General features: G+C 55.4%; 7 protein-coding genes across 25 annotated transcripts in view; 3 read left to right on the forward strand and 4 right to left on the reverse strand.

Moving 5' to 3' along the window:
- Window positions 1-349: 349 nt before the first annotated feature.
- Window positions 350-71,195, forward strand: DLG3 (discs large MAGUK scaffold protein 3). Of its 9 annotated transcripts, XR_009963642.1 has the most exons (25): window positions 350-442; window positions 2,355-2,486; window positions 7,309-7,448; window positions 8,490-8,633; window positions 37,663-37,716; window positions 45,229-45,279; window positions 48,148-48,272; window positions 48,685-48,854; window positions 49,182-49,318; window positions 49,537-49,681; window positions 49,825-49,984; window positions 52,154-52,310; window positions 52,532-52,634; window positions 57,263-57,377; window positions 60,790-60,966; window positions 61,595-61,670; window positions 62,243-62,342; window positions 64,766-64,807; window positions 65,335-65,385; window positions 65,912-66,013; window positions 66,121-66,293; window positions 66,520-66,629; window positions 67,295-67,386; window positions 68,751-70,523; window positions 70,678-71,195. XR_009963642.1 is itself a non-coding variant. In XM_062612799.1 (24 exons), the coding sequence occupies exons 1-24, from the start codon at window positions 427-429 to the stop codon at window positions 68,855-68,857; spliced, it is 2,679 nt and encodes an 892-aa protein (XP_062468783.1). In that variant the 5' UTR covers window positions 350-426; the 3' UTR covers window positions 68,858-71,195. The 9 variants fall into 9 exon arrangements, 8 of the variants coding, with proteins under 8 accessions (XP_062468783.1, XP_062468784.1, XP_062468785.1 ...); XM_062612799.1 differs by having other exon boundaries at window positions 68,751-71,195; XM_062612800.1 differs by lacking the exon at window positions 62,243-62,342 and adding an exon at window positions 63,841-63,886 and having other exon boundaries at window positions 68,751-71,195.
- Window positions 71,196-73,262: 2,067 nt separating this feature from the next.
- TEX11 (testis expressed 11) lies at window positions 73,263-101,812 on the reverse strand. Of its 7 annotated transcripts, XM_062612829.1 has the most exons (28): window positions 100,522-101,812; window positions 99,281-99,360; window positions 98,759-98,839; window positions 98,558-98,677; window positions 97,288-97,368; window positions 94,760-94,845; window positions 93,739-93,861; window positions 93,287-93,344; window positions 92,361-92,456; window positions 90,827-90,908; window positions 89,050-89,128; window positions 88,415-88,566; window positions 87,218-87,303; window positions 85,995-86,132; window positions 85,455-85,557; window positions 84,233-84,357; window positions 83,928-84,013; window positions 83,252-83,305; window positions 82,593-82,633; window positions 81,308-81,394; window positions 80,700-80,770; window positions 80,360-80,476; window positions 79,138-79,210; window positions 78,583-78,732; window positions 77,507-77,615; window positions 76,384-76,504; window positions 74,638-74,802; window positions 73,263-73,670 (listed from the first exon to the last, which is right to left on the reverse strand). In XM_062612829.1, exons 3-28 carry the CDS (start codon window positions 98,837-98,839, stop codon window positions 73,596-73,598), a joined length of 2,559 nt encoding a protein of 852 aa, XP_062468813.1. In that variant the 5' UTR covers window positions 99,281-99,360; window positions 100,522-101,812; the 3' UTR covers window positions 73,263-73,595. The 7 variants fall into 7 exon arrangements, with proteins under 7 accessions (XP_062468813.1, XP_062468815.1, XP_062468814.1 ...); XM_062612831.1 differs by lacking the exon at window positions 98,558-98,677; XM_062612830.1 differs by lacking the exons at window positions 93,739-93,861; window positions 99,281-99,360.
- A 963-nt stretch (window positions 101,813-102,775) lies between these two features.
- Window positions 102,776-105,400, forward strand: LOC134160633 (nuclear cap-binding protein subunit 2). Its single transcript, XM_062612824.1, has 4 exons — window positions 102,776-102,953; window positions 103,079-103,260; window positions 103,830-103,968; window positions 104,656-105,400. Exons 1-4 carry the CDS (start codon window positions 102,825-102,827, stop codon window positions 104,752-104,754), a joined length of 549 nt encoding a protein of 182 aa, XP_062468808.1. The 5' UTR covers window positions 102,776-102,824; the 3' UTR covers window positions 104,755-105,400.
- Window positions 105,401-114,147: 8,747 nt separating this feature from the next.
- On the reverse strand, window positions 114,148-121,170 carry SLC7A3 (solute carrier family 7 member 3). 3 transcript variants are annotated; one of them, XM_062612827.1, is made up of 12 exons: window positions 120,823-121,044; window positions 118,472-118,874; window positions 118,114-118,272; window positions 117,853-118,027; window positions 117,639-117,751; window positions 116,787-116,967; window positions 116,457-116,596; window positions 116,275-116,377; window positions 115,478-115,689; window positions 114,737-114,903; window positions 114,525-114,633; window positions 114,148-114,445 (listed from the first exon to the last, which is right to left on the reverse strand). In XM_062612827.1, the coding sequence occupies exons 1-12, from the start codon at window positions 120,925-120,927 to the stop codon at window positions 114,312-114,314; spliced, it is 2,001 nt and encodes a 666-aa protein (XP_062468811.1). In that variant the 5' UTR covers window positions 120,928-121,044; the 3' UTR covers window positions 114,148-114,311. The 3 variants fall into 3 exon arrangements, with proteins under 3 accessions (XP_062468811.1, XP_062468809.1, XP_062468812.1); XM_062612825.1 differs by having other exon boundaries at window positions 116,745-116,967; window positions 120,823-121,036; XM_062612828.1 differs by lacking the exons at window positions 118,472-118,874; window positions 120,823-121,044 and adding an exon at window positions 121,058-121,170 and having other exon boundaries at window positions 116,745-116,967.
- Window positions 121,171-123,415: 2,245 nt separating this feature from the next.
- LOC134160637 (uncharacterized protein DKFZp434B061) lies at window positions 123,416-127,305 on the reverse strand. 3 transcript variants are annotated; one of them, XM_062612840.1, is made up of 8 exons: window positions 126,735-127,305; window positions 126,539-126,658; window positions 126,161-126,283; window positions 125,757-125,852; window positions 125,244-125,344; window positions 124,400-124,472; window positions 123,788-123,859; window positions 123,416-123,606 (listed from the first exon to the last, which is right to left on the reverse strand). In XM_062612840.1, exons 1-8 carry the CDS (start codon window positions 127,288-127,290, stop codon window positions 123,479-123,481), a joined length of 1,269 nt encoding a protein of 422 aa, XP_062468824.1. In that variant the 5' UTR covers window positions 127,291-127,305; the 3' UTR covers window positions 123,416-123,478. The 3 variants fall into 3 exon arrangements, with proteins under 3 accessions (XP_062468824.1, XP_062468823.1, XP_062468825.1); XM_062612839.1 differs by having other exon boundaries at window positions 125,757-125,861; XM_062612841.1 differs by lacking the exon at window positions 126,539-126,658 and having other exon boundaries at window positions 125,757-125,861.
- Window positions 127,306-129,028: 1,723 nt separating this feature from the next.
- On the reverse strand, window positions 129,029-133,111 carry LOC134160638 (sorting nexin-12). Its single transcript, XM_062612842.1, has 4 exons — window positions 132,634-133,111; window positions 129,933-130,028; window positions 129,598-129,722; window positions 129,029-129,216 (listed from the first exon to the last, which is right to left on the reverse strand). The coding sequence occupies exons 1-4, from the start codon at window positions 132,970-132,972 to the stop codon at window positions 129,114-129,116; spliced, it is 663 nt and encodes a 220-aa protein (XP_062468826.1). The 5' UTR covers window positions 132,973-133,111; the 3' UTR covers window positions 129,029-129,113.
- A 422-nt stretch (window positions 133,112-133,533) lies between these two features.
- FOXO4 (forkhead box O4) overlaps window positions 133,534-136,089 on the forward strand; it is a 14,145-nt gene continuing 11,589 nt past the window's right edge. The window contains exon 1 of the mRNA XM_062612838.1: window positions 133,534-134,052. Coding sequence (XP_062468822.1) covers window positions 133,672-134,052 — 381 coding nt within the window. The 5' untranslated portion in view covers window positions 133,534-133,671. The remainder of the gene's footprint in view (window positions 134,053-136,089) is intronic.

Genomic DNA, 136,089 nt, shown 5'->3' on the forward strand with positions numbered 1-136,089 from the left:
TTGTATTTATGTCAATAAACCGGCCAAGTGCCAGCCAGCGCCCGCGGGGTGACTCCTCCGGTAACTGCCCCCCGCGCCCCGCCTGGCCCCGACGGCACCGGGCGCAGGCGGCGATCCGCGGCACGCCCGTGCCACCTAGTGACAGCCGGGGGAACCGGGCCGGGCCGGGCCCTGCCGGGGCCGGGAGGCCGAGCGGAGACCGCCGGGCGGAGCCGCCGGGCGCGGAGCGGTGCGGGTGCGGTGCCGTGCGGTGAAGAGCGGAGGTGTCCGGCGGCGGGGGCGCGCTCGGTGCCGGCGCTCCCGGGGCGGTGCCGGCGGGGGGCGGCTCCTCGGGCGGTCCCCCCGGGGCGGGGCGGGGAGGGGCGGGCGGCGGCGGCTCCTCGGGGGCTGGCGCGGAGCGGAGCGGCCGCTGGGCACGGCGGAGCGATGATCCGCAGGGAAGGTAAGGAGCGCCCTGCCCGCCGCGCTCAACAAGTGCTGCCCTGCCCGGGCCCAGCCCCGCGCTCCCGGCCTGCCCTCAGCGCTGCGCCCGGGCGCTGGGAGCCGGGCACCGGGCGCCCCGGCTCCATGCGCTCCCCGGGGGGTGCGGCACGGGGGGTGCTGCGCTTGGGTGCTGCGGGGAGGGCAGGTTGGGGGTGGGCCCCCAGGAAGGGTCTCCTCAAAGTGGGGTTTGCACCTTGAGGCACGGCGAGGTGCGCCCTGGACACCGGAGGCTGTTCGGGTGCTGAGGAGGAGTCCTCTGGGCTCTCTCCCCTCCAGCAGGCCGGTCCCTGGGTTCGGTGGTCCAGGGCCGGTGCTCACTGCTCCAGGCGCCTGTCCCCGGGGCTGGTGGCCAGGCTGCTCGTTGTGTGCAGCTTGGGCTGGGATGTTCACACCAGGTTTGCAGTGTGCGTGTCCTGCTGTGGTGGCCCTGGAACTCCACCTGCTCCTTTAGCTTCTGCTGATAAGGACCGGAGTGACCCGGCGAAGATGACTCAATCCTGCTCAGGGGATGCTGGGCAGCGGCTGAAGACGTTGCCTGATCTTGCAGGGAAGGAAGCCCTTAGTGGCAGCACAGGGCTCAGATGTCCGTAAAACCCAATAAACCTGGAGCCTGGGGAAGTCCCTTGCTTTTCCTGGAGCCAGCATGGAGCTATTCCCGCTTCCCCAGGCTCCTTTCTCTGTTCTGCTCCCATGATGAGCCCATGTGGGCCAGTGTTCCAGGCAGGACCTGCTTCCCCTACAGGCCAAGGAGGAGCTGGGTGGGAAGCTGGCTGTGGGAGCTGGGACAGCAGGTCACACACACCGCAGCAGACACAGGCCCCTTGTTTGGTGACCTGAATTCCCTGCTGGGAGCATTGGGATGAGCAGGGTCACCTTTTCTGCATGAGTTCCTGGGTTAAAAGATGAGTCCCCAGCAATGGCGGGACAGCTCCCGCGTCTCCTCACACAGACGCTCTTTGTCTGCAGGCTGCCTGGGTGACAAAGGGAAATAGGCACTGATAGGGCTGGAACAGGCTCAAGGTCCATGGGAGCTCCCAGCCACCCAGGACATGGGTCACATCTGGAGCTGGGCTGGCAGCTCCAGGCATCTGCCTAGAGGAGCATCGGGGTGTCCTGCCACAGACTGATCTCAGCTCCACTCGGTTGGGTCCGAGGTTGTCTCGTAGCTGTGGTGAGCCCAGGCTTTAATGAAAGCACTGCTTCATGGCAGCCCCCAGCTCCCTTCCTGGCCAGCATCCCTCCTTCCCTGACATCGAGGCATCGTGTTCCTTCCCCTGTGTCTCCTGCTGCCCCAAGGCTGCTTGCTGCATAGAGCAGTTCTTACCTTACACCCTCTAGGAACCCAAGTTTTGCCACTCCTATAGCTGAGCTGCTTGCAAGATCTTGTGCTACATCAGGGGGCTGTGCTCAGCTTTGCTGCAGCCATCTGGCCCCGCAGACTGCAATTGGTAGTGTTCATAGCCCTGTGTAACTGGGACATGTCCAGCTCCTGACCAGCTTCTCTGCCTGGGAGGTGGCTGAGGAACGGCAGCTGCCCAGAGCCACAGGGTTTGGAGATGAATCAAGATGGGTTTAGCCCCTGATTGTCAAGGTTGAGAGAGGCTAGCAGGCAGAACCATCCCCCTTCTGTCCCTGCCCAGCCCTGCCACAGCCCTCACGCCTCACAGCAGGATTTGCTCTTGTAGGGAAGTGTAAGGAGGTGGTTTTGTGGTTGTCTGGCTCTTAAAAACCCAGAGCTGGAAGATAGCTTGAGGCACTGTCTAGGTGAGCCCCTTTGCGCTGCTCCAGGGCTGCACTAGAGCCTTCCCTGCTGATGTCTGTCCATCCATCCTCCAGCATTAAAGCCTTGTTACCCTTGTGTTTCTCTGCAGACACTGAACGGGCAGTGGAAATCCTGAGCAGATACCAAAGCACCCTGCGGTCCCCGGAGGAGCAGGAGCTAAAAGCCTCCATTGGAAAAGTCTCGCACATCTTCCAAAGTGAACTCTTCCAGGCTCTGCTGGGTAAGGCCCAACCTTGCAGTCCCTGGGGCTTTGTGGTCAGATCCTGCATAGGGACCTGTCTCTGACCAGGCTGAGTGCAAACACAGGGGTGCCTGTAACGCTGGGGAGCTGGGCTGTCCTTCCCCTCCAGAGCATGGCCAGGAGATACCCGGGTCAGGGCTGCAGTCAGGTGGTTGTGGACAAAAAGAAAAGCCTTCTGCAGGCCATGCCTCATCTATCCACCACCCACTGAAGGATGCTACTGGGCAGTGCCTGATCTACCCAGCACCCACTAAAGGGTGCTGCAATGCTGTGAGCACTCTCTGTGCATCGCAGGCATGGTGTATCCACAACCACCGTGGGCTTCCAGCTCTGCTGCCATACCAAGGACACCCCACCACGGGGCCTTGCTCCTCTCTGCAGCCCTCAACCCCATCACAACCTGCCAGCCTGGAGGGAAACTAAATTTGTCTGTCTTTGAGAGAGAACCCACACGCACCCAGCTCCTTTTGGGGTATCCTGGTCTTTCCTGCACTTAGACCCACAGGCATTTGGGAGTAACACACAGTGCAAGTGGTTCCATTCCACACAAGAAACCCTTGACAGCAAGGCTCATCCTGGGGCTGGGCACCAGAAAATGCTGGTTTGAGTGTGGCTGTGCCTGTTAGTGCAGAAGTGTTGTGGAGAGCGTGTGTGTCTGCAGAGAGCACATCCTCACACACGCCAGGCAGCACACGCCTGCTGCGCTGGTTTCCCACTCTCCAGCCGTGTGTCCTGGTGTCGCAGCGGCGCTGTGCGAGGGAGTGCCGCTGGGTTGCTGGTGCCCTTCTCGACTGGGTGAACAGGATATGAGTTCCCTTCCTCTGGCTGTGTTTACCTAACGAGGAGTTTGCATTAATTGCTCCTGCCCCCCCGGAGCGTGGGTTTGTGAATTCCTCTGTCCCTGCGTGGACACGGGTGACGCTGTGCTGGCTGCACGTGGTCCCTGTGCCCGCGCACAGCGGGGTCTCTTGGTGTCCACGGTGCAGCCCCGCAGTGACAGCTCTGGGAGGATGTGGAGCGTTTCTGTCTGATTTGCTTTCCCCTGTTGGCAGCGAGCTGCTGTGTCTGTGACCTGCGCCCAGGGCCACGGGGCTGGTTTGGAGCTTGTTTGTGGGAGGATTTGCAGCAGAGCCACGGGTCCGTGTCCCAGTGCCGGGCCTCCCTCTTGCTGCCCCGCACTGTGCCGGATGCTTCCGGCTCTGGAGAGGGCTCAGCCCACAGCCTGCTCTGGTGGAAGGGGTCCCTGCCCGTGGCAGGGGTTGGAGCTTTAAGGTCCCTTTCAGTCCAAACCAGGCTGGGATTCTGTGATGCTACGAACATGGGGCTGCCTTTTTTCCACCCCCGGGAAACACAAATGCATGAGCATGGTACAACCCCGTCCCCAGATCGTATGCTCCTGCAGGTAATGCTCTCCTGAGACGTGTTGGCTGGCTTGTGTTTGAGCGCTAAAGTGCATCATGCCATAGTAGAGCCACCAGAAGTGCCAAACATCATAGGGTTTTCCAAGTTAACCTATGTGGAAAATGCCAGGGATAGAGATGGTTTTCCATGGGGTTTTTCGTTCAGAACAAGCTGAATTGTGGACTGTAGAAGCCCCAGTTTGCCCACCTCCAGGGAAGGATCTGCTGGGATGTTCAGATAAAGCCTGTGTGGTGCCCAGGGCTGGATGTATCCATGGCTGTGGACATGTTCATGGCTGTATCCATGACTGTTCACTGTTTCCTGCCAGGCTCCTCTGAGCACAGCCCAGCCCCTTGAACCCTGGTGACCACCAGCACCCTGTCCCCGGAGCTGCCCCTGTGCCGGGGTGCACTGATCCTGCCCGGGCGGCTCGGCGCAGCGGCGATGGCTGCGCTGCAGGAGCTGCTCCGCACTGGAATGCGCCAGCCCCAGCTCCGCACAAAAGAAATTCCTTGGCGGTGCAGAGGGAAATGGGCTGTGCTGCTCCCTCCTCCTGGCGCCTCTCTTGCGTCCCAGGCCATGGAGCCAAGCGCGTGACTTGCAGGGAACAGCCCTGCAAGGGCTCGAGGAGCCGGGGCTGGGGATGCTGCAGCTGGGCTGGGTGGTCCCTGTCCTGCTTCCCCTCTGCCCCATAGAGAGATGCTCGGCCTCCTCCAGTGCTGCTGATGGGGCTCACACCCAGCCCCCTGACCTTTCCTTCCCAGAACCAGGGCTGAAAGAGGCCGTTGTGCCCTGTGCAGCTGGGCAGGGCCTGCGTGCTGCCAGCAGCCCAAAGGGCAGCGCTCCCCTGGGAGCCCTCTGGGGCTGTGCTCCCATCCCATGCCCGAGCAGAGGCTGGCGCAGACCCCCCCGAGCTCCTGTGGGCTGCTCGGGCTCCCCCCCTCCCTGTGGCTCCTGTGACCCCCGGAAGGGTTCCTCACGCAGAGCCCTGCTGCTGCAGAGGCTGGAGGAGAGGCAGCTGCTGCCAGGGCCGGTGCTGCTGGGATCCCTGCTCATGGCTTCAGCAGCTGCTGCAGGAGTCGGGGTGGGAAACTGGAGTCACCTGAAGGATTCTGGGCCCTGAGGATGGCTCCTCCTGCAAATTAACCAATAGCCAAGGATGGAAACCAGGAGCTTGCTCAAAAGCTCTGCTGTGGCTTTCAATCCTCCCCTGGCAGCATGGGGCTGGTGCGAGGCTGGAGGCTGTGCTTGGGGTGAATGTGGTGACAGAGCTGATGACAGCGCAACACTGGGTAGGAAATGTCATTTTCTAAAGGTGGGTGCATGTGCTGCTGTCATGAGGGTGCTGCTGGCACAAGGGTGCTTCTGTCATGAGGGTGCTGCTGGCTCAAGGGTGCTGCAGCAGCCCTCAGATGCTGGTGCCACTGAAATATGTAATGACATTTGTTTGACCCCAGGAGGAAGCTGTTGCACAGATTCTGATCTCTCTGAATCGTGGTTACTCTTCCTTGTTCGCTCCAGAGCAGACCGGCAGTCATGGAACAGAACCTGGGGGTTAGGACAGCACAGCTTCATCTTTGGGTGGCAGTGTTCCCTTCCTGAGGTTTTCCAGGTGGTGCTGCTCTCAGAGTGCACAGGTGGGGCAGACGTGGCTGCAACTTGTGATGCCCACCAGAAGCGAAGGAAACTCTATTTATTGTTCATGCCACTTGCACGTGTCCTAAAATGCCCTCCTGTCACAGCCGTACCCTGAACCTCACCCCCAGTCCTGAAGCTCCTCCCAGCAGCGATTCCCTCTCCTGGCAAGCACCTAAAACGGGCTGAGGGTGTCGGAGGTGGGAAGTGGCTGCCTGGGAGCACAAGCTTCCTGCTCCGTAGGCTCCTTGCCAGCTTGGCTGCCCGAGGCTGTGTTCCTGCCGCAGATGGGTGGCAAACAGGGACGCTGGCAGCCGTGCACCCCCACGACGGGGCTGTTCAAATCCTGTTTTCATTCCTGCGACGTTCCCTGCGTTCCAAGGGTAATCCACGCAGCCAGGAGCTCCCGCTAGCGCGTTACACAATGGCTATTTTCGTAACCAGAGGGGTTTGCACGAAAACAAAGCCCCGTTTGTGTGGCTGCGCCACGGCTGCTGGCCGTGACCTCGTGTCTGATCTGATGGGGGGGTCGGGAGCTGCCCCGGGGCAGATCTGGGGGCTCCTGTCAGCACCAGCGGCCCCGGGTCCCCCGGCACACAGGACCGAGCCTGGCAGCGGTGCTGCGTGAGGGCGGCAGCGCGGCGCTCCCTGGGCATGCACAGCAGCTTTGTCCCTGCAGCTGGGATGTCCCCAGGAGCTGTGCGATGGGGGCCGATGCTGCTCCCCTCCCGTCAGCGCAGGGATGTGCTGCTGCAGTGCATGGGCACGTTGTTCAGCACAGGGGGAGAATGGGGACCTGCATCTGGAGGGGTCGATCCTGCTTTGTAGAAGCTTCCCTGGGAAACAGCCCCTGGCAGCGCTCAGCATGTCCCTGCTCACGCTGCCCAGCGCTCCCCAGGTTTCCTCTTGAACCCCCTATAAAGCGGGCATTTATCCCCCTGCAGTGGTGAGCAGTTACACACCAAGGGGCTGGTGTGGTCCCAGGGAGCACCAGGGCAATGGCCACGGTCCCGCCGTGCTGAGACCCCCACTGGGCCCTTGGGGTGGCTCCAGGAGAGGGTCCCTCCAGCCTCCTCCACGTACAGCAAGTGGGCTCCAGCTCCTGCTGCAGCTTTCCCTGCTCCAAGGGTTTTCCCTGCTGCCGTGACTTTGGGGCTCTGCTGCCTTTGCCAGGCTTCCGGTTTCCTGGGCGCTTGAAGGGATTTATTACTCTGTTGTACCTTCTGCAAGGCATTTACAGACTCTCCTGGCCGACCTCTTGGAGCTTTACCTTTAACCTGGCAGCAGTTACCACCCTTCCTGGTTTTCATTTGGACGCAGGTGAATGCCTCCTTGTCTTCAGCACCCTGACTTGCCCTGCGGCCAGCCCGGCTTTCCTCCCTTTTGCCTTTACACTGTCCCCTGGCCAGGTGCTGGGTGTTTGCCCCTGTGGCAGGGGTTGGAACTGGATAAGTTTTAAGGTCCCTTCCAGCACAAACCAGTTTGTGGCTCTGCTGCTGAGCAGGGTTTGGTTTTAGTCGCTGTGGCCTGTGTCGTCGCCGCCTGTGCCTTCCAGAGCTATGGGGCACCGCGGCTGAGCCAGGCACCCCCCTGCACCCCTTGCCTCACAGAGGGGATATAGTGGGTGAGGAGCCAGCAGAGCCTTGTCCCACTCCATCCCCTCACAGGGAGCTCAGACTCAGGATGCTCCAGCGGCAGAGTGGGTGCCAGTGGTGCAGTGTGTGCCCGGGACCAGCCCTGGGGATGTTTCTGTGCTCTTTTGCAGATATCCATGAGTTCTATGACTTCACGCTGCGCTCCACGCCCCTGCAGCCCCCCAGCCCGGACACACACCAGGGCACTGCCCGGCAGCAGCATGGGGCCGGCTCCACCATCCAGCCCGCAGAGCCCCAGCACTCACCCGCGGTAAGAGCTGCTCCGGTGCGATGCTGCAGGGCCAGACCCTGCTCCCTCCTGCCCAGCAGGAGACAGAGGGACACAGGGGCTGCTGCCACCGCAGCTCGCACCCAGGTGCTCCCACACCTCCTGTGCCGCAGTTTGTCTCATTAAGGAGGCACGTTTTCTGGTTCACAAGTGTTAATTGAATTGCTCCTGATGCACACAGCTCCAGCTCCAGCGCTGGATCCTGTCCTGCTGCTGCAGCTGGATTAGCTGTTCCCATCTGACACTGTCTCCTGCAGAGGCATTGGGGCTCTCTGATCCAGCCGCCTCGCGGGCTGCTTTTGATAAATACAGCAGGTTGAGTCTTTTAAGTTTCCCTTTTCAGGATTTTCCCCAGCTCTCAGATAACTCCTGTCCCTGTTCTCCGCCTTCTCTTTAATTTTCAACAGCCTTTTAAAAGGTACGACACCAGGTGGGGAGGCAGGAGGTGAGAAGTGAGGTCTCACTTACCTCAAAGGCACCAAGGTAAACGAAATTGCCTTGTGTCTTTGCAGACCCTTTTCCCGTCCCCGTCTTGCTGCTGCATGCCCTGCCAAGGGATGCTGTGGGATCCCCCTCAACTGGGGATGCAGGGACATTGGTGCAGAAATTGAAAGATTAAGTGACATAAACCTACAAGACAAACACCAGATTTCTGCCTCGGGGACTGAACTGGCTTCCCACCATATGCCTGCGGGGAGAGCAGATCTGAGTGGCACACGGGGACATTGGAGCTGAACTCTGCTCCTAAGGAGACTCCAAGGAAGTTTGGTGGTCAAGAACAGGGAGGACAAAAGTGCCCACAGTCAGTGCAGGAGGTGCCTGAGCAAACCCGGCCTGCAGTGAGCCCGCTGCCCCGGGGCCGGTGCTGGGGCAGGCTCACCGGCTGGCAGGATGCTCTCTGACGGCAGCGCGATCCCTTCGCGTGGGGGGCAGCTCCTTTGGGCCCTTCCAGCAGCGGTGGGCAGGGCCGGGGGGGGCTGCCCTGCCCCGCTCTGTCTGCACGCACCCCCTGTGTCGTTCCAGGGCGGCGAGCGGAGGCTCCCCGCGGGAGCCGGGGGCAGCGCGCCGGGGACGCCGCCGCGGCTGGTGAAGGTGACGGCGCGGAGGACGGCGGCGCCGGCCAGCGTGTGCAGCCTGGTGCTCGGCTCCCGCAGCGCCCTGCCCCAGGTGAGCCCCCGAGCGCCCCTCGCCGCGCCGCACCCCGCCAGCCTGGGGGGCAGCTGAGGGGACGCGGTGCGCCCCTGGCACCGCGGGACCCTGCCGGGGGGCGGCTCCCCCCGTGGCCGGGCAGTGCTGCCTCAGGGCTGCTCTGGCGCTGCTCAGGCTGGGGAAGGGGTGGGTGACACTGAAACCACGGAGGCACCAATCAAACGGGTTGGAAAAGCCCTTTCAGCTCATCCACTCCAACCCTTACCCCAGCTCTGCCAAGGCCACCCCTGACCCATGGCACTGAGGCCTCGTCTCCACGGGGTGTGAACACTCGCAGGGACGGTGACTGCAGCCCTGCCCTGGGCAGCCTGTTCCAATGCCTGAGCACCCTCTGGGGAAGGAATTGTTCCTCAGCTCCAGTCTATGCCTCTAATTATCCCCTTGCATTAGCAGTTACCATGGCCCAGTGGCAGCCCTCAGGGCTCGGAGGGCTGTGGCACAGAAGTAAAGAGGCTGTGTGGAGCTGGAAATCCTCCCAGCCCCATCCCTCTCGCCCCCAACGCTGGCACACTCCCACACTGCAGATTTCCATATTTGTTTTCTCTGAGCTCTGAAATGGCAGGTCCATTCCTCAGCTTACCAGGAGCTTTTCTCTGCTGTCTTAATTGACTTGGAAATGCTGTTTCTTTGGATGTGTATCGTAAATCTCAGCTTCCTCCTAGTGCAAGTGCATCATTTGGGATATGAATTTAAGGGGGCTTTTAGGGATGAGCAAGGGCAAAATGCCCTTTTGGGAAGGGGTGAAGTGGCCAGGATGGATGGATGGGGCTCACTGCAGATTTAAGATGATCTGAAAATGATGTTTGCCTTAGGATAGTTTGAAATGATGCTGTTTGCTAAATCAAAGTCTTCTTCTGAAGTATTTTAGGGACAAAAATTGCACTGCTGCTTTTCTCTCCTTTATAAATGTCTCCTTCTTACTCTGGACTGCAATAAAATGGGTAATGCCCCATTTGTTTTCCCTTCCTTTTAATTTCTCCTTTTCTTCTTGCTTCTCTCTCTGTTTTCAAACATTCCCCAAATCTTCACTGGTTTGGAAGGGCGGGGAGGTGGTGGCTTTCTGAGCACGACAGGAGGATGAGTCTCCATTCACCAGTGGGAGGGACCCACGACTGTGGATGGGGGGGTCACAGGGCAAAAGCCACTAGGGCTGCAAGCCTGAGGGTTTGGGAACAGTTGGACTGTAAGGGATTTTCTTCCTAAGTGTCCCAGGCTGTGGAGCAAGGCGCCTCTTGCCTCCAGCCCCAAACGTCTGGCTGATCTGCTATGTTTCCTTTAGCAGTAGCCACCTTGCTTTATTGTTCAGGTTTCATGTGATGGGGGCTGTGCTGTGTCCCCAGCCTGGCTGGCCTAATGGGTATTTACCCTTCCCATCAAAAACCTGCACTTTGCTGCTGGAGTCTCTTGCTTTACCTCCCAGCCTCAGGAAATTTTGCTGTCTTTGTTTGCTAGGATAAAGAACTGTGGCAATCACAAATGTTCCCAACATGTAGGTATTTATAGATGCATCTAAGTTCCCTCCTAACTTTCCCTTAGATAAACTAAACAGATTGGCTTCTTCCCTCCCTCAGTGTGAGCAGGTTGTTCCAGGCTTGAAATAATCCATGCATTCTTTTCCGAAGCTCTTTTTATTTTCAGCCTCCATTCCCAGCCTGTGCCGGCGCAGGGCAGGAGCCAGGGCTCAGCGTTGGCACTTCTGGGGTCTCCCATCTATGGGGGCTGCAGATGCCAGCCCAGAGCAGGGAGGAGATGGGGGGAACAGGCAGGACAGGCCTTGCAAGGGGCTGTGCTTGGCAGAGCTTCCTCATCCCAGAGGATGGCCACAGGCAAAGCAAGGACCTGGAGAGGAAACAACACTGGGATGGTGGTGTTCAGTGCTGGGCTTAGCCATGCCCTATTCCTGATGGAAAGTCAGTTTTCCGTGGAGACCAGCAGCTTTCCTGGGAACTGGGACCAAGCAGTGCTGGATTGCTGCAGTCAGTGCTGCTCCTCTGCGGCAGCCCCTGTGCTGGGACACAGGGGCCTTTGACACAGCAGTGAGCCTGTTTCACGAGATGCCATCTTCATGGCTGAACACAGCCCTTGTCCCAGCAGAGCATTTCCAGCAGTCCTCTATGTCAGCAATCCGGACCATGACCTGGGATCAGCCATGCCTGAGGGCAGGCTGTGCTGATGGACCTTGCTTCGTATCACTCACTCCTGCATGAAGGCACTAAGGACACCTCACCTCCTGACCAGCATCTCCTCCTGTGTTGGTTCTCAACAGCCCCGGCATGCAGGACAGCACTGGGGCTGGATAACTTCTGCACACCCAGCTCCTGCCCACCTCCACAGCGACTTCCTGCTCCCCAGCCTTTGGTGCCTGCTTTTTGCCATGGGCAGTTCCAAAGTGGGTTTCAGGAGAACACCTGAAATGGCAAAGGGCACTTTGAAGAACTGGAGAAGCTTTTATAATGGATCATATTTAATGCTAGGGCAGGAGGGCATCAGCTGCAGGGCAGAGCAGCTGCCCCTGGTGCTATCATCCCAGGAGCAAGAGCTCTGGCAGGCATGCTGCCACTGATAAAAGGCAGGATGATGAACTGGTTTGTCCTGCCTGAAGTAAGTGAAATTCTGTTGTTGCATCCATCAACGTAAATAAGTTTTCTGTTGTCCTGGCTTTGTCCTCATCCGTGCCTGCAGCTCTCCCCAGCAGTGATAGGGCAAAAAGCCACCACAACCTGCTGTGGCCAGGAAGAGACATGAGAAATAAATTGCCTCTCCACACAAATGCTTCCAGGAACAGAAAGTCTCCTGTCTGCTGCTGAGGATGTGTGTGTATACACTGCAGTGTGCAAATGGCTGCTGTGAAGGAATTGGTCCCAGTAAATGCAGCAGCAACATGTGCTTCCTGACGGCGAGGCTTTGGAATGAAACCATCCTTCCATGGGAAAGTGGATGCTCAGCCCTCAGCAGGGCAAGAGCAGAGGGACTCCGCTGGCTGAGGCGCCCTTCTGAGGCGCTCGGAGGCACAATCGTGCCCCAACAATGGGGTTTGGGGTGTTTCATTTGCCAAATCCCCCATTTCAACCTCTCCACAGGCCCCGGGGCCGCTCCAGGGCTGCAGAGGGAAGAGCCGGGGGATGCTCCGCGGCCGCTACCACTCGCAGGCTGGCAGGAGACTGCTGCTGTCGGGAAGGGCCGCACAGGGAGCAGAGAGCGCAGCTGTGGATATAAAGGAAGGGGAACAATGGTGCTGATGAGCAGAAGTGGTGCTTGCTGCCGGGAGGGGCGGCTCTTTCTCTTCATCCTCGCCTGCTGCGCAGCGTGGAGCTGCAGCCGCTTCAGCTTCATCCAAGGCAGTCGCCTGTCTGAGCATCCCTCCCCACCAAGGGCTTCATCGCTTTGCGGCCCGGCTCTGTCCTTGCTCAGCCCAACAGCCAACACTGAGTAACAGCGGCTCGTAACGCGATGGAGAGGAGGAGAGAGACTGCTGCAGGGACAGGCATTCCTTGGAAATCACCCAGTGCACAGGGAACCTCGCTCCTAGGGCTGGGGGTGCTTGGGGTGCCACTGAGCCTGCTCTCAGGGCGCCACAAACGTCCCCTTCCCTCCCTGCATCCCAGGAGGACACAGCCCAGCCCTGCAGAAATGCCGTGGCGGGGCTTAGGAGCCCTCCCTGCTGCTCCTGCCACTGAAGAAATGCATCCGTCTGCCCTATAACCCATGGCTTAAGCGCCAGCATAGCTGGAAGAGCTCCTGGGGGATATGGCAGTGAAAGGCAGGCTGTGCACGGCGACCGGCTGTCTGCCGCCCCGTCCTTCTCTCAAGTGTTTATTACTGGTTCCCGATTTGCCTTTGGCCGAAGAGAAGGGCTTTCCTGTGCTCTGCGCCTGGACAGGATGAGGCCGGCGTGTGATGGATGCTGCGGCTGCGGACCTGCCCACTCCAAGCTCCCTGCTCCCCCTGCTTTAGCCCCATGGCTCTGCACCTTCTCTGCGGGGAGAGGGGAAGCACTGGCTATTGCAAGGAGCATCAGGGCGATGAAGCAGGTCCCTGATGCAGGGGAATGGCTGACAGTGAATGCAGACACCCACCATGAGGTTGCACATGCCCTCCTGTCCCCCCAGCCCATGTCTCTCTGGGGCTGGCAGCAGCCACAGCCATCGCTGCAGGCCAGGCTGGCCACTGCTTTATCTCGGCTTCAGCTCAGCAGCATCAGCCCTGCAACCCCAGGACCCTGGGAAGTGGACAGTGCTCAAGCAAGGGGAGCAGAGGAGTAACCAGCTCCTGGAGGGACCACCCCTCCACGTTGTATCCATGGGCCAAAGGAGCCAGCTGCTGCCCCGTTGTCATCTGAACAGCTCTGTGCCCACAGGTCACTTCAGGGCTCTGCATTCAGATGCTCCCCAGCAGTTTCATGTTTTGACAATGCAGACACAGGCTGTAAAGTCAAAGGGCTGAAGCCAGAAGGGTGTCTGTCTGCAGTAACATGTTCAGACTGAACCATACTTCAGCCCTGCACAGCACGGGCACCTGGCTGAGCAGCTGCTGCCTGTGCCCAGGGATGCTGCTGCTCACAGCAGGGTCAGCATGGGCTGTGTCAGTAAGAGTGTCACTTCAGTGGACGTTTTGGGGTCGAATGGCCTCAACTTTACTGGAGGCTCTTGCTATTCCTGCTGCAGAGATGAACCAGGAGATGCTTAGACCTCAGTTCTCCCAGCTCGGTACAGAGCTTCAGCAAAGGATGAAGACGTCAGAAGAGCCACCAGGCTGTCAAACCAGAGGCTCATGCATGGCCACCTGTTCCTACTCTATCTGGGACCTTCTGTCTAAAACCAGTGGCAAAAGGAAGATCCTTGGCAGACCTGAGGCTCTACTGGCTGTGCAGCCTATGGAAGCCTTGACAGACACAGGGCTGTTGGTCCATCCATTCATCCAAGTTGTTGTCATTGTTCTGAAGTGATGTGTGATGGTGCAAGTGCATGAAGCACTCCCAGTGCAGCGGTGGGAAGGGGACAGTGAAGGGAAGGCTCTGGAGCCTCACGCATCATCCAAATGAGCCTGGAGTCTGTCCATCCATCCATCCATCTCCGTCCATTCATTCATCCATGCATGCAACCTCCCTCCAAATTCAGGCTGCAGCTTCGATTCCCTCCATCTCACGCCCATTCCCAGGGGAGTGCAGTGCTGGGGCAACACACATATATTCACATGCATGGGTTTCATGTTTAGCTCTGAAGACAAGAACTGAGACTGGTCACAGGCAGCTCAGTAGGATTCAGACTGAACAGGGGCGAGCCCCATCAGTGCCTTGCCCAGGAGCTCCATGAGCCACCGCACTGTTCCTGCTGGGTCTCTGCCTGCCTTGCTCAGGAAGCTTCCAAAATGAGCCAGTGCATCCTCGGTGCAGGGTCCCCACAGCAGCACCCAGGTCCCTCATTTCCTGCTTTGCCTTGAGGGGTGACTGACCGCATTCCTGCTGTGACCAAAGCAAAGTGCTGGAGCCCATCTCCTATAGCACAAACCAACCAAGGGCTCGCAGAGTGCAGAGCCTCTGTGCCCACAGCAAGGTGTGTGCCACACTTCACTGCCCTTACAACCACCCCAGCATCTGGGGAGGCTGAGGACACATCTCCTGGGGGCATTGCTGCAAAACAAGCGGCCTCTCCTCACCCTGTTTTGAAGGAACAAACCAAGCTCGAAGGCAGAGCCTGACAGGCCAGCTGCTATCTGGAGCACTGGAACTGGGAGAGCGTCACTGCATCTTAATGGCATCGGGCTGGACAGAAATCAGGATTCTGGTGGCAGAGGCAATACCAGCACTGTTATAAATAGAGCAGCCACGATAACTGCTCATGAAGGGTTTTAGTCTTTAGGATTTGGAGGATCAGTATCAAGTATCTACGCTGAGAGATCCATTATCCCCAGCACTGGTAGGAGCTGGGGGAATTGCAGGGGCGGGAGGGCAGCGGATGAATGCAGAGTTGGGAATCGTCCCTCATCTGCACCTGCAAATCCGAGTGCCCTTTGAAAGGCGCTCTCTGGTGTGCGCTGCCTGCCCTTGCTCCGCTCCGCCTGCCTGCCTGGGGGTTACAGCACACGTGGCTGCCGCAGTGCAAAGCACCTCGAGCCAGCGTGTGCCCTGCTGCCGGAAGCCAGGGCTTGCTCGAGGGCAGCACCTGCCAGAGCCGTGCAGCCTGCAGGCACAAAGCACCTTGCAGGAGTCTTGCTGGCATTGCACCTAAAGCTTATTCCAAGTACTGAGGCTCGGGCAGAGGCCTCCTGTGGTCCGTGGCCTAGATAAGCTCTGGGGCTGGCACCGCTCAGGTCACAACGGTGCCTGTGCCCGGAGCACTGGCATGGAGAGCATCATGCCTGGCTCGCTTTGCTTCCCAGCCTCACGACCAGCTCCCCACCTGCACGTGTCCAGACAATGCGGCAGCGTCCGGCCAGGCTGTTCCCCTCCTGTGAGGTGTATTTTTAGAGCAGATCATCTCCCAGCCTGGGCTAGAGCAGGATGCAGGAGCTGTGGTGGAGCGAGCGAGGGACACTGCACTGCAGTGCAAGGGGAGAGCCAGGCTGGTCCTGGGCTGGAGTCACTGTTGGAAGCAGGGCCAAGCTCTGCCTGCGGCTTCATGAGCACATCGCAGTCCTGTTCCTGCTCTGTTTGCTCCCAGTCCCTTGGCACGTACCCACAGCTGGGTCCCCTCTTGGTGAGGGTACATTTTGCACTGCTGAATCTTACAGGGTGTTTTTGCAGGAGGATTTTGTAAGATCTGAGGCTCTGCTGCTGTGGGAGTGCTCCCACTTCACTGCTCTGGTTCAGAACAGGAGTGAGGTGATGAATCCACTCTCCCCACTGCCTGCTCTCATTGCACTGGGGCTCAGTGGCAGAGCTCATGGCCTGGCTTCCTTTGGGGTGGAACTCAACCCAGCTGTGTGCTCTGGACCCTGTGGATAAGCAGTTGCTGGAAACCAACTATCCTATGTCCAAACCAAGCCCTGAAGCCAAGACCGAGGGAAATGGCACATCATCCATAACCCAGGGCTTGTGTTGCTGGTGTGTCACTCCTGAGGAACACATGCCATAGAATCACAGAATCCCAGCCTGGTTTGGGTTGGAAGGGACCTTAAAGCTCCTCCAGCTCCAACCCCTGCCACGGGCAGGGACACCTTCCACTAGAGCAGCTTGCTCCAAGCCCCTGTGTCCAACCTGCCCTTGAACACTGCCAGGGATGGGGCAGCCACCACCTCTCTGGGCACCCTGTGCCAGCGCCTCAGCACCCTCCCAGGGAAGAGCTTCTGCCTCAGAGCTCATCTCAGTCTCCCCTCTGGCAGGTTCAAGCCATTCCCCTTGGCCTGTCCCTACATCCCTTGTCCCAAGCCTCTCTCCAGGTTTCCTGCAGCCCCTTCAGGCACTGGAGCTGCTCTCAGGTCTCCCCTTCAGGAGCCTTCTCTTCTCCAGGCTGCCCCAGCCCAGCTCTCTCAGCCTGGCTCCAGAGCAGAGCTGCTCCAGCCCTCGCAGCATCCCCATGGCCTCCTCTGGCCTCACCCCAGCAGCTCCACGTCCCTCTTGTGCTGCTGCCCCAGAGCTGGATCAGGGCTGCAGGGGGGTCTCCCCAGAGCACAGCAGAGGGGCAGGATCCCCTCCCTGAGCTGTGTATGGGTGTCACACGTGTTTATGCGTACGAATGTACGCCGGGAACTCCTCACCCCGCGGCTGGAACCTGTTTAAAGATCACCTCGGGCTTCCGAAGCGATGCTGTGCTCCCTGGCGCGCGGGGGGGGGGGAGAGCTAGTGGGGACTGTGCGCCTTTAAGAGAGGCCCGTGAGGCGGCTGCGGCCCTGCAGCGCGCACACTGATTGGCTGAGCCGCCAGTGGGCGGGTCGGGAGCCGGGTCAGCCATTCACAAAATTCCGAGCACCGCTTCCTCCGTTAAAGGGGCAGCGCTGGGGCTCTTTGGCCCCACCGCCGGCCTTCGTTGTACCCCTCGCTGGGCAGGCTCCCGGCCCGCGAAGCGTGTCCTGGCGCAGCACCGCCCCGACGAGGCAGCGGCATCGCTGGGTTCAGTGGGCAGTGGGAACTGCTCATGGGTTCTGCTGCATCTGGAAGGGGCAGATTGGAGCAGGGTGGAAGAGGGAAAGTGTGGACCCCCAGAGCTCCCCTTCTTGTCCCCCATGCGCGGTAGGAATAATGGAGGAAAAGGCATTCCTGGGTGTGTGGAAAGGTCCCTCTGGGCTCGTCCATGCTGCCCAGGACAGCTCCAGAGCTGGGCAGAGGGGTACTGAACCCTCTTGGCAATTTCAGAGCCATGTGTTGACCCACTCAGAAAATGGGACTGGTTCCTGCAGGAACCCCTGTTGGGAGCCCACAGGAGCTGACTTGTGGGGCTTCAAGACAAGCGTTTGGCTGCCACCCGCGGACAGCTCAGGACTAGTGAAAGATGCAGGGAAACAGTCTGGTGGGGTCACACTCAGCACAACTGGTTGGAGATCAAGATACAGGTCCAGAAACGTAAATCAAACCAATTCTGTTGACATGGGACCTCTGAGGTTGTGCCCTGGTTGCTATTTCGAGTGTTCCTTCTGCTCCACCAGCCTGGAAATGTGCTTTGTTCCAAAGGAAATGGGGCTCAGCCAACGGCTGGGCACCCACGGACCAGCAGACACCGCAGTGCTGTGACTGCTGTGGCCGTGCAGCAGCCAGGCTCCTCCTGCACCCACAGCCAGCCCAGGATCCAGTGCAGGAGCCTCTGCCCGGTGATGGGGGGAGCGGCTGCGGGTGCTGAAGGCTGTCAGGAAATCCATAAGGCCTGCTGCAGCTGATTGCTGCACAATAGAGCCCCCAGGCTCTGCTTTACAGCGCGAGAGCTCAGGCTCTGCTGGAGGGACCTGGTGCAGGTCTCCATCGCTCCTCTCCCCTGGCACAGCCGTGGAACACGTTTGGTTGGCTGCAATTTAAATTGCAGAAAGCAGCTGGAGGTGTTTGTTGAAGGCCCTCGTGCTGCTGCTGCCACAAGGAACTGCACAGTGGCAGCAGGCAAAGGATGAGGGGTCATTAATGGAATGAAAATGGTTTGCCCTGGAGGAGAATAATTTGTTCAGCAACTGCCCTGAGAGCACGGAGAGCCTCGGTCCCTTGGTGCCTGGTTATTGGTATCCCAGCTGCACGTCTCCCAGCGTGAGGGAGGAGCAGTCACAGGGTGAGGTGTTTGTGATCATGCTTCTTCCCACTCAACACGACTGTACAAACCCTCCATGGCTCACAGGAGCTGCTGCCCCTTTTGCCACCAACGTGCAGCCAGCTCTGCAGAGTGCTGTTCCATCAGTCATAGAGGACTAACCTGGAAGCGACCTCAAGGATCATCTGGTCCAACCTTTCTTGGCAAAAGCACAGTCTAGACAAGCTGAATCTTGAAAGTGTCCATCCTTAGGGAATCCAACACTTCCCTTGGGAATAATCTCTTCAGTTTCTTCAAGTTTCCTTTGACAAGCAAATTGGAAGTTGCAGCTTCCTGCTCGATGGGGAGCTGTAGTAGTGCTAAGGAGCTGATGGACTACGCTGAGTTCAGCTGGCTCCTCTCTTTGCTTCTCAACTCCCTATGGCTTGTTCCCCTCACTCATGTACCTCCCAGTGCTCCCAGTCCCCAGCGAGTCGCTGCAGAGCCTCCTGCCAACCCCACCTTTTGGACATCGGGCAGCTTTTTGCAGATGGTTGCAATCAAGAAAGGTACCTCCGCCGTGAAAACCATCACCTGCCCATTTCAGGGTTGGAGCTGGATGAGCTTTAAGGTCCCTTCCAACTTAAACCAGTCTGGGATTCTGTGGTTCCATGACAGCACTCATGTGACTGTCATCTCTGCAAGGAGCTGGCTGCCTTCAGCCTGCCCCTGCTGCTCCTAGGGAAAAGCTGTAGGTGCGACAGCCCCCCAGCTCCTGGTCCTTCACACTTGCCCGCCTCTTCCCGCAGGACATCGTGTGAGAGGAAGGAAGCAACAACAGGGGCTGAAATGCCAGCAACACCAGATAGAACCTAGCTCCGTGCTGCCTTCGTGCCATGCAAATAACATCATCTCTGGGGATTTCTTGACACTTTGCTGAAATTAGCACCTGCAAAAAGAGCAGCTGCCAAAGCTGCATTTAAATCAGACGGGCAGGCTTCTGGTAGGAAGAGGGGAGGGAATGAGAGAGCTCTTGGTTTCCTTGAATTGCTTCCCTCCGTGAAGGTACCTGCCTGGAAATCAGCTCCCAACTCCTCTCGCCCTGCTCAATGCCCACATCACTGGAGTGAGATGCCTGCAGCAGCACTGTTCACTGTGCCTGCCCTGCCAGGGCTGGGCACCCCAGTGCAAGTGCCAACACTGTCTGGACTCTGGCACCGCCACTCCCAGTAGGCAAAGCACCAGCACCCACTGAAGGAAACTGGGGAAGCGCAGGGTGCAGATGGCCCTGGCCTCCTCTTGAGCTCAGTACCGTGTCCAAGTCCCACGCAGCATTATGAGCATTGTAAGCAGGCGGCAGCAAACAGGGATTTTACTTCTTCCTTTTAGTTTGGGCATGTACAGTTCACTGCAGAGCAGTAGCCAAGGTGGGCTCTTACTCTCATGCAGGAGACACTGACCACCTGCATGTTTTTACAGGGCTTATTGCTCTGCTTTGGTGCAGCAGTGGGAATTAAACGACACTGGTGGCAGCTAAAATGGGCCATGGGGGGTTTCAGGAGGGGAGCTGCAAGTGGAGAGGGAAGGGCTCTGTTAGAGCTGCAGCCACTGAGGCTCAAGGCCCCTCCGGTGGCCGGTGGTGATGAGGCACTGGCAGAGAAGTGGGGGAAGCAGCAGCAGGTTTGAGGTGATGGAGCCATCCCTGAGGCTGGGAGCTAGCAGGCAGGGTGGGGTGGAGGCAGCGGTGTGATGCTGGCGCTCCAGGGCTGGCACTGAGGATGGCTCCCATGTGGAGATGTCCATTGCATGTGCAGCCGCCCCATCGGCGGGGATGGTTGGGGATGAGCAGAGAGAGGACCACAGACCTTCCTTGTGGAGGATGCGCTCCAGTCTCCCATGGCAGGGGAGGGGGATCAGATGCTTCTCTTAATTGTTCACTCCTTATTAAAGCATTTTTCCTTAACAGATCTTGTCCTTCGCTTTTGCACTTCCCCACTAAGCGAATGACCGTGTCCCTGTGGCCCCCCCTCCAGGCTGAGTGGAAGGAGGAGATGTGTCTGGAGCAGGGTGCCAGCACTTGGGGTTATCAGCTCCGTGTGTGCCCCTCCCGGAGCTCTCTCCCACCTGAGTCAGCCTCTTCCAGACACGGGTCTCCTCCCATCCCAGGGTGGGAATTGCAATGGGCAGGAGGTTTGCAGCCGGCCTGGAGCAGTAGTTTGTTGTGCTTGTGTTACTGGTTCTGGGCACACCTCATTGATGAAGCAGCTCTGAGGTGTCACAAGGTGAGAGGCAGTGGGCAGCCATGATAGACTTCTACTCTCATGCAGCAGACACTGGCCCCCTGCATGTTCCTACAAGGCTCTGCTTTGGTGCAGCCATCCCCTACCTCAGCTTCACCCCAGCCCCAGTCCCTCCCCTCCTTCCCACTTCTGCCCTCCCTGCTGCAAGATGCCCTCTCTGCACCAATGACATCCCTCACCCCCGATCCTCCCTGGCTGTTGAGGAGGTTCAGCACCTCTCCTGGGCACAGGACCCTCCTGCAGGGCCAGCACCGTGTGCTCTGGGAGATGGCACAAGGAGCAGTCGAGGATGTGGAGATGATCCTCATTTCTTAAAGCCTGAAGTGTAAAGCTCTCTGTTAATGCCAGCACTGCGTGTTTTCCTGCCATGCACACAAACACAGTTTTTCATTGATAAAAATAACTCTGAAGAAGCTCTCTTTGCATGCAGGCATCCAATCCTTCCCTGCCTTAGTGAGCTCCTGGGGTCTGCAGCATCCTGTGGCACTGAGCTCTTTAGGGCAGAAGCACTTTCTTACACACAGCTTTTGGCTTCATCTTGCTGCATCTCTGGGTCTTTGGGTCAGTGCCACAGTGTACCCAGGTCCCATGAATGACTGTTCATCAGCAGGAGGCCCTGGGAGCACAGCATGAGGCTCACCAATGGAGCTGTTCTTGGGGGATCACCTGCAGTGCTGTGCTGGCTGCTCGAGGACAGCATGGTGGGGACAGGTTCTCTAGGCTTGCTCATCAGGGCACGTTGTGACTGGCCTATCTTGCAGCTGGGGGAATCTCAGTGTGGTGCAGCTGAGCTGCTCCATGGCATAGAGCAAGGAGCATGGTGGAGGTACCCTGAGCAGCCCAGAGGCAGTGAAGCACAGGCTGTGCTGCAGGGGATGGGCTCTGCACCATGCAGTGGAGACCATGGGACTTGGGGACAAGGGATGACGGGGTGTCTTCTGCCCCCTCCCGTCTGCCCAGAACTCACTATTTCACTTGGCTGGTTGGGACCAAACGCTGCAGGAGGGTCTCTATCTGTGCTGGGCAAGTGCAGCAGGGTTTGCCATTGCAGTCTGGGGAGCTAAGGAAACAAGGAACAAGCTGGGGCATTTGTCTTCCCGCTCCTACTGCCCTGCTTGTGTACATGGCCATGCTGGACCAGCTGCATGGGGCCAGCAGGAGCCTGCAGCTCCTGCAGCCTGAGCTGGGCTGTTGGACCAGCACATCCTGCAGCTCACCTTGCAGCCCTCTCCTGTTTCTGCCTCGTTCCTTCAATGTAACCTGCAGGACCCCATTGTGCATCTTCCATTGCTCTTCTACATTGCTCTTCTACATAGTTGTGTACCATTCCTTTAACTAATTCTCCATCTACCCTAATATTTATTGCAACCAATAAGCATTAGGAGGCCGGATCCAGCTTCTAAATGGTCAGACATGGGGTTTTGTAATGTTCTTTTCTTTCTGCCCTTCAATTTGTGTGACTCTTTTGTGAACTTCTTCCAGTCCAGCACTAATGTGAGAGAAGTGAGGGGCTCCCTGAGCAGAGCTGGGAGATGGCAGCAGGGGGAAGGCCCAGCAAAGGGTTTCTACACCCCCAACACGTCTGTGGCTCACTGGGCAATTGCAGCATTCCCAGGGCGCTGTGCTAGAGCACATGGCAGCATCTCATAGAACTACAGAACCCCAGACTGGTTTGGTTTGGAAGGGACCTTAAAGCTCCTCCATTCCCAACCCCTGCCACGGGCAGGGACACCTTCCACTGGAGCAGCTTGCTCCAAGCCCCTGTGTCCAACCTGCCCTTGAACACTGCCAGGGATGGGGCAGCCACAGCTTCTCTGGGCACCCTGTGCCAGCGCCTCAGCACCCTCACAGGGAAGAGCTTCTGCCTAAGAACTCATCTCAGTCTCCCCTCGGGCAGGTTAAAGCCATTCCCCTTGGCCTGTCCCTACGCGCCCTTGTCCAGAGCCTCTCTCCATGTTTCCTGGAGCCCCTTCAGGCACTGGGAGGTGCTCTAAGGTCTTCCCGGAACCATCTCTTCTCCAGGGAAACCTTATTTCCAGCAAAGCAGAGTGAGAGCTGACGTGGGAGTGCCACAGAGATGCTGCCGCTGGGCTAGCTGCCATGCTCCAGTGTGGACCGTTGCAAAGCGAACCCCTCTTGGTGTCACCCCCAAAGCCGGCAGAGCTGCCCATCACCGCGGGGCCTGGAGCTGCCTGGTGCGGGTGGGGACGGGGTGGGGACAGGGTGTGGGCTGCCGAGTCCTGTTCCCTCCGCGTGCTGCGGGCACCCCCGGAACCCGCTCCAGGGAGCGGCCCGGCCGGGGCGGTGAAAGGACCGGAGCTCCCCACCGGGCAGGGCGGGCTCGGAGGCTCCGCGGGCGAGGATTGGGCACCGGGAAGAGCGGGGGGGGGGCGGGCGGGGGATGCTCCGCGCCGCCGCAGGTGCCGCGCTCCCGAACCGCGCCGGGCCGGGCTAGGCTAAGCTGCCCCGGGAAGCGGAGCGATGCCGGCGGCGATCACCGCGCTGTAACCCGCACCCCGCCTTCCTCCTCCTCCCCCTCCCGCCCGCGAGTCCGGGGGCGCCGAGGAGGCGGCGGCAGGAGCGGCGCGGGGCGGGGGCCGCCGCCGCCCCCCGAGCATCCATCCATCCATCCCTCCCTCCATCCCTCCCTCCGCGCCGCCTCCCTCCCTCCCTGCCGGCTCTATGGTGTGAGGGCAGCGATGCACAAGCACCACCACTGCTGCAAGTGCCCCGAGTGCTACGAGGTGACGCGGATGGCGGCCCTGCGGCGCATGGAGCCCCCCTCCTACGGCGAGTGGCAGCACGAGCAGTACGGGTACGGCGGGTACGGTTCGCAGACCCTGCCCGCTCCCGGGGGCGCCGCGCCCGCCGCCCGCGGCAAGGCCAAGCTGGGAGGGGGCACCCCCCGGGACCCCGCCGCGCTGAAGCCGCCGCCGCCGCCGCCGGGGAAGAGCGCGCCCAAGGTGAACGGGAGCGGCCCGGGCTGGTGGCCCGAGTGCACGTGTTCGACCCGCGACTGGTACGAGCAGGTACGGGCCAGCCCCGGGCAGCGGCTCCCCGGTGCGGGGCGGGTGCGGGACGGGGCGGGCGGAGACCCGGGGTACCCCGGGGCGCGTGGCGGGGCCGTGACAGCGTCACCCCGGCGGCTCCGCGGGCGGATGCTGACGGTGCCGGCGCGTTGTTGCAGTTGCCGTCGTTGTCGCTCGGGCTCGGCCGCCGGCGTCGCCCAGGTTGGCAGCGCCGTCGCCCCGGAGCCGGCTCTCGTGGGAGCTCCGCACCGGGGCCGAGCGAGGTCTCGCCTGGCACAAGGTGGGCGTCGGGCGCGGTGGTGCTGCACTCCCCACCCGGCTGCTCGCCGCTCCCGGCGCCGTTGTGCGAAGCCCCGGCGGTGCGAACACGTCCCGCCGTGCGCGTTCAGCGCGGGGTGCGCTGCCCGCTGGGCAGCCCCGCGGGCTGGCTCCCGACCCGGCACCCGCTCCCTATGGATCCGGTGCTGCGTCCCTGCTCCCCACATCATTACGTAACGCGGCTCTGGTCGCTAGCAAGCTGTGTGCGTTCTGCCCCGATTCACTGCCTCCATTTCTTCCCACACACAGTCATTTTATTAGTGTTGTCCTCCAGGACCCATTCTGAGGCTGTGTCTCTCTTTCTCCCCTAAATGGAGAGTCCAGCCTTGATTGGAACCCCCAGCTTAGAAAATGGTTGGATCTGTTTGCAAAGCGTTAAAATGGAGGCTAGACCCTGCCTGAAAAACAATTTGCCCTGCTTTAGAGAAAGGCATCTCAATTTGCTGCTTCTGCCTCTTTCATTCATTATCTTCAAACCTCACATGATTTCTTATTGATCCTTCTAATTATTATTTCAAGATGCTGTAGCAGGCAGACACACGGGAATCAATGGGAATTCTCTCCTCCTCTCCCCTCAGAAAACACAACCCTCTCCTTCCCTTCCCCTAGTTTTTTCTTCATTACATTCTGAGTCTGTAGCTCTGGTTGAAATAATTAGATTCAAAGCTGATACGCTCAGATGATGTGTACAGAAAGCCACCCAAAACCCACCTTCTTATCAGCCTGGTCCTGCTTTCTGTCTCTTTCTCTGCCACTCTTTGCATCAAAATCAGCCTCAGCTCTCTCGTTGGCTGATTCCTGGCAAGCATTCTTCCATCTTTCCTTTGCTATCTATTCCTTCCCTCTACCCAGCAGCAAGCTCAAGGAGCTGGGGAGGAGCAGGGAATTGAAGCATGTCTGCTCCCTCCTCTCCACTCCTGCTTGCATGCCAGGCCCGGCCCAGGGCTCCTGTTGCAAGGGAAGGAAGCGCTGCCAGCTGCAGTGCTGCTGTGGCAGGCTGGGCAGGGAGCTCTTCATGGGTTTGCAGTGGTGCAAGGGAAATCATTGTCTCTTTGTGGTGCTGCCACGGGGCTCGGGCTGCTCTGAAGGTGCACGTTGGGAATCTCTACTTGGCCTCAGCCCTTCTGAAGATGAAAATAGTAATAATAATAATAACAATAATAATATCAGAAGCTCCTCACGCATTGCAAGCGACAGAGGATGCCAGTGTGCGAGGCTACATGAGCATGGCAGGAGCTGCATGTAAAGTGTGACGTGTGTGCTGTGTGCTGCCTGTATCAGAGCAGGCAGCCTTGCTCCCTGGCATGTAGCAACTGTATGCAATGAGTAAAGCTTTGCAGCAAATACCTCAGCAACGCTCCCCTTCTGATCCAAGGGTGCCAAGTGCCTGAGCCATCAGGAATCCATGTTCTTCCCAGTCCTGTGGTGGGCAGAGGGATAAGAGGTGGTAAAATGGCAATGGCTGGGCATAGCGTGTTCCCAGGCGGACAGGTTTGGCTCTGGGAGGCGGGGAGCTGCTGGTTCCTGGGTAGCTTTGGCCGGATGCTGTGGATGCAAAGCTGGTTTGCAAAAGCTTGAGGAGGCAGCTCCAGCTTTCCTGTCCTTGGCAGCCTTGGCTACCGGCAGGGCTGCCGTTTTTCAGGGCTGCCCCGTTAACTGAGCTCCCTGTCCCTAGAAGTGCTTCCAGCAGCAGAGGTGGGAAGAGGTGTGGGGGCCAGAAGCCTCCCCAGGACAGCAGGGATGGGTTCTCTCCTGGGCAGCTCCACCACCTCTCATTTAAGCCTTTTTTCTCGCCTTGTTGCTCCACGTAAGCAGGGGAGCGTGCGCAGGCTGCGTGCGCGGGGCTGGCCGCGTGCGTGCACGCTGACATGGGAAGCGTGCTCACGGTTACATATGGTGGTGGTGGATGTTCTCTGACATCATGGGTGCTCACAGACCCCGTGTGCAGCGGGTGGGACGTGCCCACATGTGCTGCCCAACACATGGCACAGTCCCTGCATCCACCTGCCTTCTGCCAGCCCCAGTGCCCTCTCCTCCTGCCTCACCCCTGCTCCAGGACACAGATTAGCTTGCTCAGGCAGTGCCAGTAACTGAGAACACCTAATCCTGGCTGCAGGGAAGGAGGAAATCTCTGAGCTCTGGGTTTCTCATTTCTCTTTGCTTTGCCTTTCCTCTCCCTTCTGAGATCTCTTTCATTTATTCTCCCTTATCTATCCATGTTCCCTGTTCATTAGTCCCTGCTCCCTGCCCTTGCTATCGTTGCTGTGCTTCATTGTTCCCATGGCCATCCCTCTGGCTGGCCCTGCACCCTCCTTGTCCCCCATTGCTTGCTGATGCCAGAGAGGGATGAGAGGAGAATTCCAGGCTTTAGGGGAGCAATGGCAGTGCCACCCAGGGAAGCAGCCCTGATGTGCAGCACTAGAGGACCAGAGCACTTGGACCACTGAGGGTCCGGCAGCAGTGAACACATTTCCTTCCCACATCCTCCACAGGGAAGGTCCACCCCTGTGGTTTAGTTCACCCTGAGGTCCCTGGTGCTGGGCACAGTGGCTGGAGCCAAGGGTTTCACCAGCGTTTTCATGTCCATGGGTGGCTGGGGCACAGGCACTTCCTCTAATGGCTGCGGAAGGGGCCAAAGGCAGAGCAGGTCCCAGGCATGTGGTTGGGAAGTGCCCCAGGTCCGCTGGCCCTGCTTGGCCAGAAATGCAGTGTCCTGCTGACCCCACTTCCCACAGCCCCCTTCTCCCTCTTGGAGGGATCAGGAGGATGCAGGGCGGGGTTAGAGCAGCATCAAAATGAATCCCTGACCACCTACAGGTGCCCAGAGCACGGAGGCTTGTGTGGCTGCCCTGGAAGGGGTCATGGCCAGGCAGGTGGAGGAGGGGGACAGGTCCTTCCTGCCCATTTCCAGCAATGGGTGTTCCACCAAAGGCACGTTCCTTCCACACACACATCGCTTGGTGTAGTTCCTCCTGGGCACTGGGAATTACCTGGAGGAGGTGGGCACAGGGCAGCTCACCTTGTTGGAGTGAGGAGTCTCCACGTGCTGCTGGACCTGGGGCTCCTGGCTCTTGCGGCAATGGGTGGCGAGGGGAGGACGGAGCCTTGTGGAGGCCATCGGGCTGGGTGTCCATGTGAGGAGCAGGCACGGCTGGAGGAGAGGAGGGAGGGCGCCGAGGGCAGGCGGGACGCGGCTGCTCCGTGGGAAATGGCTGAAGCCCCAGATGTTCCCTGGGGAGGTGCGAGGGAGGGTGAGAGGAACAGGGTGCCGGGACACGGAGGCAGTGGAGGTGGTGAGGTTGGCAGGGTGATGTTGCTATGGCTACTCCTGTGCTATTCATAGAAGAAATTAGCTAAATCTTTGCACTGAAAGGTGGAGGAGGAGGGAGGAGGAAGGCGTTCTCCACGTTCAGAGGGAAGGAGAGAAGCCAAAACAGGAAGGGGGTGAAGTTTTCCTTCTTTGCTCTGTGCCTGCACGTGGAGGGGCATTGGGGGAAGCACCGCTGCCTGCCCTGCCCAACATCCAGCATCCAGCTCTGCCTCCCTGCAGAGCGCCCACACTGCGCCCCGCGCAGCAGGACGAGCTCTGCATCGTGCCAGGAGCACAGGAGACATCCTGTTAATTAAAGGCAGGCAATCTGTGGAAGGTATTTTTGGCAACCTAAATGTAGATACAACTGTAGTGAAACTTGCCCCTTGCGGCTGGCTCTGCCGCTGAACACGGTGCTCCTCTGCTCCTGACCCCGGCCACCAGCTCGGTCCCTGCTCTCCCTCCACCTCCAGCATCTCTTCCAGCGTGTCCTCCCACCAGCAGGAGTTCCGAAAGGGTCTTCCCTCTCCACCGCCCCTCATCGCGCTCTACTCCCTCGTTGTGAGTTTGATTCCCATCCCACAGACCTGTTTGTCACCTCCTCACTCACGATGTGTAAATCTGCGTGTCTGTTCCTAATATATCTCCCTCCATCTGATTTCACCTCTCAGCTTGTTTCTTGGGCATCTCCGTCTGGTGATCCTGCCGTCATCACCCAGTTGAGTTGCTATAACCAGGTTCTCAGCTGCTGTCCTGCCCCCAACCCCAGCCTCGCACCCATTCCTGGCCCCCCAGTTCTGGGGGCAGACAAGACCTCTGATGGCCTTGATCTTCCCTTCCTGCCACCCGACTGGAGGCAAAGCCCAGTTCATGCTTTATAAAGTCATTCCCCCCCCCATGTGCATTCCCTTGGGGAAACTTGTGCCTTAACACCCAGATCCTGGGTGAGCTGGTTGCCTTTACCCACCCCAAAGCATCCCATGTACCTGCTGTCACCCATGCCCTGGGCCAGGCTGAGGAGGCTCAGATGTTCTCAAGTACTCCTTCCCAAAACACACCGAGTTCATTTAGGAGTGGACAGCAGTGGCAGGGGGGTTGGAACTGGATGATTTTAAGGTTCTTTCCAACCCAAACCATTCTATGATTCTATGATTTGTTTCCTTGGTTTCTTTATTCACCTGTAAGACTTTTCCCCCTTCCCTTGTGGACGTGAATCCCTCATACAAGGGGCTGTGTGCTTGTGCTTGCTGACCCTTCCGACGCATCCCATTAATATGGTGAGGTATAACACTGGAATTAAGAAAGGGGAGTTGAAGGACTTGATCTTAGCCCCACTGTGGCAGGATTAGCAGCTGTTTCAGGAGGGATGTAGCCAATGTGCAGGTGGCTTGTTGTGAAGAACTGGGGTGGCAGGAAGAGGACCTTCAGGCCCCACCAGCCCTTGCTGCTGCTGGAGGATTCTCCCTGCTCCCTGTGGCCGTGCTTTCCCCGATGGTTTTGGGTGTTACATGGCTGGGACCTGCCTGAGCCCCATCCTGACCAGTGGAGGGATGTGCCAGCCATGCTCAGCATGTGCTCCAGGGCGGAAGGTGCCATGGGTGGGGTGAATGAGAGGGAACCGCAGGCATGGCCGTACCAGAGGTCCCTCCACAAACCCTGGGTGCAGCAGGGGGTGGGAGGTGGAAGTGAAGCAGAAGCTGCCACCATCCCTGGAGAGCTGCCTTGTTCTGGTGAGCCCCTCGGCAGGGCATGTGCTGGGATGGGAGGAGGGGAGCTTCCGCTCCTGCTTTAGCTGCAAATGCTCATTTAGAGAGAGAGGAAATCATTAAGACTAATCAGGCCGTAATCAGGCAGGGCCGGGGCTGGGTGCTGGGTGCCTGCAGTGCACGGGGATGCAGGATGCTCTCCCTGGAGACTGTGGTCTCTGGCTCCAGGGAGGGAGCAGGGCCAGCACTGGTCTGCACTGGGACATGGGGAGTTTGGTGCGGTTGGGTCATGCAGGGCTCTGTCTGCTGCTCAAACCCTATGTGCTGCTGGGGGGGACAGTGTATTCCTGGCTCTGCATCACAGCTGGAATGTGGGAACAGGCATAATGCTATGGGCTGTGATAATGCTCACAGATGGTTTTAGCACATGCAAAAGGAGATGACACAGGGACCCCTCAAGGGCCCTCACTGCGCATCCAACCATGTGATGTGAACATATATGAGGGACTTGGAGGTGGAAACCTTTAATACAGCATTTAACAAATTCAGAATAGCTCAGTTTGAAATGAAGTTCCTGGTTCAGTCTGCAGAAGCTCACTTGGATGGGGCTTGCTGAAGGACTGCTCAGGGGGTGTGATTATTTTGGGCTTACGTGGTGCTTCAGAGCACCTCGGACCGAACCCCAGAATACCCTTTTGTCACCTTTGTATTAAGTGGAGTTTGGTTGAGGGCTCTGTGGATGGATTTTAGTTTGGTTTTGTCCCACATAAACATTTTTCTTAACAGTTTGTAACTAGGAATTACTGAAGAAAAGGAAATGGGATATTTTCATCCCAGGACCAAAGAAATCCTTATTTTAGTGATGTCTCTTATTCACTCCTTTTTTTTTCCCCTGTACATGTGTATTTGTCAGAGGAGGGGAGGAAGCACGAGTCTTTCAGATGATAATAACTCTTCCTGTGAAGAAAGGGAATTGAGTCCACTGCATTTGGTGCTGCGGGTCAGAGGGAAGCTCTGGAGCCCAGCAGCAATGCAAACTGGGTCACTTATTTTAGCGGGCTGAGCTGGAACAGGATGTCTGACTTTCAAGCGTGAGCACACCGGCCTCAGTGGTTTCTGAATGGAAACCTGGGCTCCCCGGGGCTGCTCCCCGGGGAAGCTTCCCCCTTCCCGCTGAGTGAAGGCTTTCCCAGCCCCTGTTCGCTCTAAAGAAAAGGAAACAAAAGATTAAGAAACGGCACCAAACCCGAGGCTGGGTTTGACCCCGCAGCAGCCGCTTGTGCCCGTGTTCCGCTGTGGGCACTTCAGTGGCTTTGCCAAAGCTCCTTGTGACCGGGGACCTTTCCAGTTCCCTGTTTCCGGGTGGCCGCAGCGCTTTGAGCTGGTGCCGAGGTGGCCTCAGAGCCTGCCCGTGCCACTGAGCCAGCCCAGCTCTGCCCCGTGCCCTGGCAGCCGGGACTGACGCAGACTGACACGGACCCTGCTCCAGAGCCGGCCCCAGCAGCATCCCCTGGGCTGTTCGTGCCACATCTGGAGCTGTGCAGGAGGAGGATGCGGGCTCAGGCTCAGCCCTGGCCTCCCCTCCGTGCGGGCACGCTGTTGGGGGGGCAGCTGCCTCCCCCTGCCCAAACGGTGTCACCCAACAGGGCGGAAGGGAGGCGAGGGAGACTCCTCCTGGCCATGAAACTCTTCAGCCTCCACAAGTTTCCAGCCTCTGTTTTCTTTTGCTCCCCTTCCCCATCTCAGCCTGTGGAAACCCTGAAGGATGTGGCTCTTCCTCAGGGCTCTGGAGCCCTCTGCTCCCAGGCACCCTTGGCTCTGGTCACCATGTAAAGAGCCCATGAAGGCAAAAAGAGGTGAGCACAGGGAGCTGTGACAAGGGGACCAGCCCCTGGCAGCAATGGTGCCTTTGCCCTTGAGAAGGAAAGGGGTAGGAAGGCAAAAGCATGGATTTGGTACTGAGATGTAGGAAAAAAACTTACATCTCCTGAACCAGTGGGGCGCCAGGCTTTAGTTCAGGAAGGTATGTGCTGTGTTTGTTAATGGGAGGTGTGTAAGGTGGCTTCCCTGGGCATGGCCCGGTGAAAGATGGTGGGGTCCACAGGCATGCAGCATCTGGGGAGAGCTCAAAGCACACTGGAAGGGTGGTGCCAGAACCTCTCTGCTCCATGTCCCTGCCCTGCAGCAATAGCAGACCCAGGGCTTATCCCTTCCCTCACCTCTGGCACAGGGAGCTTCGGGAATGGGTTTCTGTCTGTCCTCAACCCCAGGCTGCTATGGAGGAGCTGTGTCTTCTTGTGTGCTCTGGGAGGTGATGTTTCTGGCAGTGACTTCTTGGGTTCTGTGTTGGTGCAGGAGCCAGCCCCAGGGTTGGGAAAAGCAGCGCCTGTGCAGCGGGCAGGGAACGTGGCGTGGAGCAGATGAGCCTGTGGGAGTTGCTCAGGGTGAGTGGTGGTGAGCAGAGCTCTCCATGTGTGCTGTGCTGGCAGGATCCAGGCTCGCTCCCGTGACAGGGATTCATCATTAGCTGGGTGCACCACGCTGCTGTGTCAGCATCACACCGCTCCTCCGTGTCCCAGAGCCGGTACCTGCGCGTTCACAGCCGGCGCCCAGCACTGCGGGGTGCTGCCAGAGAGCAGCTGCTCCCATAGCTGGGAATGCACAGCTTTCCCCATGCCTTCACACCCAGTAAAAGAGAAATGAAAGCAGAAGGAGCCAGGCTACAAGCAGCCCTCTGTGTCCACCTTGTTTAGATGCTTCTGTTGGGCATCTCCCTGCTTGGCCTCTGCCCCGATTGCTTTTAAAAGGATGTAAAGACTGAATTTCCCTTATCTGCAGAGCCATTTCCTGTTGAGTGTTACTATTCTACCTCAGATGGTGTGAAGCAAAGGATATTAGCAGGCAGATTGACTTTCCACTCTGATCCAGTCTGGGGAAGTTGCAGAAATAAAGGAGTTAAGTTAGTACTTGGATTCTCATGCACTGGTACAATGTCACAAATAGTCACCCTGTCCTGTGCATCCCTCAGTGTGTGACACATGGGGCACACCAGCCTCCTGTGCAGACCAGCTCTGTGCATTAGGCCTGACATCTGTGTCCTCGCTTGACCAATCTAATAGCTTTTCATGACAACATGTCAAGGCGGGTCAACAAGGGCAGAGCAGTGGGTGTCATCTACCTTGACTTCAGCAAGGCTTTTGACCCTCTCTCCCATAACATCCTCGTACGTAAGCTTAGGAAATCTGGGTTAGATGGATGGACAGTGAGGTGGATCGAGAGCTGGCTGAATGGCAGAGTTCAGAGGGTTGTGATCAGTGGAGTGGGATCCAGTTGGAGGCCTGTAGGTAGTGGTGTTCCCCAGGCATCTGTGCTGGGTCTGGTCTTATCTAACTGGTTCGTCAGTGACCTGGACGGAGGGCTGGAGGGCACCCTCAGCAGGTTTGCTGCTGATGGGAAGCTGGGGCAGCGGCTGATGCACCTGAAGCTGCGCTGCCTCCGTAGGCTGGAGAATGGGACAGAGAGAAACCTGATGAGGTTCAACAAGGGCAAGTGCAGGGTCCTGCCCCTGGGGAGGAAGAACCCCAAGGACCAGCACAGGCTGGGGCTGACCCACTGGAGAGCAGTTCCACTGAGAAGGACCTGGGAGTGTTGGTGGATGCCAAGTCCCCCATGAGCTGCAGTGCCCTTGAGCCAGGAGGGACAGGAGTGTCCTGGGGTGCATCCGGAGCAGTGTGGCAGCAGTTGAGCTGATCCTCCCCCTCTACTGACCCTGGTGAGGCCACGTCTGGAGTCCCATGTCCAGTTCTGGGCTCCTCAAGGAGCTACTGGAGAGGGTCCAGGGAAGGCCATAAGGATGCTCATGGGTCTGGAGCATCTCTGTCATGGGGAGAGACTGCAGGAGCTGGGCCTGTTTAATCTAGAGAAGAACAGCCTGAGAGGGGATCCCATCAATGCAGATCAGTATCTCAAAGGCAGGTGCCAGGAGGATGGTGCCAGACTTTTCAGTGGTGCTCAGTGACAGGATGAGGAGCAATGGCCATAAACTAAAGCACAAGTTTCACCTCAACATGAGGAAGATTTTCTTTCTGTTGCGGGTGGCAGAGCACCGGCGCTGGCTGCCCTGGAGGGTTGTGTAGTCTCCCTCTCTGGAGACATCCCAAATCCACCATGGACACGTTCCTGTGTAACCTGCTCTAGGTCGCCCAGTCTTAGCAGGGAGTTGGACTAAATGATCTCTAGAGGTCCCTTCCAACCTAATGATTCTGGTATTCTGTGATCTCTGGAGGCTCCTGTTTGAGTCCCGTTGCTGGTTAAGTTGGAAGTGATTTTATACGTGGGCACAATCCAGTTGCTGTTGGCCAGGGACATCTGCAGTGCAGGTTTGTTGTCTGGAGGAGGTACATAATCCTTGACCTCTGTGGGTTGGCCTGTGCTGGCTGTGGAGGAGGTGAAGCTGCTGCAAAGCTTCAGGATCTCAGCTCTGGAGAGAGTATCTTGAACTTTCTGTTCAGTCTCCCCACTTGGTTCCCATGTGCCAGACCCGAGAGCCGTCCTTGGGGAAATGAAGCTGTGGCTGCCCCATCCCTGGTAGTGTTCAAGGCCAGGCTGCTCTAGTGGAAGGTGTCCCTGCTCGTGACAGGGGGCTGGAGCTGGATGAGCTTTAAGGTCCCTTCCAACCCAAACCAGTCTGGGATTCTATGCAATGCCACAGGACAAGGCTCAGCCCTTGGAAGCAAGCAAATGAGCCTCCTATGTTTGCATTTAATCCCAGCTTTTCCTTTGGTTGATATTTTGGCAAAATCATCATATTCTGCAGTTCCTACCTTTTTCCCAGCAGATGACAGCAATAGAAGCAGAGGTGAAGGGTGGTGCCTATAGAAGTCTGGGGCTTGGCTGCTCCCAGAGGACTGTGTTTAGTGCCCGTCACTCATCAGGAATAGAGCCCCAGGGCAGTGGTCCCTTTCGGATGACTGCCCAGAGGTGATATCTGAAGGTGTTTGTGAAAGGCTGCATCCTGCTCCCGAGGTGTGTCAGCCCGTGTCCCACACTGCTGCTGTCTGTCCTGCTGCTCCCTGCACATGCTGCAGTGGAAGTGCTCCAGCCGGTGGAGCTGTGGGCTGTGGGGAGGAGGCTTCCTTCTGCCCTGCATGCAGACCTTGGCAGCTTTAGCCAAGGAGGCAGCTGCCCCAGAAGTGCTCCAGGCTCTCCTGGTGCCTCTGCAGTAGCCTTGCTCTGTTAGCTCCTGGGCTGTGGCTGCCACTATGACCATTGTGTAGTGCTCAAGCACTTGGTCGCTTGACACACGTGAATGCAAGGCTCTGCTTCTATCAGCCCCCATGAGAACAGAGAGCTCTTGAATCCTGACCTTCAAACCTCATTCCCCTTCACTGCTATTCCCTTTGACTCCTGTTACTGCCCAGATTTTCCCAGCAGCTGTCCTCTGCCTTGCTGGCTTTGCGCCTGGATCAATCTCTCTGCCTTTGTGCAGTGACCCCCTCCCTCCTCAAGGTCCACCTTCCCCTCAGCCTCCTTCTGTAGCCCTGTGCAGCCCCTTGTGCCTCTTCCTGATGGAGGGAGTTCAGGGCACCTCCAGCTCTGCTGGGCTTTGGTGGTCTTGCTGACGTGTGGTTTGCGCTGTAGGGATTGGACCTCTTCTCCTTCCATTTGCAACCCCCCCAGGCACAAACAGGGCTTCCTAAATAATAATAATCTGATGAAGCCATTTAGATGGAAGAGATCTGACAGCCCCCATTGAATTTGGCCTGAATGCACAGCCCTGTTTCCTCCCTGCATGCAGCAGCCTCCTGCTCCTTAGGGCATAAATTACTTACCATTCCCTACAGAATTGAGGGCATGGTTGATTCATCAGCATGGTCCTGCTGCCCAGCAAAAAGTGATGACGTTCTCTCCCCTCGCCTGGCTAGCAAAATGCTCAGTACATGTGCCTGCCTGATAGAGGGAGGCAGAGGGGTTTCATTTTCAGGCCCTCTGCTTATTTCTGAGTAGGCAGGGTGTACATGTTGGAATATTTGCAACTGGAGGTCAGAGACAATGCCCAAACACCTTTCTTGTAGTAGCTGGAATAGCTGGCCACGGGAGGCAAGCAGGGATTTCCTGGTCTGAATTCCTCCTGACCATGTGTGACTTGATTTCAAGCAGCCACTCACATGCAGCATCTCCTGGGTCCCATCTGGAGCCTGAGTGGGAAATTGTGCTCCTAGCAGTATTCTGAGCTGTAAGAATCACTAGTGTGGAATGGCTGCAGAGGATGCTCAGTGCACAGTGAGCAGGCTAGACAAAGTATTTCCTTAGGGTTCACCACTGTGTGAGCGAGGCAATGTGATGTGTGATTTGTGGGCTATTAGCAATTCAACAAAGCAGTAGGGCTCAGTGGAGGACTCAGGCTGGACCTGCAAAAGCCTCTGACATTATCATACAGAACATTTCTCCTTGGGAGGGATCCAAAGCATCATTTGTGGAGTTGAAGTCATATCATAAATCACAGGGCACGTGATGGGCTATAGTCACTTAGACTGCCTCTCTTGCATCCTTCCTGGAATCTCATCTGGTAAGAGCTGACCTCTGGCACATCAAGCTTCAAACATCCATCGTTTGTTAATTGCTGGCAGTAGAAGTGCTGCTTTTTTTTGCCTTGAAATGTGGAATCCCTTCCTAGAATTGCACTGGGGACCAATAAAAGCCAGTGCCAGGTTTAATATATGCTATCTCACAAATTATCTAGATTAAATACAAGAACTGTGTACTGCCAGAGAGGGGATATTCCCAGCTCAACATTGCTTCTGGGCCATGGAGATCCCAAGACACTGGACCTGAAAATTGTGATTCTCTTATGTGTGTGGGAGGGGTTTGGCAGTGCTTGGAAGTGGTCATGTCTGCCTGAGCTAGAGAATTAACTGCCATAAAAACTATGGGTTTGTAACCAATAGTTACAGCTGAAGGAAATATCAGAAAGCATCTGAATAAATCAGATTAACTCCCTTCATTGATGAGAGCAGAACCTTTCAGGGCAAGATTTAAACTACGATCTGGTTGACCGCAAACTCTCCCACCTATGAACTGAGGAGAGTGAAAAGTCCAGAAATAGGATCAGCTAAACAAGGGATGGTGGGGACTGCCATGCTGGGTAATATGAGGAAGCTCAGTCCATGTAAACCCAGAGAAGGGCAATGAGGAGCTAGCCTGCTCCTGCAAAAATACCACAGGCTCACAGAGACCATTGGACTCTGCAACCAAACCACCCGTGTTACTGGACAGTGGTTGCTATTAATTGCTGCCCTACCCCACATCTTGACTTGCTTGCTTCTGACTCTGTTGTTTCACAGAATCATTGGGTTGGAAAGGACCTTAAAGCTCATCCAGTTCGACCCCCCTGCCACGGGCAGGGACACCTTCCACTACAGCAGCTTGCTCCAAGCCCCATCCAGCCTGGCATTGAACTGTTCTGGTGCCCTAAAGCAGAGGGCTCACCTCTCCTTGTAGCTCATATCTTTCAGCATTTCCCCATCTTGCTCTGGCTGTTCTCCACACAAGCCTTGGGCTGACGGTGCAAGTCCGGGCTCACTCCTGACCTTCCAGGTTTCGCACCACTTGCTGTTGTGTGCTAGCAAGCAATGTCGGCTTGGCATTAATCTTGAGTTTCTCACTTCCAGCCGCCTCTCCCTCCCGCTCCCGCGCACACAAGCACGTCCCCTTGCCCGGGCAGGGGCTGCCCGAAGGGTTCCGCCCGCCCCGCGCCTTCAGGAGGTTGCGGTGCTGGACAGCTCCGGCGCGGCGGCACCTCTCCGACCCCCGCAGCCCCTTCGGGCCTCGCCAAGCCTCCCCCTGCCTCCTCCTGCCTTCTCCTGCCTTCTCCTGCCTCCCCCTGCCTCCTCCTGCCTCCTCCTGCCTTCTCCTGCCTTCTCCTGCCTCCTCCTGCCTCCTCCTGCCTTCTCCTGCCTCCTCCTGCCTCCTCCTGCCTCCTCCTGCCTTCTCCTGCCTCCTCCTGCCTCCCCCTGCCTTCTCCTGCCTTCTCCTGCCTTCTCCTGCCTTCTCCTGCCTCCTCCTGCCTCCTCCTGCCTCCTCCTGCCTCCTCCTGCCTCCTCCTGCCTTCTCCTGCCTCCTCCTGCCTTCTCCTGCCTCCTCCTGCCTTCTCCTGCCTCCTCCTGCCTTCTCCTGCCTCCTCCTGTCTGCTCCCCTGCCTCCCCCTGCCTCCCCCTCCTCCTGCCCTTGCCTCTTTCTGCCTCCTCCTGCCTCCCCCTGCCTCTTCCTGCCTCCTCCTGCCTCTTCCTGCCTCTTTCTGCCTCCTCCTGCCTCCTCCTGCCTCCTCCTGCCTTCTCCTGCCTCCCCCTGCCTCCCCCTGCCTCCCCCTGCCTCCTCCTGCCTTCTCCTGCCTCCTCCTGCCTTCTCCTGCCTCCTCCTGCCTCCTCCTGCCTCCTCCTGTCTGCTCCTGCCCGCTTCTGCCCTGTCCTGCCTGTGCTTGCCCTCTGCACCTGTGTCGCTCGCACAATATGCAATGAGCAGAGAGAAGCCCAGCAGAAGGAAGACCCGCTCCCTGGGTGCCCCTCCACAGGGCTTCCCATAAACCTCACCTCCTAAGAGGTTTAAAGCAAGCGTGTGGTGGTGTGGGGAATGAACCGAGGCTGCTGAGCAGAGTGTTTACTCCAGCGATAACAAGGATGAGGGACCAAACACTGCCACCTCTCCGAGGGCATGTTGCCCCCATGCTTAGGAAGGGCAGCAGCAGCTGCTGGAAGGTATGTGAAGGCCTCAAGGCTTGTCTGCTGGCAATATATCCCTCCCTCCCTCAGGACTTCCTTCCATACTGCTCTTATTTCCTAATCCCTCATGTGGATTTCAAATAAGGTTTGGTGCTGGTGAGATTCTGGCTCAAAGCTGGGAGTTCCCAGTCCTCCCTGTCTCCCTCCCAGCAGCCGAGGCCATGGGGTGTTCAGGATACACCAAGCCTAAAGAGGAGATTGACGCCCAGATGATGTGTGTGGCCCTGCTCCTGCCCAGGGCTATTGGGCACCTGGAGGAGAGATGAGAGCAGAGCCCTTCCTGCACTGCTCCCTCCTGCCTGGCCCAGCGGGTCCATGGTGGCTTGGCATGGGAGAGGCAGTGCACTGCGAAGGGCTGGGTTCACTGCTCAGCTTGGTGACATCCCACTTTTGTCTCCTCACAGGCCAACCCCGCTCCCATTATCGTGAACCCAGAGTCGCTGGAACAAGGGCTCTCTGTAAGTCTCCTGGTTTTGTTTTGCTTCCTTTGAACAAGTGGTGTGTTTTCCCTGCTCAGTGGTGCAAGAAAGGCTCCTTCAGCACAAGAAAGCCCTGGTGAGGTGGCAGAGGAGCCCAATACCTGCACCGCATCCCCACAGCACATCCCACCCCCAAGCCTCACTGGGGCTGAGTAACGCTGAACAGAGCCAAGGCAAGCAGCAAGTGATGCTGGGGACTCCAGCACAGGGAGGGCACAAAGCACTTGGAGGGGCACGCTGTGGGGTAAGCAGGCATCAGAGGAGCAGGAGAAGCTGGGCTGGTGACAATCCCATTTTGGAAGGATCTTAGCACCCTCTACAACTACCTGAAGGAAGGTTGCAATGAGGTGGGGTCAGTCTCTTCTCCCAAGGAACAAGGGATGGGACAAGAGGAACCGGCCTCAAGCTGCACCAGGGCAGGTTTAGATGGAGCTGAGGAACAATTCCTTCCCCAGAGGGTGCTCAGGCATTGGAACAGGCTGCCCAGGGCAGGGCTGCAGGCACCGTCCCTGCAAGTGTCCACACCCTGTGGAGACGAGGCCTCAGTGCCATGGGTTAGGGGTGGCCTTGGCAGTGCTGGGAATGGTTGGACTTGGTGAGCTTAAAGGTCTTTTCCAACGTGGTTGATTCTATGTTTCTATGATTCAGGGCTCCCACACAGCCACTTACTCAGCCTCCCATGCAGGGTGGCTGCTGGGGCACCCCTTGGCTTCCTACACTACCTCAGCCCCTGCAGCACCCCTCAGGAGGGAGGCCGGGCTCTCTGGCACTCACTGGCATCACATCCACTGGTCCTCAGGGCAGCAGCACCCACCGGGTGCTGCTCTCCTCTCCCAGCACAGGCTGCCAGCAGCTGAGCAGTGCTTGGTGACTGTTTGCAGGCACAGTGCACTTGGCACTCTTGGCGCAGTGTAAGGATAATCCTGCTCCGTTTGTTGCAGAGGGTTTGTGTGCTGCCGCTTCCCTCCCCAGAACGCTTGCGAATCGTTCCTACTGGAGCAGTGGAGGGAGCAGGGTGGCCAGCACAGGTTCCTGCAGCACCAGCGCCACGCTCATGGGGGGCTCCCCAAAGGAATGCAGTTGACAGCTTGCCAGGACTGAGTGCTCTGCACCTGGTTTTCTTCTGATGCAGCAGATTTCAGCTGCCTTCCACATTAATGGAGCAGCACTGGGACTGCGAGCTGGGGCTGGTTTGTCTTTGAAGCCATGCTGGGGGGCTGAGGGTGACTTCTGGTGGTTGAACCTTCCTTGTAAAGAACTGCAGACCTCAGCCTGTGGTGGGGTCAGTGTGCAACAGAGCTGAGCTGGGCTGGTTGGGCAGGGCTACGAAAGGGAAGAGGAGCCCAGATGAGACCTCTGCAACCCTGTATGGTTTAATTATGCCTTGGGTGCTGAACAGAAGCCACCCAGCACTAGGGAGGAAGGTGATGGTACCTCTCTCAGCATGGTGGTCCTGGGTCCAGCAGCCTTGTATGAACGTGGCACAAGAGAGTTGCTGTCCCCAGAGGTTTCCTTCCAGAAATGCATGGTGGGGCAGGGTGTTGGTGGTGTTAGAGGCTTCTTGCTGGGGACCCCAGCTGCAGGGCAGCGCCGTGCCCTGCACTCACCTGCTGGTGCCTTTCTGTAGGAGGGGGGTTCCACCGTAAGGTGGAACTGGGGCAAGTGAGAGCTGTGCTGTGGGTGTCCCTGGATGGGAAGTCTGCTGTCACATCTGTACCCTCCCCAGGAGGGACATCGCCTGCTCACCACTGCAGCCACCAGCACTGCATCCTCTGCCAGGCGCAAGCAGCACCGGTCCCTCCTCCCTGCCCGTGAGCCTGAGGCCGAGGGCAGGCTCTGTCCCCCCGGCAGGCCCCCACCAGCAGCAGGGAGCCCATCCGTGGGGCCAGCGGCTGCCTCCTCCCTGCGCAGTGCACTCGCCTTCCCCCTGCTCTGTCTCATTAACTCCACATCCCTCCCACCCCCTCTCTCTCCACCTCATTAGCTCCATATCCCCATCCACCCCTTCTCTGCGCCTTGGCCGCAGCTGCTTCTTGCTGTGCTGGGTGAGAGCTCCCTTCCTGCCATCCCTGGGGTGGGTTTGGCTGTGTTTTGGGGCAGGCACCAGCATCACCCTGGGGATGGCAGTCACCTACCCCGTCCAGCCAACCTCAGCAGCATGTGCCGGGTGGAACTGCCCTGTGGTGGTCAAAAGGCAGGGGCAGGTTGTGGCTGTCATCTGCTTGGGTGGACTGGGGACCACCAGCCTGCAGGAGCATGGATTCAGGGCAGGGGAGACACCTGACTTTGATTCCTGTCAACCTCCAGCCTGGAAACCCTCTTATCTTCTATTTCATGTCATAACAGCACAGAAATGAGTCCTGCTCCATCCTTTCCTTCCTTGGGGTGCCAAGTTCCAGGGCAAACACACCCCAGAACCTCCCATTCAGTGGTTTCCTAGGTCAGCAAAGGAGCCACACCAGGGGCGTGCTGCAGAAGAGCACCCAAAATCACAGCTCTGGAAGCATGCTTTTTGTACAAACGCGAAAGGCAAAGCCTGTTGGTGCAGTGTGTATTTGGAAGGGTTAAAGTGACATCTTCCAGTCTTTAATTACTTAACTATTCAATGCTTTCCTTAACGATAAACAGATGGATGTAGTCTTGTTCCTTCCTGTTCTAGCTCCATTGATTTCATTGGACTCCCTCCTGGGCTGAATTTGGCCTCGGCTGTTTGTCAAGAAGTCTGCTCCTCGTTTCAGTCTCTGTCCACCCACCTCCATCCCCATGAGCATGTGGCACCAGCAGCACCGTAAGGTAGGAGCTGCTGCACCGAGGCCAGGGCTCAGCTCTGCTGCTGCAGCTTGTGCAGACCCCAGCACCCCAGGGTGTAGAAACCCTGTAAGTCCTTATAAAATCCCTGCTGTATTAGAAGCATCCCTTGAAGGATAAGGACGGGTGCTGGGGGGGATCACCCATGCCAGCTCCGTGTCGTTGCTCACAGTTTCACCCTTAGTGCGTTCTGCCCAGCAGGTCCCTAGGAGGAGGATGGAGCACAATTCCCATGGTGGATGGGGTCTCTGCCCTTCCGAGCTGCCTCTCTGAGGCTGAACCAGCTTCTTGCTGCCCAGGGTGCATGGCAGCTGCTGCCAGGCAGCCCCAGGGTGAGCACAGAAAGCCACCCCAAAGCCCTTGGGAAGCTGACGATTCCACAGCCCCACTCCTGGGCGCTCTCTGGTGCCTCACTGCCCAGCAGCTACCTTCTTTGTCTCTAAGCCAGGTCTGAGGAAGCCAAGTGCTTCTCAGGCCTGATCCCAGCCAGCGAGTGCCACAGGAGCCCCAGGCTCTGCCACCAGTGAGCAAAGAGGCCACCTCCTTGTGCAGCACTGGCTCTGCTGTCAGGCTTCAGACCCCTTCGTACAATCCCAGCCTGGTTTGTGTTGGAAGGGACCTTAAAGCTGGTCCAGCTCCAACCCCTGCCACGGGCAGGGACCCCTTCCACTAGAGCAGCTTGCTCCAAGCCCCTGTGTCCACCCTGGCCTTGAGCACTGCCAGGGATGTTCCCCATGCCCAAGCTCAGCAGGCTCAGCCCCGTGGCCCTCTGGCACCAGGCTGACCAGAAAAGCAGTGTTTGGTGAGTGGGCACCCGCTGGCACCGTGGCCATGCACACAGCAGGGTGAGGCCAGCACTCAGCTGGAAGCGCACTAGCAGGTCTTGGTCCTGCAGCAGAATGCGAGGAGGTGAAGGGTGGGAGTTCTCAACCTGTTTCCTCTGGGCTGCTGCAATAGGAAAGATGCCTGGGGCCTCACCAGGCACCCTCCACCTGTGGGCTCATCGGCACTGTTGGGCACTGACCCTTCATGCTGGTGTATGGCTGCTCCATCTCCACATCCCAGAGCCTGTCCCCATTGTCCTAACTGTAAGGTATGGGTAGATCCTGCTCCACAAGCAGCTGTGGGCAGCGTTATTCTTCCTGCAGGTGACTTGCTCTTGCAGCCTGGTGGGCTGTTTGGGTTGCGTTTGAGGAGCCTCATCTTGGCCTTCTGAATGTGGCCTCCCTTCTTCATTTAAAAGCAAACAAACAAACCAAACCCCAAAGCAAATCCTGCCTCCATCCAACTGCACAGCGCGATCCACGTGCACTGGTGCGGTGCTGGCCGCGGAGCCTGCAGACAGCTTGCAGTAGCTCTGGAAGGTGTGTGCTCTTCTGTTTATCAAGTGAGTGTTAACTCTGCAGCCTTCTGTTGATGATTTAAATGTCATCACCATTTCCCTGCTGCTCAAAGCATGAGAGGGAAGTGAAGGCCATCAAAGGGGGCCTCTTCCCGAGCCCCCAGGTGGGTTTGCTGTGTGGGAAGGGTTTGGGAAAATATAGCCTTACTCTTTTCCATGAGGAATGATGTGGTGCTCAGGATTGGGATACACCAGGAACAGCTAATTAGACCCAACACCCCCATCAGCTCTGCAGGCGTTACACGGGGAGGTGGGAGCAGGGTGGGATGCACTCACTCTGTTGGGGGTCGGAGCCAGCATCTCCCCACCGTGACAGCCTCAGGCAGGAGCTAGGAGGTGCTGGGGGCACCAGCAAGAAAGTGGGGGAACAGTCTGCAGCAGAGCCAGGTCCCGGCAGCTCCGGTGGGAGCCATGGGGAGGCTTTGCCATCAGTGAGTGACTGGTATTCAATTTTCCAACGCTGGAACGTTTGCTTTGTTGGCTCGTTCCCTTGGTTACATGGTATATATTAAGTTCTCCATTTGGCTTCCTTATGCAATTAGCCGGCGTTCTCGTCACACGGATTTTGGAAGTGCAATCAGAGCTAAAGCTCCGTGGTCAGGCCTGGCTGCCCCCGGCATGCCCGCCCGGAGCAGGCTGCCCCCAGCACGCGCCTCACTGGGCAAGCGCCTGCAACGCTTGTGCTGGGGAGCGATGCAAAGCAGGGCCCAGCCCCGGGATGCAGGGAGCAGGGGTGCCCCGGGCTGACCCGCCTGGCAGCGGGTGTCCTGCCAGGGTGTCCCTGTCCCTGCTCGCTCGGCGGGGCTGGCGCGCTCCGCGGCTCACAGATTGTCAGCGTTTCTGCACATCCCCATCCTGTAGGTATGTATGTGCTGTTCCGCTGCGGCCGTGGGTGTGCATATGGCTGGCTGTGTGGCAACTGTGCTGAATGCCAAAGCAGAGAGGACAATGTGTGTAGTAGCGAAGGGTGCCAGGAATCCGAGTTGCTGGAAAGCCAGGGAGAGGCGACGCCGTGCCCCACGCTCCCAACTGTGGAGATGAGATGAGCCTGGAGGCTGTGAGGAGGGAGCCTGTGAGGGCAGCGCGAGCCCGCGGCGCCCAGGATTAGTCAGGACAGCAGGATGCGAGGAGGGAAAGGCAACCCTCGGCAGAGCGGGAGCCTGCAGCGAGGGAAGCGATGCCCCCCGCCCGCAGGAACACGGGCCAGGGCAGTGGTGTGGCAGGAGGTGGCACCAGGCACACGTCCTCATCCCTCTGATGCTGTTGGGGATCCTGCTTTGGGTTCATCCCACTGCTTCCAGTGCTTTTACATAGCGGGGTCCTGTTCGAGAGCTGACCAAAGCTTTTTGCTGTTTGCTGGGAGGATCAGAGCATCCTAATTTTGGAGCATCTGGATGTGCTGACCCTGAACTGTGCCCTGAAATCTTCTCATGGCTGAGAGGCACCAGGCATGAAGCATGTCCACAGAAGGACAACCCTCTCAGCCCATGTTCCCTAGAGCTCCCATCCCATCTGTCCAGTCTGGACTCTTCCCAACCTCATCCTTCTTGAAGCTCAGTATCCGCAACAGGGTGTGGGATTGCTTTGGCCTTACCAGGGCTGAACTAGGCAGGGAATGAGGGCACACGGCCCCATCCCTGATCCTGGCATGCAGAACTGCTCTTCCAGCTGGGCACCCAATTATTCCCATGTAGAAAAGCTCCTGTTTGCTCTTCCTACCTGTACATAGGGCCTCAGCCACCTTGCTGAGTTTCCTGCCACGGTGTCAGATTTAGCATAAATGCTGTCCCTTCCATCTAATGACACAGGGGTTTGGAGAGTGGCCGGGCTGTGCCTCCAAAGGGCTGGAGAGCAGGGAGCTGGGCCAGCAGGACAGAAAACATGTGCAGCTGTTGGATAAAGGGACTTGTATCCAAACAAAGACACCACAGCTCTGGATTTTGACTCGGGGCACATCGGAAGGTGGCTGCATACGTCCTACAAGCTATCAGTTAATGGTGGATGTAAAATCCACATGAGAACCCTGCACGTTGTCCAGGCACCACAGGCAGAGGCAGGGCTGCATGAGGGGAGAGCTCTTTGTCTGCTGTGCTACAGGTCCCTCTGTGTCCCAGCCCTTGTTTTCCAGAGTGAGATGTGGAGGTTGAGTCCAGTGCCCTCCAAAACTGTTGCTGTAGAGTGTAACAGCTCTGGGTGTTCCAGTCATGGAGTCATAGAATGATTTGTGTTGAAGGGACCTTAAAGCTCCTCCAGCTCCAACCCCTGCCACGGGCAGGGACACCTTCCACTGGAGCAGCTTGCTCCAAGACCCTGTGTCCAACCTGGCCTTGAACACTGCCAGGAATGGGGCAGCCACAGCTTCTCTGGGCACCCTGTGCCAGCGCCTCAGCACCCGCATAGGGAAGAATTTTCCCTTTAGTCCCACTTTAGGCATTGGAAGAGTGTTATAGCAGCCAATTGCTTTGCAAATCTTGCCAAATTTTAGACCTCAGCAGCTGTTTATGGCCTGATCGTGATGACCTGGAGTAAAACTGCTGCCTTCTTTCCCTGTGCACTGTTGCTTATGGGGAAAATTGAAGGTTTTGAACTGTGCATTCACCATTTCTTATTTTAGAGCCCACAGTTGCATCCCTTTTGTTTCAAGCCATTATGTTTCCCAGAGCCCTGCTTTGCATGCTGGGTAGGGGAGATTCTGAAGCCTGGGTGTCAGCACTCTACAGCACGGAGAAGGCTACACCATGTTTTAGTCTGAAGGCATCACAAGGTTTTCCCCTCTCGCTGTGCCCCACACTTGCACCTTGTTTCCTTTGCACCCAGCTAATTCGGTCGAATAAATCATTCTGCGCTCCCTGGTAAGAGTCATGCTCCTGAAGCATTTCAAAGATATAAGCTGCCAAGGGTGTTGATTATTTTTTTCACTGCACATGGACCGACCCCTTTCTTTCCTTCCCGCAGCACTGAATTCCCGAGGTTAATTACACACTGCGTAACAAAGCCGTTATTTCTTCTTGTGCCTCCGGTTGCGTTCCTTTTCATGGCTGCAGAAACGAGCCAGGAGAATAAAGGCTTTGCACTGAAGTGCATTAAAGTCAGTGGGCTTTGGCTCATGCCCAGAAAGAAAAGCAGTGCACGGTTTCATTCCAGGGCAGGCTCAAGCAGTTGCGTTTAAGCTTGAAGGCACAGCTTTCAGGTTGGATTCTTGCTATTCAGCTGCCAGAGGGGAAAAGCAATTCCCCCCTGGACCAGCACAGAGCCGTAATGCGCTGTCCCCCTCTCCCCAGGTGAACGGCAGCGATGGGATGTTCAAATACGAGGAGATCGTCCTGGAGAGGGTAAGTGCTCTTTACTCACCCACAGCTTCTGCTGCCTCTTCCCACCTGCAGCCCCCGGCTTCCCCATCTCAGCGCCCTGACAGGGAGGGCCTGGTCTGGGGTCCCTCTGGGGGTGTAGGGCTCTGCCTGCCCCTGGCGCGGGGAGAGGGGCTGGATGCTGCGCACCCGCAGCTCCTCCAGAAGGGAGGGAGGGAGGGGCAGAGGCATCTCCCTTGCCTCCCTCGCTCGCACCCTTCACCCACACAGACCGGGGGGGGCTCATGGCTCATTGCCAACGGCAGTGCCGGGAGCTCTGCTCGTGCACAGGCACCGCTGCCTCCCTGCTGCCAGCGCATCGGCACCCGGGCACACAGCCTGTGATGCCGAGCACCAAGGAGGGGTTTTCTGGTGAACCGGGGGCAGTTTCTGCTCGAGCCTTGTCTTGTCTGTTGGTACCACAGAGCTGATGGCACGCATCGCACCAGCCGTGCCTAAAATCACCTCTCCCCATGGATGGGCCTTACCCAGGGGTGAGCCAGCACCACGCAGGGCAGAGAGGGTTTTTCCCTGGTGCCCAGGGAGCAGCAGGGATGGAGAGGGAACAGGAAGAGCTGACCCAAGGGGGGGTTGGCAGGGGGCTGCCCATGGCACTCGTCATCCTCCCCGCTGCCTCAGCGGTGGCTTGGCGGGGCCGTGTCGCAGGGGAAGACACATCACTCATTATTCTGTTCCTCTCTGTCTTTAGTCATCTCCCTCCTCCCCTCTCTCTGCATCACGGTGGTGGGTGGACGGAAGGTTATCTGGGGCTGCCGCCTCACCCACCGCTTCCCTGCGCGCCTGACGGAGCCAGCTCAGGGGATCCTGCTGCTTGGGCTGAGCGCTGCTCGCTCCAGGCCCTATTCAGAGGCAAAAGCCTTGTTTTCAGGGGTTCTTCAGAGCATCCTTTATCCACAGCAGGCGCAAGGCGGGAGCCGGCAGGGCTGCGTAGGGAGGCAGCACTCATTGCTGCCCCCATTTCAAAGCCTCAGGCAGCGAATCCCTTTCCAGCAGTTAGAAACCATGAGGGAAATTCAGTGCTTAACAGCCAGGCCAGCATGGAACATACCCAGGTCCTTCACCTGGTCCCCAATGGGATCCAACAGCTCTATCTCACTGCAGAAGCATCTGGTGCCTGCAGATGAAGCTGTCCCCTCACTGGGGTGTTTGGCTCCCAAAGATGACCTCAGTGTACACCAGAATTGCTGGTCCGACACTGTTATTTATCCTTGTCATTGCTGTAAAGCTCCTCCAGCTCCAACCCCTGCCACGGGCAGGGACCCCTTCCACTGGAGCAGCTTGCTCCAAGCCCCTGTGTCCAACCTGGCCTTGAACACTGCCAGGGATGGGGCAGCCACAGCTTCTCTGGGCACCCCGTGGCAGTGCCTCAGCACCCTCACAGGGAAGAGCTTCTGCCTCAGAGCTCAGCTCAGTCTCCCCTTGGGCAGGTTAAAGCCATTCCCCTTGGCCTGTCCCTACAGGCCCTTGTCCCAAGTCCCTCTCCAGCTTTTCTGCAGCCCCTTCAGGCACTGGAGCTGCTCTAAGGTCTCGCCTTCAGGAGCCTTCTCTTCTCCAGGCTGACCCAGCCCAGCTCTCTCAGCCTGGCTCCAGAGCAGAGCTGCTCCAGCCCTCGCAGCATCTCCCTGGCCTCCTCTGGCCTCACTCCAGCAGCTCCACGTCCCTCTTGTGCTGCTGCCCCAGAGCTGGATCAGGGCTGCAGGGGGGGTCTCCCCAGAGCACAGCAGAGGGGCAGGATCCCCTCCCTGAGCTGCTGCTCACGCTCTGGGGATGCACCCAGCACACGGGGGGGTTCTGGGCTCAAGCGCACAAGGCAGTGGAAGTCAAAGCTAGTCTGAAGACCCCTGCATCACCAGGGGGAGAAGCACAAGCCCCAGCACGCTGCTGGTGCTCGATGATCCTGGGGAGCTCCGTGTGTCACTCCTGGTCATAGGTCCCCAGGAGGAGCAGTTTCCCATCACCTAATGCTGCACTGGGGCTGTGGACAGCCGGAAGGGTGCTTGGCTCAAGCCTGTCTGTGTATGAGAGGTGGGCACGATAGGATGTGACTGTCAGCTCTTCCGCATGAGCAAACAAGGCGAGGAGCCATCTGATTTTCGAGGCAGAGCAAAAAAAGCAGGAATTGTCCACTTGCATCAAGCACAGAGATGGAACCAGCAGTTGTGAGCGTGTCACTGATGGGAATTCTACAAGCAGGAAAGGCGGCACAGGGTCAGGCTGCTCATCCCAGGATGAGCACCTCATTCCAGCTGGAATGGAGCTGGAGATGCAGCACGGCCCCTGCGTTCCCCTCAGGCAGACTTCAGCTCAAGTGATCCTCCAGGCATATCCAGGAGGAAGAGGAGGCAGAACTGGAGGCCCTGCCCCATCCCGCAGCCCCCTCCACACAACCCTTCACAGTTTGGCGTCAGCACTGGAGTCGGCTCCGTGCCGGGGGTACATCCCAGGGGCAGGGGTGGGCTGCTGGGCCCTGGAACCAGCCCCTCTGCTCGGCGCGCTGCAGCGCTGTGGCTCTGCTGGGGAGCAGCCAGCGAGGGGAGGTTTTCTCCCCTTGCCAAGGACCACCCCCTCCCAGCTCCCCGCCTGCCTCAGCCTCTCGGCAGATGTGGTGGCGAGGGAGGTCCTGGCGGCTCCCACTCTCCGGCTCCATCTGCTCCGCGCTGCCGCACCAAGCGCCTCGGCCGAGCGTGCCGGCGCCCTGCGACCGCGCACCCCTCTGCGTGCCCCGGGAGCCGCGGGTGCTGCAGGGGCTCCACGGCCTGGGCAGCCGCTGCCGGTGGGAGGACCAGAGCAGGGGGTGCCCACGGGGAACGACGGGTGTGTGACTGCCCACAGGGGAACTCCGGCCTCGGCTTCAGCATAGCGGGAGGCATCGACAACCCCCACATTCCAGATGACCCGGGCATCTTCATCACCAAAATCATCCCTGGGGGAGCCGCAGCCATGGACGGCCGTCTGGGGTAAGTACCATGCCAGGGGAGCAGCCCCGTCGGGGTATCAATCACCCCGGATCTCCCCAGGGACCCTCTAGGCAGCTCCTGCCCCACTCCCCTCCCATGGTCCATTCCCCACAGGGAATGGTCCCCTGTCACCAGCCTCCTGTTTGCAGTCATTCCTCCTCCTCTTCCTGTGCCAGGCTCCTGCTCCCATCTTTCCCTCCGTAGCCCCAGCCCCAGCCTTTCCCTTCACCTTTCATCTCCATCAGGGTGGACCAGCCCTGCTGCCTCCCCCTTTCACCCTGGGATTCGGGATCTGGCCAGCTGGAGCATCTCAGGGGTGTGCGTGGATGGAGGAGGGTGGCAGGGGTGTCAGGAGGAGGGGGCTCGGGCTGGTGGTTCCCCAGGGAAGCCAAGGGCCACCCTGTGCCCACAGGGTGAACGACTGCGTGCTGCGGGTGAACGACGTGGACGTGTCCGAGGTGGTGCACAGCAAAGCAGTGGAGGCCCTGAAGGAAGCGGGCCCCGTGGTGCGGCTCGTGGTGCGCCGCCGGCAGCCCCCACCAGAGACCATCATGGAGGTCAACCTGATGAAGGGCCCCAAAGGTGAACCCCTCACTCGTCTCTCAGGACCAGGGTCCCCCACGGGACGGTGTGGGGTCACCCCTCAGTGTGGGATGCCGTGGGGTGCGAAGAGGCATCACGGGGAATATGGGAGGCAAGGTGGCACTGCCATGGTGCAGGGTGCCATAGGGTGGATGCTGTGGGGCACAGTGTATGAGGCAGCCCCACAGTGCAGTGCATGATGGCTGGGCTGGCCCATTGCTGGGTTAGCGGCAGGGTGGGACGTGCAGTGAGGCAGAGGGGCTGTGGTGCCAGCCCAGAGCTCCGTCCATCTGCCTGTCTCTCACCTGCCCTCTCACTTCCCTCAAGGCCTGGGGTTCAGCATCGCCGGGGGCATCGGGAACCAGCACATCCCCGGGGACAACAGCATCTACATCACCAAGATCATCGAGGGAGGCGCTGCCCAGAAGGACGGGCGCCTGCAGATCGGGGACCGGCTGCTCGCGGTAAGCCCCATGCCGCAGCCTTCACGGTGCCAGTCCTGACCTGGCATTCCTTCTGATGGCAGCCTCATGCCCCTGCCAGGGGACATCTGAGCTGGGGATAAACCATGGAGATGGGGCTGTGCCTCCAGAGCTACTGCAGAAAACTGCTTCTACCCACTGCTGCCTGCCCCCTGCCTGCCCCCCTGCCTGCAACTCACACAGCCCCTTCCCACCGGCAGGTGAACAACACGAACCTGCAGGACGTGCGGCACGAGGAGGCGGTGGCCGCCCTGAAGAACACCTCTGACATGGTGTACCTGAAGGTGGCCAAGCCTGGCAACATCCACCTCAACGACATGTACGCGCCCCCCGACTACGCCAGCAGTACGTACGGCGCTGGCCACTGCTGCGGCACCGGGCACCGCGGGGCCGGGGGGATGGAGCGTGCTGGGGCGATGCTGGGCTGGTCTCCGCTTCCATGTCTGAGGGTGGATTTCAGCTCCTGATGCCCTTCTCCTCTCCCACAGCCTTCTCAGCACTGGCTGACAACCACATAAGCCATAACTCCAGTATGGGCTACCTGGGCAGCATGGAGAGCAAACCTGCCTACCCTGTCCCCCAGCAGGTGACTCCGTCTCGGTACTCACCTATCCCTCGGCACATGATTGGGGATGATGACTTCACCAGGTAAGTACCAAGCATGAGCATCCCTAATCTCTGCTCCTTCTCTTTCCCTCTCTTTCCCCCTCTGGCTGCTTGACCTCATCCCTGCTGCTGGTGCAGCCCCAGCTGAAAGCCTGTCTGTGGGTGCGCAGCGCGGAGCTTGGGGCCCAGCAGTGAGCTCCAGCCCTGTGTGTCCCTCAGCCGTTCCTCCTGCAAATCCCTGAGCTCTGTGCAAGGCACTTCAGCTCCCTTCTCTTACTTGTTTTACAGTAGCTGAAACAGCGTCCCAGCTGAGCTGTGCTGGGGACAAAGGGCTCAGGGGCACACAGCTCCGGATATGAACCCTCACTGAGGGCATCCCAAACCTCCTTGCACTGACTGCCAGAAGCACAGCCCTCTTCTCCCTACTAGCACCATTTACGCTGCATGAGCAGGTCTGTTTCCTGAACCCAGGAAATAGAGAGGAGCACGTTGTTCTGAGCCTAAATGCAGAGTAAAACTTCTCCAAAGCTTCGTGCTGAGGACAGGAAAGCGAGACCTCTCTGGCTGTGCTCTGCTTGCCTGACCCACAGCTTTCCCTCTCTACAAAAGGAGGTTGTAGTGAGGTAGGGTTGGTTTCTGCTCCCAAGGAACAAGGGATGGGACAAGAGGAAACGGCCTCAAGCTGCACCAGGGCAGGTTTAGATGGAGCTGAGGAACAATTCCTGCCCCAGAGGGTGCTCAGACATTGGAACAGGCTCCCCAGGGCAGGGCTGCAGTCACCGTCCCTGCAAGTGTTCACACCCCGTGGAGATGAGGCCTCAGTGCCATGGGTTAGGGGTGGCCTTGTCAGAGCTGGAGTAAGGGTTGGAGTGGATGATTTTAAAGGGCTTTTCCATCCCGGTTGATTCTATGACTCTGGATCTATGGCAATGGCTCTGTAGTGGCCCTGGTGCAGGACGTGCTGGCAGCCACTAGAGGATGGTGCTGCCGTGCCCAGGCCCCTTTTGTCGCTGCTCGGCCACTGTCCCCCCCACAGTCCCCTGCCATCGGACAGGGGACAGGTTCACAGCCTGCGGTAGGCACAGCACTTTCCTCACCCATCCCATCCCAGCACTGAACACCTCCTGTGCCGCACTGAGCCCCAGAGGACAGCTTCATCACAGCGGCTTTGTTTAGTCAGGCATCACCAAGACTGTTGCAATGAGACCAGTGAGGTCCAAATGCATCGTACTGGTGTGGGGAAGACCAGTGACACCCCTAGGAAAGGAGCTATCTCCCAGGAGGCTCCTACCAGCCATTCCTGAAGGAGAAGTAGGCTTCCAGGCCTGGATCCAGTTTCCCGCAGTAAATCCTGCACCCATGAAAGTACCAAAGCCTTATCCCATCTGTACAGGTGACAGCAGTGACGCCCAGCCTGGCCTGGCGTGTTGCAAAGGATGTTTTCTTGCTTCAGTGACCCGGGAGCACGCTGCCAGCCTTCAGGACTTCATGCTGCCTGCTTGGCCATATCTTATTCCCCAAGATTCCTGATCTGCTTGTGCGCCTGAGCCCCATTCCTTCTCTGTGTGTCGCCAGCCCACCACAGTGGGTGTCCTGGTGGTCCCCAGTGTCATGTCGGCTGCAGTCATCACCAGCCTGCACTGGCATCATTGAGTCTTTCTTATTTTAATGCCATGCTTGATCTGGGAGCTTCCATTGTTCCTATCAGAGCTGCTTTTTCTTTTTCCCAGGATTTTTGTGATTCCAGGCAGCCTTCCTGCCTTTGCCTGCCTGTTGTTTGAGCTGTGAAAGGATTAAGTCATCATCGAAAAATGCAGGACCTGTGTTGTGGGGACTGTGGGGTGCAGGCACACGCGTTGTGCTGCAGGGGTGCAGAGGGGCTCGATCCCCCCTGTCCCGGCACAGCCACGCCGCTCCCAGTGCCCAGGCTTGCAGCATCTGGTGCCACCTCTCAACCCCATGGTCCCGTGCATGATTTAACATGGATGCTCTGTCTCCACCCATGCTCAGTCTCCTGTCACTCGTGCCGTTGCCCACACCTCTCCTGGTTTACCATCACTTCCTCGGTGCCAAGGGCTGCATCACGCCGGGTTGCACTTGGGATGACTCCATCCCTGCTGGTGTGCCGGAAAGCCTGGGCACAGCTGACCCTGTCACCAGCTTCACTGCTCTTTGCCCTGATGTCTCCCTGTCCCACGTCTGTCCTTCCAGGGAGCCCCGGAAAATCATCCTGCATAAAGGCTCCACCGGCCTGGGCTTCAACATCGTCGGAGGGGAGGATGGCGAAGGCATCTTCGTGTCCTTCATCCTGGCTGGAGGCCCGGCCGACCTCAGTGGGGAGCTGCGGAGGGGAGACCGCATCCTCTCGGTAAGTGCCCCCGGCCTGCCCCAGCCCCGGGGACACCGGGACAACGGCGCGGCAGGGCCAGGGTGGGTTTGGCCCCTGGGTGCCACGGCTGGGACCGGCCGGCTCGGGAGCGGTCCTGCGGCGCAGCGGGCGCTGCCCGGCGGGCGGGTCCCGGGGCTCACCCGCGTGACGAGGGGGCGGTGCGAGCCCTGCGGTGCAGCGGAGCCGCTTTGTCCCGGCAGGTGAACGGCGTCAACCTCCGCAACGCGACCCACGAGCAGGCGGCGGCGGCGCTGAAGCGCGCGGGGCAGACGGTGACCATCGTGGCTCAGTACCGGCCCGAGGGTACGGACCGCGGCAGGGGGCGGGGCGGGGCGGGGCGGGGCAGGGGGCGGGGCATGCAGACGAGGGGGCGTGGAGCCCGCTGGCGCGCGGGCCCGGAGGCTGGATAGTAGCGCAGATTGACGAGGGGCGGAGCCTGGGGGGGCGTGGCTGTCGCTGATTGGCCGGCGCGGCGGGGGGGCGGGGCGGTGGCGTCCCGCCGGCGGTGCGTGCGCGGCTTTGTGCGCGGCCGGGCGGCTCCGGGGCTCAGGTGAGCGCGGTCCCGGCGGCTCCGGGCTCGGCCCCTCCCGTCCCGGGGCTGCGGCGGCGGGCGGGGCTCCGGGGGGGTCTGGCGGGCCCGGGGCACCGAGAGGCTCCGCTCCGTGGGGTCCCGCGGGCCTCGCTGGGGGCCCGGGGCGGGGGTTCCCGAGGGGACCGCGGATGCGGCGGCCGCCCCTCGTCCTGGAAGCGCGGTGGGCTCTGGGGACCTCCCGCTGTGACCGCGGGGCCGGCGGCGCTGCGACCGGCGCCTCGGTGCTGGGAGCGGGCTCGTGCCCTGCTCCGAGCATCCTTCCTGCTGTGCGGCCCCGGAGCTACCGGGCACCACCTCCGGCCTGCAGCTCCGTCCGCCAAGGTGCCGGGGGCCGGTGGTGCCCCGAGGGGCAGCCCGCGGCCGCGCGGGCGAGATGGCGGGGCTGGGGTGTCCCAGGGGACGGCCCCTACAGGCCATGGGCCCGGAGCTGCGGCCGCGCCGCTGCCGTGTCCGAGCGGCGCCGTGCTGGGTGCAGCGATTCGAGTCGCTCCCGGGCCCCACTGGTTTGTTCCCCGGCAGCTCTCGTCCTCTCCTGCCAGGCCATTGTGCTGCCTCTCGTGTGCCCGGGCAGTGCCCCGTGTGTCCCTGTCTCTGCTGGTCCTTCTCCATCCCATGGCGGAGGCCACTGGGGCACGGAGCCCGTGGTGCCGCCTGGGGTGTGCTGAAGGTGTGGGGTTTGTTTGGTTTGCCGTGGGGTTTTTTCTCTTTCTTTTTTTCCAGGAAGCACTTCTTGCTTGTCTGTCTCTGGCTCCTTTTGCCACTCGAGCCTTGGCAAAGACACCAACCAAGAGTGCTTCCTAAATGTCACACAGGACAAAGTGGTTTTAAACCCCTGTAGACCAGGGCTGAAATGTCAGTGCTTTGCAGTCGGTGGCTTTCCAGGTCTGCGATGGTTCCTGGTACATGTGGGCAGCAGCACCCTGGGGGCAGCCCTCCCAGGAGACAGTGGTGCTGCTGTGACACTTAGAATGTTGTGTCTTGGGAGTATACCTCGGCACTCTGGAGGCTCAGAGGCCTGGGAGCCAAGGGAAAGGTCTTCCTGGTGTGTGCCCCTTGAGCAGGTGAGGCTGAGTCCCCTTGAGGGGATGTGAGCTCCCAGGTGTTTGCCTTTCTATGTGCATCATGTCTGTGGAAAAGAACAGGAGAGCTGGATTACAGAGTGCTCAGAAGGAGGAGATGCTGGTGGAAAGTGGCTTTGCCTTTGCTAGCAGGGAGGAACTTCTCAGAGGATGGCACCTTGTCTCTTTACACATGAGCCCAGACAGGGCTTTGCCTGTGGGGTGCTGGTTGGGCGTTGGAACAGGCTGCCCAGGGCAGGGCTGGAGTCACTGTCCCTGCAAGTGTTCACACACTGTGGAGCCGAGGCCTCAGTGCCATGGGTTAGTAGTGGCCTTGGCAGTGCTGGGAACAGTTGGACTGGAGGAGCTGAAAGGGCTTTTCCAACCTGGTTGACTCTGAGTGCACAAGTGCTCTGCATCTGGCCTCTCGGGTCCTGAGGGAGCAGAGAGGCTGCTTGCACAGGTCTTGGGGAATGAGACCTCCCTGTGGCAGGCACTAGGAGGGGAAACAAGCAAAGACAAAGGCAGAGAAGGACAGAAAGAGGAGCTGCATCCTGCCTGGTGCAGAGCTGCTGCTGCAGGCCATCAAGGAGGAGCAGGCTGCTCTCTGTGACAGTGTCTCTGAGCAGTTGTGACCACTTCTCTCTGAGCACTTCTCTCTCTGACCTTTCTCTGCCACTATCACAAGTCCTCGTGTTTGGCAGTTCCCTCTCCTCGTGCCCCACAGAGCCTGGGTATTCCTCACCTGAGAAGAGAAAAACTTGCAGGACAGCATTTCTCTGAGCAGCCTCTCAAAGGGAAGTGCCAGGACCATGCAGTGACTTCTGAGAGCCTCCAAGCTTTCCCCATGGCCATGCTTCACTCTCAAACCCTACCCATCCATGAGCCTGTGCCTGCACATGGGTGCCATGTCCGTACTTTAACCCCACAGCAGGAAGGTGTGTGGGTTCAGGGTGGGGAAATGCTGTGCTGGGGGGAAAGATGGAGCTGGGGTAGTGTATGCAGGTGGAGCCTGTGGCCAGGCATCCCTGGGCAATGCTGACGGCCTGGCTGTGGGCAGGCGTGTTGCACACCTGAGAGAGCTGGGCATGGGAACGAGGCTTCATCATAGAATGGTTTGTGTTGGAAGGGACCTTAACCCCCTCCAGCTCCAACCCCTGCCACAGGCAGGGACCCCTTCCACTAGAGCAGCTTGCTCCGAGCCCTGTGCTGGATCAGTCCATCTGCAGCCTGGGCAGTGCAGAGTGGCTGAGGGTGGAGCAGGGTTTCTATGGAGCTGCCCATGGGCGCAGCACGCGTCCCATCCCTCCTGGCACGTGGCACGGAGCCGCCGTGGCACCGCTGCAGGAGGTGCCTGGTCACCTGCTGCATATTTGTCAGTCTTGATAAGCGTGTCCTGAGTGCGACCGGCTCCTGGGTCCCGTGGGAATGCAAGGAGGTGGGGATCAGCCCTGCCTCACCCCTGCAGGACATCTCCTTCCAGGCCATGAAGGCAAAGAGGCTGTGAGCCAGGGAGCAGAGGCAGGAGCGCTGCTTGCTGGGGTTTATCTCCTGGTGACTGCTTGGAAGCTGCTCCAGTGTGCGGATGAGGGGAGGTGGCAGCGGGGAGCATCCCGTGCTTGCTGCTGGGGTAGCTCTGCCTCCCCCATGCTGAGGTTTGCTTTCCGGGCTGGCTGCCCTGTCCTGTGCCCTCCGCAGTCAGAGCAAGCACATGTTGGGAGCTTCTTGGAGACCCTTCCTCAGAGACCCTTTGTTCTCTGGAGCAGAAAGCCTGAGCAGCCCCTGTGTCCAGCTGTACCTGCTTCTGGAGCATGCTCCTCTGGGATTTGGGACATCCTGGGACAGGATGAGCTCTGCTGCAGATGCTCTGATTAGCCCTGTGTGAGGTGAGAGGTGTGCGGTGAATCTCACCTCCCCTGCCGGGAGCTCCATCGAACCCTGCTGCTGCTTCGGTGTCGCACTTCCCTTTGCCTATAGAAGAAACCTTGCCCCTGCCTGGCCGCTTCTGTCTCCTCCGCGTGCGGGGAGGCCGGCCAGGCAGTGCGCACCCATGGGGTGGCTGGGGTCTGGTGACCGTGCTCAGTGTGTGGCACCCCTGACGTCCCATGGCAGGGACGGGGCTTCCCACGGAGCCTGTCTGCGCTCGGCAGGTCCCGTGTCTGTCACCCAGCGGGGGGGTTTCCAGCCTTGAAGCAGAATCGGGTCTCTGGGGGTTGGGTGCCGGAGGCGGACGCTCGGGCAGGTCTGGCTGCCGGCGTAAGGGCTGGAGAGGCCGGAAGCAGGGGCCGGCTCTCAAGCACAGCCCACAGCGCATTCCTGAGCCTCGCTGTTCCCCTGCGTGCTGCAGCTTCTGCAGGCCCGGCAGCAGCGAGCCCAGCCCCTCTGCTGGGGCTCCGCGCACTTGCCTCTGCTCCTGAGCCGCTGTGCTGCTGCCTGCCAAACCGCAGCTGAGCCCTTGGGCTGTGGGCAAGGCTTCTCTAGGCAAGTCTTACAGCAGGGATGAGGCCGGTCGCCGCGCTGGGACACGGGGCTGGAGCCATGGGATGCTAGGGCAGCAGCCTCAAGGGTCCCGGCGCCGGGTGAGCTGTGCCGGTGGCGGCAGCCTCCCTGGGCTGCTCCATGCCCAGCAAACGTTCCCTGGCCAGCCCTGGGTAAGCAGAGCTGGTGCCTCCACCCTCAGCCCGACCTTTACACAGGCTGAAGGTCGGGCTGGCGCGGCGGCAGGCGCCGGCGTGGAGGCTGCTCCCATCCAGGCGCCCAGCAACAGCTTCCGGAGGGTCCTGGCTCCGTCTGGGTCTCTGCCACGGGGATGTAGGAGGAAAAGGTGAATTCCTTCTCCCTGCTCCCCTCCCACGGGCCAGGCCCGTGCTCTGTGTCCCCCCTGCCCGTGCCTGCTGGGCAGAGGTGGTTGTGAGCGCTGCGGTTGTGCCGTGTTGCTGCAGCCAGAGGGTGACTGGGTCCTGGGGCAGGGGGGAAGCGTCTCCTTTGTCTCTGCAGGTTTTGAACTGCTCTGTGGGTCAGTGGCTTGCGGAGCCCTGCCTGGTGCTCCCTTGCTGGGGTGGTGGAGGGCTCGGCACCCCTGGCCTGAGCTGCTCCTGCCAGGGTTTGGGTCTGATGCAGTGCCTGGACTCTCCTGGGGTGCTGCGGCCTCTTTGGCATCATGCAGGGGTGGGCGCAGGCTCATGGTGAGATGCCCATGGATGGGCTCGAATGGCCTCTATCGGCACTCACCGATATGGGGGCAGCTCCTGCCTGCACTGACCCCTCCTCTCTCCCTGCAGAGTACAGCCGCTTCGAGTCGAAGATCCACGACCTGAGGGAGCAGATGATGAACAGCAGCATGAGCTCCGGCTCCGGCTCACTGCGGACCAGCGAGAAGAGATCTCTCTATGTCCGGTAAGGCTCAGCCACTCCTGCCTCCCCCCTTGCTCCAGGCAGCCAAAGGCGGGTGAGATGATGCATCCATCCCCACCGTGCAGGATGCAAGGTGGGATGGTTCAGCCTCTGGGCAAGTGTTTCAGAGGCCAAGGAAGCAAGTGTGATAGAGGCATTGAGGGGCCCAGAGGGTGCAGCAAGGAGAGCAGTGCTTCTGCACCGGTTTTCTGGGACTGGGTGCTCTGCACTGGATTGCCTCTTCTGGGGCTGCTCTGCTTTGGGAAGTGCTGGTGTTTCTACAGAGCCCTGGGCAGCTGCTGGCCAGGCTGACCCACTGGGGACTACTGGGAGATGGAAAAACTCTGGACATCCAATGCTGCTTCTGCCCCATGCAGCTTGGGGCAGCATCTGGGGTGCTCTCCTCGAATCAATCCCTGTAACAGGCTTCTCCCCATTTCCTCCCACCATTCCTGCAGCAGGATCTGGCAGGAGGGGAGATGAGCTCTTAGGAGGATTATTGCTCTGAGCCCTCAATGCGTGCTTGGTGCAGAGCCAGACGCAGGGCAGGCAGCGGTCGAGCAGCTCTGACTGCTGCATCCTGCACCCTGCTCGCTGCCTGCCTCCTGCCACCAGCACGAGTGGGGTGGCAGCTAATGAGTAATTCTAACTGGGTAATTAAAATAATCCTGTAAATCCTCCTCTGCCCAGGCTGTTGCAGGTGGGGGCTGGCAGACACAGGGGATGCCTCTTCTTCCCTGTGAGAAGGGTGACAAGGGGTGAGGCAGCATCAGCCTCAGCCTGCATCTCCCACTGCATGGCTGGATGCTCCATACAGAGGGGCTTCAGGCTGTTGCTGGATCTAATACAAGCCTGTTCTGGCAGGAGGGGAGAGCTGCACTCTGAATTGCTGCAATCCACCACTTCCTGTGGGGCTTTGCAGGCGTTTTGCTCCATTTAGCATCTGAGGGCTCTGTGCTGGGGTGCGCAATGAGCCGGGTACCATGCTGAATAAACATCATCTCGCTAGTCCTGTCCTTGCTCCCCTGCTGTCTCATGAACAGCCTTGTGGGTGGAGCAGGGTTTAGTCTGGGTCCATCTTGACTGGAGCCTGTGAGGCTTCTGTTCCCTGCCTGTGCGTGTGCTGCGTGGATCGGGGCATGCCTGCGAGCCAGAGAGCTCCTGCTGCCTCCAGGCTGCTCGTAGCACCTTGCATCTCTTGGTGCGTCTCTCCACGTGGGTTTGGTGGCCTCCCCAGCACTGCATCCCCTCATGTACAGCTTCAGACGGAGGCTGGGCAGTGCCTTGCTGAGGGGGTGATCCCAGGGGAGAGCTTTACCCCAGCACGGCCCTTCCCATCCCTCCTGGTCTCTGTGGCTGCGCACCCTGCAGGGTGCTGGTGCTCCCCGCAGCGCCTGGGCTGCCCGGCTCCCCTGGGCGGGGTGGTTTCGAGCACGGTTTACCCGAAACCAGCTTTGCTGCTGCGCTGTGGCCAGGACACCAATTACAGGACAGAACTGCTTGAGTCAGCCCCGCGCCGCTCTGTGGCACCCTGCGTGCCGGAGCTGGGCACCCCGGTGCTGCTGGAGCCGGCTGCAGGTGCCGGTGCTCGTGGTGTGCTCTGGAGCTGCAGCAGCGCAGCACGGGCAGGAATGAGGCAGGTTCAGTGCCGCCTGCCTGTGCCGCAGCAGGGCAGAGTCCGCTGGCACCGGGGCCGTGCCGCGTGGGGATGGGGTGAGGTGGGCATTGTGCCAGGGCACCAGGAGGGTGCTGTGGGAGTCCCTGGCGCGGCTCTGCTGCCCGCCAGCCAAACTGTCTGCTCTCCTGCCTGCTTCTGTGTGCTGCGAGCAGGGCAGAGCAATCACGCTGCTGCCTGGCCCTTGCACCCTGTGTGCCGCAGGGAGCATCCAGCCACGGTGCGTCCTGGGTGCATGGTTTGGGGCTTGTCTGCAGGAGCATCGTGCCTTGGGGAAGTGAATGCTTTGTGCATCAGCTTTGCAGGGGCATGACCCCTGCACAGACCTTGCTGTGCTGCCCTGGGATGCCGGTGGCTGCTGGAGGAGGAGGCAGGAGCTGCGGGGCCGGCGCTGCTCTGCAGGACAGGGTGTGGGCAGGTGCCCTGCAGCCAGCCTGCTTGGAACCGGCCTGACCAGTTCCCGGGGCCTTGGCTCCTGCTTTGCTTGCTGGCTCTGGCCTCGCGGGGGCCTCCCAGCCATGCACAGCCTTATCTTTTGGCCAGGAGCTGCCTGCGAGGGTTGCTTACCTGCAGCAAAGCACCCTGCGGCGCTTGGGTGCGGAGGGTCTGAGCGGGAGAGCTGCTCCAGCCCTGAGCGAGCTGGGAGAGGGGGAGTGAGCTGGTGGCTGGATGTGTGTGCACATGGGGCTGCATCAGGTCTTGTCCAAAGAGCATCCCCTCTTCTCCTCCCCATTTAAGACTGGCTGCACTGGACGTTGAACAGTCCCAAGAAGCCTAAAAGGTTCCATTGCCCCGCGCTCCCCTGGCAGCGCTGGAGCAGGGCTTGCACCTGAAGAAGGTCCCTCCACAGAACATGACCCACGGTCCCTGGTCCTTCCCTTTGCACCGTGTGCTTTCAGGCCCGCTTACGAGTGCAGTGAGCACAGCAGAGGGCCCCTCCTGGCTGAGGAAGGCTCATCAAGGCCAGCATTCAGCCAGCAGCCAGTGTCTGTGGAGCCTGGGCTGGAGGCAAGCGGGGCCCGTGTCCCAGGAGGAAACAGAGGGGTTGTGCTGCCCGCAGTGGTGCTTGTAGTGACTGTTCCCTTGGTTTGCCTGGCTGCAAAGTCGCTATTGCAAGGCAGACACTGAGATCTGACATTAGTGGAATGAATTGCATGTGAAACCACTGGGAGCAGCTTGTGCGTATGAGCTGCAGTGGGGCGTGCGATGGAGCCTGTGCAGGGAGGCTGTCAGTGCTCCTGGAGTGAAAACCCAAGAATGAGCCTTTTCTGGGGCTGGTTGGTTTAATACAGAAGATAATTTTAAACTAAATAAACCGTTCTTGGGGGAAGTACTTGGGAGTCTGAAAAGGATCAGTTGTGGAAGCAGCTGTGTGTGTACCCTCAGCTGTGTTCCTGGGCTCTGGACTAATGTAGCTCTGGACATATCCCTGGAGAGGGACTTTGGACCAGGGCCTGCAGGGACAGGCCAAGGGGAATGGCTTTAACCTGCCTGAGGGGAGACTGAGATGAGCTCTTAGGCAGAAGCTCTTCCCTGTGAGGGTGCTGAGGCGCTGGCACAGGGTGCCCAGAGAAGCTGTGGCTGCCCCATCCCTGGCAGTGTTCAAGGGCAGGTTGGACACAGGGGCTTGGAGCAAGCTGCTCCAGTGGAAGGTGTCCCTGCCCGTGGCAGGAGCTGGAGGAGTTTTAAGGTCCCTTCAGCACAAACCTTCCCATGATTCTGTGATCTCCTCCTCTGCAGAGCCCTGTTTGACTATGACCGGACCCGGGACAGTTGCTTGCCCAGCCAGGGGCTCAGCTTCTCCTATGGGGACATCCTGCACGTCATCAATGCCTCCGACGACGAGTGGTGGCAAGCCAGGCTGGTCACTCCGCATGGTGAGAGCGAGCAGATCGGGGTCATCCCTAGCAAGAAGAGGTGAGTTCCATCAGCAGGAGCGGTCGCACTGGTGCCTCCTGGAGCCCCGCAGCCCTCGGGGCTCTGCTCAGGGTGGGCTCTTGCTGTGGTCCCAGCCCTCTGTGGCTGTGCAGCCTGAGGGCACCCTGGCTGCGGGCTGGGGTGTGCAGGCGTCCTGTAAAGCTGGGGGAGATGCCAGGGAGGAAGGGAGCACTCAGCCCCCGCTGTGGTCCTGTGGGGATGGAGAGCCGGTGTTGGCCAGGCTGGGGCTCCAAGTGAGGGCAAAGTCACAGACTCGGGCTGCTCCTTGCAACCTCTGACAACCTGCCTGGCTCTGCAAGCCAGGTCCCATGGGATGGGAAGTCACAGGGAGCAGAGGAACTGGCTGCCTTTGCCTTCAGGTCTGCAGTGCCAGACCCACCTCTGTCCTCCATCCCATCCCTCATAGGAAGCCTGGCTTGTCCTCATTCCTGCTCCCGCAGACACTGGTCTTGGCAGCTCCACATCCATCCCTCTCAGGGAAGGAGCTGCCCGTTGTCAATAGGGCCACCACCCGAGGGTGCACAGAGCCACCTGGGGAGCCAAGTGGGCAACACAGAGGCTGCCCACATGGGACTAGCAGCTCTTTTTGCCCTTTAACTTTGATTAGGGTGGAAAAGAAAGAGAGAGCGCGGTTGAAAACGGTGAAGTTCCACGCCAGGACTGGCATGATTGAGTCTAACAGGGTAAGTGCCAAGCTAGGGCTCAGTGGGGCACCCAGAGCTGGGAGCTAGTGATGGCAGCCGGAGCTCCCAGTGGGGCAGCTGGAACAATCCCAAAGAGCAGCACTGAACCTGCCCCAGAGCTGCATGTGCTTGTCGTGAATCCTCTGTGGCTGCAGGGGGTGAGCAGAGGAGCCCAGGACGTGTGTGAGCGCTGGGGAAGGAGCCCTTGTTGCAGTGGTGGTGGAGCAGAGCCCGTCCCACTGTGGCCCATGGCTAGGGGCTGACTGCAGGCAGCTCATACGGGTGAAGGCAGCTGTCCTCACCCCTCACACAGGGTGCTTCGTGAGTGGACAAGGAAGGGAGAACGGCCTGGCTACCCCTGCAGAGCTGCTCATTGCCTGTCGGCTTCCCAGCGTCCCTACCACATGTTTTCTCCATGCTTATTTTTTTTCCTGCATTACAGTTTTCATGTAATCTCCATTATTCCATTGAGGGTGTCCGCCCTGACCCAGCTCCTCATCGTCTCTTCATTTTAATTTCCCCCCGTGTTAAACACCGCTGTTTTCTCTGTCCTCCATCTCCATGTTCTTCAGTCGATCAAAACGAAACGTAAAAAGAGTTTCCGCCTCTCTCGAAAGTTTCCATTTTACAAGAGCAAAGAGAACCTGGCCCAGGAGAGCAGCAGACAGGAACGTAAGTAGCAGCTGGCCAGAGAGGGCAATGCAGCCCTCAGGTCCCCTACCTCGGGGGAAGAGGTGTCCTTAGCCAGGGGTCCCGGCCGCTCCACAGCCGCACGGCACCAGGGACGGAGCGGAGCTGGAACGGACACACAGCTGCAGGCTGGCGCTCTCTTTCTCTCTCTCATGTTCAGTGTCTTCATCCTTTCATCCAGCCTCACACCCGCCTGACCCCCCTCCGCCTCCCACTGCCCTCCCCTCCGCTGCAGGCTCTGCTCCCTCCCTCTGCCCACCATGGGCTCTCCTGTCCTGTCCTGTCCTCAGCTGCCGCCTCCTGCAGAGCTGCTCCTGCCCCTGCCAGGCCCGAGGAGCTGCAGGGGTCCCGGCCGCCCTCCCCCAGCTGCCCTAGAAGTGACCTGCACCCCACACCGCTTCCCAGAGCCCTTCCCTCAGGGCATGGGGGAGCGGAGCCCACCTGCAGCTGAGGCACATGTCCGGTAGCTGCAGACCCTGGCAGCACCCCGGGGCTCCCAGTGAGGGCAGGTTCCCCCCCACCCTGACAGCGCTGGGGCTGCTCACCAAACCCATGCCTGCTCTTTCCCGATGCTAAACTGCATCCACTCCCTCTGCAGCACCCAGAGCTGCGCTCCTCGCCCCTCAGGGCAGAGGAGCCGGGCTCTGCCCCGGTGCCAGGCAGTGAGCACATCCCCTGCACACCAGTGGCTCTCCTGGGTGTGATGCAGAAGCAGGAGGTTGATGTTGAGCTGCTCCAGGGGCTGCCCAATCCTCTCTGCTGCCCGTGCCAGCCTGGCGCTGGCTTCCAGTGAGCTTAGGAGCCAGCAAGAGCTTCTGGCCTGTGGTAGAGGTTAAGTCTCTGTGCCTGGGTATCTTGTAGTGCCTGGACGTGCTTGGCCTCCAGCCAGCTCCGTGCTGGAGCTGGGGTTCGCTGGGGCTCTGCTTTCAGCCAGTGCAGGACAGTGACGTACGGCCCAGAGATGGGGCAGGCAGCACTTTGCCAGCCCATGGCACAGTGAGCTCCCCCCTTGTGTTGTGCCGCTGCCTGCCCCAGCTTGCAGCAGGGGGTCCTTGCCCCATGGTCCCACAGCCCGTGGAGCACCGGCTCACACACGTCCCCGCCATGCCCTGCAGGGCAGGCTGTGCCGGGGGCACAGAGCCGCTGCGCCCGCTGCTGGCCCTGCTCCCCAGCCGCTCAGTGCCAGCAGTGCTGCCATGGCCCTCTGCCCGCCCCAGACCCAGGGTGGCCCTTGGGGGTCGTTGGCAGAGGGATAGGCTCAGTGGGGAGGGGGGTCCAGCCACGCGAGGCAAGACGTTGGCAGCAGGCTGATGGTGTCAGCTCTGACTACACTTAACCTCACTTGCAGTTGCAGCTCTGGGCCGTTCTGCACTCCTGTCACTAATGCTGGTCTGGCTCTGTCTCCCCTGTCCCTCTGACTCCCCTCTCCTGCACTCTCTTCTCTTCCCCCTCTCCCCTTTCTCGCTGTCTGTGAAATCAGGACTTCCCTGGGTTAAGTGACGATTATTATGGAGCAAAGAACCTGAGTAAGTGGAATTTGGATGCGCATCGCTCTCTCCGTCGCTGGCATGCCTGGTGGTGCCTGGGCACTGCGCTGCCCCGGGACGCTGCGGGGCTGGAGGAGCCACTGCTGCACGTGGGAAGGGACGGGGCCGTTTGCTTGGGATGCTGCTGTGCCCTGAGTGTGCCCAGCAAGGGCTGTGCTGCTCCTCATCTTCCTCTGCTCCTGGCTGGGCTGGCCGCTGGTTGTAGCGCTCGGAGCTGGGGAGCCGCTGCCAGTGCGGGTGGGAGGTGGCCGTGACCACGACAGGTCTGCTCTGAGTGGGGGGTGACGGTGTTTGGAAGTGTTGCTACATCCCCTGGGGCACCATGTACCCAGGGCTGCAGAACGGTGTTGGCAGGAGCCCCTTGGTCCTCCCGGCTGGCTGCGGGTCCAGGGCAGGCAGTGGGCAGCAGACCTGTGGGGCAGTTGCAGCACTGGATCAGCCTGAGCAAGCAAAGCCCCAGACTGTCCCCTCTTGTCACTGTCCTGGCTTTGTGAGTCCCAGCCCCGGGGGTAGGCTCCCTCTTCCCCACCTCTGTGCTGGCATGGAGCTGTGCCTTCCCTGTCCCTGTGTGCATGCTGCACCCGCTCCCCCTGCAGCACCTCCCTGCGCCCTCCCCTCCCTTGGCCTGGGAAGTCCAGCACCAGGATGTGCTGCCCACATGTGCCAGATTGCCCTCTCCTGGTGCCCCGGAGCAGCCGACTGTCCCCTTGCACATCCCTGGTTTCCTAGCAAAGGGTGGGAGATGCTGCCCATGCCCATGCGGGTGCCAGGGTGAGTGTTTGGGGTCAGTGTGCTGGGTGACAGCCAGGTGCCTGCTGCTTGTGCCCCTCCTGAAGGGGTGTCTCTGGTTCTTTGCAGAGGGTGTGACGTCCAACACCAGTGACAGCGAGAGCAGCTCCAGTAAGTGCATCCCGCCTGCTCTCCTGGCCCCGTGCACGTGTGTGTGTGTGTGTGTGTGTGTGTGTGTGTGTGTGTGATGTGTTGGCACTTCCATCGTGTCCTGTCCTGGTGGTGTTTCTGCCCAAAGGCTGGTCCTTCCTGCTGGTGACACCCAGATGCTGCAGCCAGGAGGAGCAGGGGTTTGGGGCAGGAGGGATCTTGCCCATTGGTCTCCTGGCTTCAGGGCTCTGCTCCAAGGCTCAGTGGCAGGTTCCCATCCATGGTGGTCCCCACGGTGCCTGCTGTGAGAAGCAACGGCCAGAGGTTGGGTCTGTAGCATAGGTCATGTAGCATCTAAGCCTGTACAAGAGCATGGGGGTCTGGCTGCAGGGAATGCTCACCCTGTCCCTGGCAGCTCCTCTGCAGACCCGCAGCTCATCCACCAGAGCAGATGGAGCATCCCAATGGGCCCCGAGCCTGCAGCAGCGGTGGGGTGGGGGCACTGGGGCTGGGCAGCGCTCACCTGCCTGTTCCCGGCTCTCTTGCAGAAGGACAAGAGGACACCATCCTGTCGTACGAGCCAGTGACGCGGCAAGAAAGTGAGTCCCGGCGCTGAGCTGTGTGTGCCTGCTCCAGCACAGGGGTCCGGTGCCACCTCCTCCGGCACCGCCCCACGGGGCTTTCACTTTGTCATCAGCAGGCAGTGCTTGTGAGCTGCCCGCAGCACCAAGGGAGGGATCCAGAGCTGGACCTGAGCTGGGTTTTAGTCCACAGCTGAGGACAGGATAACCCTGTCAGGTCCCTGCTGCAGAGCAGCTCCCCTGCCCAGAGCTCTTGGCAATTGTCCCTGCTCGATTCTCCATCCCTGCAGGCTCAGTGGTCCCAGCCTCGGTGGCCTCTCCTTGCCAGAAGCTGAACCAGAGCCTTGGGCTCCCCTTGCTCCCCCAGCTCCATGGCACCCTCACCCAGTTGTGTGGCTCCTGCCCTGAGCACGGGAGCAGCTTTGCTGGTCCATGTCCTGGGGACCCAGCGCCTTCCCCGGGGCCACGCGGGTGGCTGGGGTCGGCGGGGAGGGAGGTGTTGGTGGTGACCAGGCGCGGCTCAGGCTGTGGCTCCTGTCGGCAGTTCACTACGCGAGGCCGGTGATCATCCTGGGGCCCACCAAGGACCGGGTCAACGACGACCTCATCTCCGAATTCCCACACAAGTTCGGCTCCTGCGTGCCCCGTAAGTCCCTGCCCGTGCCCGCGCCGCAGGAGGGGAGCAGGGGTGGGAGGGGGCCGGGAGCACGGGGCAGGCATCGCTCGGGCTCACCCCCGGTGCCCTCTGCGCAGACACCACCAGGCCCCGGCGTGACAACGAGGTGGACGGGCAGGATTACCACTTCGTCGTGTCCCGGGAGCAGATGGAGAAGGACATCCAGGACAACAAGTTCATAGAGGCTGGGCAGTTCAACGACAACCTCTACGGGACCAGCATCCAGTCAGTGCGGGCAGTGGCGGAGCGGGTGAGTGTCCGGTGGGACCGGGACGTGTCCAGTCCAAACTCAGATGTGCCTGGCAGTTCTCCTCCTCTCCCCTGCGTGAGCAGAACCTGAGGCCACTGGGAGCTAGCTCGGCTCTTAGGGCTGGTGTTTCATCTCTGGTCCTCTCTTTTGTAAGCACATCAGAGCAAGCTGCTTTGTGCACTGAGTAGACTGTGTGAGAAACTGATCCTGACTGTCTCCTTTCCAGGGGAAGCACTGCATCCTGGATGTGTCTGGCAATGCTATCAAGAGGTTGCAGCAAGCACAACTTTATCCCATTGCCATTTTCATCAAACCAAAATCCATTGAAGCTCTCATGTAAGTACAGTGCCATGTTCTGTGCCTCTGTTCTGTGCTTCTCCAGGGTGAGCAGTTCTGGCACATCAGGGCTTGGCATTTCTGCTACCTCTGCTCTTGAGAAAGCAGCAGAAGTTGCTGCTGGTGCTGAACTTGTCCCTTGTTAAGAGGAGCTGGGCCATTGCTGTCTCTGTGGTGTCCCTCCACATCTAATGCCATGGTGCATCCAGGCTCCAGGAATTGCTCTGGCTTAAAGCATTTCGTTCGTCCCAGAGAGGGTTATCCATGGGAAATCTAAAGATGTTCCCAAATGTGCCCGGTGTAACCTGAGTACAGCCGGGAGAGGAGTGTGCTCTGTGGGGAGGCTCAGTAGCTAGAGCTGCACTGTGAGATCAGAGGAGGCTGCTGGCACCGAGGGGTCTGGGTTTGAGTCCACTCGTGTGCTGTGGTGGAACGGGGGGGCGGCGATGGGCAGAGCAGATGGGAGCCAAGGCAGCAAGGAGCATGTGGGGAAGGGTCCTGCCTGGGGGCGCTGGGTCCTGCCTGGGGGCGCTGGGTGCTGCCTGGGGGCACTGGGTCCTGCACAGCTCCTGGTGTCCTGGGGCTTCCCAGGTGCCCCGCTCCGGGGGTGGGTTTGCGGCTGTTCCCCGCTGAGGAGAGCTGAGCTGGTCTCTTGCACGCGGCAGGGAGATGAACCGGAGGCAGACGTATGAACAGGCCAACAAGGTCTTCGACAAAGCCATGAAGCTCGAGCAGGAGTTCGGCGAGTACTTCACAGGTGAGCATCCTGAGCCGGCTCCTGCCGATGGACCTCGTGGTCCAGCAGCTGTGACCTCCCTCGGGCACTGTCCCAACCACAGGGTCACGGGAATGTGTCCAGCTTCATCAAAGCAGGGCAGAAAGGGCGCTTTGCCAGGAGGGCTCTGCCAAGGGCAGCTCCAGGAGCAGGGGATAAGAGTTAAACCAGCTCTGGAGGAGGGGACAAGTCAGGCAGAGCCGGTGAGCGCTCGGTGCCAGCTTTAACAGCATCCCCAAGCCCCCTCCCCAGGCAGGAGAGCACAGCCCGGGCTGAGGGCTGCAGGAAACAGAGCTCCCTGCACGGGGGAAAGGTGTTTTCAGAAGAGAAAAGTGTCGTTTGCAAGAGGAAGGAGGAAACGAGTGACGTGGTGGAGACTGCCCTGAGTGACTGCAGAGCCTCTCCCAAGAGCAGAGCCAGTTCAGCTGGCTTCTGAAGCAGAGGGGCTGCCTGGCACTTTGTGCCTGCAGAGGCGAGTGGCTCATGGCACAGACATCCTTGGGCATTAAGAAACTAACGTCTGCAACATGATTAGATGTGAACAGGGCAGGGAGAGAGGCAGACACTGGTCTGTCACCTTTCCTCCAATGCAGTAACTGTTCCATAGAATCCCAGATGGTTTGTGTTGGAAAGGACGGGACAAGTGGTGGTGGGTTCAAACTGAAAAGGGAGATTTAAGTTGATAAAAGGCAGAAGTTCTTCCCTGTGAGGGTGCTGAGGCACTGGCACAGGGTACCCAGAGGAGCTGTGGTCCCCTCCTACCCAAACCATTTTGTGATTCTCTGTGCATCTTCCTCCCTTGTAGGCAGCACAGTGAAGTGCTGTGTGTTGAGCCCGTACTAAGCAGTGGGACTGTTGCTGGTCTTTGTGCAGTTCCCAGCCACACACTGCCCTTTCCAGGCAGAGAGCACTGCAATTCCCACCTGGCTGCAGAGGAAGCAGCAAACAGGAGGAGCCCTCAGCGGAGGCTGCAGGGGATGAACAGCCCTGCTTGGGGCACACACACGGGCTAATCCAAGCGAGGGTTCCGGTCCCTGCAGCGGCACAGCCGCAGCCCCTGGTACCCTGGCACCCTTTGCCAAGCTCATTAACTGCCCGCTGTGGAGAGCCCGTCCCGGGAGTGCTCTGCAGAGGGATCAGCTCTCGCTAATCCCCTTGGACACACTGGGTTAACCCCTGGCAGCGGCTCCTCTGGTGTGGGTTGTTCATTCACTCACTGGCCACGCCAGCACCGGCCCCTTCACTGCGGGGCTCACCCTGTACCCCCTGCAGGAGCCCTTCCTTTGGCTGCTGGTGGGGAAGGCACTGCTGGATGCTCAAGCTCTTGCTTGTTCTCTCCTCTCCAGCCATTGTACAAGGAGACTCTCTTGAAGAGATCTACAGCAAAATCAAACAGATCATTGAGGACCAATCCGGGCATTACATCTGGGTCCCGTCCCCAGAGAAACTCTGAAGATGTCCCCCTCCTGCTTCCCTGCGAGCAGAAGATCTCTCAAGTCCCACCTCACCCGAGCCCTCTGCCCCGAGGGGGGGGATATGAAAACTATTCCTGCCCCTTTTTTAGATCGTCGCAAAATTGAGTTTTCTAGTCCTGTTTCTTTTGTTGGGATGAACTCATCTCATTCATCACGTGACTGTTCCCGCTGTTCCTGCATGGACCTTCCCACTGCTCCATTAGAGACAGATGAGAACCCATTCAAGGTCGTTTTTTATTACTATTATTATTATTATTATTAAATCAAGAATCGACATGGGAGGAGGTGGCTGAGGACTAACGTAAGGAACGTAAGGAACAAGTGAAGCGATGGACTCTGAGCACATGAGCTAGTATCGGAGCTCCAGGTGCATTTTTCCAGGTGTGACTGTCGGGCAGCTCTGAACGGTGCGACAGAAAGGCAGCAGAAAGCATTTTATTTATCTGTATATGTAATTTATATATAATATAGAGAGAGATATTATATATATATTATATATATATATATGGACGTGGACTGGGAAACCGGAGGGACCTCTCATGAAAGGCACCGCGTTGTTGCAAGGAGCTCTCGGCTCCTGTGCCCCAGCCCTGGGCGAGGGGAGCCCCGTGGGCAGGAGGAGCTCAGCCGGTCCCGGGCGCCTCGGAGGCGGCTCTGGCCGGGGCTGGGTCCAGGTGCATCCCTCGCCCTCGGCTCGCGGGGCCGGGGATGCAGAGCAGCACCACGAGGAGCAGCTGTTCCGGAGCCGGCCCCAGCAAGGGAATGGATGATGCTACGTATTAAATTGCACATTGTTTTCCACACCACGTACGTGTTTGCATGAGAGGTTTCCTTTTGGTTCTATTTTTTTAAGCTGATTTTAAACCAAAACCATGTTGTGTTGCTGTGTTGGCTGCTTTTTGGTTTTTGTTTTTTTTTTTCACACTGTTTCATTTTTTTTCTTGTTAATCATGAACTGAATGGGTATAAAATCAATTTTTTTAACTTACTTTTTTAAACTGGCTCTCTTGTAAATAGAATCCAGAGCGACAATGGTTAGTTAGGAATTACTGTACTGGCCACGTGGAACAAATGTACTGGCTGTCCTGTGTTGCTGTGGGAAACCCGGGACGTTGGGCTGGCCCTGTGCCTGTGGGTGCCGGTGAGGTGACCCCTTCCAGCTTGGGGCAGCGCGCTGGCATTCCCTCTGCATAAGCCACAGGCAGGAAGAGCCGCAGCTGTGCCTTGGACGGACACACACTTCCCACATCAGAAACAGAATCGAAGAGCTGCTTCCCTGCTCTGTGGCACAGTCCCAGCTCTGCAGCCTTCCCAGGGGAAGGTCCATCCCACACAGCAGGGACGGCTCCAGCTGCTTCGGGAGCTGGGGCTCTGCTTCTGCCGCCTGTGCATAAATCCTCCTCCTGACACTGGGCTCTGCTCCCACGCTCAGGGTCCCCTTAGGAGACCAAGCCGGGTGCCCTGTCGGGCAGGGGCTGCAGAGCTGCACCCACTGCTGCACTTGGGGGTTTTCAAGGGAGGCAACTTCGCTGGCCCCGAGCTGAGGAGTGTCTGGCTTTGAGGACAGTGGCTTCCACATCATGGGAAGAGCCTTGTGTGAAGCTGTGGGGAAAGCTGCGCAGCCTTGGAAGAAGAGCAGTGTTGGTGGGTACTTGTAGCACAGGGAGAAGAGCTCCCACCTGACAGAGGACCAGTGAATGCTGTTTCTTAGTCACAGTGCCAAGCACCAGAACAGAAGAGGTCACCCTATGAGCAAAGCAGGTAAGTCTTGGTCCATTCTCCCTCCCCTGTTTTACAGGGATAAGTGAGGGGTGCTGGTCCCCATTCCTGGTGGCGGTGGTTATCAGGGTGTCAGTCAGTGCAGGTATGCACAGGCCACAGGAACTGCTGTAGGACTCTGTACAGCCCGGGGAGAAGCTGTTGTTACTTCTGCGCCACACGAAGCCATACGGGGACCGAGCTGCTTCCCAGGACACAAAGCGGTGCTGCAGGAAAGGAGGATGCTGCTGTGGGACTGACCTTACATGAGGAAACTTGGCAACAGATTCCTGCCCCGCTGGTCCTGCCTCAGCTTCCAGTGTCAGCCCCTGGAGAAGTGGAGAGGGTGAAGCAGAAGCCCTTGAACTGCCAGGAACACCACTCCTGCCTTCATTTTCCTTTTCCTTTTCTTCCTGTCTCCCTCCCATGAAGTCACAAGAAGAGGATGTACTCCATGGCATAGCTGATGGTTTCGAGTCAATCAGGACAACGCTTGTTGGTTACCAGTGCTTCTTCCAAGGAGACGTATATTTTTAATAAACAGAGAGTTACAAAGAACTCTTGAGACCTTCTTGTTGAGTCCTTCACTGGGTGCTGGAGCTGGTTTCTGGTGCTGATCTTAGCAACTCTCCAAGCTGCTCTCTCCATGCAAAGTGGTAACAGTGGCTTCAAACAATAATAAAATGCTTTTTTTTGTAGTGTAAGGTGGTCCCTGAGAACCTGTCTGAAAGGAGATGAGATGGGAAAACCACAAAGGAAGGAATGGGCTTGTCTGCTTATTTACAGCCATAACCAGGCCACTGAAAAGCTCTTCTAGGTGAGTGCTTGTAACACACATTGTCTCTGGTCTCAGACCATAGGTGTATTTTGGGTCAGGGCTTGTCTATACAAGGGGACTTTTCATCAGGTACTGTAGCAACAGGACAAGAGGTGATGGGTTCAAAGTGAAACGGGAGACTGAGATGAGCTCTTAGGCAGAAGCTCTTCCCTGTGAGGGTGCTGAGGCGCTGGCACAGGGTGCCCAGAGAAGCTGTGGCTGCCCCATCCCTGGCAGTGTTCAAGGCCAGGTTCAAGGCAGTGTCCAAGACACAGGGGCTTGGAGCAAGCTGCTCCAGTGGAAGGTGTCCCTGCCTGTGGCAGGGGTTGGAGCTGGAGGAGCTTTAAGGTCCCTACCAAAACAAACCAGGCTGGGATTCTATTCTATGTATTCCAGCTCAGACACAGCAGCTTTGTAGGGTTTAAGCACATGGTGCTTAGACACAGGGAGCGGTTCATATGGTGCTTTATCATTAAGCTACTTCAAAGGGGAGAGGAGTTTGGGGTTTAAGTCTTGAATTGGATGTTATGGTTTCCTTTCACACTGCACACAGGAGGAGGGAGGTTTTAGGGGAGCAGTGGTGTTGTACCAAGCATGGCATGGAGACTGCAGGCACGTCCCAGTTTATGAAGCTCATTAACCCGAGAGCCACCTCAGTTCCAGTGCACAACCTGAAAAAGCTTCAGCCCTCTTCTCATTACCTTCATTTCACTTCAAATAGCCACTCTTAGTGCTGGCTGCCTTTGATGAGTGTGTGTAATTACTGCTGCACTCACTGGACAAGCATGACCTTGTCCTCTGGTACAGCGTGACACCTTCACCTGTGAATGTGCTTGCACAACTGAGAACTAGTGGCCAGACCAGCCCCTCTTCCTGCCCCTCCACAATGCTCAATGCAGCCACATTCCTTGTGGCTCCGTGGTAAAAATACCCTCTCCCTGGACCCATTCCCCAGGTCACTTTGCATTTCCCTTGTGCCTCCTCTAAGGCTGTTGCTGCTCCCCCAACAGTTCAGAAATCATCAGATGAAGGAAAAAAAAAGGACATAAAATAGAGCCTGGGAAAGGGGGGACGTGTGTGAACTCCTGCCCCCGAGGGTCCAGCTGTGGTGTCACAAGCAATGAGGAACTCTACAGCTGCAGCTTCCTTCCACACCGATGTGTCCATCAGAAACTGCTGCTGCGATGCCACCCTCTGGAGCAGCCTGTGAGCACCGCGGGAGGAGCACCCAGTCTCAGCCTTTTTAAGCCAGCAACTGATTTATATCCCAGTCATCTGAGGTAGGCTGCTGAACCATAAGGCAACGTTCAGCCTAGTGAAATGAAATAAGCCCTGGACCAGCCTGCACTGACACTGGCAAAAGCAGTGCACAGGCACCTGCAAAGCAGAGCGATTGCAGGCAAAGTGCCTGTTGGGAATGGTCACTGGAAATCCAGCTAACTAAGGTCTGATCCAACTAGGAGAATTCTTGTCCTACTTAAAAGCTATGGAAAACACTAACTGTGACTCCTGTGTGACAGTCCATAGATCTGATCTAGTAGTTTGAGTTCTCATCAGTAAATCTGGGAATGTAAAATATTTAATAAGTACAGATTAATTGGTGGTCAATACTGTTTACTATTTGTCAGTTAAGCTTACAAAATGGATCTTAAATGTGCCATGCATGCAAAAAATGCCACTTACCAAGCCGCGGTTGCCTGGTGTCAGGTAAGGGATCTCAGCCTCAAGGGGGTAACCATGAGAGGTGGCCCTGCTCACCAGGAGATCCCTGATTTATGTAGCAAGGCAGCTATGCCATCCAGAGGAGATGCCTGGTCTTGGAATACTTTTAATGTTCTCATTGCCACTTACTACTACAGCCAGGTATTGAACTCAACCTGTTACACAAGAGCAGACTCATCTCTTTATTTCTAACTGTTAAATACCTGCAGAGAATGAGAACTACTGCCTAGAGGAAAACAATTCCATTCACTCAACAAAGACTTCCTTAAAAGTACATAGCTTAATCACTAACAAGGAGATCTGGCTTCTCTTGCACTGCTCCCCTGACACCACGCTTCCGCAGAGCTGATGGCCTCTTTCATCCAGCAGAACGTTTCCAAGGGACACTCCTGTCCTCCTTTTTGCAGTTGTGACTCTCATTATTCTTGCTCGTTTGAAAGAAAGCCTTTTGCTCTGTCCAGTTTGTCCAGAACCTCACTATAAAGGCCAATCATCTGGAGAACATAAGCACCACAGTTGTCAGTAAGGATGGATAAAGTTCTATCATTTAACTAGATAATACAAGAAAGCAACAGGGAACAGAAGCAAGGGCATAAGTGGGAGATTACCACCAGGTTCTAAACTGTTCTAAAACTGATGTCAAGATTTTGGCACAGGTTAAATACAGTGATTTAAGAAAAAAAAACAACAGTTAAATCACTGCAACCTAACAAAGGTAGGTTTATTTATACTGCCATAAAGCATAATTCATAGCTGAGTCTTATGTCAGGGAACCACAGAATGGCTGAGGTTGGAAAGAAGTGATTATTGTCTTAACAGGTGTACTTAACATGGTACAAAAACTGTGACCAGCTCTTGACTGCCCAGCTCATGCATAAGAGACTGAATGATGTCTGCACACGAGCTAGGCTGAGCTGTGCTGCAGTCTGGGTAGGAGCACCAACCAAAAACCATAGAGAAGCTTACTTGTGACAGAGTAACAAACGGTGTCACTGCTTTCTACAGAGATACTAGCCCTGAAACTTCACCACCGGCAGAAGTGGCTAAGCTACACCTGTAAAGATGAGCTTTAAGATGATATTCACATCAGCTTAAATCCTAAAACCTTGGATTATACTAGAAACCAGGTCTGAATGTGTTCATACAGCTGATCTAAGTAAAGTGGTACAGCACTTGTGAAAGCAAGCAACGTACAAGGGTTCTCCTATGGCCACAAACAGAAGTTTATTTCCAGACAGGCATTCACATGACCCTTCCAGTAAAGGAGACTTCATTACACTTTCTATTGTCTATCAAAACTTTCCTGGCCTCGCTTTGAAAAAGCCTTTTAGCATCAAGCTCTCCCAGGATATTTAGGTACCATGAAATTCTGCAGTGCTTTCTGCAAGCAGATCCATATCTAAAATTCAGGCCAGACCTTAAATCCGACATCCTCAAATCCATCTGCTTACGCTTACTTACATGGCCTTCATAGGTTTTCTTCAGAGATCCTAAGTGATTGAGGAAGCGCATTCCTAACCCACACCACTGCTCAGCTTCCCTACATTTCCCAACAGTATATTGAAATACTCCCGTATTCCATGCTCTTGTCATCAACCAAAGGATCTCCATCTCTGGGTAAGCATCCTGGAGTAATAAAGAAGAAGCAATAGCTCATAAGAAAATGGACTTTTCACTTTAACCCTGACAAGTCAAGAGTGCATCAGAGTTTGGTTTTAAAGTGGGAAAACAGTTACTTGTTTTTTTTTCTCCTAAGCAAAGGGCAATTCCTTCAGAATCATCCTGTAATTCACAGTTCATCTGCACTACTGCCAAACACCTTGCTTCCAACATGGGTAAGTCATGTTGCAATTACCTATTGGTAGATCAGAAAATACAATTCTGTGGGACTGGAATGAAAGGTGCCTTTTTAACTGCAGAAGAGTAGCAATACCCTACAATACTTGAACGTGGTGGGAAACTGATTCAGCTGGAGAAGGGAAGGACAAGAAATTACTGATTTGTCATGCAAATCCTTAAGGGGAGGCTGGAAGGACTTCTTTCCCCTTTGATAGACACTTCTCATCCTAAGTAAGAGGGCCCAGAATGAATTTCTGAACGGGAGCATTCATTTCTGAAGAGGAGTTGTAAATCATGCGTGGTGCACCAACTTTATAACTGATAACGGACTAATGGGATGCCCCAGTGTCCTCCTCCTATCACAGTGCCAATTAGTACCTGTTGCCATGAGCAAGACTGCAAAAGAAGGCCACCCAGTGCTGTAGAGTTTTGCTGTTGTAACAGTCCACATTAATATTTCATTCATAGCCCTCAACAAGAACAGTAACAAATTAGAGGTGAGGACTTCAGTGGGAGGCAGGCATGAATGTGGGGACACTGATTTTCTGGGAAGTCAGGAACAACGTATCTTTATGCCACTTTCATAAAGAAGAGACATTCAAACCTTAACCAAAGAACCAGCCACGCAATGGAATGAAGCTATGATACATGGTATTGGTTTACTAGTCCTGAACAGGAATACTCCTTAACTGACTTTTACCTATCAAATTTTAAGTAGAAATGTCTAACTTCCTCAGTACAACTGGCTTCACTTACAGCATTTTGCTTCAGGCTTGAAAGGAGCAGCAGAAATGCTTAAAGAATGATTTTGCTCTCCATAAACCTGTCCTCACAGAAACAAAGCATGTGGTACCACAGGAACTGACAGCTCAGGTCTAGGAATCCAGTTCTAGGTCATTTGGATAAAACAGTAATGTAGTAAGTTCCCAAATACATTTAACAAGACAGAGTTGAGAACAAAAGCAAGTCTGGAATCCAGATTTTAACTGGCTTTAAACTGAGCTGGAAAAGTAATCTGCATTTGAAAAAAAACCCAACATATTCAGCGTGAGAATGTAGAAGCAAGAGGAGGAATGATGGGATGTCTCAGCTGCAGATGTTTCTAAAATAGGCACTGAAAATTTGGCCTTGAATGTCTCTAAAAAAGCCCTTACAAAATCCAGGGAACTTCATAATTTAGTCATAAATATCCAAGAAGCATTTCTTTTGAGGTAATGTCAGTGTATCTTCTGCTGAAGAAATCTTGGCTGCTCAACACATCACACCATGCACTGCTCACTCTACTCATCATTCTCAGCCTGATGAGATTTGTTATTTTTCATGTGCTCAGGATCATCCCCCAGCCTCTTGTACTCCTGTTCAACTCACTGTGCTGCTGATTATGCTCAGACCATCTTCAAAGTAGTCCCACACCTCCTGCAGTACACAGGCATCCAGGTCTGTTAATCCAGTTGGTAAAGAGAGATTTATCAAACTATGTAAGCATTTGCTGAGAATTGAAACAGAGCAGAAGAGGAAAGATTAAATACCATGTGCACCAACAGCCAGTTTTTAGCATCAGCAGCACAGTAACTTATGTCTCTGTGATTGTTACACAGACAGGTCCACCCTGGTGCTTACTACATTTCCATTATTCAAGCAGAAACATACATTTTCCTAGCATCAGATCTCATTCAGACAAACTATGCCAAAAGAGAGCCTAGAGAAGCAAGCACTTCATGAGTTTCATTGCTAGGCTCTAAAGTAACACAAAAGGAAAGAGAGAATATTTTCTAGAGTGCTACATGTAACAGCAAGGAAAAAGTATGCTAACTTCCCCAACAAGAAGTAAGGAGTCAGCAGCCTCAGAAAATCAGTAATAAACACATGGCTTCAGAAATGGGGTTCTTCCTTCTCAACATGAAGGGAGAAGAGCAGTATTAACAGTTGCCTTTGCCCAGGGGTTACTGCAAGGAACCTGGAAAGGAAAAAAAGGTCCTTTCTGGGGTATAAATAAGAGAGAAGGACATGTGCCAGGTTGGTTTTCAGATTCCAGAAGGTACAGCTGTTAGAGAGTCAGTTACACAGCAAACTAATGGACTGTGGCATCGTATCACTAACTTACAACTCTTGGCCTTCTCAGCACTTAATTTCTTTTGCTAATCATCTCTTCATTGTCTTTGAAATGCCTAGTTCACTACTAGCAGGGTACCCTTTGAAATGAACACCTTCCTCACAAGAAACAGCCAGAGACCTCCTCTGGATACAATTTTCATTTTCCTTCCTCAATAGATTCATTTATGGGAAATAAAACTGTCTCAAAAAATATACCAGGAAGCACCTCCCAGTTTACACATCTATTAGAGAGTCGTGACTGAGAGGTACATTGGTTGGCCAGCAAGGAGTGGAACCTTGCACATAACCTAAAACCCACTTTTTCCAAATGGCAGCCCTTATTCCCTGTCAGCATCTCCAGTCACGGGCTCACGGCAAAGCTGCATGTAACACTCACCTGAATTTCTCAACATCAATGACAGTCTGCTTTCTGTGAAGGTTTAATGCACTCTTGAGAGCTTTCTTACACAGTACAGGATACCGAGCTGGAGATTCCATTGCTAATGCTTAAAACCAAAAGGAAATTGAGAAGAAAATTACTGGAGCCAAACTTTCATCTCATTGGTCACTAAAGTACAGCATGATGCCTGCTTGTGATAAACAACTGCAAAGAGATGTGTTGAATGCCTGGGCTGGTCACAAGCTAGTGACCAGTCTACTACTTTCTTACTGTGCAGATCATCAGTGAGGGCTGTAAAGCAGAAGCACAGTGCACTTCATAAGTACTCCCACTACTGTTTACTTCTGGTGCAGAAACCCAGACATGTTGCTGCGGGAGGGTGTCTAATGTAAAGAGTTTTGTTTGTGCCCTTGAATATAAAGACCTGATTGGAAAAAAAAAGGCAGGGGTGAGATGCCAGTATAGTGTTTTCAAGCCCAGGTGTGTACTCTCTTAAGACAAGAGAGAGAAGTAGGTGTTCATGCAGTCCTACAGAATCACCTCCAAAGATTTGCCATGGTACTTCTAAATTTTATTCATCTTCATTTGATCCTACTCTAGATTCTCAAGGAGGCATAACTAGGACCTTGTGATGAAAGCATGGTGCAGTACAGAAAAGTGCTACTTACATATTGACAACAGTAATCTGAAACTGTATCTATCCAAAGTCCACATCTTAAACCAACTTAAGCCATCGATCAGCTAGCGTCATTGTCTGGCCTTTGCCAGTTTGAAGCTTGTAAAAGTTTATCTGAATTATTTTTTCCACTCAGATGTCTCAGGGTCCAGAAATAGAAGGATGTCAGAAATTTCTGGTTCATCATCCATGTAATACAGTCTTTCAAAACTCAGATCTCCTGATCTTGCTGAGATCCTAAAGCAGCTTTGCTTCAGGACAACGTACATATGGCTAGACTCATTTTCTGGATGCTGCATAATACCTGTTAACCCTGGTCACGCCAATTGAACAGGAAAGAGCAACAAAAGTTGATTCATTACTTAGAGAATTATGAAAGCACAAATGCAGCCCTTACATGCAATAATTTCTAGTGTCTTGACCTCTATTTGTGGTTGCTCCCAAACTGACTCCATAAGGTTGTGGAGTGCTGGATCATTCAGTTTGGATCTTGCTTCAAATTCATAAAGCAGCAGCAATGTGTCTGTTGGGTCTTTAGCAAAATCTCCTACAGAAGAGCCAGAATTACCTGAATGTAGTGATTCATTTTCTTAAAGGCACGTGGTGTACCACAACGTATAAATTTTGCTTCCAACAGGCAGGAAAACCATTAAGGTACTCAGATTTCACAGCAGAGCAAGTGGAACTCTGAAGCAGGCTCAGATGGAAGCCTCAGATGTCCAAAGCAAAACCCCACCACTATGCCTCCCCCTCAGTAAAAGCATCTGGCTTGTCCGTAAGTAGCTAAATTCATGCAACCACCCCAGGCAAGGTAACAGCCAGCAGGAAACCCTTGTATCACCTGCTTCAACACCCTTCAGCTGAGACAGCAATTCCATGCCCTGTACTTTTCATTGATACAGTGACTAAGTTGAAGAGTTGCACTGCTGAACAGACACACGCTGTAGCTTACCTGTTAGCTTCAGAATTTTCCAGATCTCCTTGCATGCCTGGAGATGCTGAAGAGCCTGACTCAGAAGCTCCACCTATTTCACAGAATTGAAGAAGTTATTTTTGTCATAGTTTAAAAAGAGAAAGGAATGTGCATGTCACAGCAGGAAGGATCTTTATACCCAGCTATAAAATAAATTAAGAACCTGCCTAATTAGAACATCAGCTACACCGGTTACTTTTCTTTTTTCAAAGACCCCCACAACTCAGACAAAGCCTCTTCACACCGAGCATTCCATTGGTCCAGAGAGAACCACTTGGGTTCCTATGAAAGCTCATTTCTTTTACTTCCCAAGCATAAACCAGTACTACTGAGAGTGACAAACCCCTAAATCCCACAACACAAATTGCTGTGCATTGCACCCCACAGAATAAGTTTCTACCACAATCATTGTACAGCAGACTTCCATGCTTCTGTCGTAACCACTTACATCTTCCTTCATCTTACCACAGTAAGTGCAGCACCCCCAAAAAGGAAGCATGCTTAAAAAGCCAAACATAATTGTGAGCCTCATCACAACCAGACTGGTAACTACCTTCAGCAATGGCATAATCCTAAAGATGCAGTAATTATCTGCCTGACCAACCAACGCTCAGCAGCAGACTCCTTACAAAACATTTTAAGGTAGGCTTAAGTTCCTCTAAGATAAGGTACTGCCATGACCTTTGGTTGACAGAAATCTGTTTAACAGAAATGTAACGTTTATGATTGTTTGGAAAGCACGAGGTGCATTAATAGTAATGAACTAGGTTCTCCTGCTTACATTCTTAATCTTTGGATGCTGGAGAGGGACTCTTCATCAGGGGCTGTAGCAATAGGACAAGGGGTGGTGGGTTTAAACTGAAACAGGGGAAGTTAAGGTTAGATATAAGGAAAAAAGTTTTCCCCTGTGAGGGTTCTTAGGCACTGGCACAGGTTGCCCAAAGAAGTGGTAAATGCCCCATCCCTGGCAGTGTTCAAGGCCAGGTTGGACATAGCCTTGGGTGACATGGTCTAGGGTGACGGTGCCCCTGCCCATGGCAGGGGGGTTGGAACTGGATGATCTTAAGGTCCTTTCCAATCCAAACCATTCTATGATTCTCAATATCCTGTTCTGAGTAAAAAAAACCCTAAGACTTCAAACTCAACAGACAAAAAATGCTCCCTGGTACCTACAGCAGCAGTTACCTGAGCACTGCCCTACCTGTTCAGAACGTGGTACTGACTGTCTCCCCATTTCCAGATCAACTGCAGCTGCCATTAACAGACATGTCTTCTGGGCAATTAGAACAGCTTTGTCTGAAGGACAAAACTGGGACAACTGACACAAAAAACAGGGAAAGATAATGAGAATTGAGCCCATATAAAGCAATTTTGTCATGGATAGATGATTGCTGGGTCTCCTCTATGCCACTTTCAGTAACTAGTCATAACTATATAGTCACACTGCAATTTTACTTGTACACTTACACAAGAAGGTATTCCAACAGATCTGGGCAGGTGACTATTCCTCAATCAGAGATACTATCAGCAAGAGTACGTACCTTGAATGACAGCAGGAAAAAATCCCTCATCTTTCCAGGGCAGCCCCTGAGCTGTACAGCCAAGTTCCAAGCTAGTAAAGACATAAAAAAATGGAGGCTAGAGTACAAATCTTCAGCATTACAGGTATGCCCATCTAATCCCCAGTTACAGGCAGTTCATTCTACAATTCAATGGGCAGTAAGGGGGCTTTTATTGCTCTTAGCAGCATGTTTTTTTAGACACTGAAGAAAACCATTATTCTTTCTGTTTGCCTGATTTTAATTTACTTCTGTAACAGTCTTGGTAGTGAAAGGCTAAGAGAAAAATGGTGAACTCTTCAGAGTTGTATCATGGACAGGTACAATTCCTGTAGTGAAGGAAATAACATATCAGCTCTCCCATCAGTCAAACAAACCATGTATGACTCTTTGTCTTGAGAACTAACTTAAAACATGAGCTGTACCAGACAGTTTCAGCAGACAGGAAATGCAGCAGAACTTTCAGACTAGCTAAGGCAGGTGACAAGTTTTATAAATTTACTACATCCTTAAGCACTTCTTTCTTCCTCAAGGCTTGGCTGAGTGGAGGTGGAGGGGATTCAGTTTAGGTTTTGTGAGTGCCAACCTACCAACTTTCCTAAACCAGTGAGCTTCGAGGACCTTCATGTCCCCTGTAAATTTTTCATCTGTGAAAGACTCAGCAAGTCTCTTGTGAGCTGCAAAAAATGTGTTCAATAGATCAGTAACACCTTCTGAGCAAAAGAAAAACATTTCCAAGCCTAATAACTGCACTACAAAACAGATGTTTCCAAAACTCCCATGTAATTCCTGGGCAAGAGTTATTCTTACAACTTACATCTAACATGCTTGACCAGAGAGGATATAAATACATCAAAAAGTTCCTCAAACAGCATTTTAGGTGAGAGAGATAAGGCTGCCAACAAGTTCTGCCTTTTCAAAGTGTACTGACACTGAAGCATAATGCAAAGGAGTTTTACTTAATTACACAAAAAGTTGAGGGGTTTTAAACTGAATAACAGGTTTGAGGCCTTTCTGCAAGGAACCTGGAATTCATTCAGTTCTAGCCTTCATACTCTCCTAGCTGCAGAAGGAATAGCAAGTGTATCAAAAGCTCCTACAATCTCATTGACTTTCTTGTCCAAAGATCAGAAGAGATTTAGAGAAATGTGATGGAGGAAAGGCCTCTCTAAAACTCCTGTACCTCACAAACAGGCAATTCTTTTTCAATAGGCAGCACAACTTTAAAGAGGGAACCAATTTTGACCAAGCCTCTCCCACCATTCAGCAGTTTGCAGGTTTCTCGGCCTTCCAGGGCAACAAAAAAAACAAACCCAAACCACTGCCTTCATTTAAAAAATGCTCCCTTTTGAACAGCAGGAACAGCAAAGGCACCACTGTCGATTAATGTCACAGAAAGTTACCCCCTTAATTCAGTTTACAAAACCAAACTTCTTCCTTTTGTGGTAGCCCTGCTGCTAGAGATACTAACCTTGGCCCTGCCAAGTGCACTCAGAGTAACAGACTGTCACTTGAGGCCATCCAGGTTGTGGTTGTGCCCAAATATCTGTTGTTTGCATGCATGGCCTTATGAAGGATTAAAGGGAAACTGCCTGAAAGAAACTGTCCCTTTGCCTGACAGAAGCTCCCAAGTACAGGCTTTTCTAAAGCTTTCCCAGCACCAGCCTGCAAGCTTTCCATAGCAAAAATGTCTAACACTGAGATCCAACTTCACAGCACTGCTGCATCTCCAGTCTGAATTTCCACTGATTTCACGGCTGGGAACCTGGACTGAAACAGGGAGTGTAAACACTTTGGTTGGTATGGAACTAATCATATAAGAAAATGTTCACAGATGGAAGAGCTACAGAAAATGTAAAGGAAACAAAAGTGTACCCAAGGTCAAGTAAGTCAGCATCGAGTTGATATCTTCACCTCTAGGATGGAGGAAAAATTAAGTTTTAGAAATTGTTCCATTAAGTTTCTTACAACAGAACACATTATTTATGTTGGAATACATCTCCATAACTATGGATATAACAATTCTTCCCCTAACAAACACCTTGAGCATTAGAAACTTTCACCATTTGAAGAGGCAAGAGTACTGAAGGCCCAAGCTGCAGCAGCGAAGGTTGTTGCAGAAATGCAGTAGGAGATTCTCTCAGTGGTTGGAGCTGCAGGTTAAACTTCAAACCCCACTGACATCGCACTGTTTCCCTAACAGTCAAAACGCTGCAGTACACTTCTCCTAAGCTAACACACCATTTGCAAAGTGGCTGCTCCTCAGCAAGGGAGGCCCCACTCTGAAGTTCTCACTCAGAACTTCAGAAAGATACCACATCCCAGTGTCAAAGTGCCTTAGGCCACCTTCCCCATCAAACACTCCTGACATTCTTACACATTAACAAAAGTTGGGAAGTCATCTGGGTGGACTTTTTACCAGCACAAAAACTGATCTCTCACTTACTCTGCAAGAAAATAAGCCCAGCAAGAAAATACGACCTCATCTGTACAACATATCCACCATCAGAAAATGATTTTGCAAATGGACTCACCTTTTCTCTTCATTTTCTGCCATGATTTTTGACAACGTAAGACGAACCAAACATCTAAATACAAGGAAAACAAGCAATGAAGAAACAAGACTTTTTTTCCAACAGTGTGCTTTGTCCTAATTTTCCAGAAAGGATCCCACTCTTCTTCCGTATGCTATCAGCCCATGAAACTCACAGAAGAACTCAAAATGTCAAACTGAGAATATTATACTGTTTCTCACCCTATTGCCTTAATTTATAAATCACTTCATTAACTCATGGAACAGCTAAGTAAATAAATGTACTTTAACACAGGTTTTAAGCAAATATGGGAATAAATACATCTGTCACAGTATTTGTTGTTCTAAACTTGATGGAATATTTCAGTAAAATAGTGCTCCATCAGATGACACAAACTGGTATTTTCATCACATATCACTGGGATCTCATTAGGGTTGCTGTTGCTCATCTGTTCACAAGGTAATCCTAAAATTCAGAACAACTAATGCTATTTGCTTGAGAAGGACTTGGAACACTGGTAGATATCAAAGTTCAGGCTTCAGATACATCTGCAGCACCAAAAAGACTGATAACTAATCTCTCATCTACTGTTTACCACCTTCCTCAATATAATACAGTCTTTTTGAAAAGAAAGCAGAAAAAAATATCTTTGCTTGTAAATACATTCAATTCTCACTTTAAAGCTGCAAATAATTGTTGGCAGTCTTGTAAATGTTCAGCCAAATACTCCAAAGCTTTGATAGCCACAAGTTGCTGCTCATTCTGAAAAGAAATTAAAACATGTGTTGGATAAACTGCATTACCTCAGTTACTAGCAAAAAAATCCCAAAACCCCAACTTCTACTTTGCATAACACAACACATTTGAGCACCTTGGAAGCATGAAATACTTCAAAATGCATGAAATACATTGAAATACTAAAAGTAGGCCAGGTTAGAGCTGTCCTACTTATAGCAATAAAGCAAAGACAATGTTATCTACCTCTAAAGCAATTTGGGCAGCTAAACTCAGGAGGTTAGTGCCTGTATTTTCCTCCCCTCTCAGCTTGTCTTCATGTTGAGATGACTCTTCTGCTAGCTTCCCCATTTCAATAACTGCTTCCACAGCTGAAATATACATAGGAAACATTTAAATGTCTTTTTGTAGAAGAAACTGGAAGGTGCAAAGTTCCACTATTTTAATGAGGCGTTAGCAACAACTTCTGAAAGGCTGTAATGTTTTTAATATGGAAAACCAAGACAAGAAAACCTAACCACAGCAGCACTTCCCCACAATTACGTGTTTCTTCCTAGAGAGGTGCCAAAAGGCTTTTCAAGCTCCTAATCTAAGGAAACGAGGATGCCATACAAATTACACTAGCTCGCATCCTTCATTTTGTTCTGCTAAATAACTGTCACCAAAGACAGAAGACTTTAATACATTGTCTGGGCATGATTCCAAGCTCCCACATCTTGGCTTATAGCAGTGTGCTGCTTGCTTTTATGTTCACACTGTACTGTGGTTCCCACTCTATAGTATGTGAACAAATTAAGCTGTCATTAAAAAAATGTATAGAGAAGAATTAATTGGCACAGAATACATCAGAAAATAAGCTCTGCACGTTACTCTGTGTTCTAAGCAAGCATAGACTGCAGTTCTTAATTTTCACTACTTCAGCTAAGATTCTCATTAAAATATGCAATAGCAGGACTCATTATCAAGAAGAAAGTCTACAGAGATATGTCACGCTGGAATTCATCTCAGTAATTCATGTATTTTCTGGTAACTTCAGGCTCTACTTGTCCAGAGAAACTAAGAGCAGCAATAATGGTTCTGTTAAGGTTCACTTAGCTCAGTATCCTTTTTTTTATGTTGTATATGCACACATAAGAATATTTGAGCCAGTAAGTCTACAACGATGCTCACCCTGGGATGCTGCTATAGCTTCTGCCCATGAAAAGGTTAGAAGCTTCCCAGCCAGAGGATCCATCCAGACAGTATCAGCAATGGCAATGGACTCCGCATATTATATATTGTGTGTACAAAGAATCCCACTGTCAGTTGAAATCTACAGCCTGACAGTTTCAGTGACTCTACAGACCCTTCTTCTAGCTACCCTCTATGGTGTTTTGTTCAAGATGAACAGTCCAAATCTGCTTGGTATTTTCTAATCTATTCAGGACTTCTGTTCCTTGTAGTGAACTCCTTATTTTCCAAGTTCTACCTTTATTAGTATCTTTCTCCATCACTGCAATTTTATAGACACTGAATTTAGTAAAGATGCTGTTTGGATCACATCTCTCTGCTTCTTTAACTGCCTCTTTAGCCTATTCACAGAAGAGATTAAAGGAAATCAGTACAATGGCACTTAGAAATCAGTAATATAATTTGCAATAGAACAGAGCTAAAAAGATAAAGTGACTTTTCAGCAGGGCCTCTTGTGGCAGGACAAGGGGTGATGGGTTTAAACTAAAAGAGGGAGATGCATGCTGGACGTGAGGAAGAAACTGTACAGTGAGGGTGGTAAAATCCTGGCACAGGTTGTCCAGAGAGGTGGTGGCTGCCCCATCCCTGGAGACATTGCAGGCCAGGCTGGATGTGGTTCTGAGCAACCTGGTCTGGCTGAACATGTCCCTGCCCATTGCAGGGGTTGGACTGGATGAGCTTTGAAGGTGCCTTCCCACCCAAACCATTCTGTGATAATGACATAGCTAAAAAAATAAACCCAACACAAATAAATCAGTATCTATACATATGTATGTACCTTGTCAACTTGTTTCAGGTGAAGATAGCAAGAAGCCATGTTCCTCTGCAGCTTAGCCAAGTTCTGATCTATCTGCCCAGGGGTGTAGAAACTGACAGAATAATTGTACCAGTGAAGAGCTTCAGAATAGCTTTTTGCCTGGGGAATTATAGCCAAACACACAAACACCCTATTGGGGTGATCAAACTGTCCAAATTAGGATAACCAAATATATTGCAGTGCAAGCCTTCTCCTAGAAGAGTGCTCTACAGGTAACTTTCACTGTAGAACTGCCCCTTTACATCTTCCTACTCTTCCCTTATTCTATGGCCATTCTCAAAGACAGGACACTGGAATGAATGGGTCATCCATCTGACCCAGAAAGGTCATTCTTAGGACTAAATACAAAATAGAACTATTATTTCAAAAGCCCTCTCTGTTCACAATACAAGGCAACTGAAACTAGGAGAAAAAGACAAAAATGCTTATCCCATTTAGACTGAGACCTTTGATGATACTCTGCTGAACACGGTACTCCCAACTATAGTTCCAATTTGGACAGAGAGTTTAGTTTAAAAGGAGGAGGATGGAAGCTGTATCATCAGCAAAATTCCTTCATGACTACATAGAGGAGAGGTAATGAAATGCCACGTTTTGTCGTTATATTCAAGAACCAAGCATATGACAGAAATACAAGAGTAGAACATGAGCTCATCTCCCCCAAATACTGAAGGAATAAGAAGGTGTCTGGTTCTGAATAACTGAACTTATATATACTCACAGGAAGAATGTACATGAACTAAGATATGATGTAAGCATCCAAAACTACTTTACAGAACTAAAAAGAAAATCAATATACAAATGATAACAGTGCATGCTCCTTACAGAAGCAACCGACCAGCAGAGAGTAAGAAATGTAAAACAAACAGCTCAACGTAAAGAATATTTTCAGGTTTTTGTACCATTCCCAGGGCAGAACCAGAATGCTGGGCTGCACAGGCTCCTTGGCTGATCAATTCTGGTCATAACTGTTCCCAGGTACAAACCTAAAGATTAGGCTACCTGAAACTTGATGTTGTAATGGGAAACAGCACCCAGCTGGCTGAAAATAAAACCAGTGCCAACTGGAACACAATTCTTAGTAACAGTTCACACTCCAACCAAAACCAGACACACCAAAGAGGTCAGAAAAAGCACATCTTCCTTTTCAGTCATACAAACAATGCTGCTGTTTGGTCCCAAACCTCATAATGTTTGGCAGCCATGTCCCACAAGATGATGTGCAGCTGGTTCAAGGCTTCAGGCAACAGCCGTTTCCCAGTATAATAACCTGAAAAGATACTGCAAATCATCACTTTACAAGAACTTTTAAGAAGCACACTGAGAAGCAACTGAGAACTCTCTGAGAAAGACTGTCCCACAGCCTACAACAACCTTGTAACAGTCTTCCAAGGGGACCTACAAGAAACCTGGAGAGGGCTTTGGACCAGTGCCTGCAGGGATAGGCCAAGGGGAATGGCTTTAACCTGCCAGAGGGGAGACTGAGCTGAGCTCTTAGGCAGAAGCTCTTCCCTGTGAGGGTGCTGAGGCGCTGGCACAGGGTGCCCAGAGAAGCCGTGGCTGCCCCATCCCTGGCAGTGTTCAAGGGCAGGTTGGACACAGGGGCTTGGAGCAAGCTGCTCCAGTGGAAGGTGTCCCTGCCCGTGGCAGGGGTTGGAGCTGGAGGAGCTTTAAGGTCCCTTCAACACAAACCAGGCTGGGATTCTAAGATTCTACGATACAAGAAAGAAACACCAACCCAGCAGTAGTTCAGCCAAGACCCAGTGTTGCTGCTGGGGGAAAATCAAAGAAACAAAACAAAACAAAACCACAAACAAACAAACAAACAAAAACCAAACCCACACCAATACAGTGGGTCAGAGAAAACTGTTCTCATGCTTGAGCAGTGCAAATGTAGCTCTTGTGCCTCCCTGGCTCAATAACATATATTATGTTATATAAAATATGGTCTGATTTCCAGCAGATCTGACAGTCAAAAAATATTACAGTGTTACAGGTGCAAGAGACCTGAAAAAGAGACTGTTATTTAGGTGCTTAAAGAAGGATATGCAACATGGTTTAATACTGACAGAAATACATTGGGCTGAAGGGACAAAGTATTAACATTACACAGAACTCTGATAAATATTTCTAATCCCACATGTATCAGCCACACACAGTCTACACTAAGAAGGAACAAGTGAATTTAAGACTGAGCTTTACCATGACTGTCCTTCATGATGGAAGTGGAGAACTGCCATATAGAAAAAACATAAGGGAAAACAGACACAAATAGGAAGAAAGACGAGAATAAACCAAAATAAAAGTGAAAATCAGAATTCAAGACTTTGGTCAACTAAATGCAGCTTTCAGTAAACAGCAGCAAAAAGATGGATACAGACCTATAATAATTTCTTCAATCTTCTGCTTAGCAAGCAGCTCTCTCTTACTCTGCAACAGGAACTCGATGTGGAGCAGGGTAATTCTTCCATGGTTAGGTGAAGATTCAAATCGTTCAGAAACAGACTTCAGAAAGTCAAAACCAACTGATTCCCTATTCACACAGACGCAGTTTTAAGAGGCTGCACAAGAAGAGCTGTTAATTTTCCATTCTGAAGAGTAACATATTCACACCATACAGCATGTTTCTCATTAACACTACTGGCAATCACACAGACAGAGTTAAGGTCTGAATTTACTGCAGTTCATCTATTTAGTTCTGACTTCATATCAGCACATGCTTGTTTCACAGTACTCATGAGAGTTTACTCCTCACAATGAAAGAGTACGAATTTACTGCAATATGGAAGCATATCCATAAGCAATCATGATGGAGCATTCAACAGCGTGAAATGTCAACCCCAAGTTGTTTTGCAGGAACTTGCTCACCCTTACACTGTTTTCCAGTTATTCTAGGGCTCCTTCTGTGAGGTTTTATTTAAAAAAAGCATCAATGTATAACAGATGTTCTTTGCTTATAAAAGAACATCATGAAGCCCAAATATTGTGTTCACCCCACTTAGTGATGCTCTCATACCTTCCATGCTCCAGCAGCAGTTTGGCAGTATTCAGACAAAAGTCTAAAGACATCTCATGGTGCAGAAATTCTGCAACAGCTAGACAGAACAGAGCAGCAGAGATTACTTATCAACCTGGACACTTACCTGCTCAACTTACCATTTACCTCTTACAACCTCTTTGGAATAAAACCCCCAATGTAATAGTTCTAAAACCAAAGGAAGATTAAAATGTGTCTCTAGTGCTTTTAGTTTCCTTTCACTGTACAGTTCTTGTAGTACTACAGAAAGGTGACAGACTGAGAGCCCAGGAATTCTGTCCCTGTGACTCTTTGAACAGGAACAGCAGAGGCATTAGTAGCACAAACTTTTGCCTCAAGCTGCTTACCATCAAAATGACTCATCCTTACCCAGCAGGAACCACTTAAGACTGAAGTCAGTGCTCACACTGCAATGGGAACTACTTAAGCCTAATGCCTTTAGCATCAGCTGTCAAATTGACTGGTGCTGATAAGCAGGTATCAGTTTTAGACCACTCAGATACAGCTTAAAAATTGCTGGACTGTGCTGCATGGTTAATAACAAGATTTAGACATTTGTAGCTTGGATGAGATCAGAGAAGGAACACACAGGACATGACTGTAAGAGCTCTTGCTAAAGGAGGCACTTCTAAGGCACCTGTGTACAAATGCTCAATATAAGGTTTTAGACAAATGCCTAAAACTTGGCAGGAGCCTTCACTCAAGAGACAGAGAAGCTGCAGTGCACAGGCTGACACCCTCCTGCCAGCCACACAAGACAGCTCATTAGTGAATGTGCTGCAAAACTGACTGAGTCTTAGGGGTACTAACATAAGGTGAGCGTGCTGTGATAGACAGTACCATGGCTTCACAATTCAAATGGCACAACAGAAGCCAAGTGTTGCAGTGGTAAGTTTTGAACAACTGTCCACTGGAAAGCTTGCTGAAATTCCCCAGGAGCAATGTGAAATGGAATTCACAGTCCTGCTGGCCTGGCAGCATCCAAACCATTCCGCTCTCTGCAAGAAACTCCTCATCTCATCCTACATTTATTGCTCATAGGATTCATTACGCATCTGACGCTTTCCAACCATACAGAGCCTCTCTTCCTTAAGATTTCATTACTTATGGAAATAAATTTCTCCTTTCTATATTAAAGTCCCTCCAAAAACTTTCTTCTCTCATGCCTATGGAAAAATCAGTTCTCTTCAAATGGCAAGTTTGAGGGATAAGGAGAAAAGAGCTTATCTGCCCTAGGTAAATTAAACTGGTAATGTGGGTTTATAACAAGACGCTGCTGAGCACTTCATCTCTCTTAGCCAAAATCTGCAAAATCACACACACAGCGTAGCAGTGCTTCACAAGCCTTTCTTCCATGCTGTCTGTGTGAGAAACAATCTACCTTCACCCTTCCTGAGTAACCTGTGGCCTATGTCTAAAATAAGCCATACCTTTACATTGCTGTATTTTCACTGTCTTCATTCTAAGAGGTTTCAAAGTCTTCCCTCTTCCCTATTTCCAGCAGATCAGTTTAAACCCCAACAATACTAAAACAATGCTTAATTCAAACTTACATTAGCACCTGGATAAATCCTCTGTGAACACTGACTACTAGGTCTCACACTCCAAAACCAGAGCAATATTTAGCTAATGAAGATTCCTCTAAAACACACCAGAAAGGGATATATTTTTTTGTCTTTTCTATTTACAGCTGGAGCTATTTCTTGGCCCTGGCACAGTACAACCTTCATATGAAGCCTATACAGAGCCAGGATACCTGAGTTGATATCTTCATCTGATGCTCCACTTTTAAGAAGGATTTTCACTTTCAAGAAGAACCCTGCTGGATGCAAATCCTCCTGCACAACGAAAAACAACATGTTACTTGCACAGCTGGTTGAAGAATACAGATCCCATGAGAGTCCAGCACATTCCTAATCCACACAAGTATCAGGAAATCACAGAAATTCTGCTGTATCCTTTTTCTGGTTTAACAACGGAAACAATAGGCAGGCAACTGGTAATATTTTCTTCTTAAATGCAATGTGCATCTGTATTATTTATCGTTATACTGTTAAAAGACTACAAGGGCAATGAAAGCAAGAGATACGTGATTCCCATTTTGCTGTTGCCCATTTCCAATACTTTTAAATAGAAGCTGAACAATACTGAATCATAGAAACATCTCCTGCTTTTCTATGTGTGAACTGGCTGGATTAGTCTGGAGTTAGCATAAGCAAGATTCAAAGTAGCTTATAATAATACAGAACTTAGGAAAGAACAACAACGGGCGCAAATGGATATAATGAAGCCTGTATGCTACAGTTCTCCTTGAAACACTGCACATTTCAGACTCTAGAATAAAACTCTTCTCCTAGTTTTCCATACCCTCATACAGTATCAAAGCACACATTAGCAAAAATGCTTATAAAAACACTTCCACCTCAAAAGGTTTTGCAAAAAAGTACAGTAAAACCTGCAGATGGCTCAGGTACTACAGTAGTGTTATTTGAATGATTAAAATACATTGTCTTTTACCCTGATCTCATGAGCACATGCATCATCATCTCTGTGAAAGTTTTAACAGCATGTAGAAAACTGAAATTGAGCTTTCATTTAAAACAGGATTTTGTACTTCAAACTAGTTTTGCATGAAAGAGATCGTGGAAATTGTAAAATGGCCAAAGACAAGCACAAAACTTTTAAGTTACTCTAACCTGAGGAGATAGAAGCATAAAATTAATTCAAGTCTTTATATGGGAAACAGAATCTGTGCAAGAGCAAGAAACCTCACTGCACAGACTGCTTAGATATATATGAACTTTCTTCAGGGTAGCTGGTATGTTTATACAGCTCATTTGTCAGGTTCCAGAAGAAACACAGTCATGTTAGTAAGGTGCAACAGCTAACTGAGTTGTAAGACTGATGTAGTAGCATGGCTACCCAGCTTTCAAAACTGAACAGTTTGGCACTTAAACATTTGTATAGATAAGGCGGGGACTCAAAATGTAGAGCTCAAAACCGTTGTTTTGGGTTATAATATACCAGAGAAATTTTAGTCATATCATTGTCAAAGGACCTCATGATTAATATAAGGCACCAAGACAGCTCTACATCTACATGCAAAGAAGTATTTCTCTAAAAGCTGGGAGTGCCAAAACATACTTATGAGTATGAAAACCAAACACAAAGCAAATACACGTCCATCTGATGTCAAAGACAACACACCATTCATGTGGTCTATATTATTGGGTTGATAAATGCTTCAGTTTTAACTATTACACACTATAAATACAACAACACATCACTACCTGATTTGCCAAGCTCACAGCTTTCAATGCCTTTTCAAGATACAGATTGCAATCCCACTCAAAATAGGCTGTAGCCAACAACCGCAGCACTTTAGCCTGGAAAGAAAAACAAACTGGAAGTTTAAATGCCATGTGAAGAGAGAAAAAAATACAGCCGTGCATGAACATACAGATGGATACAAGACTTAAAAGATAAGATCATGAAAAATAAAAGTTCTTTGAGTCAAAAGAATGCCTGTCTGGTATCAGACATATCAGGTGATTGCTCAGTTCTGAAGTGCATCCAATCTTCAGCACTGCAACTCACACAGGACATGAATCAACTAGAGTTCAGAGGAGAACAGAAGGGTAGCAGGGAAAATCAGAGGTCTGGAAAAACAGAGTGAAAGAAGAAATTGGAGGAACAAGAGGACAAACTTCACTGAGATGAAAACAAATAAACAAACACCACCATCACAAAGATATATGTGGTAATTGCCTTCAAATAAGTGATTTATATAAAGAGGAAAAGATTAAAATCTTCTCCATATCCACTGTGGGTAGTAAAAGGAGTAGTAAGGCTTATGAATGTGGCAGACAAACATCTATCAGAAATGACACTGATGTAACTGATGATGCCTTGAAAGAAGAGAGGAAAGGGAAGAAGAAAGGGCCATTCAGGCTCTACTTCAGCCTTACTCTCTACAGTTTAATTTCTGTGAAAAAATAGATTCAAATGTGATTTAAGGGCACCCATCAGTGGCTGAACTCTCAGACTGACACTCACAGCAACTGAACTTGCAACTCTGCCAGGCTTCCTAGCAGACAGTACTAAAGAGGAGGCCAAAGGATCACTGGTCAGGTTTGGCACAGTAGAGGCCAGTCAGGGTACTGTGCAGTCAGGGTAACAAAATCCTGCTACTGGTAAAAAGCAACTTCTCTCTTACCTGCATTTCTTTGCCAAGAGAATATTTTATGTCCATTTTCCCAATGTCATAGCTCTGGCTATCAATGGTAAGCAAAAGTTAGGATTAAACGAGAGGACAGAGAGAAATCAAGCCAGTCTTCTGACATGCGCAACATTCTTGTCTTTTCCCACTTCTTAACCAGTCAGAAGTCACAGAAATCATGCAAACTGATCTCAGTACTCACTGGAGAACAGAAAATTTTGTGTTCTTTCTAAATCCTCACATTAAAAATTGTACCTTCTCCAGCCTCTGCACCACCTTCTGCAACATGTGGTCAAATGTTTCAGTAGGCTTTATCAGTTTTAACTATAGGGGGCTTGAAGAAGCAAGTGTTCTCAATCTCACTTGACACATAATACAGGCATACACAAAATTATACATGACCTGCTCTCAAGATCACAGCAAATCAATAGCAGAGACAGAAATAGAACCTGGAGTTATGATTCCCCACTCTTTGCCTGGAAGTTAAATGACAGCACAAAGGACCACCTGGGAGAAAACACACTGGTAATTCCACAAAAGCAGATTCTATGGAAAATGCTGCGAATGAAGAACTGATAGAAAGAAAAAGCACTAACTGGGATTTGTTTTCTAACTCAATATATGCTCAGTACAGGAAAGTCGGAGCCCACTAGATGGAGCCACAGCTCTTTCTCCAGATAATTAACTTGCAGCCTGGAAAGGTTATTTCCTCCTCAAATTCTGCCATCAGCACCACAAGAACAAAACAGAATCTCCACAGCATCAGCTTTCTAAGCATTTCTACAAATGCTCTTCGACAACATACGTGACCATAACTATTCTGAATGCGCTCTGCTGCCATTCATTTTTTCTGACTATTTGAAAGAAAAAGAACAGAAAGAAATAAAAACAAATTTTCTGAGCTGAGGCTGTGGCCGTAACATGAGGATACTCCTCCCCATACCCTACTTTTTTAATTCCTTAGTAGTACCTCATTACTTACTTGGATCCTACCCAAACCACCTCTAATTACTCCTTTTCACCTTGATGTTTCATCAGTCAAGGACTTACTCTCAATGAAGCACCTCCTTTATGAGAAATTCAAATGTTATTTAAAACAAATCCATTTTTAACCATTCTAAATAATTTGTCCTCTTTTCCAAAGTTTTCAAAACCCTTTACTACCATTTATGAATGGCATAAGAACTGGGAACAGCCTCTTCTCTTTGAAAGAAGTGTGAGGGAGAGAATTGACGAGAACCATGGGAAGACAGCTTTCGTTCTAATGACATGAAAATAAGTGTGGACAGCAGATATAAATGTTAGGTACCAGAATAAGACAGTCACTAAGTACCTGCTCAGCTCATTTGTTTCAGGTAAAAACTTGTATTCTCACATTTTTAGTTAAACCTCTACTTCTCCCTTGCCCCTTCCCTTCCCCTGACTTTTTTGTGACTCAAAAGCAGGATTTTGTTTGCCTCCTCACATTACCTGAGCCAGAAGGAGCTCTCTTCATACCTCTTCAGTTCATAGCTTTCCACTCCAAAATTGTAACAGAGGATTGACAAGTAACAGGTCTGTAATGAAAGACTCCTCTTTCTATAATGTTCTCATAGAAACATCATGAGAGCTCTTTAAAATGCACTTTACTTCAAAGATATATCCAGTTACCACTTCTGACCTTATACAAGGGGATACTGAACATGACTAAAACAATCATAATTGTGTGGGAAAGTGAAGCATCAGTAACCAGTCCAGAACATGCAAACCAGCAGGATTCTTGAAGCACATAAGGTAGAACAGTTCCTCAAGAAACCATGCTGAAGGCACTAGAGCTGTAAACCAAACAACAGATGTTAAAACTTGAGAGGGGGAAACTGGAATATTGCAACTTCATTTTTTTAAATGACAAAAGCAGCTTTCTAGAGGTCAGTGTTGTACTTCCCCCATGGAAGGCTCCTTCCCAGCAGGTCTCTTTGGGGTTAAAAAAACCTCATCCACATTTCAAGTTTTAGGAGAAAACTGGTTTTGAATGCTTGTCTATTCAGAGCACTGTACTTAATCAGTCAGCCCTGACAATGCCTGTTCATAACAACTTGTCTTTCCTCCAAAATGATCTGCAGCTGTCATATGTTGTCCAAAGAGACAGAAAATACATTTTATAATGCTAACAGGCTGCCATTATTTACATCCATTTTGCCTCCGCAGTAACTTGCTTTTCTGAGTATAAATGATGCTTCTTGCAAGTGACTCCAGATTTCAAATCCTCAGGCAAGAATGAGAGGTAGCACAGCATCTTGCTTCAAATTTGTCGTTTATCTCGCTTCAATCCAGAGACAAAAGCACAGGTGCAGATGCATGAACCAAACCCCCATCGCTCTCAGATGTGAAACCCTTATTTTCATTAGTTCATTTGTGAACATTCTCTTTCCAGAGCAGAAAGGTCTATGTACTGAGAGGGTTCCATGCAATAATGCTGTAGGCATACTGTGGCATATCCCAGACACTTACCTGCATGCTTGGAAAAGAAGTATTTCAAATGATAATTAAAATCCTATTTCAGTGAATGACTGTGTTCCAGGTGTCAAGCCTAACACTAAATATCCCCAGAAACTTGGCACCTCTCTGAACAACAAGTGTTTGGAACAATTCTGGCATTTCACCTACAGGGCAAGAGGTCCCGGTTACGTTCCATAGATCACTGATGACCCACAAGCTGCAAGTCCTCTCCAGCTGCTCGGTGGTACCATAACACAACCACCTCCTTGCGATACTCTGCAAGGGCTCTCTGGTACAACAGGAGCCTAGAAGGGCCAAGGACTGAGGGCTACCTAGTGCTCAAAAAGGTTCAGAGTCACTCAGCCATCACCAGCTCTTCCTTCCTCCTCACTGTTTAAATACCACTCCTTAAGCCAGAAGTAAACTGTATCACTCATGATCAGAAACCCTCTCCTTGTCTGCCATCAGTGCTCCTGGTTTGTGAGGAGCATTCATCATGAGAAGTTTAATATTATTTAATGGAGGAGTTAAAGCAGAAAGCATTAATTTAAACTGAAATGATACAAAGATGCAGTGAGCTCTGCTTTGCTCTTGTGATTCAAACCAAAGCTGGACCCTGCAACTGCCTCAGTGCACTGAACAGCACCTGCAGATCACACAAAAATAAAACCCAGCCCAATTTAAAAGTGGTTGGAGTTGAATCGATTAAAACCCAATTAAACTCCAACCAGATTTCCTGTATTTCCCTTTCAGAATCCAGGTCTACTCTTTATATTTTATTACCTATACCACAGAGACAGGAACAAAATGCTTCCTAAATACTGGGAAAATATTTAAGCAAGCAAATGAAAATGCATGTGGGGAAGTTTATTCTGATATAAACATACTAGTCTTTTATCTTTACCAACAAAGAACTCGTCTGTGTATGCCTGAGTTTATTTCTCTGGACATTGTTCTGTGACATAAGAACTACAAAACCCCTCAGTTTAGTGGCGTGGGAAGCCTCCATTCATAGCTCTACAGCTTCATGAAGATGAAGATTAGTACTGAGAGCAGTGACAGGCTTGCATATCAAAAACTCAGTGACTCAGCTCTTCGCTTGTCCCATCTGTCTCCAGACAAAAGTTCATGTGGGTACAAGTAAGGAAGATGAATGTAAGATCAAGCTGTAAAATGCAGCTGGTTCTGTACAAGAGTAGGTGACACATTCAATTTAGGCATCATTTTACCCTGCCTGCTGATTTGTCTTCTCTCATTCTTTAGGAAGAGTTTATCATTCTAGTTTGAATTATAAACTATGAGGAACAACAGCAACCAAAAAAAAAATAACTTTGAAGAAAAAAAAAAGTGCTGGCTTCATGCAAAATTTTCAGTAAGAAAGTTCAAATAAGCAACCAATCACAGAAGAGAGAACACAGTTCAGGGTACTTTCCAGAATGCTATATGTCATTCTTTAACATACAGAGAGGAAAGCAGACTTGCCAAGTTTGGAGTGATAAAGAAGAGATTATTTCACTTACCTCTTTTGGCAAATTCATCAACATATCTTTGCAGCGCTGCACACACATCACTGCTTTCTGAAAATCCCCTTGAGCAACTCCCTAAGAAAGCAGTAGAGCATGCTAACAAACTGTACTGAGCAACACGGCTTTAAAATCCACTAAAATAATGATTCTCTAAAAGAGGACTTGGGTTTTTCACATTCAGTAAGGCCAAGTTTGGGATTAGATATCTGTCCTTACAGTAATTCTGTTTATTTCTATATATTGCCAGATGATAAAAACATCCAGAAAAACACAGCAGCGTCTAGGTAGTGTGGAAAGGCCAGGTGCAGGGAAGAATTAGAATCATACAATCACAGAATCCTAGACTGGTTTGGGTTGAAGGGACCTTAAAGCTCCTCCAGCTCCAAACCCTGCCACGGGCAGGGACCCCTTCCACTAGAGCAGCTTGCTCCAAGCCCCTGTGTCCAACCTGGCCTTGAGCACTGCCAGGGATGGGGCAGCCACAGCTTCTCTGGGCACCCTGTGCCAGCGCCTCAGCACCCTCACAAGGAAGAGTTTCTCCTTAGTACCTAATCTTCATCTCCCCTGTTCTTCCCAATGTTAAGGTGTTACAACAGTTCGCCAAATCTTAAACCACCTCTCCAATAATTTAAGGTTCCCTTTTGCCTCCATGATCAAATTAAAAATTCTGGCCACTGCTTTGGCTGCTTAAGGAAGCTCTTGAGAATTTGGAGACAGTCCTCCTGGATACTGAGGTCAGTGCCATGACCAGCAAATGCAGGTAACTACGTTTTCTATTTACACTCTTATGTCTGCAATACTCTGTACCATTGATAAAATACTCAGAAACTTCAGTCAGGCACAACAATGCCTCGCTGTGATGAGTGTCCAAAGGGACTTGCCTTGCTGCGCACATGCTATGTGACTGCAGTCTGGGGGACCCAGGCTCTACACCAGCCCTATCCCCCTTCTTCAGCCAAGCACAGGACACCTCTGGAACTGACATATTTCTGATTCAGAAAGGCAGCTGTTTGCTTTCTAACAGCCATGTTAGCCAAATCAGAGAGCAACAAATCTGAACTAGCAGAAATGACTGCAATAAACGAGTGAAATTAAAAACCATTACATGATTGCAACACTGGATGCAAACACGAGATCTGCTATCTTACATCTAAGTGAAGGAAACATATCCCTCAGCAAGTCCTCAGTGCCAAGTATTCATACATCTCGGAGTTTCCCTCTATACCCCTTGTGACTTATAAGGAAAATTGGGAAGAACACATACTGATTCAGCCTGATAAGAAAGTACTTTGAAGAGGTGCTTCTCCACATCAGCTTTGTGCACATGAATATCTGCTTCACCATCGCTCCCCTCAAGTAACTTCGCATACAGTTTTTCTATACTCTAGAAAACAAAGTGCAGCATCACCCATGGAACCTACAAAGAGATGTGTTTATAAGAAATCAAAATTGGAAAAGAACTTACATTCATGGCAATCTCCAGAAACTCATCAGCAAGATCAGGCTTTCCAACATCTATCCATCCTTTTCCAGTTTTCATAGACATCTGAAGGAGAAAATTATATGTGCTTTGTGAAAGTAGTCACTTTTAGTAACAACTTTCAAGGCAATGTTAGATCTCATCTCGCTGATACACATATCTGAAAGTAAGAGAGGGCTGTTTCACCTCTCCACTTTCTGACAAGCACTTCTCATGCCTGAATGAAGTCCTGAACTGAGATGCAGCATAAGACATGGTGTCCTATTAGACAGTAAGATACTGAAATAAATGAATGTGCTGCTCGTGTAACATTTTTCCATATGACAAAGCTGTAATGCCAACTGCACTGGCTCAGCAAGGTATCCCTGTGATAACACAGGTTCTCCTTTCAGTGTGTTTATTCCCCAGAAGTTCATTTCACTCCCCTTCCAAAGCAACCCAAACAGGGTTTGAAGGTTTCCCTTGGGGATCAGCTGTACTTCCCTGCTCACCCATCACTGGCCTTACCAAAATCTGTCTTCGGATAGTTGCCTCTGGAGGATCACTGCCTTCACAAAGGCACACCAACCTGCAGGCAACAAACCGTACTGCAAGAAAACAGGGCAGACATTCCTGAGTTCACTGTTCCTTTGGGGTTTTTGTCCTTCAGAAAGTCAGGCCCTCTGTAGCTGAGAGACTGTTTGCTACTTTAAATTACAAGAGAGAAAATCTGAAAGCTTCAGGAGTCAAAGCAGTCTGACTTTTAGCCAAGTTGCTTAAAACAGCTTTTCAGGCAGTAAGGAAAACAAACATATTCTCAGAATCACCTATTACACACTTTAGAGAGAGTTTAAGTTAAATACATGATATTAAAAGACTTAATTACACTGCAGGTGCTTACAGTAACATGTCTTGAGAGTCTCAAAATAGCCTTCAGCAAGACAGGGAAATGAAGTTTAATAATCTACATTTTCAAAGTAAAAACAAAAAATATTTCCAGGCCTTCCTTATACATCAGCGGTGGAAAAGACATCACTTAATGTATTTAAAAAAAGCCTCTCCCTGGCCCTTCAGCTGTGATAGAAGATCTGAGAACACTACACTCTACAATTACTACTTATTTTAGGTAAACTTACCCTTTGCCTTTACCTGATAAAATGTATATAATGCAGATTATGCCTAATTTTGACTATAATCCCTCAAGACAAAATTGCAGGCCAGATGCTGCAATCCTGCAGAGCCACATAAAGAACAGGAAAAGACCAAAAGCTCACTTCTGCTTCCCCCCAGCCCTCCTCCAAGTAAATCCACCAGCTGTGTACCTGGCTAAGGCAGGGAAGTAGAGGATTTAGTTTTTCTGTATGATGAGATAGTTATACTAAATAAACAATTTCATTTGATGTAAATGAAGTGACCAACGGTCTAAAATTTATATCTGTTTTTTTTCCATAAATTTTTAGATTAAAACCATAGCATCAGAAGGCAAATTACAGCTTCCTTTGGTCACATCACGTCTTTACTGATGCTGGCATGGAAAGGGGGAATAAGAAGACCAGCACTGAACCTCTGTTGCAAGACCACTATTACATGGGGATGTTTCTTCCTAAACTGTTTACTCAAGGACAGCTGCGTATTTTCCTCTGTCTACACCCTATCTGCAAAGATCCAAACAGGTCTACAGCCCCACACGTACACCTGGCAGCAAAGAGTTTCCTTTTCATGCTACAGCACACAAAACAGACTGAGGAAAGTATGGAACACATACATACGTTTAGCTCTTTGCTCATCATTGACAACAGAACCCGTGTGTTTGGTCACAGCCCAGTTCCACAGGCTTATTGCACCCTCTTCAACCTGAGTAGGAGAATTCCATTAGATTCCATTTTGTCCTGGATTTGGGTCACATGGAAATTTACTACTGGCAAAGGAGCCCTCTTTCTTGTGTATCACAGTAATGACCGGCCCACATGTTTGTGCAACTCCCTTTTACATTGGAGTCAAAGGTGTGAGTTTCCCATGAAACTGTTCTATGATCCCACAGGGAGATCTGAGACAGTGACCTGAAAACAGGCATGCTAAACAGACCACACAGCATTCCTTCAGCTAAAAGTATGGATCATTATTTTCCATAGGTCCGTCATGAAGGAGAACCCTAAGCAGCTGGCAGGAAGCACATGCTCTTCTCACAGGGATATTCCATCAGATCCATCCAGTCTTTTATGAAAGGCTATTTCACAGCAAAACATGACCTATCCATCTGGGACCAATTTTCTCACCAACATTCACAGACACAAAACGCGTGCAATAGCACATCACCAAACCCAACCGATTCACTGGCAGCTTTCAGGATACATCATGGGCATTTTGAACAAGCTTGAAAAGCTCGGAGGTTTTGGAAAAGAGCTCCAGGCATTGCATTGGGATGTGCAGTACAGCTTCACCTCTTTTGCCTATCAAAAAAGAAAACTAAGTAGTTTAATTATTTTAAATACCTCCATCAGGAAACTTAGCAAAGAACAAAGGCTACTGACTATATACTCTTGTTAAAAAGATGATTCAGTCTTACATCAAGGCAACAAGCTCCTTTAAAAACCCACCTTGAAGGGTTGCATTTCCATCACTTCTAATCCTTGTCTGTGCGGCAGATCTTGCCTACAAATATGCTCTTTCCTAACTAGGAGTCGTTTCATGGCCCCTTTAATTGAAGAGATCAGATTACAAATGAATGATTTCTCCTTTCTTTCAAACTGACAGCCCAACTGATTCAGTAGGAATTGAAGGTCACCAGTTTTATGCCCCTGTATTTCTTTACAGACTGCACCAAGAATTACTTTCTGTTTACTGAACTTGCAAGCCTGTCCTGCTCCTGTCACAAACACACGACTTTTAAAATCCGGCTTGCTTTGACAGTAATTGCTCCGAGTTAAATCTCCTTCCAAGATACAACTATGGAGGAAAAGGCTGGGCAATATCCCACCAGCCTTGTTTTTATTTCAGAACTATGTACTGCCCTTTTAGAGAAAAACCTTCTGAAGCTGACATTTACTGTTTTAAAAGAACTCCTCTAGAAGAAACAAGTAACAGAACCCCAGACCGGTTTTGTGTTGGAAGGGGCCTTACATCTCATCCAGCTCCAACCCCTGCCACGGGCAGGGACCCCTTCCACTAGTGCAGCTTGCTCCAATCCCCTGTGTCCAACCTGGCCTCGAACGCCGCCAGGGATGGGGCAGCCTCTTCCTCAAGCACCCACTATTGATATGGGAATCCACGCACAGGGTGAGCAAGACCTCTCCCCTCATCCAGTACCAACACCTCAGTGCACAGCGCTCCCTGCTTGTGTTTGGACTTGAAATTACAACCAGACACTACTAGAAAAGTGGAGTAACAAAACCGCTCAACATCACCACGGTACCAGTAACGCCTCTCGTCATTATGCACTTTCACACCTACGATGAACATGGTGCCTGCACAACACTTTCCACTTTATTTCGGCCTTCCAAGCTCTCGGGTTGAAGAGATGCAAACCCCGTTCTGTTCACTTTTCCGCAGCGCTGGAGCCACGGGTTCAACCGGGCCGCAGAGGCAGAGCCCCCGGCCACCAACCTGGGCGAGCGCTGCCGCGGGCGGGCAGGGAACCAGCGGCTCCAGCTCAGCCGCTCCCCCGGCCTGCTCAGGGGCGCTCCTCGCCGCCTGGAACAACTCCTCGGTGAGGGCGGCGATGCGGGCCGGCGCCTCCTCCCTCAGCAGCTCCCGCACCAGCCCTTGAACACAGGACGGGAGCGGGGAGGCGAGGGAGGGCCCAGCACGGGCGGCGGGGCCCGCGGGCCCGCCCTCGGTACCTGCCGGGGCAGCCAGCCGCACCCCCGCCATGGCCCCGCGCGCCCCACCCCGGCGGCCGCCGCTGCGGGAAAGGCGCGGGGCATGCCGGGACGGGCTCCGCGGCCGCGCCGAAACCGCGCTTCCGACGGCTCCGCGCGCCCATTGGCTGCGCGCCGCTACCGCCCCGCCTCCCCGCCCCGAGCGACGGGCGCTGGGGCCAATCGGGCTGCGTGGCGGCGGCGCGGTGGTCGCGATGGCGGCGGGGGGAGAGGGCTCGAGGAGCGGGCGCGGCGCCGTTTCGGGGCTGCTGAGCACCACGCTGAGCGGGCTCAACAGCGACTCCTACTGCGAGATCAGCCAGTACCGCGACCAGCACTTCCGGGTGCGCCCGCCGCGGGGCCGGGGCGGGGGGGCGGCGGGGCTGGGGCAAGGCCGTGCAGCGAGCGGGGGTGACCGGCGGGGCCTGGCGCCGTGCTCACCGCTCTGCGCCCTCCCCTCCGCCCTCAGGGCAGCCGGCAGCTGCAGGAGAAGTCCCTGAAGGTCTCCTCTACGCTGTATGTGGGTAACCTGTCCTTCTACACCACCGAGGAGCAGATCCACGAGCTCTTCGCCAAGTGCGGAGACGTCAAGAGGATTGTGATGGGGCTGGACAAGATCAAGAAAACCCCCTGTGGCTTCTGCTTTGTGGAGTATCCTTTGCGGTTCCCTGCCGCAGACAGCCCGTGTGCGTGGTTGCCACCTCGGGTTCCTCCCTGAGCTCTTGCCTGGCCAGGGCACGTGTTCACTTTCTCACCTTAACTTTAGACCTGAGCGACGTAGCAGGGTAAGCCATGGCAGCATTCCCAGGCAGAGGGTGCACGCTTGTACAAGTCATACCCTGAACTGTCTTTGCTCTCCAGTGAGGCCTGCCCCTCGTGTTCAAACTCAGTCAAGTTTCACAGAGTATAAGAGACATTTTACAGGTTTCTTGCCCTTAGCAAAGCTTTGACATGTTTGTTTCATCTACTTTAGAAATAAGCGATCCTAAGCTACTTCTTGTCTGTGCAGGTACTAGAATTCACGTTCAGAATCCTGGTCGAGTGGGAGCTATTTTCAGCTTGGGCTTATATGAATACAGTATTTGATCCCATAGAGAAGAGCAGTTTGAGAAGGAAGAGCTGGAAGGCATGAGTTTTCTGCCTCTCAGATAAAATAGTTTCCTTTTATTATCCTTGTACCCAACGAAAGAGTGCTTATTTCTCCTTATAGTATGCTCCAGGTACTACACAAGAGCAGATGCTGAGAATGCCATGCGCTTTGTCAACGGCACACGACTGGACGACCGCATCATTCGAACTGACTGGGATGCAGGGTTTAAGGAAGGGCGACAGTATGGAAGAGGAAAGACTGGAGGACAGGTAAAGGCAATCCCAGTTCATACCTTGAACTTGATCCCCCTCAGAGTGTGCTAGTTTTGTGTCATGCAGAAGAGTGTGTAGGCTGTAAAGACCTGACGATGAACTTTAGCCACTCCCAGGTTGTTTCAGTAACTGATGCCTGGTGTTAAAAGCTAGTGATGGAACTTAAGGGCATTTCTTTGTAGGACTCCAAACTTCCTGCAATGCAAGCAGAATGGCACCTACATTCAAGCTAGCATTCTTAAAATTATGTAGATTTGCATGGAGGGGGACAGTGCAGCTACCAGGCTAATATCATCATCCAGTGGGCTGCCCCAGTGCAGAAGTGAGATTCCTTTGCAGATTTGGAGAAAAAAATATCCTCAGTGCAGGGGAGAAAATATCCTGGAAGCCAAGCTTGGCAATCCAGAAAACAGGATCACAAAGCTGAATACAAATATTTTGCGGTTTTGGTTGCTGCTTGTCCAAATTAAAGACCTCAGCCATCAGATATATCCTCACTTACCATTTTCATCACAATTACCAGCTTTTTGATAGATTATTTGAAGAGATTTCAAATGAATCAAAGTACTTCTAACCTGAACTTTAGTTCTCCACCAGCTGAGCAAGGAGGGGGTGATGATCCTGAAGCCTAGCAGGAGACAGGCAGTGCACGATGCTAATACCTGTGTTCCTGCTGTGCCCCAGGTGCGAGATGAGTACCGGACAGACTACGATGTTGGAAGAGGTGGCTTTGGCAAGATCGTTCAGATGCAGAAGGCGAGTCATCAGCCTGCAGTCTATTAGTTGCCTCATGGATCCTAGCTCATAGAGGGCTTTGTCCTTCCAGAGCTAGCCCTGTTCTCAGATTTTGGATTGGGCTAGGGAGCGAGATCCAAGTTCCAGCAAAAGGTGACCCTCCTTAGTCTGTGGATGTACGTGTATTCGTTCCCCCTTCCTTCTGGGCTAGAGAGGATGTTCTGTGCTGGTACAGGACAACAAGGGGAAAAAATGGAGGATTCTGGGTGAGAAGAAATGCAGCATGTCCCACACACCTTGTGCTAGGGTAGTCTTCACATTGCAGCTCAGCATGTGGCTTCCTTCCAGCTGTGACTGCAGCCATGCTTTCTCTCATGTGAAACTTAAAAGCTTAACACCATAAGAGCTCTCCAGGTGCCTGGACACCTACAGGTAGATAAGAGATTGGGGTTTCTAATTTACAACCTCACCTGCTTACAAAGCAGTATTGCTCTTTGGCTGAGAGAAGTGGAACAAGGTATTATCATCCTCTTGGAGGTGCTTGTCTGCACATTTAGCCCCTGGGTTGGTCAGGGCCTGCAGAGCATTTATCTTTGTGATGCCCAAAGTGCTGTGTGGCTTTTCAGATCCTCAGTGTTCGTTGTGATTTTGTTAAAAGTGGCTTGTAATGTTTTAAATAAACAGTTGGAATGTATCTGGCTGAGATGGAGTTAATTCAACCCCTAGCAGCCCTCATAGTGCTGGGCTTTGTACTGCTAACTAGGTGTTGACAGCACACCAGTGTTTTGGCTGCTGCTGCTGAGTGCTCCCCAGCATCAAGGCCGTACATCCAACATTCCTCCATCACCAGAAGGCTGGGGCTCGGCAAGATCTTGGGAGGGGACAGGGTCAGGACAACTGACCCCAACTGACAAAAGGGAATAAATTCTTCCCTGTGAGGGTGCTGAGCCACTGGCACAGGGTGCCCAGAGAAGCTGTGGCTGCCCCATCCCTGGCAGTGTTCAAGGCCAGGTTGGACACAGGGGCTTGGAGCAAGCTGCTCTAGTGGAAGGTGTCCCTGCCTGTGGCAGGGGTTGGAGCTGGAGGAGCTTTAAGGTCCCTTCCAAAAGAAACCAGTCTGTGGTTCTATGATACTCCATGCCATATGACATCTGCTCAGCAGGGAAAGCTAAGAGGAGGAGAGGAGGGATATTCATTGTTACTACGTTTGTCTTCTGGAGCAACTACTATGCTTGCTGAAGCCCTATTTCCTGAGAATTGTCTGGACGTCACCTGATGATGGGAAATAAAGAATAAATCTCCTGTTTTCCTTTGCTTCTGCACACAGCCTTGTTTCTGCTTTATTAAACTGCCTTTACCTTGATCCACAAGTTCTTTTCCATCTTAATTTCTTCCCCTCTGTCCTGGGAGCAGAGGGGAGCAGCTTGGTGGGCATCTGGTGAGCAGCCCAGGGCAGCCCACTGCTGTCCTTTTTGGTGCCTAACGTGAGGCCTGAGGCAAGGGCAGTTCTGTACCTCACGGGCTATAGCTGCAGCAGTTACTCAGGACCAAGCCTCTGTGCGGCTCACCAAGTTTGTTGACTGCTGACTTGGGAACGTGTTGGTACAAACATGGCTCTGTGCTTTGCCCTGGCACTGGTGCCTTCCTGTGTGGAAAGGATGAGGGAATACATCTGCCTCTTCCTACCTGGGATTCATGTGGGTGGTTTTATTACACAGGCTCCTGGGGTCCTTGCTCACCCTTACATAAGCTGTTTGATACCACTAACACGCTATGGGGTTTGTGGAATCTGGTCATCCTTGGGTGAGGCAATACTGGAGCGTGCCCTGAGGTGGCTGGTCTCTGGGTGCAGGGCGTGCAGAAGGGTTTGGGCAGGTATCACCTCTCACAGCCTGGGACTTCATAACTGAACAGGCAAGTAACCCTGGCAAGCTGCTGGGCCAGCTGACAGGAGGGTGCCTTGCCTACCCCTGTGAAACCAGCGTCTCCTAGCACTGTACTGGCGCTTGGCCTGTGCCTCCTGAGCCACTGTTCAGTACTGTCAGAGAACCATGCTTAAGACAGGGACCCAAACCACCTCTGAGCATCCTGACAGACTGGGGTGCAAACTGTATCGGAGAACATGATAGTAGAGATTGGGACCCAAACTGCACCTGAGGACACCAGGGTCGAGATAGGGGCCCAAACAACAAGTTTGTCCCAGTAGTGAAAAAAGACAGTGGACAAGGAGGGCAACAGGCCCATATCATCAGTAAGAGAGGAGGAAGAAGAGGAAGGGTTTGACCAAGCAGCTCGTCCTTCAGACAGGAAACTGGAGAAAGAAGTGGGGGAATTCAGACAAGAAGCAGAATCTGCCTGGTCTCTGACCTCACCAGAACCTCGAGATGTGGAGAGATTACAGCTGCCAGAGGGGTGAGTAGATTCCTGCCTGTCACCAGGAGCTGTTTGTGAAGTGCATGGCTGCTCTGAGGAAGGCAAGTCCTTACTTTTCACACCAGCAGGTTCTAGAACTTTCCCTATCCTATCTCCTGTTCCACAATCAGAGGAGTGTTTAAAGCAAACCAAGGGCCCAGTGTGCGCTTCAGAGAGCGAGGAACCAGGAGCTCCCTTCCCTGTGTTTCTGATGGGCTTTCCTCCCCTTTTCAGAAGAACGTGACCTAAGAACCTGTTCTTTGGGTCCAAAGAGTGGTCCAGAGGAGATGAAAACCTGCCTGAGCTGTTGCCAAAGCTGGGCAGGTAACTCCACTGGGGAAGTGAAATCCTGCCTGTGCACTGGGGTTGTGTTATGCAGATAATTGCAGCTGCTCCCTGCCCAGTAACGTGTAATCATGATTTTTCAGGCATTATCTCATCCAAGACAATAGAAACAGTTGCACACCCATCTGCAGCCCAGGCACATAATTCAGTTCAGTTTAGCACTCTCCTTACCCCCAGGTCTTGATAACTGTATTCACATTTAGGTTGTTGAAATGTCTCCTACCTGTTCTAGCAGTCAGGCTGCAGAGCCCAGACAACTGTCACAGCCTTTGAGGGAGGTGCATGTTCGGTCATCAGGAGGTTGAAGCAATGACAGCGCTGAGAAGAGCCCTGCTCCTGAGGTAGAGGTGGAGTGAAAGGAGCAGGACATTGACAAGAGCAAAATCTACCAGCAGTCATCTGTCCAGCTTGGCAAAGCAGCATCAGCACGAGGTCCCCTGTGGAGAATGTGAATTACAGAGGGAATACTTGCCTGGGCAAACAGCAGGGAAACAGGAAAAATAAAGAGGAGAGGTCCCAGCCATGAAACTCTTGGATTAGCAAAGGAGTCTCTTGTGTTTGCTGTAGGGAAAAGTAAGGCAAGCTTCAGTTTGCTCCTGGAAGAGCCTGGTGTGGCCTGTTGGACACATCAGTCCTATGTATCTGACAGAACATGGAGGAACCTGTTGAGGCGGGTGCCTGGGCTGGTTTATGACTGCAGGAGGCATCTGTCCCCGGTTTTGTGAGATGCTGTGATTTCAGCTTTACACAGATCTTGTTCCACTCACTTCAGTCTGGAGGAAGAGTGTCTCCTTCAGCAAGTCCCAAACCAGGGCTAGCAATCTGTGCACTGTTCCTCTTTCAACATAACCTTTGCAAAGAGATTTGTGTTGACTTTTATTCAAATACATGTATTTGCCAAAAAGAATCCACCTCAAATACTATATCTACAGCAAATGTCAGGATCCCTTCCTCCTCCTATGGTAATCCCAGGCAGAACCAAAGAGAGATGAGAAAGCTCACAAGTCAGTAGCTGCTCGCAGCTCTCTGTGCTGCCATGGGTAGGTACCCCCATGGGCTGAAAGGTGTCCTTGCCAAGAGCATTCCCAAGGATCCTGGCCCAGCTCCTGTCCGGGGCTCACCCTGTGCCTTGGAGACTCAGGCTCCAGGGCTGCCTTCCAGCCACCTTTCACCAGCACACAAAGGTCCTGTTATGAGAGAAACCCCTTTGTCCTCACATTGCTTGGGCAGTGCCAAGCCAACAGACTGAGACCTGGTGAGACCCAAGAGAAACGGGGTGCAGCTCAGCAGCAAGCACATGGCTGCCTCTCCAAGGCGCGCTGGAAGCAGAGCCCTCATTTCCCTGGACAGCAGCCATGCTCTTTCTGTAATGAGCTGAATTCACGCCAGCACCAATCAAAGGAGCTTAACCCACCCTTCAGGCTTCCTGGGGGATCAGGAACTGGACTCCAGTGAGTTTCTGCTGGATCCCTTGTGATCTGTGACATAATTCCTCCCAGACAGAGAATTTAATCAAGCGGAGCAGGTTGGCCAGGAAACGATGCTCCTCCTCAGGCTCCTCAGCCACAGTTTCTCTCAGGCACACCACACTCAAAGCCACCTGACTGGGCGGGCTGCCTCAGCAGCTGTCAGAATCCACTGATCCAGGAAGAGCACACTTTAGAGGAACAGCAGCATGATCATCATGGTGCTCTCCAGCCACCCGTGCCCTTAGAAGACCCAGATCACCTTCCTCTCCCACTGGTGTCATACAGGATCCCACCCTTTGCCATGCACCCCCGAGCCAGGCCCACCATGCTTGGCATCACAGTGCTTGGGAGATGAGTTGGGCTGCCTTGTCCTGCCCCCCACAGAAGGAGCAGACCAGCTCACGTGGCTGGGCACTGTCAACCCCAGGAAATTAATCACGGAACCCCAGCCTGGTTTGGGTTGAAGGGACCTTAAAACTCCTCCAGCTCCACCCCTGCGACGGGCAGGGACACCTTCCACTGGAGCAGCTTGCTCAGAGTCCTCTTCCCAGCCATCTCCTCCCCTGCCAGAGCCACCATCAGCTCCATGTGCCGTGCTGGGGTGGCTGCACAGCTCCAAAGGGTGTTGTGGTCCATGCTGACTGAGCTGGGGCCTCTCACCCAGCCTGTGGCACCCGCATGCCCTGCACCCGAGGCATCTCCATCCTCCCCATCCCTGCTGCACCATGACCCTTCCTCTTGCACTCCCCGTGCCGCCTCCACCGTCTCCTCTCCACACTGCTCGTCCCCGCGGTGGGGAGGGTGCGGGTGGGATACACTGCGAGAGGGACTCGGAGCCCTGAGGGGCGCGGGCGCTGGGCACAGGCACGTTGTCATCGCCGTCACCGCAGCGGTGTCAGCCCTGGGCCGGGCTGGGACAGACCCTGCCCTTCGGCTGGGGCAGGAGCGGGAGCCGGGCCGCCGGCGGCAGCCCTGGCGAGGCAGGAGAGGAGAGGCGGGCAGCAGGGCACGGAGCCAGGCCTGCAGAGGCAAAGCGAGGGGAGCATGAAGGGGTGATGGGGAGCTGCCACCTGCGGCGGCGTGGGCTGGGAGCATGATCAGGCACCCGCAGCCTCCTGCCAGTGCCCGGTGCCGGCAGCGGGGTCACGGTGAGCTGAGGGGTTGGGACCTGCCCGGAGATGGTGAGTAAGGAGCGATAGGAATCTCCCCAGCACCGCTTTGATCTCGCGAGGCTCCCCTGGGCAGGCAGGGCCTGCAGCAAACAGAGCACTGAGCGCTTCGCCCTGTCGCACCGAGGACCCCGTCTGCCCCTGGGGCATTCCCTGCATCCTGGGGCTTGGGCCCTGCTGATGGATGCATCCCACTGCAAAGCTCTGCTCCCCTGGCTGGTCACCCGTGGGGAGGAGGATCTGAGGGTACCTGCTCACCGGTCCGCAGGGAAGAAGGCAGCTCTTTAACTCCTCAGCGTGGAGCAGCAGCCTGAATTCCCAGAGGGAGCGCTGTGCCCACGGCTTGGGCCAAACGCAGTCCCAGCCAGCAGCGCTTCAGCTCCCCTGTAAACCAGGGCAGGTGGCAAAAGGGAGATCAGGAATCAAGCCTGGCTCCCAGGGGAGCCTCCCAAGCGGCACCATAGCCAGGAGGAAAGCGCAGGAGCAGGCGCCAGCCCTGCCTGTGCTCCTGCCCCTGCCCGTGCCCGCTCTGCACAGCTGGCAGCAGAGGCAGAGGCGCAGGCAGAACAGCTCCAGGCTTGCCTGGCTCCCTGCAGGGCTCCCCTGGGAGGCTGAGCGCGGGCAGCAGGCAGAGCACAGCCTCTGCTCCGGATCTGGGTGGAAGTTCCCCTGGTGATGGGCAAACCGCAGGCAGCTGTGTGCAGGCATGGAGAGCAGGCTCTGCTGATTGCTGCCTTGCCTCAGCACCGGGAATGGCCGCTTCCACAGTGCCACTGGAGGGGAAAACTCACCCTGCAGCCCCAGCATCCAAGATCCTTCACCCGGAACACGCTTCCCTTCTGGCCCCTCTCTGCACGGGAGAGCCCCGGGTGCTACTGGCACCTCGCAGGCCACCCGCAGGCTGGTGCAGCGGCAGCGGGAGCGGGTGCTCCCTTGTGCCAATGTGCTTGGGCTGAGCTGGGTGCCATTCACCGCCTGCTGCTGTGCTGGGATGCCCCTGCTCAAGGCCAGGTTGGACACAGAGGCTTGGAGCAAGCTGCTCAAGTGGAAGGTGTCCCTGCCTGTGGCAGGGGGTGGAGCTGGGTGAACTTTATGGTCCCCTCCCATCCAAACCAGTCTGTGATCCTATGATTCCATATACCATAACGCCAGTGGGGCCAGGAAAGGCAGAGGTGCTGCCTGGTGAAGGATGTGGGATGCAGTAGGCAAGGGGGGACAGGGTCCCTCCAGAATGGGGCTGGGGCAGCCCCCCAGGCAGGGAGCTGGTGGTGGACAGGGCTGCTGCCCACGGCAGGATGGCACCAACTCACTGCACTGCATTGCAGCAGCACGGTGGCAGGGGGCTGCTCCCCTGCTTGACTGCTGGGGGGGGACCTGGGCTTCCAGCACCTTGGCCACGTTCAGAGCTCTGCCAGTCCCAGTAGGTGCCCAGGTTGGGACCGGTGCTCAGCGGGATGGTCTGGAGCCAGGCATGGGCATGCCCGGGGCACAGACCCACACATGGCCATAGGCACAGCTGTGCACACGTGCACGGGGACCCAGACACAGACGCATGGGGGCTGCAGCAGTGCCAAGCTGGGGCAAGGGCTGCAGCCCTGTCATGGGCAATTCGACCGCTGGGCTTGCACAGCAGCACCCAAAGCTGGGTCCAGGGTTACAGGGGGACTATGGGCTCATGAGCTGCCCAGCCAGGAGATCCCCACCCCGCAGGATGGTGGGACCAGGGCTGCACACGGCGTGGGCATGAGCAGGGAGCTGGAGGGCCTGCCAGGAGCCAGTGCCAGAGCCCGCAGCGCTCGAGGGCTGCAGGCTGAGCCCCTGGCAGGGCACCCTGAGCCACAGCCCCTTCTGCTGCGGGCACAGGCGCAGGGCAGGCTCAGCTCCAGCCCCGGGGACAGGCAGAGCCGATGGCGCGGGGCCCGCACCGCTGACCGTGCGGTGACCCTGCCGGCGAACAGGGAGCTGCCAGAGCCACGCACCATCCATCTGCCCTGAATTAGTCTGGTTTGCAAAATCATCCGTCAGGGCTGACTTAGACCAGAGCAGAACTGAGGAATTATCATCTCCCACGCCTGCAGCCCAGCTCCTGGCACGCTTCCTTGGCATTCCTCTGCCATTGCTGGAGCCTCCAGGGGATATGCCCAAGACCTTCACTGCCACCACTTCCCTGGGAGCTAGTGACACAGTGGTGACCACCCCTGTGCCAGGTGTCCTTGCACAGCGGTGCCGGCAGCACTGAGTTCAGCTCTCCTGGAGCACTGCTGCATGGTTCCCTCTCCCAGCGACAGGGTCTGGGCAGGGAGCTGACCCAGCACCGCAATCCCCACTCTGCAGTGGCACCAGCTCAGCACCCAGCCTGGCAGCAAGTGAGGTCCTGCCCAGGGGTTTGCCACGACGGGGCTTTAACACAGGAGGCAGCAGGACCAAGAGCCAAGCACTTAAAAAAAACATTTAGTTTAATAGGTATAAAAGTCAATATTAAAGTATCAGCTCTACAGAGGCATATGAGGTTGGATACCGGTATTGCTACACTGTGGACATCTTCACACACACCCGAGCTGGGCGCTCACACCAAGCAGCACTGCCAGGCAGCACGGGGCTCAGCATGGACAGCACCAGCCCTGACTGGTCCAAAGCCCACCCCAGGGAGCGCGGCGGCAGGGCGGGTGAACAGGGCATGGCACAGCAGCTTGCACGGGAGCGGGCGGGATGGGGAGCACTCGCTGCAGGACCAGGGCCCGCTCTGGGAGCTCTGCTCGGGCTGCCCTGGCGGTGGCCAGCGTAGGCACCAGACAGAGCCGGTGAGAGGGGAGCCTGCAGCGCGGAGCTCAGGGTGCAGGAAGTGCCTGCACTGCTCTCCTGAGGGGAGGGTGCAAATGGGCAGGGCTGCACTCGGTGCTCCCCGGTGCAGGTCCTCCTGCAGCAGGGGCTGAGCTGAGGGATGCTACTGATAGGCTGCAAGATGTCAGGGAAGCTGAGAGGAAGCAGCACTGCTTGCTCCAGGCCCAAACTGCAGGGGCCTCAAGCGTCCATTGTAGCTCATGCAGGAAAGAAGGAGGCCGTTAACCCAGGAAGCTGGGAGATAGTAACAAAAAAAAAAAAAACAACAAAAAAAGCAGGAAGAGGACAGTTAAAAGCAAGGGGCTTCTCCTTAAATCTGATGTCCTCACCAAGAACCGCTTTGCAGTTCTGCAGGGGGCTGACGAGGAAACACCCTCGCAGCATGAGCAACCGGCTGGTGCACTGGGAAAAAAGACCTCTACTGGTGCTGCCAGGAAAAAGCGGAGGGTCATAGTGGTAGGCACTCTGAAAGGCACAGAGGCACCCATCGGTCAGCCTGACCCCATCTCAAGGGAGGTGTGTTGCCTACCTGGGGCACAGATCAGGGATGTTGCAGAGAGGCTGCCTGCTCTAGTTAAGTCCCACTGACTATTACCCACTACTAAAGGTCCATGCGGGTGCTAGTGATACAGATAGCAGTAGCCCAGAGAACATAAAGAAGGACTACAGAGCCCTGGGAGAGGTGGTCAGGGGCTCTGGAGCTCAGGTTGTCTTTTCATCAATTCTCCCGGATAAAGGGGAGGACCTAAAAAGGCTAGGTGGATTTGTCAGGTTAATAAATGGTTAGAACAGTGGAGCCATAGTCAGGGGGTTGAGTATTTAGAACATGGGACTTGATTTGGAAGGCCAGGTCTGCCAGAGGCTGGTGTTCCAAGGCCAGGTTGGACAGAGGCTTGGGTGACCTGGTTTAGTGTGAGGTGGCATGGGGGGTTGGAACTGGATGATCTTAAGGTCCTTTGCAACCCTAACTATTCTATGATTCTATGATTCTATGGGATGGCACAAGAGATGGATTCACAAGCTGAGCTCGGTGCTGCCGGGGAGCACTGGGCAGTACCAGAATGAGCGGCCCCAGGCCTTGTTGCACAGCCTGGTGCTTGGAAAGCACAGAGAGGAGGTGTTGACCATAGCCACATAGACAGACAGCACAAACAGAGCCGCACCATTGTCACTGCCCTCAGCAGGGATGGGGGGGGCAGACCAGGAGCTCATCTCTGGTACCTGTACTCTGAGAGGGGAATGCGCAATGCATGACCTGGCTCCCTGGTCCTGGCTCTTGGGACTTGCTCCTGTGGGAGGGGGGATGGATGTACCGTATCTCAAAGCGGGAATACTGGCCGAGGTCCTTGGAGTGCCGGTGCCTGGTCCCTCAGACTGCAGCAGCGCTGGGGCCAGAGTTCAGTGCAGGCTGGTGCAGAGGCTTTTCTCCTGCGGCGCAGGTTTCCTCCGCGGTTTTCCCTTCCACGCTGTTTCGGATCCCATAGCCAAAGTAAATCATAAAACCTGCAGGAGTTTCCACAATGAAATGTGCAGTGCAGGGGAGACCCGGCAGGCACCGCACTCCCCTCTGCAGGACACCTACCCACGGCCATCCAGACAGCAAACCGTACCCAAGTACCAGCACTCAGCTGTACCATCAGCAGGATGTTCACAAAGATGCTGAAAATTGGCAGGAGGGGGAGGAAAGGTACCTGCAAGGGACAAGACACGGTACCTGACACTGCCGCAAGCCCTGGCAGACCCTGCAATGGCCCAAATCCTGCAGGGCCCATGGGGGTGCTGAGCTGCACTCACTTTGAAGTTCAACCGCGCGTTGCTCTGTGGCTGCCTCCAAATGATGATGGTGGGAATGAGCAGGGCCGCGATGAGCAGTGCCAGTGCCGCGATGCAGCCCACGCTGCCGGCCTTCAGTGCCGACACCTCGAGGGTCAGCACCACGCAGATGATGGTGATCAGCGTGGCTGCAAGAGAGGGAGCAGTCAGGGGCAGCACAGCACGTGGGACCCTGAGCCTCACCAGTGGCAGGGCTGAGGCACCCACTGCTCCCGGTCAGGTCCAGCATGTGCTGCCTCCTACACCCACCCCAAAGCCTCAGGAAGGGGCTTTGCTGGAGGAAGGAGGGGAGCCTGCATGTGGCTGAGCTCAGACCCAGCTCTGAAGTGTTGCCAGGCCTGGCTGCACAATTAAACGCTGTTGGATGGATCAAACCTCGCTGGCTGAGCCCGAGTGCTCTCAGGGACCTGAGGCCACCTTACTGGGTGCCAGCTGGGCCAGGCAAGTCACAGGGACCACCTGCACATGCCTGGCTCAGCAGCCATGTCTTCCATCAGCCCGCGTGCACCCCGAACCCCAGCAACGCCCTGCGCTTGGCACCCTGCTCAGTGGGTCCGGTGCCTGCTGGCACTGCGCACGGGGGCTGGCAGTCAGGGCTGCCCAGCCCCTCTCCTCCTCCTGACATGCGCAAGGTCCCCTCCTGGCTCTGCGGAGCCCCAGCCCTGGCAGACGAGCGCTTCAGGTGCCGGCTCCCGCACACACCTATGAGCGACACGCAGACATAGACGATGCGCCCCGAGAGCGCGGTGGGGGTGTCCGTGGGAGGGTTGAAGAGCGTCGCCAGGGACAGCGTCTCCTTCTGCTGGGCGCTGGTGGTGGTGACGGTCGGGTTCATGATCACCCTCTCCTCCTCATTCCCGTTCTGCTCCAGCATTTCCATAGCCTTCGGGGAGTTCAGCTGCCCAGACTGGTACCTGAACACAGGGGAGAAGTGCAGCAGAGCCTGGGGGGACGGTGGGCAGCACCCTCATACCCCTCCTGCTCCTCCAGCCCTAGGTGCTACTCTGGCAGCAGCCCTGTGACTCCATGGATGTGCCCAGAGACACTGCACAGGCTCTCAGAATCTCAGAAGACTAAGGTGGAAAAGCCCTTTCAGCTCCTCCAGTCCAACCGTTCCCAGCCATGCCAAGGCCACCACTGACCCGTGGCACTGAGGCCTCGTCTCCACACTGTGTGAACACTTGCAGGGACGGTGACTGCAGCCCTGCCCTGGGCAGCCTGTTCCAATGCCTGAGCACCCTCTGGGGAAGGAATTGTTCCTCAGCTCCATCTAAACCTGCCCTGGTGCAGCTTGAGGCCGTTTCCTCTTGTCCCATCCCTTGTTCCTTGGGAGCAGAGACCAGCCCCACCTCACTACAGTCACCCCCTGTGAGCAGCCTCCACCCTGGGGCCTTGATACTTCCCCTGGCTGCATCCCCCAGGAGAAAGCTGTGGCCGCAACCCAGGCTCAACCAAGGCACACGGACCCCGCGCACCAGCACAGGAGAGGAGGCACCCACCGGAGGATGAGCACACACACTGCCACCAGGGAGTAGGCCAGCAGCGTGCCGATGGACATGAGGTCCACCAGGTCCTTCAGGTCGAACAGGAAGGCCATCACGGCTGCAATGAGGACGTGTGGCATGAGCACAACTCCAGAGCACCACGGCACCGACTGTGGGGCAGCAGCTGGGAGCTGTACCTGCGAGGAGCCCCGAGGTGATGGTGGCTGACAGAGGGGTCTTTGTGCGGCTGTTGATGCTGGACAGGAACTTGAAGAGCAGCCCATCCTCCGCCATGGCATAGATCACACGAGGCATAGGGAACATGGAACCCAACAAGCTGCAGAGGGAAGAAATGGCTCAGGGGCTGCCAGGCAAGCTGTCCACAGGGATGGGACCAGCTCTGTGTCTGGACAGCAGAACCCCCAGCCCCAGTGGGGCACGTGCTGCTGGTCCCCATGCCATGCCGGGGATGGAGCCAGCCCTACCTGGTGGAGAGGGCACAGAGTGAGCCAACAGCAACAGCGTACCGGGCGGGCTCCCAGCCCACTGCCTTGAAAGCCTCAGGCAAGGGGCTCTTCTTGTTCAGGAGGAAATAGGGCACCATGAGGGTCAGAGCTGCAGAGACCCCGAAATAAGCCACGAAGCAGATGAGGAGGGACACGATGATGCCAATGGGGATGGAGCGTTGGGGGTTCTTGGCTTCCTCCCCTGTGTGAATACATGAGGCAGCATCGGTCCCCGCTCCACAGCACAGCCCCAGGGTCAGAGCCGCAGCGGGGCCGTTCGCAGCAGCGTGGGGCTGGCCAGCAGCAGGCAGGGGCTGCTGGAGAGTGGGGGTCTGAACGCAGACCCCCGTGCGTGTGGGCACAGAGAGCAGCCCTGAGGCACCGTGCTCCTGCCAGGGCTCCGTGACCCGCGCACGAGGGGCAGGGGTGGCCGCTGGGCAGCCTGGGGCGGGAGGCACCGGCAGGGGCTCAGGCAGGACAGCCTGTACCAGCCACCCACGAAGCACATTCCTGGGAGGACGGGGGGGATGGCGGAGCCCTCGGGGCAGTGTGGGCCCTGCGGAGCTCACTCAGTCCCAAAAGATGCTGCACGGGGCTGGGAAATAACCCGGAGACTGCAGCAATTCGCAGCGCTGACGCGGCCTCGGCTCGGCAGCAGGAAGGCTCCCGCTGTCCTGGAGCTGCCTGCAGAGGCAGGGTGCAGCCCTGCTCCCACCCCGGGCACTGTGGGGAGCCCCTTTTCCTGTGAGCCCTTGTGTGCTGGCCCAGCTGGGGATAGGGAAACCTCGCAGGAGCAGCAGGACAGGCTGTTTCCCACGCCACGGAGCATCCTCCCCGCGGGCCCCCGGCAGCTGCGCTTGCCCGCGGCAGTACCTGTGGTGGCGATGCAATCAAAGCCCACAAAGGCGTAGAAACAAGTGGCAGCACCAGTCAGGATCCCTTCCAGCCCAAAGGGGACAAACCCACCGGAGCCGAAGTCTGCTTTCCTGGAAAGGAGGGAGGAGAGCAGCTGCCATGGGGTTCACGGACTGCAGGGCCAGTGCCAGCCCTGTGCCAGACTCTGGCATGGCACTGTTGCTCTCCTTACTTGACCAGTGGCTGCAGGTACGAGAGGTTGATGTAGTCCTCCTCTGAGAGCTGCCAGTTCTTGATGTCTCCCTTCACGAAGCCAGCGATGATGACAAAGCCCAGCACCACCAGGTTCATCGCCGTGAAGATTTTGTTCACGATGGCAGACTCGTTGACGCCAAAGGCGAGCAGCGCTGCGGGGATGGAACGGGTGAGCAGGGACCTGCTGGGCCCCTGTGCCACCACCTGCAGTGCCCTAGAGCCGCCCCTGTGCACTCACCAGTGAGCATCCCAATCAGGATCAGGGCAAAGAAGTCCGGGCGCTCGGCCAGCACCCCTGGCAGGTGCAGTGTGGTCTTGTTCGTGAAGAAGTTGGAGATGTGGTTGTCAATGATGTTGTCAAACGCCGCGCTCCAGGCTCGAGCCACGCTGGCCGTACCTGTTCAATGGCAAATCCATGCATCAGTCTGAGCCCGGGACGGAGCAGCACCAGCCACCCCAGCACCCACCTCCCCACTGATCCCACCCCACAAACAGCACCCACAGCACCACATGCTGGCCCACAAGCCCCCCACACTGCCAGTGCGGTGCTGGAAGGAGCCCAAGCACACGTGCCAGCACTCAGCCAAGTCCCACACCTATCACATAGGAGAGAATGAGGTTCCAGCCAGTTGTGAAAGCCCAGATCTCGCCAACGGTGACGTAGCTGTAGAGGTAGGCAGAGCCAGTCTTGGGGACGCGGGCCCCAAACTCTGCGTAGCAGAGTCCGGCCAGTACCGATGAGAGAGCAGCCACCAAAAAGCAGAGGACGATGGAGGGACCAGCCATATCCTTGGCCACCTCCCCAGCCAGCACGTACACGCCAGCCCCCAGTGTGCTGCCAACTCCCAGGGCTATGAGGTCCAGCGTGGAGAGGCAGCGAGCGAAACGCGTGTCCTCGGAGCTCAGATCCACCACGCGCCGGCGGATCAGCTTCTTCCCAACACTGCTCATTTTTCCCTCAAAGTCCTCTCGTGGGTGGTGCTCAGCTGCTCGAAGCCCCTGCAGAAGGCACCATAGGAGCGTGAAGCTCAGTGTCCTGCAGGACCCACGCTGCGCCCACTGCAGCGGTGCCTCCTCCCAGGTGACCAGTCAGCACTGAGCCCTGCCACGCTGGTGGGGCAGAGACCGGTGCTGTGTGTACCCCACGTGCGCAGCAAGCCAGGGCTGAACCCGGTGAGCCCATGGGGGAGACCAGGCTCATTGCACAAGCACTGCGTGGGCCCCACCACATGGCCCCCGGGCACATCCCAGGGCTCGCCCACTGTCTCCCAGCAACTCCCCACAGATTTGGCTGCCTGGAGATCCCTCAGCCCAGACTTGCTGCTGGCGCATCCCTCTGGCCCGGCGCGTGGGCACACACAGCAGCAGTGGCACAGAGGAGCAGCATTCCTCCAGAGGAGGGTTTGGCTGACTCACTGGGATGTGGCCATTCCTCCTTCGCTCCCAGCATCCATGCTACACCCTCGGCAGGGCTGCGTGGCCACACACACAGCGCCGGCACCGGAGCACATCCCTCGCGTGCTCCGCAGGCTGCAGCTCTCCTCTGCAACATCCCTTTGCTCACAGCAGCCATGGGTGCCCAAAAGCTGCTGGGAGATGAGCACCCTACAGGCCAGGCACCTGGCACAGGGTGAAGTGAGCTGCAGCCTCCCAGTGCCCACAGCCATGGCTGGTATCCTGTGCCCAGTACCACCCACCCACCAGCACCTTCTCCCTGCCCCCTGCTCCCTCCCCTAGGAAACAAAACACACTGGAGCTAGTGCTGGACTTGGCTGCCCTGACACCAAGCTGTGTGTATCAGTATCAGTATACAAGGGGATAAGCTTGTGACCCTTTTCCTCTGAGGGGGATTATGGGGTTTGCATTGGCAGCCATCAGCTTGGCTTCCCCATAACCAGCAAACCAAAGAAGGCTCTGGGCAGACCTTATAGATTCCAGTGCCTAAAGGGGCAGCAGGAAACCTGGAGAGGGGCTTTGGACAAGGGCCTGCAGGGACAGGCCAAGGGGAATGGCTTTAACCTGCCCGAGGGGAGACTGAGCTGAGCTCTTAGGCAGAAGCTCTTCCCTGTGAGGGTGCTGAGGCACTGGCACAACGTGCCCAGAGAAGCTGTGGCTGCCCCATCCCTGGCAGTGTTCAAGGCCAGGTGGGACACAGGGGCTTGGAGCAACCTGGTCCAGTGGAAGGGGTCCCTGCCTGTGGCAGGGGTTGGGGCTGGAGGAGCTTTAAGGCTCCTTCTAACCCAAACCAGTCTGGGATTCTGCGAAACCTTCTCTGCTGGCACACACTGCAATCTCTGTTCAGTTCTAGCCCAAGGAGCCGTCCCAGCCCATGTGAAGCTCTGGGACAGGTTTCAAGGGAGCACCAAGTGCCCAGAGGGCTCTGCCGCTCTCCCCGGCGTTGCTGGATGGATTCAACCCTTTCTGACACCCGAAAGGAACCATCTCTGCGCGCTGCGGGCGCGGGATCGGGGCGGGGGGATCTCTGCTGGGGCCGGCAGCGGGATCCTGCTCAGCCCTTCCGCAAAAAAACCCTCCAACGGCCCCGAGCAGGCACGGCGCGGGCCCTGCTGCCCGCTGGAACGAGCACGTTAAACACCCAGACCCCCAGCACCCGTCAGAGGAGCCCGCCTAGGGCAAGCGGCGGCGGGGGTCGGGGAAGCGAGTGGCTCCGGGGAAGCTGGCCGAGCCGCGCAGAAGCCACGTTGTCACCAAAGACGGGAGAGCATCGGGCGGGCAGAGCGGCAACGTGTCGGGCGACAAGCAGCGCATCCCGGCACCCACCGCCCCCCAGTACCCACCGCATACCGGCACCGACCGCACCCCGGGGCATCCCGGTACCCACCGCATCCCTGTACCCACCGCATCCCGAGGCATCCCGGTACCCACGGCACCCCGGGGCATCCCTGTACCTACCGCACCCCTGTACCCACCGCACCCCGGTACTCACCGCACCCCGCCGCAACCCGGGGGCCGTCAATCCCCCTCGGGACCCACCCCACTCAGCACCCGAGGGGGCATCTCCAGCCCCGAGGAGCTCCCAGCCACGCTCCATCCCGCCGGGAGCCCAGCGCTGCCCCGGAGAAGGGGACCGGTACAGCACGTGCGGGCGGCGGCTGATGCAAGCGCAGCACCGGTTGCGCCAGGCCGCGCCCGGCCCGCCGGAGGCGCCCGCCGCGACTCACCGGTGGCGCTGCTCGCCTTGTACCGGTGCGGTTCCGCTCCGCTCGCCCCGGGACTGCCGCCGCTGCCGAAGGGGTTGGAGCGTGGACCGGGCTCCGCCCGCCGGGTTCCGGATCGCAGCGCCCCAGCCGAGCATGAAGAACAGGCACCGGCGCTCGGCCATGCCCCCGAGCCCCCGGCTCGCCGCAGACCCGCCCGCCGCTTCGGGGCAAGGGCTGGGCGAGCGGAACAAGCCCCGTCCCCTCCCAGCCCCGCCGGTACCCCGTGCTCGGCCGCCCTCCAGTCACTGAGGTTTGTTCTTTTAACGAAACGAGGCATAAACGGCACCGGAGCGGGGGGTCAGCACGGCTCAGCATAGAAGCATAGAATGACAAACTGGTTTGTGTTGGAGGAGACATTAAAGCTCCTCCACGGGCAGGGACACCTTCCCTGGACCAGGTTGCTCCGAGGCCCTGTGTCCAACCTGGCCTTGAACACTGCCGGGGATGGGGCAGCCACAGCTTCTCTGGGCACCCTGTGCCAGCGCCTCAGCACCCTCACGGGGAAGAGCTTCTGCCTAAGAGCTCATCTCAGTCTCCCCTTACAGAGCCTTCTCTGCTCCATCCCGGCCCTCAGCCTGTCACGAACATCCGCCGTGCTCCCTGGGAAAAGCCATGGAGGAGGCGGCTGTGCCGGGAGGGCAGAGCCAGCCCCGCTGCCGTGAGGGAGACCCTGCCCCGGCCCCCCGGCCCCCGCAGCGGGGGGGTCCTGCCCCATCGCCCAGGCCCGCTGCAGCCTCCTCAGCTCCGAGAGCAACAGGCGGCGCCGAGCGGTGGGAAACGCGTCTCGGCGGAGCAGCCGGGAGCTGGCAGCGTCCTCCGCGGCCGCCAGAGACCGGCTCCTGCTGCAGCCCAGCGGCCGCGGGTCGGGAGCAGCCCCCGCAGCCAGCCCCAGCCCGGCACCGCGGGCAGGGCTCTGCTCCAGCGCCACGGCCGGGGCCGCGCGGGCAGCACCAGAGGCAAAGGGCTGTGAGAGCAGAGCGGGCAGCGGGCACACACACAAGGGCTGGGGAGGCAAAAAGGCTCCACTCGGCAAAATGACCTGAAGGCAATGGAAGGGCCTGTAAGAGAGATGGGGAGAGACTTTCCAGCAGGGGCTGTTGCAGCAGGACGAGGGGTGATGGGCTTAAACTAAAAGAGGGAGATTGAGGCTGGACGTGAGCAAGAGACTTTGTAGAGTGAGGATGGGAAAATGCTGGCACAGGCTGCCCAGAGAGGTGGTGGCTGCCCCATCCCTGGAGACACTGCAGGCCAGGCTGTACGGTCACTTAAAAAGTGACCAGCATTCCTGTTCCCCAATACCTTCAAAAGCCAATTGCCAGGGCCCACACTGCAGGGGTCCAACCAGCTCCTTCAGCAGGCTGCCATCTGCTCTCCCCACGCCCAGGGTCGAAGTTTTGATGGCAGTTTTCCTCCTATCACCAATTCTTTGAAACTCAACCACTTTGTGGTCACTGTGACCAAGCCAACCACCAACCGCCACTTGGCTCACACGTGCCTCTCTGTTTACAAACAGATCTAGGGAGGCACCTTTCCTAGCTGTCTCCCTTAGTACCTGCACCAAGTTCTCTTTAACATGCACGTAAAAAGAGGGTACAGCACACTAGAGTGCACCAGAGCTGCTTGCCTTGGCAACCAAGCACCGAGCAGGTCTTGGAGAGCAGATGGAACATCCCACTGCAGCCACCCCTGGAATGGGCACAGGCTGCATTCCAGGGCAGCCAGGAACAGCAGCCAGAGGTAACAGGGAGCAGGAGCAGGCTGGTCTTCACAGCCCACCCTCAGGATGCTGCCAGCTCCAGCCAAGCCAGAGTCTCCAGGGTCTCACCCAGAGGTGAGGCAGTGCACCAAGCAGACTGCATCAACCTGCCAGAGAGAAGGCAGCAGGGCAGGGCCTCCAGTACTGGCAGGCAGGAACAGTAAGGGACTGAGTCCCCAGAGCTGCTTCCCCCAAACCTGCACCCACCAGCTAAGAAATGATAAATAGCAGCTAAGTGGCTGCAGAAGCCCATTGTGCCACCAACCACCACTGGCTCTTCCCACATCCAGCATGAAGGTAGTTTTAAGGCAGACACCTGGATGCTACCACCACATCCAAGCATCCCACATGGAAACACTGGGCTTGTCCAGAAGGGCTTTCCCAGAGCCATGCCGTGCCTCCATCTACCAGCACCCACCTCCTTCATGCAAGCGTGGCTGAGCAGAACCAGCCACCAGAAGCACTGGATACAGAGCTGCCCTGTCTGCCCAGGGGAGGAGTGGGCAGCACAAGGTACATGGGGCAGCACGAGGGCCCAGCCCCAGGAGACACCAAAGCCTCACTCACTGCAAAAAGGCACCTTTATTTTAAATACAAGGAGTGTAAAACAAATTAGTTCAAAAGCTTCACATATCACTGTCCAACAGCTCAGGTGGGCAAACAAGTAGCTCTCGTGGCTCTGTTCCCATGTGCTGCTGTGAGGCTCTCCCCGAGTCACCGCTTTCCTCCACTTCTGCATCTTCCAGACAGATTCCTGGGGAGCAAAGGCACCATCAAAGCTCTGCTGTTCCCAGCACTGAGCATCCACCACACAGAGAAGGCCACGAGCTGCGTGCCGCTTCGACCAAGCAGCCCTCAGTTACCCTGGCAAGGGATCACTGGAGCATCCCTGCAGCCCACTTGGGGCAAGGGCTCACTCCAGCTGGAGAACATACCTGCTGCCCTGAGCCGAGCCTGCAAGGAGCAGATCATCTGGCGATAGGCTTCACACTGGGCAGTCTTGGCAGCTGCAGGCAGGAGGCAAGGTGTGTGCCCAGCCCATCCTGAACACCCCACACCCAGACCCACCGGCAGCAGCAGGTGCCCTGCTCTACCCCAGGAAAACCAGCCCCAGGAATTTGGGAGCCTACAATAAACCTGGAGAGGGGCTTTGGACAAGGGCCTGTAGGGGCAGGCCACGGGGAATGGCTTGAACCTGCCCGAGGGGAGACTGAGATGAGTTCTTAGGCAGAAGCTCTTCCCTGTGAGGGTGCTGAGGCGCTGGCACAGGGTGCCCAGAGAAGCCGTGGCTGCCCCATCCCTGGCAGTGTTCAAGGCCAGGTTGGACACAGGGGCTTGGAGCAAGCTGCTCCAGTGGAAGGGGTCCCTGCCTGTGGCAGGGGTTGCACACTCAATGAGCTTTAAGGTCCCTTCCAATCCAAACCAGTCTGGGATTCCATGATTCTATTCCCACAGAGCTGCAGGCCCCAGCCTCCAGACACAAGTGAAGGCAGTATCATCTGGATTGAGGGTGTCCCACAGCCCCCAAACCAGCCAGCCCCACGTACCAAGCTCGCCCTTCACTCGCTCCAGCTCGCTCTTCACATGCTTCAGCTCCTGAGACAGCCAATCACCTGCAGACTGGCAAGGGCGGATTCTAAGTGTGATGCAGGGGTGGTCACCCCCTAAAAGCTGCAGCACAGCTCTAGCACAGCCCATGCTGTGGAGGAGCACCTCTGCAGGCAGCACACACACCCCAGCAGTTCTCTGGGCTTAGGGAGCCCTACTCAGCCCCTCAGTGTGTCAGAGCAGAGCTCCATCTGACATTCACCCCTGCTGCAGGAGCCTGGGCCTGCTCCAGCACAGCGCAACCGGCACCCCGGCCTCGCACCCCCCACTGCCAGGGGTGCTCAGTGCAGCAGCAGTGCCCAGCAAAAGGATCATCGGTCACTTGTCAGGGAGCACCTGCCAGTGCCTGTGGGTCACAAGAACCAACCTGGCAGGAGAGCAAAGAGCCCCAATACTGCTGGCAAAAGAACAGACACATGCTGCAGGTAGCAGATTTCACACCCTGGAGCCTCACTTTGCTGCAAAGCTCTGCTCACCCCATCCTAGGGATGGATCAGGAGGTCTAAAAGTGACACCACAAGGCACAGGGGGTGTGCATCTTTCAAAAACCTCTGAAAAAAATAACCGCACAGAAGCCTGCAGTGCCCTGAGCAGCAGAGAGGGGGCAAAGCCCACAGCAAATGCACAAGGTCTTGCACAAACCCTAGGGAAAGGCTAAAACAGCTCAGGTGCCAACCCAGAAACTGGCAGCCGCAGGCGCCATCACCTCCCACCTCCTGCAGAGCTGACCCAAACCACCGGCTGAGCGGCGCCCTGTGCTGCCAGGTCACAGCTGGCTCTTACCTGCTCAGAAGTGACTGCATCCTCCCCCCCTGGGGCTGGGCCAGGGGGCATCTCACTACAAAGAGAGGACTCCCCATACACCCACGTCTGGTCAGCCTTACCTGTGGAGAGAAGCATCATCACTAGAAACTGCCACTCCTGGCCCCTCTTCAACCACGCTGCTGCTCCGGACCAGGGGCAGAACCTGCACAAGGGAGCCAGAGGTCTTCAAGCCCCTCCAGCACAAGAGCTGCTGCTGGCCTGGCCTGTACAGAACATCCTCCTGCACAGCCCAACTCACAGCAGCTCTGAGCTCCTGCCCACGTTTCCCCAGACCCAGCCCAACACAAGGTGAGAATCCACCAGAGCCCAGTGCAGAAATGCAGACTCTCCTCCCTGTGCCACGACCACAAGACGCTTGGTTTTCGGCAGGCCTTTGGCAGTCAGGAGCCTGGTAAGCCCCAGAAGGGCTCCCTTCTATTTGGGACGAGCTCCCTACTCCCGCATGGGACCACACCATGGAATACTGCTCACCTGCTGCTGAGACGGTCCCAACCAGCCATTCTTTGCTCTCATCATCTTTCCTCAGCTCCTGGGTCCTATTGCACAACTGCTCCTGTGTAGTCGATCCTGAAGTGGCTGGAATGCAGGAAAGGAAAGCAAAGCGCATCAGCCTCTGCTCACAGAGTGCCCTGGCAGCAACACGCGCTGCCCAGGGCCGCTCCCTGCCCCACGGATGAGCCACAGCACCAGATCTGCCGAGGCTCTTTGCTGGATGCCTCTCCAGGGAAAGGGGCTGCCCCTGCTCTGAGCCCAAGCACCCCCTGTCCCCTCCTGTCCCTCCCTCAGGGTCAGCCCTGCCCTGAATGCTCTTCCCAGGGCAGCACCCCCTCCCGTGACACGGGAGCCTCCGGGCCCATGCCCAGGCTCACTCTTACCGTGGAAGCGCTTGGGGGAAGCCGCCTTTCCCAGAGGCCGCAGCCGGGAGCGAGAAGTCACGGTAGGAACTGCTGTGGAGAGCCTCCGGGAGGGCTGCCGGCGCGCTGCGGCGCGGGCACCACCTGCAGCGGACAAACAAGGCACAAACGTCAGGCTCCAAAGCAGCTACAAGCGCCCCGCGCCTGGGGCAGCCCGTCCCGACCTGCGGGCACCAGCACCCCTGGGGGGGGCTCCAAGCCACCGGGCTGCCGGCGGCCCGTGCCGGGCCAGGGTAACACAGCCCAGGGCGTGCTCCTGGGCTCGCAGGGACCCCCCGGCTCTGCCCCTGCCCCAGTCGCCCCCCCCCCCCCCCCCCCGCGCCCCGCAGGTGCAGTTACCTTCGGTCCCTTTGTCCCGGGGGGCGGCTTTGGGAGCGCCCGGAGGCTGCGGCGGCCACGGAGCCCTGCTGGGGTGCTGAAGCCTGGACTTGGCCTCAGGCACCGGCCTCAGCTTGGTACCTGGGGACAGAGAGAGGTTCGCGGCCGGCGGAAGCAGCCCCCGTGCTGGGGGCCCTTCCCCCCTGACCCGGCTCACCTGCGGGCTGCGGGACCTTGGATCCCGGGGCACCGAGCCCCTTCCCGGCCTTGGGGAGCTGCAGGACCAGCGAGGCCCGTGCCTGGGACAGGGACTGCCTGCCGCCGCGCCGCGGGGTGCGGGCCGCGGGGCCCTGCCGGCCGCAAAGCTGCTGCGCGGCCCCGCGCTGGGCCGTTGTGCGAGGCAGCGCCTGCGGGCGGGCGGGGCGAGAGCCGGCGGCGCGCGGCGGGAGACACCGGGGCGAGCCCCGGGCCGGGGTCGGAGCCGCGGCCGCCTCAGGGCCAGGCGAGCGCGGGCGGGCGGCGGCGTCCGGGGCCGCATCGTTCCCGGGCGGCGAGTCCGGCAGCGGCGTGGAGGTGACGAACCCGGCGGACTCGAGCCAGAGCGCGCTGCGGTCGCCCGGCACCAGCGAGGGCTCGGCGGCCTGGCGCAGGCGCGCGACGATATCGCGACACTCCTGCTCGAAGAAGCTCAGGAACAGCGAGGACGGCGGCGACCGCGCCCCGCTCCCCTCCCGCGGCGGGTCCGGGCACAGCCGCGAGTCCGCCCGCCGCATCCCGCACCGGCCCCGCGCCCCGCGCCCCCTGCCGCCGCGGAGGAACACCCGCACCCCTCCCCCTGCTGTCCCGGAGGACCATCCACACCCTTGCAGCTGGGGCGCCCCCTGCTGCCCCGGAGGACCAACCGTGCTCCTCTCGCTACGGCGCCCCCTGCTGCCCGGGAGGACTATCCACACACCTGCAGCCGTGGCGCCCCCTGCTGCCAGGAAGAACCACCCGCACCTCTCCTGCCGTGGCGCCCCCTGCTGCCCCGGAGGACCAACCTCTCTCCTCCCGCTTCAACGCCGCGCAGCGCCCCCCCCGGCCCCGGTAGATGCCCGTTAGACGAGGCAGAGACGTGGCTTCACAGTGGTTTAATGCTAACGGAACGTTACACTGGACGGGATGGAGACAGCTGGGCGGGCAGGACACGGAGGGCACGAGGAGGGGGCCGGAGCTGAGCCGTGATTCAGGCACGGGCGGCCGCCTCCACTGGCACCCACTGCCCTTCCCGGGCCCTCGGGGCAGCTCCCTCCTGGCATCAGCTACTTCTGCTCCTCCCTGAGAGCCACCCCCACCCATCAGCGCCAGTGCCTCACTGAAAACCCAGAAGTGCAGGAGGCCTCGGGGGTTGTACGGCAGGGATGGAGAGCAGTCACTGCAGGCGCGTGCTCAGAGAAGGGCTCAACTGTGCCACCACAAAGGGCCACCACAAAGCGACCAAGCGCTAACAGACCAGCCAGCCTTGACCTGAGCAGCCTCCAAGCTGAGGCCCAACCCTGCTCCTCATAGCTGGAGGAGCCTTCAAAAGACGGTTCTGCTCCAGCAAGTCACAGCCTCGTGGTTCCCCTCAAGCTCTGAACACCTTCCTGACCAGTCCCGTGTCCTCACTCCCACACAACTGCCTAGCTCCTGTGGAACAGGGGACCACACACGCAAAGCCTCGCTCCTCCTGCTGCACAATCAAATGCTAATCCAGGACTCACTGGCCATTTTCTGCCAGTCCCTTTCCCACCGCTGGGCTCCTCCCACGGCAGGCACCACACAACAGCCCCATCAGCCCCTCAGCAAGACCTGTCTGCTCCCCTCTGTTGCCGGGGCACGGGGTAGGGTCACCCTGCGCACTAGAGCACCCCAGCACACACTGCCCAGGCTACCCCAGCTTCCACACACCAAAACGCCTACAGAGAGCACACATTATGGAAACCCCTTGAGCTGCCAGCAGCACGTTAGGAAGGAGGGAGATTAACACAGATACAGCTCACGGGTCCGTAATGCAGGAGTCTGAGAGCAGGATTAGAGGAGGTCCTTGCCCAGGAAAGTCTCAGCACTTCCATACAGTGAAGAATGGGGGTTTCATGCAGGGTGAATGGGGTGGATGAGAGACCAACACACCCAGGCACCTACTTGCTGTTCTGGATAGTTACTAAAACTCGTAACACCTGATGTGATCCCTGACCATGACAACTGCTATTCTTCAGTCTCCTGCAGAGATGCTTGGGGGCTGCACAGACAGGGGGAAGTGAATGTCATCTCATACCTTCCTGTTCAGGGAGAGAGGCAGCTCCTACACCATAACATCATAAGCAAGCTCCTGCTCCACACCACACCTGCCCCTCGGCACAGGACAACACACTCACTTGCATAAGTCTTCATACTTTAGGCCAAGACCACAGCCCAGTAGAACAAGCTGCTGCCAGTTACAAAAGAGGAAAATACTGAACAAACTGGGAGTTTCAAGAGAGGAAAAGCTGGTTCAGAGAAGACAGATTTAGTGTAAAAATAAATGTCATTTTTGCAGGAAGGAGGGTGGAATGGAGGAAGACGCTGCCAGGTGCTCCTACTGGCGTACTTTCCCTGGGACGTAGTTCCTATCAATAGTCTCCTCTTGCAGGAACATGTGTAAGCAGCGCTCATTCTGTGCCAGGGGGTGTCCAGCAATTCTGGAAGAAAATTAGATGTGGGGGTCAGCAGAGCCACCAGCAGAACCCCGCCCCTGCCCTCTTCACAGAGCAGCCAGCTGGAGGCACCCAGGCTCAGGCCATGGTCACCAGTCAGCAGGGCCAGAGAGAAGTGCTTGAGCACAGCGTGCTTCTCCCCCCACCATCCCGAATCCAGGCCACCCTGTCAGTGGGTCTGCAGCACAGCTGTCTAGTATCCTTGTCACTCTCAGAAGAGAACACTGAGCAGAACCCACAGCTTCGGCACCGTGCTTTCATTACCCGGCTGCAGACACGGCACCTGAGGGCAGGCTCCCTCCCGGCCAACCCACGGCCCTTGTGGCTGGAAAGGCAGCACACAGCAACGCAGGACATGGAGCTTACTTGTTAATAAACTGTTCTAGTCCCTGTCTCCGCTCCTCAATGAAGGACTCCTCAAAGATGCCTTCGTCTCCCCGGAAGGGAAGCTGTCGTTTCAAAGCTTTTCCAGGCAGTGGTGGCACTACAATCTGAGAGCACAGACCCATCCTGTCAGCACAATGGCCCTCCGCTAGCGGTTTGCCTATGACACTCACCGCCAGCCCCATTATGTGGCTAGAGATTAAACCCCAAGAGCTGCCCACCACCACCGCCTCTCTTCTGGGTGGGTCAAGATTATTGCTACAACTGTTCCCATATGTCCTGGCTGCAGGAATAGGCAGGTCTCAGCCAGGCCTCACCTTACTGTCCCGTTCCAGCTCATTCTTCAGCCATTCGAAGTCACTGTACCGTCTCCTCACACACGACTCTTTCAACTTGAAGATCGGGAGGTTTGTCTGTAACAAAGAGAAGCAGTTCATGTGCAGGTTGCTTTGGAAGCCAGACAGGATTTCAACATGTAACTGAAACCTGAAGCTGTGTTTAGAAAACCAAGCCGCCTGAGAAAGAGGCATCATGAGCACACCCAACTGCTTTATTTAGGACATAAGCACTGAAATGCTTCAGAATCAAGCAAGTCCTTGACAGGCTGCTCAGAACCACCTCCTCCCCTCAAGTGACTATTTCAGGAGCACACCCCCTCCAGGGGCACGCTGGAACCAGAGCTCACAATCAGAGAAGGCCGATTTCTTTCTTTACCCCTGAGTTCACTCCTTTTTGCAGTGATCTATGAGAGAGCTTCACACCAGCCTGCAGAGCAGAAGAACCTCGGAGCCAACACTGGCACTCACAGGGAAGAGCTAAGGAAGGAAATCTTGTCCCAGCAACTGCTCAAGGTCAGATCTCACGCTACAGTCCTCCCTAGGAACAGATCACTTGCCCTAAAAGAGCAGCCTTTCCATCTCTGGCTTCTGTCACTGGAGGAACGTGCAGCACTTCCCACCTTCCTCCCCCATCACTGTCTGAGGCTGACAGCTACAGCAACTTCACCTTTACCCCGTCAGCGCAGCCGAGAATGTCCAAGGAACAGAGGCAGCCAGACCTTCTGATAAGCAGCGCCCAGATGAACACAGGTACTGCTGCAACGTGTTTAACTATGTTCTTAGGAGGTCTGTGAAATAAAATCAACCGCTTTCCACCTTCAAAGTGTCTCTGCAAGAGCTAGTCTGGGGGGACTAAGAGGTTCTCCTTGCCCCCTGCCAGGGACCCTTTGGCTGGCTGATGGAAACCAAGTGTCATAACAGGTAAAGGCAAAAACCCAATTCTGAAAGGCACCGGGGGCTTGGCTGTTAAATCACCCTGTGAGCAGGAGTCAGCACCAGCGCTGTGACACACTAAAGGGAGTTTGTTTCAGGGGAAGCGCAACTTTACTTCTTTGCGCTATCAGATGCAGAGCTGTGAAGAGGTCGCCAGTTGAGCCTGGTTAAGGCCAAGGAAAGAGAACCCTGCAAGAAGTGCTCGGCCTCTCTGCACACGGCTGGATCACGGGCTCTCTGTAAAATGATCGATCTGACTTGGCGACGTGGACAGTGGGATCAAGCACCCTCAGCAAGTTTGCCCACACCACCAAGCTGTGTGGTGTGATCCACACACAGGAGGGAAGGGATGGGATAAAGAGGGACCTGGACAGGCTGCAGAGGTGGGACCATGTGAACCTCATGGAGTTCAACAAGGCCAAGGGCAAGGTCCTGCCCCTGGGTCGGGGCAATCCCCAGCACAAACACAGGCTGGGGGGGACAGGATGGAGCAGCCTGAGGAGAAAGACTTGGGGTGTTGGCTGAGGAGAAGCTCCCCATGACATGGCTTCAGTGTGTGCTTGAGCCCAGAAAAACCCATGTGCTGGGCAGCATCCCCGGAGCATGAGCAGCAGCTCAGGGAGGGGATCCTGACCCCTGCTGTGCTCTGGGGAGACCCCCCCCCCCCCGCAGTCCTGATCTAGCTCTGGGGCAACAGCACAAGAGGGACGTGGAGCTGTTGGAGCGAAGCCAGAGGAGGCCACGGAGCTGCTGTGAGGGCTGGAGCAGCTCTGCTCTGGAGCCAGGCTGAGAGAGCTGGGCTGGGGCAGCCTGGAGAAGAGAAGGCTCCTGAAGGGGAGACCTGAGAGCAGCTCCAGTGCCTGAAGGGGCTGCAGGAAAGCTGGAGAGGGGCTTGGGACAAGGGATGGAGGGACAGGCCAAGGGGAATGGCTTGAACCTGCCCGAGGAGAGACTGAGATGAGCTCTGAGGCAGAAGCTCTTCCCTGTGAGGGTGCTGAGGCGCTGGCACAGGGTGCCCAGAGAAGCTGTGGCTGCCCCATCCCTGGCAGTGTTCAAGGCCAGGTTGGACACAGGGGCTTGGAGCAAGCTGCTCTAGTGGAAGGTGTCCCTGCTCGTGGCAGGGGTTGGAACTAGATGAGGTCCCTTCCAACCCAAACCAGTCTGGCGTTTTATGACCCAGGAGGAGTAGCTGGACTGTACTGTGATCAGGTCCCGAGATACTGCTTAGACAGCACTCCTTTCTCCTCCCCTGCTTCAGATACCCAGCTGCATGCAGTCACGCCTTGCTCAGCAACCACGCAGCAGTGCTCAAGTGCCAGGCCATGGACCCTCAAGGGGACAGAAGCCTGCTGAGGCAGCACCCTCCCTGTCCCTGTGCACACCAGCGCTCGCTGCGTGCCGAAGGGCCCCTACAAACCCGCCAGCCCCGGGGCTGACCTTGAGCCCCGGCCCGCCGAGAGCCGCAGGCAAGTTGCCAGTCCCGCCCGGCACCGCTGGGCCCGCGGCGCAGCTCCCCAGGCCCGGACACTCCGAGCCCCCGGAACAGCGCCCGGGGCCGCCGTGGCCGGGTCCCGCCGCACCCACCGCGCAGGCCGCGCTCGACCCGAGCAGCGGGACCTCCCCGGCCCGGCCCCGCGCAACGAGTGCGGCCGCCCCTCCCCGGGCCGTACTCGCGGCCGCTGGCAGCGCAGCCCCGCCCGGGCCCCCACGACCCGCCCCGGGCCCGCAGGCCCCACAAGGGCCGCACCCGCATCCGCAGCTCGTAGCTCGTGTATCTGGCGCGGCCCATGCCCACGGTCTGCGGGTTGAAGATGTCGATCTCGAGGAAGTTGCTGGGCGGCCCGTACGCGTCCGTGAGGTCCTGCGGCTTGGCGTTGAGACGCCGGGTGTCCGCCACCGCCGCCTCCGACATGGTGGTGGTGGTGGTGGTGCCGCCGCCGCACCCGGCCCGCCCGCTGCCGCAGCCCGCCCTGCCTGCGCACGGCGCGGCGCCGCCCGCCTGATGCCTGCATAACTCAGCGGGTATCCAGGGTTCGGGGCCTCTCAGCTGCCGCCGCGCCCCGGCCGCCAGCGCCACCGCCTGCATAAGCGGAATAGGTATTCAGGGCGCGGGGCTGGACACGGCGCTGCCCCGGAACCTGCACGGCGGGCTCGCTCTCGGCGCTGCCCGGTGCGCTCCAGCGCGGTCCCCGCGGGACGATGCCGAGCCCTGGGCCGCGCCGGGAGCCTGGGCTGGCGACTGGGGTGCGGAACCGCAGCACGTACTTAGGAACTGCGCCATACAGGGCCCCGGGCGGGGCCAGCCCCTGGCGCTGTACGAGGCGCAGAGCGCCGGGGCCCCGGAACGTGGCTGCGGACTGAGGGGCTCGGGCCCGTCACGGCTCGCGCTGAGGCGTGTCCCGGACCCGGGCTCCCTGCCGGGGCGGAGCTCCCGGACCCGCACCCCCGAGCGCTGCGGGCACAGAACCGAGGCCGGCCGGGGGCGCGCCGCCTGCCACGCGCACCCTCCGCGGCCTGGCCTGGCCCCGCCCCCGGCGCGGTGCACGCTGGGTTTTGTAGTCCTCCGGCCGTGCCGTGCCGCGTACCGCCGCCTCGCCGGCACTACGGCTTCCGGCGTGCCCCTCGCGCGCAGGCGCAATGAGCGGCGCTGCCCGCTGGTAAACAGAGCGGCGCGGCGGGGCCCAGCGCTCACAAAGCGGCGCGGGCAGGGGCGAGGCCGATGCGCGGCCGTGGGGTCGCTCAGCCCCAGAGGCGACGGCGCTGAGGTGCGGGGTGGGGAGGACCCATGGCGGAGGCGGGCGGTGCCGCGGCGGCGCCCGACATCGACCCCGACTTCGAGCCGCAGAGCCGGCCGCGCTCCTGCACCTGGCCCCTGCCGCGGCCTGAGCTGCCGGCGGAGACGGGCGGCGCGGCGGGCGCGGCGGAGGAGAGCGCGGGCGGCGCGGCGGCGGGGCCCGGGCGGGCCGAGGGGGCGCGGGCGGCGGCGCGGAAGGGCGGCTCCCGGCGCAACGCCTGGGGCAACCAGTCCTACGCCGAGCTCATCAGCCAGGCCATCGAGAGCGCCCCCGAGAAGCGGCTCACGCTGGCGCAGATCTACGAGTGGATGGTCCGCTCCGTCCCCTACTTCAAGGACAAGGGCGACAGCAACAGCTCCGCCGGCTGGAAGGTGCGCGACGGGGCGGGAGGGATGGGCTCAGCCTTCGGCGGGGCTCCCGCGGCGGGCCGGGGCCGGGGCGACGTGTCGAGGAGCGACTGCCCGAGGCGCTTTCCTGCTCCTCGGCCTTTCCCCGCGCCACTCGTCCCTACTGGGGTTCGGCGGCGGTGCCAGCGGGGGGGCGGGGGTTCTGCTCTGCTGGAGCCGCTCGGCTGGTGCGGGTTTGCCCGCCCGGGGGCGCGGGGACGGGGCTTTCCAGACCCAGCCCGAGCTCAGGCTCTGTGCAGTTGGAACAGGGAGGAGCGGGCGTCTCAGGGTGGGTGGTTACGGCACAACCCTGTGAGACCGCTTTGTGTGCCCTTCGAGTTCGGGAAGTTGTCCAGGAAGGAGCCAGGGGCGGTAAAAAAGGCCGTGATAACCGCTGTGCGAGGCGAAGCATCAGTTGAAGGGGTTTTAAATGCAAGGCTGTGGTGCTTTGTCACATGACTGTGCTGAAGCTCAATATAAATAACTGTTTCATAACAGGCATTCTTGGCTTTCAGGAGACTCCGTTTAAAAAGGTTGTTGTGTCCCAGAGCAGTGTCAGCATTGTGGCCACGCAGGGACCGGCAATCTCGGCTGGAGTTCAGAAAAGTGAAAGTAATATGCTGCTCTAGGGTCTCAGCGTTGTATTCTTCTCTTGTTCTGGAAGTAGGCGTGTGGGAAGCTCTATTAAAAGAGCTATTCTCAGTTTCTGTCTTCTGTAGACAGCAGCTGGTTGTTCCCATCTCTTTAGTCAAGCAGACTCCAGTGAAGAGGAAGGGAGATGTGAGAGTTTTCTTGGCAAATGGTCTCTCGGGCTGTCCTGATCTATCACAGTGGATGCTGTGGTGACTGTAGTCTAAAGACTCTGTTCTGCTCTTGCTACAGGCTGGAGTTGTGTTTGTTTGGCTCCTGGTTGCAGTGTACCTCTCCGTTTGTGGTGTTGGTTAGCAGTTCATCACAGCTTGAGACACCGTGGTTTAGGGCTTCCGTGACTCCAGCCACATGCTCCTCTGCCTATGTGACTGAGCAGTAAGTCAGCACAGAGAGTGAATTCTGCTTTTTCTGGCAGGTGAGCTTTCAGCTGGCTCAGCTCTCAAGTGGCACCCCATGTGGTTGCATGAGTATGAATGTTTGCCCGACGAGAAGGTAGGAATGCGGTGAGAGGGACACAGATGTCACAGCCTAGGCTGGCACAGGTAGATAGAAAGACCATCTTTTCCATGTATCCTGCTCACTGACATGTCTTGGAGAGCACACGTTATTTCACTGAAACTTTTTTTTCTCTCCTTTGTGCAGGTTGAATCCTCCTAATTAAGTCCTGATTTGGGGCAGTGCTTGGGTGCATTTTCTTTCTCTTCAGAAGATTTAGTGCTCTCACTGGAAGATAGTTCTTGCTTCCTCAGGCTAGGTGTGCTGTCCTGGTCCTGCTGCCACTGTGTGGAGTCATTACTTTGGCAGACAGCTTATGGAGCTGGTACATTTTCTTTTCACGAATATGTCTGTACCTGTTTGGCAGGAGTGCCTGAGGCTGAAGTTCAGTGTGGCTTCTGAAACGTATCCACTGATATTGTGGGGAAGGTGGGCTATAGCAAAGTGTTCAGCTGGACTGGATGCTACCTACTGGAAAAGGTAGACTTCTGGCTGTATTAAGTGTGGCTCTTCTTTTGCTGTATTCATTTATGTGCAACAGGACCATCGGACTTCGTAATTACTCTGGTTTAACCGTGTATCTGTTTTGGGAAGCGCAGTTGAACTTAACTTGCAGAAAGGTGGGAATGAGAGCTTGTGCATGTGTGAGGTCCCTGCTCAGAGACTGTTGTTGGAGCTGTACTGTGATGACTGTTCAGTGGGAATTCAGTTGTAGGTTTTCATCCTGGGAGTGGACTAACTCTGGCTGGCTTTAGGAGGGGAAGAGAACAGAAACCTCTTCCCAGGAAAGATGAGGGAGGGCAGAATGCCAGCATTGGTGGTGGCAATCAGCCTGCCTTTTGATTAGTGCAGTTTCAGACCCTTGATTTGAACCAG

The sequence above is a fragment of the Pezoporus occidentalis genome, unplaced genomic scaffold, assembly GCF_034315485.1.
Source record: "Pezoporus occidentalis ecotype Australia unplaced genomic scaffold, CSIRO_AGI_Poc_V1 ctg161, whole genome shotgun sequence".
Lineage (NCBI taxonomy): Eukaryota > Metazoa > Chordata > Aves > Psittaciformes > Psittacidae > Pezoporus > Pezoporus occidentalis.

What these genes read in the sequence shown, in the direction of transcription:
- DLG3 (XM_062612799.1), top strand. An exon ending in ACTCTTCCAGGCTCTGCTGG is followed by an intron (nt 2,487 to 7,308) that starts GTAAGGCCCAAC and finishes GCTCTTTTGCAG; the next exon opens with ATATCCATGAGTTCTATGAC. An exon ending in GGAGAGCAGCAGACAGGAAC is followed by an intron (nt 62,343 to 64,765) that starts GTAAGTAGCAGC and finishes GGTTCTTTGCAG; the next exon opens with AGGGTGTGACGTCCAACACC.
- TEX11 (XM_062612829.1), bottom strand. Translation starts at nt 98,839, where the DNA reads ATGTCTATGAAAACTGGAAAAGGATGGATAGATGTTGGAAAGCCTGAT. An exon ending in TGATGAATTTGCCAAAAGAG is followed by an intron (nt 94,846 to 97,287) that starts GTAAGTGAAATA and finishes CTTTCATTACAG; the next exon opens with ACCTGTTACTTGTCAATCCT. An exon ending in GACACTAGAAATTATTGCAT is followed by an intron (nt 77,616 to 78,582) that starts GTAAGGGCTGCA and finishes TTTGGTTTTAAG; the next exon opens with CATTAGCAATGGAATCTCCA.
- LOC134160633 (XM_062612824.1), top strand. Translation starts at nt 102,825, where the DNA reads ATGGCGGCGGGGGGAGAGGGCTCGAGGAGCGGGCGCGGCGCCGTTTCG. An exon ending in ACCGCGACCAGCACTTCCGG is followed by an intron (nt 102,954 to 103,078) that starts GTGCGCCCGCCG and finishes CTCCGCCCTCAG; the next exon opens with GGCAGCCGGCAGCTGCAGGA. An exon ending in GAGGAAAGACTGGAGGACAG is followed by an intron (nt 103,969 to 104,655) that starts GTAAAGGCAATC and finishes GCTGTGCCCCAG; the next exon opens with GTGCGAGATGAGTACCGGAC.
- SLC7A3 (XM_062612825.1), bottom strand. Translation starts at nt 120,927, where the DNA reads ATGGAGCGTGGCTGGGAGCTCCTCGGGGCTGGAGATGCCCCCTCGGGT. An exon ending in CCTGATTGGGATGCTCACTG is followed by an intron (nt 118,028 to 118,113) that starts GTGAGTGCACAG and finishes CCATCCCCGCAG; the next exon opens with CGCTGCTCGCCTTTGGCGTC. An exon ending in TGCTGTCTGGATGGCCGTGG is followed by an intron (nt 114,446 to 114,524) that starts GTAGGTGTCCTG and finishes AAACTCCTGCAG; the next exon opens with GTTTTATGATTTACTTTGGC.
- LOC134160637 (XM_062612839.1), bottom strand. Translation starts at nt 127,290, where the DNA reads ATGCGGCGGGCGGACTCGCGGCTGTGCCCGGACCCGCCGCGGGAGGGG. An exon ending in CAAGGTCCCGCAGCCCGCAG is followed by an intron (nt 126,659 to 126,734) that starts GTGAGCCGGGTC and finishes CTCTGTCCCCAG; the next exon opens with GTACCAAGCTGAGGCCGGTG. An exon ending in ATGCAGTCACTTCTGAGCAG is followed by an intron (nt 124,473 to 125,243) that starts GTAAGAGCCAGC and finishes CGCCCTTGCCAG; the next exon opens with TCTGCAGGTGATTGGCTGTC.
- LOC134160638 (XM_062612842.1), bottom strand. Translation starts at nt 132,972, where the DNA reads ATGCAGGCGGTGGCGCTGGCGGCCGGGGCGCGGCGGCAGCTGAGAGGC. An exon ending in GCTACGAGCTGCGGATGCGG is followed by an intron (nt 130,029 to 132,633) that starts GTGCGGCCCTTG and finishes TCTTTGTTACAG; the next exon opens with ACAAACCTCCCGATCTTCAA. An exon ending in AGCTGGAACGGGACAGTAAG is followed by an intron (nt 129,723 to 129,932) that starts GTGAGGCCTGGC and finishes CTGTGCTCTCAG; the next exon opens with ATTGTAGTGCCACCACTGCC.